This window comes from Barbus barbus (assembly GCF_936440315.1).
Source record: "Barbus barbus genome assembly, chromosome: 7".
Classification (NCBI taxonomy): Eukaryota; Metazoa; Chordata; class Actinopteri; order Cypriniformes; family Cyprinidae; genus Barbus; species Barbus barbus.
In genome coordinates this window covers 7522223-7666401 of record NC_136735.1, presented here as the reverse complement: position 1 = coordinate 7666401, position 144179 = coordinate 7522223, and the positions used below count along the sequence as shown (strand labels likewise).

The following is a 144179-nucleotide window of genomic DNA, read 5'->3' as shown; positions in this document are numbered from 1 at the left end:
AAATGTCCCCACAAGGATAGTAATACCAGTAAATCTTAATCTTGTGGGGACATTTTTTGGTCCCCATGAGGAAACAAGCTTATAAATCATACAGCATAAAGTTTTTTGAAAATCTAAAAATGCAGCATGTTTCCTGTGAGGGCTAAGTTTAGGTGTAGGGTTGGTGTAGGGCAATAGCACATACAGATTGTACAGTATAAAAACCATTACGCCTATGGGATGTCCCCATAAAACATGGAAACCCAACATGTGTGTGTGTGTGTGTGTGTGTGTGTGTGTGTGTGTGTGTGTGTGTGAACAACAAAACAACAGCATGTTGGTTACTCCAAACTGACTTTGATTTGGCAAACAAATAATTTATAATTATATAATTAGGCGTAATTAGCCTACTCCTTTTAAGATTTTAAAACAGAATCGTTTCACTGCTTGTTTTTCTTGATAAATAATAAAAGTACACAATAATATAAAACTATTCTTACATTAAGATTTAGGCTATATTTTTATTTATATGTAGCCTATATATTCCTTGTCACATTTACACCATAGCTAACTTTTTTATTTTTAAGTGAAATATTTTAATTCTGAAACTTACCTCTAAAACTAAATTCACTAATTTTGTATGAATTGTATTACATGCAGTTTTGAATGACGAAAATACAAATAATTGATCCATATCAAGGAGGGCGAATGTCTTGGAAATAACAGTCCAACTTCAAAGTTTGTGAAAATATATTTTAAAATCGTTTATTGAAATATGCTTCTAATAATTATTTACTTTTATATCCAAACAAACGTTTAGCCTATTTAGCCTAAATCATGTGGATGAGGTTATTTTAAATGCATGTTGATAATTAGTGCTTAGAGAAGATTTGGTCACTAAAAACGATGCAATTCTAATCGACCAAACGGTAAATCGATTTAAGAATGGTGTTCTTATCATTTGTAGGCGGTGTTACGATCACTAAAAGCTTGAATTAAAAGTGTATTCAAATAGTTGACTCGCGCATTCACACTGCAGGTTTGTATGATGTCATGTCGAAAGGAGGAGTTAATGAGTGCGTCTTCGTTCTGATTGGCTAAAGCGGTCGTCTTTAAGGACAAGCGAGAGTTTTGATTGGCTAAGGTGGGCGGGTCCGAAGGTGTCTTTTGCTCATAGACGGACAGGCCATCAAGAAGGTGATCAATCTCAATCCGTCAGCACTGGCTATCACCTTAATATCACGCGTGGATACAACGAGCATCTGCAAGCGGACTTTGTGACCATATTGGAAACTAGTTGTGAAGTTTGTGGCTAATTTGTTTTCTTGCAATTCCAACCATAAGCTGGAGTCCAGACTGCTCTCCAAAAAGAGTTTCTTGGTTTTGTGGATTTTCAGTTAACGGATCTCAAAGGGAAAAAAAGAAGACCAAGAATAAAAGGTAATGCAAAATGTTTAAAATATATTTTAATTTTAAATAGCTACCAATCTAAATCTAAAGATGCAGAATTAAGGATTGCTTTTTTGTTTTTCTCTAGCTACATGTCCATTTTATACATAATTTCTGTCATTTCGACCAAATTAAATATTTTGATATTTTATACTGCAAATTGTAACTTATTGTAAATATGAGGCAGCAATTAACATAATTTTGCAATTTTAGTTGGTTCATTAAGTTGAGTTTAAAGTTTTCAGAAGGGTGTAAAAGTGCAGCAAACTTCACTGCATGTCGTAACTTTGGCATCACTTTGATTTTCCATAAGGCAGCAATTAAAATTAATTTAGTAATTTTAGTTCATTAAATTGTGTTTAACGATCAATTTAAAAAAAAGATTCAATGTAAATTATCTTATTTTGGGGAAATGATTGGGTCAAAGACAAATCATTTGCATTATTTGACAAATTAATGCATGTAGATTTTCAAATAAAATTAAGGCTATATTTTGCATGAATTACTTGTCTTTCAGAACTTCGCAATTGCAGTCATAATTAACACACTTTGCAGAGCCAGAGTGCACGGAGAAAAGGAGAGTCTGTCGTTTATTTAGCTGATAAGGTTTCTTCTGCAAATGGAGTCCCCTCTGGGTCTAATCTAAATGGCTAAGGAGAATAATTTGCACATTCACTGGCCATTTACATATAGTTAAAGCTCGATTGTGGAGTCTTTAGACCCATGTTATCTGTCCTCAGCGTGGGATTAATGGGGCCATTCATAGACATGAGCGACGGAGAAAAAGCGCAACATGTCATTTACAGAACTTTTGTCTTAATACATTTGTACTATTGCCTCATAACAATTGCAACGAAACACAGTTTGGTCCTCCCAAATAATTCCAAATGCGCATAAGCACCAAGTTTATCCCGAGCGGCGCTTCAGCCTTAGAAACATAATTCAGAGGCTATTCGATTATGCTGCGAATTTCGTTTTAAAAATAAAGTTAACTGTCTACTTATTTTGTTGATTTCGTTAGGAAGGATAATATACTATATTTAAATATCATTTAAAAAGTACTGTGAATAGCCTACAACCAAAAGATCAGAATAAAAAAAATGTATCTTCTTTAATAACAAATTATGCTATTTCCATTTATGGGCCTTCATTCAAAGTGGACTCAGTCATTCTGGATCTAAATGATTAATTTGACAAATATTACGCTGTATGCAAATAATAATATAAAATAAATAGCCTATATAAAGTTCGTTATAGGCTATTTATGTTACCATTTGTTAGATTGAAACGGCCATTAATTAAGTTCGTAATTGTACCGCCAACTTTCAAACGTTCTGGTAACAAAAGAAAAGATCAAACATTTGGCGGAGCGCTTAACAGGGCATGATATGTAAATGGCCAATTAGTGTGTGAAGGCCTTGATTAGTTGAGTGTGAAAAAATAGATCGTTAAAGGCAAGACATTAGTCATATTCAGACTGTTCACTATCGTGCATGCGTTGTACACGTTTTATGGGGCTGTGTATTTAATATATCCAAATACTATTTATTACGCTGCATTGTGTGACAAGATATGCTACAGTATATAAACTTGCAGGCAATTCCAAACACTGGCATGCTTTTTTATTTTTATTTTGATATATATATATATATATATATATATATACACACACACACACACACACGCACATGTACACACAAATAAAATATTTTTAATAAACACTTTTTTACATTTTTGCTTTATTGTTTTCCAATTTCTAATATTAAATTGTTTATTTTAAATGATTATTGTTGCAGGTGTCTCTCTGGAGCTCAACAATGATGTCATACCTCAAACAGGCCCCTTATGCCATGAACGGGCTGGGGCTCAGCGGGGCAACCATGGACCTCCTTCATCCCTCTGTGGGATATCCTGGTAAGCACATATCTTTGATAAGATAACATCTAAAGAGTCTCTTCATGTAGAATCTTTACACAAGAAAACTTTTAAGCAATGCATGGGAATTCAAATGCACTTTGACTTTAAAGTGCAACTTAGTAACTTCAGTTGTTTCCTGATTGCAGCAAATCCTCGTAAACAGAGAAGAGAGAGAACTACATTCACTCGCACTCAGCTGGACATACTGGAGAATCTGTTTGCTAAGACGCGCTACCCAGACATTTTCATGCGTGAGGAGGTCGCTCTGAAAATCAATTTGCCTGAGTCAAGAGTGCAGGTGGGTGTTGTTATGCTACTTTTCTAATGCTGAGAGATTTTAAGTCAACTCAAATCACATTTATTTATTTATATAGCGCTTTATATGATACAGATTGTTTCAAAGCAGCTTTACATTTACATTTAATCATTTAGCAGATGCTTTTATCCAAACCAATAACTTTGTCAATGTTGCAGAGTTAATCAATTATTACATAAGTTAAATTTGATCTGTAAAGCAGCTCTAAAGGAGGCAATAGTGTCTGAAAATGGTACTTCAGATGAAAGTGAACTTTGCAGTACTGACAGTTATTGAACTGAATTGAATCAACATTGAATCTGGATTGAGATTAATAATGTTGATTCTATTCAGTTCAATAAGTGTCAGTGTTTCAAAGTTCCAGTTCATGTGAAATGTGTCATTATTCTGCTCAATTCAGAGTCAGTGTTGATTCAGTTCAGTTCAATAACTGTCGATATTGCTGTGCATTGCTATATAAAGCAATACAAGTAGCTCTATGAAAGACAATAGTGTCATTATCCAACTCAGTTCGGTAAATATTTTGTTCTCATCTGATCTCAAATTGATATTTGAGGTGTTCAGATCTTAACATTTCAATTCATAGACAATTTTTGCTGATTTATAACCAGTGACGTGTTTGTCCACAGGTTTGGTTTAAGAACAGACGAGCAAAGTGTCGTCAGCAGCAGCAAAGCAGCAGCAGTTCGAAGATCCGTCCAGCGAAGAAGAAATCCTCTCCGTCCCGCGAGAGCCCGGGGTCAGAGAGCAGCGGCCACTTCACTCCTCCTGCCGTCTCCAGTAACACCTCATCCTCCTCATCTTCGTCCTCAGGCTCCAACCCCTCCGGTCTTAGCGGAGTGGGTCTGCTCAGCAGCTCGTCCTCCGGAACAACACCTGTCTCGTCCATCTGGAGCCCCGCTCCGGTCTCGCCTCTTCCCGCTCCGCCCTCGCTCCCAGACATCTCCCCCCCGGCCAGTGCATCCTGCATGCAGAGGGCTATCTCGGGCGGCGGGGGCACCACAGGAGTGCCGTCGTATCCCATGCCCTACAACCAGGCTCCCAGCTACGCCCAGGGCTACCCAAACTCGAACGCCTCCTCTTATTTTGGCGGCATGGACTGCGGATCCTACTTGGGCCCGATGCCTGGCCACGCCCACCATCACCCTCACGCCCATCACACACAGCTGAGCACCGCCGCCGTGTCGGGACACCACCCGCACCACATCGGCCAGAGCGGTGGACACCACCCTCACCAGGGGTACAGCGGCGCTGGGCTGCCCTTCAGCTCCTCGGACTGTCTGGATTACAAAGATCAGGCTTCATCATGGAAACTGAACTTCAGTTCAGCGGCAGCCGACTGCTTGGACTACAAAGACCAGGCCGCCTGGCGCTTTCAGGTTTTGTAAGGACTCTTCGTGTTGTTTTCTGATGTTTACTTGTTTGATTTCCTTTGGAGCAAGTCTTTTCCTCAATGTTGGACACCACAGGGAAGAAGTAGTGACTTTTGTGCCAACTTTTTCCACTTTTCGGTGGAAGAGCTGTAGGAACAAGGGTTCGGAAACCAAAGTTTCTTGTGTGTTGCAAAAGCGAGACAGGTTCTTCGTCGCCCTCGACGGACAGATTAAAAAGCGAGGGTCAAGTTTGTCGCACTCCCGACACGACGCACTGAACAAATGAGACACACGTGGTGTTTGAAACAATGAAGGCAAGAGTTTCTTTACGGAGGAGAATGTGACTTATGCTTTACAGCTCATGTGAGATGTGAAAAACTAATTTGCATTCATGCTCATTTAATAAATATAAGCTTACAATTGAAACTAATTGTTTTCATTTCCTTTCTGACTTAAATGTTATGGGTCTTGTGTGTGCTAAAAATATCAGTTGCAAAATCAAAAATGTATATGTGTATATATATATATATATATATATATATATATATATATATATATATATATATTATATATGTAATTAGAAATCTAAATTTTAGCAATTTAGCGAAGAAATTTGACTTAAAATGTGTGTGTGTGTGTGTATATCCACTATATTGCCAAAAGTATTGGGAACAAACATGTTCCCTTCTAATGAACAGGTTTGACCACTTTAGTAATTTCTATGAGTACAAATCTTAATGTTTAAGCATATAATGATATTCTACAGAATTGTGTGCTTCTAATTTTATAGCAACAGTTTGGACAGGGCCCTTTTCTATTCTAACATGACAGTGCCTCTGTGTATAAGGTACGGTTCAAAAAGACATGATTGATTCAGTCAGTGTGGAAGAACTTGACTGGTCTGCAGAAAGCCAAGTCCTGATCCCAGCTGAACACCTCTGGTGTGACTTTAAAAGCAGACCTTGAGCCAAAAACTCATCACCAAACACCAGTGACTTGTATAGACACAATAAGGACAAAAGTATTGGGACACCCCCTTCTTTAGAACAGAAAAAGGCACTAATAAAACTGTGGCAACAAAGATGGAAGCATAATTCACATATTTAAAAATTGTATTTCCATCTCTGTTGCAACAGTTTTGAAAGTGTCTAAAATGACTGTACCCATATATAAGTCATTGGTGTTTGGTGATAATAGTTTTCGAGTTGTATTTACACTGTTTTATAGTTGCTTTTGTTGTTAGGTTTAGAGACTTACTGTTATGTGACATCGGGAGTTTTCTACTCAGAATGACCCATACATACTCAAACACTATCCACTGATTGTTATCATCATTGCGTATGGTGTACCAAGTATTGAGGTCTCTGTGTTCAATTGGGTAATAATTATATTGAGTGAGCATGTTATCTTAAAAGGATAATAAGCTGTCTACTTGCTTACTTACATGTTTATAAACCATGACTGAGTGAAATGTAGCCTACTCTGACTGGCCACGTTAAATTTACTTATTTCCTTTGCCAAGTAGATTTTACTTAATTCAACACTTAAATTTTACTTAAAATATATGTGCAAAAACTTGCAAAAGAAAAATTATGTAAATATGACTTATTGTTTTTTCAGTGCAGTAAATTACTGTTATTTAACAGCCTTTTTTTTTACAAACAGTAAAATTTACAAACAAAGTGTCAATAAAATTTAGTGGGAATTTCCAAGTAAACTTAACTTAAACATTTATATTTAAAGCTACTAATAATTATGTTTAAGCTTTTGCTTGTCAAATTTTTGTAAATTAACTAGCCTTTTCTGAGTGAAAGTATTTTCCAAGCTTTATTCAAGTAAATCCTACTCCATTTTTTTTACAGTGTATTAAAGTTTATAAGTGTGACTCTTAAGTGATATTGTCAATTTTAGACTTTATATAAGTGCATTAATATAGAATTCAAATTATTTGGATATATGTGCACAGAAGTGGCTTATCCAATCAGATTTAAAAAAATTCATTATATAAAGCAACAAACCTCTCAAGGCCATGTGTAACAATTCAAAATAGCCTGAAAGTCCTTAAACTTTAAAATATTATTATAACATATGGCTTGAAATGGTTTGATGCATTTAAAAAAATGGTATGATAAAAGACACCAATTCCACCAAAGTAGCTTGTGGACTTATATTTACAGTTGCCAAGAAACTTCAAAACAGAAGCTTCAAAATGGAAACGCTTCTGATTTGTAAGGCTTCAGAGTCACAGGATCTAGTGAACAGCATCATAATTGGATTAGCTGAGTTGTGGCTGAAAGATTCAATCCAACAGAAAAGCTCACAAGTCATATAAACAATAATTAAGTCATATCAACACCCTGATGAACACGTATTGTATTCTGACCGGTAATCAGTGGCTAGCAACGATGTGCGGATTTATTTATCCAACAGAAAAACGACAAATCACGATTTTAATTATCAGCTACCTCAAGACTCTCAGGGAAGCAGCTGGGTAAATAGTGTTAGAAAAACGGAACAGCGATGTTTGCTTGTTTGGTCAGGGATATCCCACTGTGCTGTAGCTGCATGGCATCTTACTGAGGTGCAAACATTTTGGGATTTGGTACATCTGCATCAAACAAGCTCAACTAATCTTTGCATGTTTGAGGAATTCTGTTGTCTGGTTAAAACTGGACTGAGGTAATCCAAACACCTGTTCTCACCACATAACACCATCTCCTGAACATTTACCAGTGTTATTCTGCATCTATTCACACTAGGGACGCCAAATTTGTATGGACTAATACAGGTTTTACTTCAGGACCCAGATTTAACATTGCTGAAGTGGCAACCCAACAGAGCCAAAATTGCATTAATTATTATTATTGTATATTGTATTAAATTAATGAACAGCTGACCCAACAATATGCAGTTAAGATGACATATGGCATCTCTATTTATGTAACAGGGCAAACGAGACGAGAGATTTACAAGCTTTATTAAACAGGGACATGGTCAAAACACAGGCAGGGTCAAAACACCAGCAAACAGGTATGGCATGGGCTAGACACAGAGTAATCCTAGGGCAAGCGTGGGTCTTTGATCGGCGAACGATATCCAGAGGGTTAGAGAAGAGGGGTGGTCCGATAACCTAAGCAATAATCCAAACGAGGGATAAACATAGTCCGAACAGCAAGGAAAAGGATTAATCCAGGAAACACAGGCTAGAAAACCATAAACAGGTTCCGTATCGCACCTATCACTTGGGGAGATGATAAACGCAGAACAATACTGGAACTAAACAAAAACACAGAATGGCTCGGTAAGGCAGTTAACACTAGGAAAGTGCTATATGCAGAACAATACTCGGCGATCTATGAAAGGAAGTCCATGGTTTATGTAGGGTGTGTGATTGTGTGATAATTCTCAGGTGTGAGCGTGTGATTGAGACAGCTGTGTGTATTTAGTGCAATGAATGATGGGAAATGCAGTCCATAATATGTAACAGTCTGTGTGGTGTGAGAGTCAATGTGATGGAGGAGTGAGCTCTGGTGGCAAGCGAATGGAAGTTCGTGGACCGGATTCATGACGATTTATTTATTTGATTGTTTGTTTGTTTGTTTGTTTTTTTTGAGAAAGCACTAGTTGGATAATAAAAATAATTTTATGGCCTCAGTTTAGTTGACCATACGGAAATAAAAAATAAAAAAAACATTCAAAACTTTGTGAATTTCAACTACAAAGAGAGCTGTCGTGGGTGGGGTGGGTAACATTAGTTGGTCCAAAATGTACATGTTGAAAAATAATATTTATACAAAAAAAATTCAAATGAGTTTTTAGAATATTTTAAAATAAAGGTTGCTTCAAAGGTCACCAAGGCAGCATTAATTTGTTCAAACATACAGTAAAAAAACTGTATATTATTACTGAATATTATTACAATTTAAAATATTGTTCTTATCTGAATATATTTTACAATGTAATTTATTCCTGTGATGCAAAGCTGTATTTTCAGCATCATTACTCCAGTCTTCAGTGTCGCATGATCCTACAGAAATCATTCAAATATGCTGATTTGCTGCTCAAGAATCAATATTGAAAACAGTGGTGCTGCTTAACATTTTAGTGGAAACTGTGATACATTTTTTAGGATTTTTTTAGGAACAGCATTTATTAGAAATACAAATATGTTTCTATATTATGAATGTCTTCGCTGTCATTTGGTTCGTTTAATGCAACCTTGCTGAATAAAAGTAAACATTTCTTTAAAAAAATGAACTCATCTCAAACTTTTGAACTGTTGTGTAAATAAAAAAAAAATGAAGTAAAATAAATTACACTTTTTACACATATAATATAAATGAAATGCATCAGTGGACCACTATCTACAGCACTGTAATTCTGCTCACAAATCTGCCACTTAATTCTCTGCAAATTCAGAGTCATGTTCAGCTGTTCATATCTTATTCTGGTCTCACCTTTGCAGCCCAGGGGCTTTCAACAGTGATGAGCAGCTTGCACAGGCACTCGTCACAGGCACTTGTGTGTGTGGACGACACGGTCTAGTTACTAGTTTAGTAACTAGACCGTGCTTGCTCATGATGAACTTTGTAAGAATCCTTAGCTTAAAGAGCTCACAAATGAACTGTGTTTATATCATAGGTGTGTATTTGAACACAGACCCATTAGTACGTAAATGATTCACCTGAGCAGACATGAGTAAGTCTGCTCAGGTTCTTGATGACTTTTTCATAAACGTGGTCTGCGGCGGGTCTCCCTCTCTGTTTTTTGTATATGTCCTAATGTGAGGTGGTTTGTCCGCAGGAGAGCTCCTCTGTGGTTCATGATGGGTGCCGCCACACTTAGAGCTGTTTCCGGACCTGAGGGAAGAAGCTCAGTTTTCTTCACTAGGGGCCTCTGGCTGCAGTGGTCCAGGTGGATTTGGGTTTCTCCTCATTAGATATTATTGGGGGGAGGGGGGGAGGGGGGCATTTTGCAGCTTCCTTTTTAAACTTGAAATAATACATTTGGCTAATAGTATCAGATTAATTAAATAATACTCGTTTTGATAAGACATGTCAAGTAGGGAAAAAACGAATAAAACACGATGTGAAAGTCTACATTAAAAAGAATTCCTAATAATTTTAATTTTACGTTTTTATTCTCATTTGAAATCAAATTAACTGTAAATAAAATTATTATTATTATCTGGATGGGTTACAAGCGCATATTATTGCTACGCTCATGGGATGCGCGAGAATCTCATTTGAATATTAAATGAGATCCTCTCAGGCGGAGTATACGGTAAAGTGCCTGTTTATATTTGTATTTATTTACTTTAACCTAACTTTGCACGATTGTGTGGTTAGCTGTATTTTATCACTCCATTTAGCACTGGTATTTTTCATGACAAGTGACTTTCAATTCTATCTTTTTAGTCCGTTTCTGCTTTTTTCTATTGTCTCACTGAAGTCCTTGATCATGGCGTGACCCGGTCTCAAAATTGCCATGTAATAGCATGTGTTATTAGCTCTACCTTATGTCCCTCTCTCTTTCTCTCTGCTTGAATAATTCAGATAAAGGAAAGAAAGGACTCAGTTAAGTGCATTTCTCCATTGGCCTAAAACCTGTGCTCACTACTTCCACCATGCAAGCACAAATGATTAGCATGTGAGGAGGATGTGTGTATCTGTGGAGAAGGAGAAAAGATGATGATTAACTAAATAAAAGCTTCAGTATATTTAAATTACACATATTGTCTCTTCCTCTTCCTCACTGTGGTCAAATATTTCTATATTTATAAATTCTATAGTAGTACTTGTGCTATTTCAGAGGGAAAAAAGAGTCAGATGAGGGTGAATAAATTATGACAGGGTCGCACCATAACGCCCAAACACCCTAAAGATGACTCCCTCGACCTCTCCAATCTGTTTGTGTGTTTTCTGAACACACATGCGCCTATGTTTCGACTTTGAAACTATATCCGCACAGCACAACCCTGCCCAAAGTGTGTTTACAGCTGAGCTTGTTGTGTGTTTGCTTTGGGATGCGTGTCTGAGCAAGCGCGTAAACGGATCTCCCAGCAGCCCTTGGGGACTGTCAGACTTTGAGTGACAGCAGAGAGCTGCAGGATTAAGGGTGGCCGAGCATAAACAAACCCCGAGGTTTCATCTGCCATGGGTCTGGAGGGCCACTTGCACACATTCTGTGACTTTTTATGGTCCTGAATGAATGAGACTCGGACAACATTTGAGAGGAACCTTTGAACTTCTGAAGTTGTGATGGTTCAGGAATCAAAGGGGCTCTGATGCGGCGAGCAGTTTGACTCCTCTGACCATTTTAATTCGTGTTTTAATCTGTCTTATACTGATATAACACTCAAAAAATCTTGTTTTTCCACCAACAAGTTATTGAGTTGCTTAAGACTACCAGCTTAGTCAGAATTTTTAGGCTGGTTTATGCTGAACTGGTGTGTCCAGATGTTCATTATCGCTTGTTAGCTAGTAATGTTGGTTGCCCAAGGACATCCACGCTAACAAGAATAAGGTTTTTCTAATGTTCCTATGTCAAGTTGTGGCAACATTATTTTTTAATGTTCAAAACATACTTTTTTAAATGTTTAAAAAAAAATTCTTGGTTTATGCTAATGTTCCATTTTATAATTTTTGCAAACATTATGGGACTGAAACGTTCTGAAACAAGTACCCAGCTAATGTTTGACTAACGTTCCCATTAAGTTATGAAAATATTATTTCTGAATGTTCTTTGCACATTCAAAATGTCCTGTTTTTTTATATATTTAAAAAAAAAATTCTTTGTAGATGTGAATATTGGAGAAATCATGAAGGTAATGTTCCATTTCGTCATTTTGCAATGGGAACATTATTTTTGAATGTTCTTTGAGAACTTTTTGCGAACATTCCTATATGAAAACATTATTTCTGAAAGTTCAGAAAAAAAAACCATCCAGTTTTTAACCCATTTTTTCTAGGTTATGCAAACATTAGAGAAATCATTAAGGGTATGTTCCATCTTATTATGTATAATTATGTATCGTTAATGTTTTTTGTGCTAACATTTTGAGAACATTATTAAAGACCAGACAGCTTTGAACGAACGCACTATTAATGTTACTGGAAGAATGTTTTTTACCAGAACATTAGCCGAAGTTCTGAGAATGTTCGCCGTTAGCTGAGATTTTGCTGGGTAATCTAGTTAAGAGTCCTGGTGGGGACACCAGCTCAGCCGCACACACCCCATGCTGGGAAGCAGCACCAAAAACACAACACATGCTGGTGATGAACTGTGTCCTTGACGGGACAGATGAGGTCTAGTGATGTTTTCCCCCCAACTAAACCCTATAGTGTTGTATGTTTATAGAAAATATGTTTAATACCAAAAATAATCAATGCTGCTTTTGAATAAAAAGATGACTTGTTGTTATTTAAATTGAGAACCTGATTTGTATTTGACATTATCTGCATTTATTAGTTTAGCAGCAACTCTTTTATTGGTGTTAGTGCATTTACTCTGCAGATGCAGATGTGGTCACATGCATTTTTGATGTTGAATGTGTAAATAAGTTCAAATAAATTAAAAATAAAAACAGCTAAACAAAGTCTAACAATGATAAATAGCTCATAGCTCAGCAACAGAATCTGTACAGTGTGTGTGTGTGTGTGTGTGGGGGGGGGGTCAATTGGTACCAGACAGTATTCACATGTAATCAGCAGTTGTATATTAAAGTAGGTTATTATTTATATGAAAATATTAAAGATTATAACATATTATTAATTAATAAACAGTACTAAATATTATAGTAAATGTTATTTTAATTCTTATATTTTTTCATTTTATATTTACATTATATATAACACTTCTATTATTACTTTTATTATTTCCTATATGAAGTCTTTCGTATAATAACTTATTACAATGGTCATCCCATAAGTGTGAACCTGTGCAGATAGCATGCACATATACACCGATCAGGTCAGTTTATCCACAGTGGTAAATGAAATGGGTGAAGCGTTAGTGTCCCTCCCTCCTCCTCCTCCTCTCTGTGTCTTCACCTCTCCCAGTGTCCGCTCCTCTCTCATTCCCTGCTTTTGTGCTCTTTAAAGTGGTCGGTGGGGTGTTAATAATTTGTTTCTCTCTCTTTTTTTCATCCTTCGTCACTCGCGCTCTCTCATCTTCCTTAAGAGAGCGGGATGGGGTCCTTTAAGGGTGCCACCCTCCCTGTTCCTCTTTCTCTTTCATGCTTTTTTTCTCTCTCTACCTCGTTTCTATCCTTTTTCATGCTTGGCGGCACCGGTCCCACCCTTTCAATTTGGGCGCACCACAGTGACACTGTCAGAGCGGCTCAACTGGAACTGTTGCTATCTTTGGAATCTTCCCTGTCTGTGTGTGTAGGAGATTACAGTGAAAGTGCATCTGTAAGTTTAGACCGTATAGGCCCAGTAAAGTTGATGTAGATCTCAAACACTATAGGAAATAAGTATATCATATTTCATTATTCAAATTTATTTATGTCCCTCATTTTGTCCTTTGAAGGGCAACTTATGAAAAATAATCTTTTGTAGGCCAACAAGTAGCATGTAGTGTCAACACTGGCTACCAGGAATTGACAGTTTTTCTTATGTTCATAACAAGTGCAAGGTGAAGAATTATTAAGTGTCTGTAAGTCATTTAGGAAGTCGGAAAAAAAAGGACCGTGGCAGAAATTTATAATATACTGTATGCTTTACATTCCAGGCCACACATGTGAAAATAAAATGAAATAAACAGATAAATCAGTCAATCAATCAATCAATCTGAAAAATGCAGGTATTTAAGTGTTTTTGTGTAACAAACAACAAGAAGGCTATACAATTTTCACTATGCCCTCTATGGATTCAGAAAATACATGGGCTTGAAAAGAACTATAGTTTTATCTAATATTATGGTTAGAAAGTTACAGTCAGATTTAAGTTACTTTAGATTAAAGATTTAAGATTTTTTGATAGAGTGCAAGCACAATAAAAACATTTTTTTTAGAAAGGACATTAAAAAAGAAAAAAAAAAAAGATTAAAACAATGTGTATATAACAATACAAACAACAAATATAACAATGTAAAAAATATGTAAAGTACATAATAAGGGTTAAAAAATCAACCATATTCAAACAGGTAATTGACAGCATGCTTTTCCTTCCAGGTCACATTGATAAAATAAAATAAAATAAAATAAAATAAAATAAAATGAAATGAAATGAAATGAAATGAAATGAAATGAAATAAATGAATAAAATAAAATTAAATTAAATTAAATTAAATTAAATTAAATTAAATTAAATTAAATTAAATTAAATTAAAAATTAAATTAAATAAACATTTTTATGATGTAACATACAGATAGATTCAGGAATTTAATTCAATAAATCATGTTAATATGCACTCTTAGTCTTAAAAAGCCTATAATATAACACACCTAATCCTGAAATGATTTACATTACATGATTTGAATTAACTGTAGGAAAAGAAATGTAAAAAAAGTGCTAAGAAATATTAAAAGTTTATATTTATGTAGCACCTTTAAAGTGAGCTTCTTAAGACACTTTACTGAATATATGAAGAATACAAATAATTAGAGTAAGTATACATGAACAAAATATAATCTAAAGTAACATAAAACCATGCAAAAAACAAACTAAATAATGAGTGATTAAAATAAAAGAACCATACAAATAGGCCAGTGTCAATTCTGAACTGAACTGATGCTTGGGTTGCTGTGATAGTATGTGACCCTGGACCACAAAACCAGTCTTAAGTGTCAATTTTTCGAAATTGAGATTTATACATCATCTGAAAGCTTATTAAATAAGCGCTCCGTTGATGTATGGTTTGTTAAGATCAGACAATATTTGGCCGAGATACAACTATTTGAAAATCTGGAATCTGAGGTTATAGAAAATCGCCTTTAAAGTTGTCCAAATGAAGTTCTTAGCAAAGCATATTACTAATCACAAAATAAGTTTTGATATATTTACGGTAAGAAATTTACAAAATATCTTCATGGAACATGAGCTTTACTTAATATCGTAATGATTTTTGGCATAAAATAAAAATCGATCATTTTGACCCATAGTATTTGGCTATTAAATATACCCAAGCGACTTAAGACTGGTTTTGTGGTCCAGGGTCACATATACGATGATAGTGGATGATGTTTGTTGAGTGTTGTGTAAATGTCTGGCCTCAGTAATCAGAGCAGGTGAAGAGCACAGTCCGAGAGCTTGCAATAACGCTTGTGCAAAAGCTGCAGCTCTAAGTAGAAAACAGGCTTAAACTAGAGCTAATACAAGCAACAATGAAAACAACCGTCCCAGCTGGAGCTGATTGAAGTCCCTGTCTCTTTTCTTTCTGTCGCTGTCTCTTTCTCCCAGACCTTCAATCCACTAAGATGATTTCACGCTCAAGATCAGCCGTTTGACAACACACACTTTTAATTAGATATGTGTGGAAGAGGAAAAACTCACAAACACCAGAGAAAGCGACTATTTCACGAAACTCATCTCGTTCAAATATGGCCCCTCTGACACCAAAAAAATGTTTTTGTTGCTTGCTCAGTTTCCTGGATTAAAATGCAACACAATTCTTGAACATCAATTTAATTGCATTGTATTGCATTTTTAACACAGTAGTTTATGTAGTCAATTTGCATTGTCACCTAAGTATTGCTGGTAGATGTTGTAACTGCACCATCTGCTAAAACTGGGCAGGAAATTTCAAAAACAATGTTTTTTGACATTTAGTGATGTTTTATGTTTTTCTGTAAAAAAAAATAGCTAATTGTTTTTGTTTTATGAACCACTGTCCAGCTGTCAAGAACATATTTGGCTCATATTTCTATGGAAGCTTGTTTGGGCCACAAAATTAAAAAATAATAAAGGTGATTGTTGAGTTTAGTTACATCTTGCAATTCTAATTGTATTCTCAGAATTTTGAGTTGACATCTTGCAATTTTGACATTTTTCTCTTTTTTAATTTTTTTAGTTTAATTCTTGCAGTTACTTTTTTTTTTTTTTTTTTTTTTTCGGAATTCTGTTTACTTTTATTGCATTTCAGATTTTTTTTTCCGGAAATCTAAGTTTACATCTCAACGTTCTTTTTTTCTCCCATCAATTAAAACAAAAGTATAGAAATAATTCTAGAAAAAAAATACTAGGGAAGAAAAATCAGAATTGTGAAAAAGTCGCAATTATTTTTTTTCCTGTGATGAAAAAAAAAGCTTGCACATATTTCACCCCTAAACTATAATAAAATACATTTTGCTTAAAAAAACAAAAATTAAGCCTATTTGTAGTACCATGAAAGGCATGGAAAATTCGGTCAACATTTACACACCCTCAAGTTGTTCCAAACCTGTATGAATTTCTAATTTTGGCTGAACACAAAAAGAGAGATTTTGAAGAATATAGGTAACCAAACTGTTTTTTTTCCAATTGCCTTCCATAGTATTTTTTTCACACTATGGAAGTAAATGGGGACCAGGAACTGCATGCTTGCCCGCATTCTTCAAAATAGCCTATTTTGCATTCATTCCTCTCTGTCGGCATTCAGTGTTGTTGGTCAGTATAATCAAGGCTTTATTAAGGGATTTAAGATAAAAACAGAGCCTATGGTGGCAGTGTAACTCTTATCACTCTCACGCTCCTGATCCAGACCGTTCTATAGGATAGATTACAACTCTATCAGTCTATCTGACCATCAGAAAGAGCAGAGCCACAATACCAGCCAAAGAAATGAGCATTAATGAGGATTAATATGCTTTAAAACGCTATCGATCCCATTTGATGACTGCACAAACAAAACGATTACAGAGCATCTCTTAAATTAACGATCGCTTCAACAGTAATCTGGATTACGACCCTCATGAGTCTTGTATTGTGGTGTGTGGATACGGTCTAATCTCATTCAGACCGAGAAGGCAGATGAATCTGAATGGTTGCAGTTGTCCTAAGCAACAATGAAAGATTTGATGGCACAAATCTTGCAATTTGATTAATGTTGTCTGATAATATCTGTCTTGAAATGGCAGAGATGTTATCATATATTGACACAACTAAGGCAAACGGGCTGTATGTGAAATAAATCACTGAGAAAATGCATGCACATTGATATTTCATTGTGTACATTTCCCTTGATATTTTGAGTTGGGATGCATCAATGTTAAAATTCTGGCTGATAATGATATCTTGCTATTTAAAAAATAAATAAATATTGATAGTGATAAGCCAATAATTTTTTATGCGCATTAAATAGCTTTACTCTTTTGTCACTAACAACTAAAATCAATCATTTTAAAGTCAATTTAGGCATCACAATAAGAAAAATGGACCAATTGCATTTATTTGAATTGCAATATTTTTAAACTTTTATTACAATTTAAAGTATTTTATTATATTTTATAATGTGATTTATTTCTATGATGCAAAATTGAATTTTAAGCATTACTTCAGTCTTCAGTGTCACATGATCCTTCAGAAATCATTCTAATATACTGATTTGCTGCTCAAATTAGATTTGTGCTCTATTATTAATTTTTTTATTATTATTATTATCAATGTTGAAAACAGCTTAATTTTAAAAATAAATCAAGATACATTTTTTTCAGGATTCTTTGATTAATTAAAAGTTCATTGCACAGAATTTGTTTGAATTTTTTTTGTGACATTATACATTTTTCTACCATCACTTTTCATCTATTGAATGTGGTTTTGCTGGATAAAAGTACTAAATTATTAATTTTGAAAATATATATTTTTTTCGTACTAATGATGTTGAAAATTCAGCTTTGCATCCCAGAAATATATTACATTTTAAAATATAATAAAATAGAAAAGTTATTTTAAATTGTAATTATATTTCACAGTATTGCTGTTTTTACTGTGTTTTTTACTGTGTTTTTGACTTGCAAAAACAGTCAAAACATTACAGTATTCCAAACTTCTGGTTGGCAGTATATATCAATTGATATTGAATATTTGTGCAAATATATGTCCAATTCAGAAGTGATTTCTGTATTCTGTTCACATTCAGAACAAGAAATCGAAGACGCTTTGCCAAACATTTGCATTGTGTAATAGGCCTTTGAGACTTTGGCTGGGTTGTTTTGATAGTTAGAATGATCACTTTGATGCTTTAGCACACCTAAAAAAAAAAAAAGACATCCAACCCCAATTTGCGTCACACTAATTTCCGTTCTAGAGTTACAGTCCCTCAGAGTCTCTCTCTCGCTCTCTCTGCAGGGCCCTGAGGGAGGGTGAGGAGAAGAAAGGAGACATGAAGGAGATAAAGAAAAGGCTGATGAGGAAGGTAGGAAAACAACCGCACAACCGCGCCCGGTGGCACAGGATTCCCATTCAGCCCGGGACAGGGACAGAGCGGCGCCAGCACACGGCTGTGTATGTGTGAGAGCCAGTGTTTCAAACCCCAAGCATCCTAGTGGCCGATCAAGTGTCTCCTTCTAAAAAATAATGGCAGACAAGACAGCTCACAGTGTAAGTGTGTGCGTATGCGTATGTGAGAGAGTGTATTGTCATGTGTGTGCATTCATGCTTGCATGCTAGCACATGTATATGTGTGGCAGAAGAAATCCTTCTTTAGCACCTGAAAGCAGAAGATGAAGAGTTCATGTTGCGGCTGAAGGTCAGCGTTTGACACACGTCACTCCGATGACAGCAGAACGAACGTACTGCCATAAAGAAAATAACAACACAACTAACTTTATATATTCAACACTGTCAGGAGCACACAAGCTGTCATTTGTGACTATAAACAAAGATTAAAGCACCTGGTGATGAACACAAACAGACACACACAGGGAATGAGCTTAATTCTGAACGGTAAAGTTCACCCAAATAAGAAGTCATTTACTTTAAGTCATAAGTTCTTTATTCTGCTGAACACAAAAGAAGGTATTTGGAAGAATGTTGGTAACCAAACTATTGCTGGTATCCACTGACTACCAAAAAATGAAAAAAAAAAAAACTATGGAAGTCAATAGCTAAATAGATAATAAATAAATACAAGTTTGGAACGACCAAAGTCATTAATGAAATGTCTTTAGTATGTTTTTCCTTGGCAGTAAAACATCTGTTTTTTGAATATTAAATACAAACAGGCCAAATACAGTCATTTCAATAAAAATCTGTGTGATGTGGAATTTCGCGTGAGGATGAAAGATTTAGTGCTGTCAAATGATTAATCGCATCCAAAATCAAAGTTTTTGCTTACATATGTGTGTACTATGTATATTTATTATGTGTATATATAGAGCATACAGTATATATTTTGAAAATATAATTGATATTATATATAAATATTTTAAATGTATAAACATAACATACTTTTCTTAAATATTTACATGCATGTGTGTGCATTTATATTATACATAATAACACAGTACACACACCCATATTATGTAAGCAAAAACTTTTATTTTGGATGTGATTAATTGCGATTAATTGTTTGACAGCACTAGAAAGATTACAGAATTCTTTGATTAATAGAGTTTGGCTACACTTTATTTTAAGGTGTCCTTGTTACAGTTAAGTATTGAGGGATATTAATTAACTACATGTACTTGGTTAGGGTTTGGCTTAGGCATTTACTTGCATGTAAATATGCATAATTTATTGTTATTATAATAGTAAATACATGTAACTTAATTGTAACAAGGACACTGTAAAATAAAGTGTTACCGAAAGTTTAAAAGAACACAACTTTGTCTTATATTTAATTGAAATAGAATTATTTTGTAACATTATAAATGTCTTTACTGCCAATTTTGATCAATTTAATGCATCTTTCATTTTAATTTCTTACCCCAAATATTATATTATATTATATTATATACAATTGCATTTGGTGCTGATAGTGTTCCAAAAACACCGTGTTCTTCAAATGTGACCTTTTCCACATATTAACCTTCATAATCTTCGTGTCATGAGAGGTAAATGTGGGGATTTCAACTTTGCCGTTGAGACGTCGAGATGTCTGCATGAGCTGTTGTGTCTGATGCCAGTATTGAAAACATCCAATCCAAAACAAAACCTGTAACGATTGTTTCTGTGTTCCATGAGCATCTCATATCCGTTTATCAACTAGTCTACGATAATCCGGATGAAGATAGCAATCCCGTTTCTGTTTGTTAATCCCTGTCGGAATGTGTGTGCGTTGCCCGTATTAAGATACTGATCGCATATATTACCTCCCAATGAACTCTCGAGTAAAAGTGACGTTGAAGCATTTAAAAGCACCATGTTAAACTAACGTAAACAAGCATTGTTTTCCTTAAGTGAAGAAAGGAAGGAAAGAATCCATGGATGTTCAAGGTTCCTCGTGGATACCAATAAATATACTGAATTAGTTTTTATGAGGTTCCTTGTCAGTTAGAATGCTTCCTTAGGAGGAAGCCACCTATGTAGACAGCAGGACTGGGTTTTGAACAAAGCCGTTGTGTTTTCGAGCAGCAGGACACAGCAGGGCTGGAAGCATGAGAGATGAAAAGTTGCGCAGTTCTGTGTAAGTTCAAGACACCGAGTGTCATCGGGTCACAGCGCAAACAGCTCACGTAGAGCTTGTGGGGCAGATTTTCTCGCTCATGTAGAGCTCTAGATAAACCCACCAATCACAGGTCTGATCACAAGCTCAGGGTTCAAGTGTGTGTCAAGGATAGAATGCCCACCGTTCTCCACTGTCCTCCTACAGCAGCACATTCTGACCATAATAACACACAAGGAGGAGCTTCGGAGAAACAAATGAATGGATTCAATTGTGATAAATCCAAAATTCCATTTCATTGCATTTGAATCTCACAAACTGTTTAAGATGTCATAATCATGAGAACGATCAGCTTTAAAGGATTAGGAAGATCAAAATGATTGTTCACCCTCACGTTGTTCCAAATCCATATTCTGTATTTTTTTTTCCAAAAGAATATGCTTTGAGGTGCAGAAGGCTTTTCTTTAGAATTTTCTATTCGGTGAATAACTAAAATATCAGTTTGTTCCTCTCAAAAAGCATCATATGGTGTCAGGAGACTTGATATTTTAGAGTACATGACTTTTTAAAAATATGATCCCTATAATAACTGTATGTACTATAAAATGATATGTAAATTAACTCCATGACATGCAGTGTTGTTATTAACTAAAATGATTAAAAAATCATTATTGTTAATTAGAATAAAGATTAAATAAAATTTAAATATAAATATTAGATGAAAAAATTAGAAATTCTGAAATAAAATAAGCTGAAGTACTAAAACTGAAATAAAAAATAAATTAAAGCTAAAAGATATATTAAAAAGGAATAAAAATAACAAAAAAATAAAGTTATTAGTTGAAGTACTAAAATTACTATTATTGAAATAAAAATAAAGCTAAATATATATTTTTTTTTAAATTACAAAAACATGAAAAAATTACTAAAATATAAAGTAAAATTAAAATTACAGTTTAAACAAAAAATGAAATTAAATCAAAATTCTGCCTATAAAATGTTTAAGAATGAGTTGAATAAAAGTAAATTGAAGCTAAAAAGATTTAATAAAAATTACAAAAAATTTAACAAAATTAAATAAGTAAATATTAATAAGTACTATATAATAGTATAGAAAAAAAACTAAATATGGAATTCATTGGAATAAAGCTTAAATAAAATAAAATGTAAATATTATATGATAAACTGAATAACTAAAGCTAAATATTACAATACTAATAAGAAATGACAAAAACAAAATGAAAAATTTAATTAAAACTCAAAATATGAATATATACTAGTATATAATAGTATATAAATAATACTAATATATGATGGTGAGTAAATAATAATGATTAGTTTTTCAATTAAATATTCCTTTAAAGGAGAAATTGATTTTAATTTCTGTCAGTGCAGTATTTCTTTTTGGGGTAACATACACAATGATAGCCGATTCTTAAAATATGCAAATAAAACTACATTCCCATCATGCCTCGGTTCTCTAATCTTTTACTGACAGCCTCTGTCACTGCTAGTGTAATTACAGAGAGAGGACAGGAACAAGTCACTCACACCCATTAACTATTGAAAATAGCTCTTCCAGTTCTCTTCTGGCCATTTATCACTGACTGACAGAAGAAGGGAAACAAGAGAGAGGAGAGATGTCTCGGGCTTTGAATGAGTGATGGCCTTCTCCGTTTCTTCAAACTGTCAATCACTGCAGAAAAAAAGTTTTGTTCTGTACAATCTGAAAGAAATGACGATGCTCATTAAAGTGGCTCACAGTTCAGACTCCTAATAATGTGCTCAGTGAATGGGTAAAGTGGGCTAGTGTGTTGGGAGGTCAGGTTATGACTTGTGTAAAATGGCTCTTGGCTGTTTAATCAAGCATAAGATGTTTGTCAATGATGTGCTGAGTGAGGAATGCCGTCTCTCTTCTCAGGCAGGCTGATTCAATGATCTGTTGACATTGCGTGTTTAAAATGCTCAGAGAAGTTTGTTTGGCTGTGAAGTGACAGTGTTTCGAATGGCAAGTGTTGAGAGCAGGTCTGAGAACTTCTTAGTGTTAGTCCTACTGTAAAACAGAAGTGATTATGATTAAGAAGTTGACTTGACTCACAAATGCTTTTTAGCCACACTATAGCCTACTGCCCTCTATCTGATAGAACTCTATCTGGCTCTGAAGAAGGTACTTTGCCTCCATCATGTGGCCAACTATTGAACACATCAATGGTAATAGTACCATATACTCATACTGTTGCTGTAGTATGCTTACTGTATACAAATTGCACATTTCTGCATGCCTACAATTACCTATATACATGTCAAAATTAGAGCATACTGTATCATGCTTTACATTTAGCTGCAGTGTTCTGTTATTGCATACACGTTTTTGAGACTTTGAGTATTCCATACTCACTGAAAATTAGCATACTGTATACTGCAGCATCAGAAAGATTGGTACGTTAGTATGCTATTTCGGATATACAGTGCCCTCCATAAGTATTGAAACAGTAAAGACAAAATTGCTCTGTTGGCTGTGGAAAATAAGTTTAGAAAATTAAAAAATCTGCTGAAGCTGGTTGCCTTAAACTTTTAAGTTTTCCCAACTTTTTTTTACAGGGTAGTTCCAACATTTTATGAAATAATTTGACTTGATCAAGAAAAATTGATCAAGTAATTTAGTAATTTCACAATTATGTTCACTTAATTGGGATCACTGATGATTAACTGATAAGACTTCAAATCATTATTTTATTTATTTTTTTTATTTTAAAAAAGAGTTTAATATCCCATGCATTATCTTAAAGCAATAGTTAACCCCCAAAAATAAAAATTATGTTATCATTACTAGGCATCCTCATATCATTCCAACATTCTTTCTTCTGTGAAATATAAAAGAAGATATTTTGAAGTGTGTTGTTGTTGCTGCTGCTTTATATTCCATACAATAGACGGCAGTGGATGGTCTGGCTATTCTTCAAAATATCTTATTTTGTGTTCCAAGCAAGTAAATTACACTGATAGGAATATACATATACAATCATGGAATGGCATAGGCCCTATATGATGGCAATCAATCAATCAATGCATCCGTTGTTCGAATCTGTTACATGCTCAAAGCACTTGTCCCCTGTGAATGTGTGTCCCCTTATCTCGAGATGTTTTTATTGACGCTGCAGCATCTCAATCATACACTGACGTCACCCCCAAATTTCGCAGCTCCGATCATTACCTCATTAAAATAGCCGTGTGATCAGAAATGGTGGAAAGATTACTCGATGTCGAGCTATTTTTGTCTCCCAAAGCTCATTAGGTGCGGAAGGGTGACGGTGAAAGCACAGTACGCGCGCGAGGGAAGCGGCTCTTGTGTATCGATCTCGCGCCTTTGAGCTCAGGTTACCGCGAGCGCCGCGTCCCAAAACACCCCCTTCTGCGTTCCGAGGCAAACAACACACTCCATTGGGCACTTCGAGGGACACGCTGCTTGAAAATGTTGACCCTGTTGTCGGCTATGTACTTGGTGGTGCGCACGGCTTCGGCGCAGGTAAGACGCCTCTCCTTGACAACGGAGGCGTAAATGCAGCATGAATGCACCAAACGCACGGGTTTTCTTTAAAAACACTCAGCACGCGCTATATCTGAGGATTCATCCCTGCCTTGCATGCACATGTACAATTCGCTATATATCTGATAGTTTTCATTTTTAAAGCAAGTGCTTTCATGCTGGAAAATCCATTTTAAGATGGTTGCTGTGTTTTGGAATGTGGGAGCTGGTTCATAGCTGGTCCAAGGTGAACAAAATAGTATTTACCTGGTCCAATATGGTCATTAGCTGATCTAAAATGGTCCAAAGTGGTAATTAGCTGGTTTGGTCGAGCTTACAGGGCATCTTGGACTAGCTGGTCATACCAATTAAAGACAATTGGGATAGTTTTAGGAATTGGCAAACCAGTCAATAGCTATGCTAGATTAGGTTAAAAAAAAACACGTTTTGGACCTGCTAGAAACCAGCTAGCATATTCAAAGACAGGTTCTAAGCAGGGTTTGGTTGAATGATTAGTCTCATTCATTATGCACGCCTTGAAAATCTAGTAAGGCGGGAGGGCAGTGACCTCTTTGATGATTAATTTACAATGCTTTGGCAAGCAGAGTCCAGCACCATGGATAGCACTCGCTCCGGTCTAGATCTCCACCTTTCCAGCGGCGTTATGTAATGTTAACTTGGCTGAAGTGCCTCTGTCCCGAACAGGAGCAAATCTCTGCATCAGGCTGTGGGTGATCTGTAGCACTGTAGTCTGAAAGGCTCTGCGTTATGAACACAAACCACTGCTGATCACAGCAGTGAAATGCAGAGGAAATCTGCTCTGGTGCTATGATAGTAAAATGCATCATTGAGCCTGAAGGAGAAGGGGTCGTGGAACAGATCCAAGTCCATTAGAGGCGTTTAACACTTGGAATCGTTAACCCAGGGTCATTTTTAATCCTGAGGTAGAGTAAACTTGGGTTATCTTGTTCTTTATTTTCATAATGGACAAACTTTAGCCAGGGTTAGTAGCACACTGTATTCAGTGAATATTTCTCAGGTTATATTTATTTTTAAAGTCTGTTTCACATGTTGACTCTTTGTGAGAACATACTCTAAAGTTGGGGAATGTTGTCACATTATATAGACATTATATAGGTTATGAGATTCAATTTAGATCACAATGAGAACCTGCCATTAAATGTTTAATTTGCTTTCCTGCAAAAAATGTGGCAAAAATGTATAAATGGTAACAAAAAATATATATATTTTTAAAAAATTGTCATTACTGAGATATAGCTTGACATGCCTTGATCTCCCTTGGAGTTAAAACTATATTTGCAAGGTATCATAAACCCAGGATTTAACCCTGTAAAGCCTGATATATGAACAAATATTCATAAATGTATATTTTAAGTTAAAGAGTTTATTGAAACTTGACACAAATGATACATCAGGCTTTTATGGCCCATAAAGTTTTATATAGGAAAATATGGAGCTGATACTCGAGTAGGAAATAAACTCAAAATATGAGTCAAAATATGCAATTTGATGCAATTGCTGATATTTATATGGCCAAAAAGATGAAATTCTGATAGCTTGTGATGTAAATCAGTGTAGATTTATATAACAATATAGCAGAATACTAAAATGCATATAAATATCAGTTGTCATTGGTTTTATGATCAAAGCTCTGTAGTTTTTATTGTTGGGGCAAAACATATAATGCAATTCAATACAATGCAATGACAATTGAAAGATGTACAGATAAACATTCCTGGTGTATAAGTACAATTTATAGCCTAATTAGTCATGATTTTCCTAAACAAAAAATATATAGTCAAATAAATTGATAAGCTGATTCAGTCAAGTAAATGTCCATTTTGAAATATTATTAAAAAATTAAACGTTTCTTATGTTTTGTTTATAAAAAAAAAAAATTACAGATTTCACAGCAAAAAAGACACACGAACCACAACCTGAAAGGGCATTTTTTTAAATACTAAAGGTCTTTTATTATGAAAAATGAACCAATACTCAGACAACAGAAGGCATACAGTAGATTGTGGCTTTAGAGGAGAAATTCATGCATCAAATATAATACAGTAGGTTTTTTTAGGGTTAAAAACATGCAGACAAAGCGTACTACAGAAGTGAAAGCACATGAGCTATTTGACTTCTCTGCTCTCTTTAGGAAATGCACGTGGTCTTACATGTTTCCTGTTCAGCTCCAAAGGACATTTTCAGTCAAGGACAATGTAGTTCGTGAATTGATACTTGAAAGTGAAATGTCTTTAGAGCAGAACATGATAACAGCTTGCCGTCACACACACACTAGAGACCATGCAAGATTCTGTGTATAGATGTGTTTCAGTCAGAATACACAAGCATGAATTAATATCATAACTGAGCATATATGTCAATAAGTTCAATTATTAGTTATTTCAATGGGATCCAAAGTATGTCTAGTTAAAATGTTTCTATTTTAAATTACAAATTAGCCTATATAATATAAAAGATGCTTATTCTGTTTGTCTGTTCATTCAACTACATAACTTGACCTGATCTGTGTCAGCTGTCTATTTGTGTTCATAAACCAATCAAGAACTCAAACCTATCACCTTAACCCAATAGGAGGTTCAAAACTCGACCTTTATACGTTTTTAAGGCGTTATGTTCTATATAAGGAGGTTGAGTGGGCGTGTTGGATGGGAGGGCGTCAGCGCGGGTGCTCATGGGAAAAGGAGTTCTTTCTGTGCGCTGATTGGTGGAGAGAGCAGCAATAGAAACTACATATCCCAGTGTACCGCACCTCTTTAAAAGCGTATGACATTTTCATACAAGAATAGAGGTGACCCCTCCGTGCAGTCTGAGGCAGAGCAGCACATCTTTGGCGCACTTCTCAACCTGCACAATCAGATCTAAAACATGGTGAGCTTCTCATCCCTCCATTTTAGTCCTGCACCGTGTTCGCAACGTTTCGTGCACAACATGACGGGTTAGTTTAATCTGAACGCTTTTAAAATGAGATTTAGACTGTTTTAATGTGAAATCTGTGGTCACGAAACGATTCATATTGAATATTTTGAAGCAGTTCTTATAAACAATTAACCGCCATTTCCGCGTTTGTGGATTGGGTGTAACTAACTCTGACATTTTTTGTACTTATTGACACTATTTCGACGCAATTCTGTCAAATAATAAATACTTGAAACGTTTGATTTACGTCGAAGTTAACTTACAGTCTCGCGCGCTCCATCGTTACAGTGCGTCGCGCCGAGCATCAGTTGCATCTCCGTCTCATTCATTCATTTGAGGATATACACCGAAATTGATTCCCATTCACTCAAACCATGATGTGCAGATGCTCAGATCTTCTCATTCCAGATCGCTAGGTCATGCTATTGACGCCTGCAGTGACTTTGAGTTTTATTTCAGGCCGAACCGATCCGTGTGCTGGTGACTGGCGCAGCCGGACAGATCGCGTACTCTCTGCTCTACAGCATTGCTAAAGGAGATGTGTTCGGCAAGGACCAGGTGAGACACAGACTGGCTTATTGCGTACTCTGGGGGGGGGAAACCGCAAGTGGAGCATACTGGATTTTATGTCGTGCTCTTGTGTTATATAAGAATGTGAGATTAAAATATGCGACTCTGTGATGCATGTCTGTGATCGGACTGTTTTTGAAGTATTTAGAGAGTGAGTGCATTTACTGATTCATTATTGTTTGAAAACGATCACTAAACCGGCGGATTCTGATTAATGTTTGCATATCCGCTAATACAATGTTCTCTCAAAGTTATGAACGAACATTCTTCCAGTAACGTTATTAGAATGTTCGTTCAAAGTTTAGAACGCTAGCAATACAACATTATTCGTATATTGTTAATGGAGTGTATTTCTTCTCAAACGTTCTAGTTGAATGTTCAAGGGACATTCAAAAATAACATTCCCATAATGTTTTCAAAATTATCAATATCAATAGCCAATGTTGAAATGTTAGTTATCAAATATTGTTAGCAAGTTATCAGAAAATAAAAGGTTAGTAATGTGTATAAAAAAATCAACTGTTTATTTGTACAACTCAATTGCTTAATTAAAATATGTTAGCATATATCACACATGTATTGCATTATATCGGCTGTCTAGTTATCTTATTGGATCCTGTTATATAAGGACTGTTACAGATTGTGCTATTGTATAGAATGTGTATCATTGAATGTCTGTTTTGTAAAGTGTATATGTTCTGCAAGTATTCCATTCCGAACATGTTTTGATCATTGGCTGATGCAGTGTAACATACTTGTTATACTTGTTTGTCTGCCCTGTCAGCCAATCATCTTGGTGCTTCTGGATATCACTCCCATGCTGCCTGTGCTGGATGGAGTCGTCATGGAGCTGCAGGATTGTGCTCTTCCACTTCTGAGGGGTGAGGGGTTCCTTCTCTTGATTTTAATCAGTTTAGACCTCATCACAGTGAATGATTATAATAGGACATCAGGTAGAGGAAGATGTGAAACAGTTTTTACTGGACCGCTTCACAGCCACGGTCTCATTGTACTGCAGCTTGTGTTATTTATAGCCAACATCTGGAATGTATTAAAATGCAGAAGAGCAAGCATGACTCTGCAGAAGAGATCTGAAGCAGAAAATGGCATGTGCTGCACTGTATTTGAGGAGTTGGGAGGTGTAACCGGGACCGACTGATCTTATTGGCTCACGCTGTAGGTTAGCCAGAGGCCAATGAGAAACTTGATGGTGCCACAACAATGGGAGGCGGAGGGGAGGAGGCCAAAGAACATGTTCTGTCATAGAAGCTGAGCTTCGGTTGAAGTCCACTGATAAATAGTCCTGTACTAAATCTCATTTTAAAGATTATCAATGAAATGAGCCAATTCAGGAAATATCGACAGCCTGATAAATGATTTATGGTGATGGGAGATGAAAGTGTCAAGAGATAATTTCAGCATATACTCCTGAGAAATAATGGTCTAGGTACGAACATAATGAGGCTGTATTTCACAATACTGATGCTAAAAGGTTTGCATGTGCAGTTTACGTGAGTTTATCATTCAGTCATGTGCATTTGCTCAACTGAAATAGTCTTGAGGCTTCCTAGAAAAACACTAGAAAAAGTTGCAGTTTAAAGATTAACTTGTTTCAAGAAGCAATAAGGATTTATTTTAATTCTACAAGATTTTTTCATTTAATACTTATAAATATATTTAGCTAAAATTAAAATGTATTTAGCTAAATGTTTTGTATTAAGATTCAAATAAAATATTTACAATTTTATTTAATTTCCTTTTTCCAAAAAAATTAAGTGATTTGCAAAAATAGCTGGATACTTTTGAATAAATTCATGAAATAAAAAAAACTTGCCATGGAGATTTGTTGGCCTAAAAATTCCTGTGAAATAAATTCAGTACCCTTCTGTCTCTTACTTGTTTCTTTCTCTTACTCCTTCAGAGGTGATTCCCACTGATAAGGTTGAGGTGGGCTTCAAGGATCTTGACGCTGCCATCTTGGTGGGCTCTATGCCCAGAAAGGAGGGCATGGAGAGGAAGGACCTACTGAAGGCTAACGTGGCTATTTTTAAAACCCAAGGTGAAGCACTGGAGAAATATGCCAAGAAGACCGTCAAGGTACAAGATTGCAGCAATTAATGCAGCTTGAATCAGTTTATGTGCAATTGAATTCTGATTTTCATGAGATTTCTAGCCTCTGGCTTTTGATTTAAACAACAATGATAAATTAATACGGGCAGAATCAGTCAGTTTTTGGTGTTTGTTCTGCCGTTCACTTTTCGTTTTCTTTAATAGGTGCTAGTTGTCGGAAACCCAGCCAACACCAACTGTTTGATCGCCTCCAAATCTGCTCCCTCCATTCCTAAGGAGAACTTCTCCTGCCTGACCCGTCTGGACCATAACAGGGCCCGCTCTCAGGTCCGAACCCCACCACCTCATTCACCTTCACTTCTTATTCTGCTTTTTTGAAGTTCTCTAACTCAAACTTTGTGCTTTCCAGTGCTGCAGGTAACTAAGTTTTTTTTTATTTATTTAAATTGTCCATCAACTAGCTTAGTTCTAGAGCAGCCGTATCTAGTTCATAGACCAATACAGTGACCTAATCTTAGAGGGACTGTTAGCTCATTGTTGGCACATATTGCACATATGAGTCCTTTGCTCACCTGCGGTGTTCCTCCATGTCTGTAGGTGGCGATACGTGTTGGCGTGCCCTCTGACCATGTGAAGAATGTGATTATCTGGGGAAATCACTCCTCAACTCAGTACCCAGATGTGCACCATGCTATTGTGAACCGTAATGGGAAGGAGGTGTCAGGTTTTGAGGCAGTGAATGATGAAAGCTGGCTGAAGGGCGACTTCATCAGCGTAAGTCTGACATGTGAACCTGTGAAGTTATTAAAGTGAGATAATCAGGCCATTTTTGCAAGAGATATTCAGATGAAGCATAATTCTCCATTTGCTAATTTAATCCCATTTTTAAATGAGATTAAAATAACTGATTTTTAATGTTCTCAAAGTAAAGAACAAAGAAATGACTTGTCACATTTGCCCTTGACAGGGCATATAATGTTGTTATAAAATGGGTAGGTCCTAATTTAACTTCTGATGCATGTTTGAAGCTCCTAAATGCACCTAATTAATGCATGAAGTTGCTTTATATCTTGGCAACCATAAACAACTTATTTGCAACAACTTATTAGTAATGAATTCAACTCTTAGTTTAAAATAATTAATTTCCAAAGAAACCCACACGATCTGGAATTTTGCAGGAGGGTGACAGATTTTCCGCTAAATCAGATTCGCAGCATTCACCAATAGAAAGCTGCTTGCTTTAAAAGTGATTTCTGTGTGAGCTGTGCTTCATACAACTCTATCCTATTGACAGTACACGATGGAACTTTTTTTTTTTTTTGCCCACAAAATGTAGCTGAAATTGCACTAATATGACCATAGCTTTACACATGACTTTTTGTATCTTATAATTTCTCTGTACACCAGACGGTGCAGCAGAGAGGTGCAGCTGTCATCAAGGCCAGGAAACTCTCCAGTGCAATGTCTGCTGCCAAAGCCATCTGTGACCACATGAGGGACATCTGGTTCGGCACTCCAGATGTGAGTTTGCACCATGAGAACCCTTTGGAGATCAATTGAGTGTCTAGGCTATTAGATTCTGGTTAAAAGTGAACTGGGAGATTAAAACATTTCCAGGTTTTTTTTGTTTTGTTATAATGTCCTTGTCAAAGCTGCTTTATCAAACGTCACACATATCTGAAGCCTCAAAATCAGCATGATCAAAACTTTACTAAAAAAACAGTACAACTGTACACTATCTACCTCTTGATTGATATACCTTTTAAGCAAGAAAAATGTCTTTAATATTGTAAAAGTGTCAACAAATTTGATTAATTTCATATGCAAGGCTTTACAAGGTTAATGCTAAATACTTTTTCTGTGTCTAACAGGGTGAGTGGGTGTCTATGGGCATCTACTCCACTGGTAATCCCTATGGAGTTCCTGATGACCTCATGTACTCCTTCCCTGTTAAGATCAAGGTTTGTTCTCAAATCGTTGTCAATGCTGAAATCAAACTATGAATAAAAGAAAACAAAGTATTTAGAATTAGTTTAGATATAGAAGGTCTCTATGCAAGTACTAATATTTTCCACCCCAACAGAACAAGACCTGGAAGGTGGTTGACGGACTCTCCATCAATGATTTCTCCCGCGGTAAGCTAGATGCCACCGCTGCTGAGCTGGTAGAGGAGAGAGACACGGCACTCACCTTCCTTGGAGCATGACTTGATGTCTCCTCAACGCGGCAGCCGTTAGACTCTTCAAAGTCTCCAAATCCCCGACTGTAAAGTCCTGTAGATTTCACAGCTGGCCGTGTGTGCGTGTGAGGATATTCATGTCTCTTAACGTATGCGTGTGTGTTACTTCACAAGAAACGTTTGCTATGTAACTTCCTCTGCTTAAAGTGTCTGGGCAACACCTAAAGAACATTTCCAATTAAAACCTTTACGCACATAGTTGTCCTGACCAAAATAGCGATCATCTGTCATACAACAATAAAAGGCCATGTGGAAAATTGAATGTATGTTGTGTATTTGGATTATGTTGTCATGCCAGTTTCATCTGTAGCTCTGAATACATACATTTAATGGGTGTGAATTTATTTGATTAAAGATGTTAAGATTCTTCATTGTAGACAGCAAGCCAGGCCTTTCTATTTGAAAAACTTTTATCTGTCAGGGAATTAATTTTATAATGTATTTCAAAGCCTAGAAGTGTGCTAGAAAATTGTAACGGTGCATATTGATTATTTTAGTGATCCTAATATAATTAAAAAAGACTGAGAAATCATGGTAATTAATTGGTCAAAAGGGATGGTAAACACGGAAGTCCATTTCTGCCACTTAAGAAAAAAATGCTTTGATTAAATCATAATTATGACTAAACTCGAAGTTATGACAGTAAGTCATATTTACGATATTAAAAAGTCTAAATTATGAAAATGATATAAGCCTATGAGATGTAAAACCTAAATAATGACAAGTGATTATTCACAAGAGGTTAGAATTATGCCATAGAATACGAAATTATAAGTATTTTTGTCAGTTTCGACTATTTATGTGCATTTCGACTTTCATCAAATACATATAACCTAGTATGTCAGAATATCGATTTACTCCTAATTATAACTTTAGCTAAATACGATTTATTAAAGCATGTTTTTTTGTTTTTTTTTTGGTGGAAAAAGGACTTCCATATAATCCTGCATAATTGTCACACACTAAATAAAACACGAGTTAAAAAAAAATAAAAGTATTTATTAGTTTACAACCACAGCCAAGAGATGACTGTTTCACAACGCCATCAACAAGGCTGGTATTTGATTGGGCGAGCCAGACCGCCCCCTGCTCTGATTGGCCCGTGAACAAACATCATACCCACACACCGATTACACGCGACACTTCCGCCTGTGAAACAGCGTGTGCTGCAGTGCAGTGGCCGTGAGTATCCTCGCATGGCTTGTCAAAAATGAGCAAGCAAGCCTGTCTGCTGTCTAGATGTGCTTGAGTATAGTTCCCCAACCCCTCAAAACCCCGAGCTGTGGGCAATGCGCTTGTATTGGCTTGCAAGGGGTCGGTGACCTTGGAGCTCTTCTTGTATGGCAAAGTTCATAACATAATCCTGGATGTCTGTGGCTTTGGTCTGACAGAAGCTGCTAGTTAGCACTGTATTCAGGCAGAAAAAACTAATTCCCCCCTCATGCAATAGCTGTGTGCTGCTGTATCAGTCAAACTTACAGTCCTACTTGACATTTAAACAGGCGATATATTGCGTTCAGAAGAGCTAGATCTTGCTCAGCAGCGATGTGCAACACACATACAGTGTCTTCAAAAGTACCGGACTTATTTACTTTTTCCGTGACGTGACTGGGTGGGCAGTGCTGGACATTATTAAAAGAATCGTGCGCTTTCTGTCTCTCTCTGCGCATCTCCTTCAGCGGTGCGTTACAAAGCCCTGATCGGGTGTCCTGTGCATGACACTACAGTCTGTGAATCTCTCTGAAATCACATCTGGCTTCAAAGAGTTGGGCTGTACTGTTTTGAACACTGAGGTTTTAGTAGCTTTTCTTTTTTAGTAGATCTGAGGTAGGCAACTCAAAGCATCTTTTTGATTGCTTCCTCTACATTGATGCAGTTGTAGTTGTACTAGTGCAAAAGAAGAAACTGTTCGACAGTATTAGCTTGGACCTTTCTGGACTGCTGAGTTCAATTCAGGATTGATATATACAGTTTTTTAAGTCTGAGAGCTGTCAGAAGTTTTTAGTCATGTCTTTTGTTGCTGGTAAGTGGTTTCTTCATAGCCTTACAAAAAAGTACTACCAGTCAACATTTGGAATATTTGATTGTTTGTTTTGTTTTTTGAAAGAAGTCTATGTTCAGCATTTTTTTTAAGCAAAAATACAGTAACCCGTCATATTGTTCTATTATTTTAATAAATCTAATTATAATTTTTTTGAAATAACTATTTTCTATTGAAATATATTTTAAAATGTAATTTATTCCTATGATGCAAAGCTGAAATCATGCTGATTTGCTGCTTAATTAACTATTGGTGCCCAATTATTATTGTTCAGTAATAGTAATAATATTTCACAATATTACTGTTTATTGTATTTTTAATCAAATAAATACAGCCTTGGTGAACATAAGAGATTTGTTTCAAAAACATTGACATTCTAGCTGAATTATTTAAATTATACACCAATTACCAAAAACCATGGTGGAATAGAATAGTCTCAAGAATTAAAATAATGACCAGTTGCAATGTTGTGACAACATTTAGGGTTGTGTCAGTAATGTTTTCTTTCCCTGTGTTTGCATGTGTGTAGATCTGTATAGAAACAGTCCTAATGCAGGGATGGCAGAGTTTCAGGAGAAGCTGAGACTGCAGCATGAGAACTCCATGCACACAGAGCTGGAGAAGCTCCTGACCACTGCCAAGCCATCAGAGGCGGAGGTAAGACACTTGTCCTGCAAACTATGTGCTCGGCTGTAGTGACAAACACGTCCAGTGGTGCTTCTGTCCTTGACTCCATGTATATGTCTAACCCCCTGCTCACGTATGTACCACTTGACAATTTTACAAACACATTAAATCTATTTTAGATTTACTATGAATCTTTTTGAACTAATATGCAAAAGAATGTTTATATTTTGGTACATGCATTTTAAACTAATTATCAGAAGACATTGTTATTTGTCATTGACCCATTAATACTTGCTTATAAAATTGAAAAAAAAAAAAAACTGAAAATGAGCCTTATGCACAGATTGAAAAACTATATCAATCAGCCAAGTTTGAGATGTTTATTCACAATGAAACTGCTCTTAATGTAAGCAGTTAAGGCACACACAGCATGCAGTTAGTCTCATTAATTAGTTGTTATGCTGAAATTTCCATGAAACGGTGACCTAACGAAGGAGGTGTGTGTTAATTACAGCCTATCATCCCATGATGCATCACCAGAAGGTTTAGTCTAAAGGTTAAAAGAGACTCTTCAGAGTATTAATTATGCTTATATGCTGCACAGTGTTATACAGGGTAATTAGGGGTTCGATTAATCACACTAACATGTGTATGCAGCTCTAAAGAATTTAATTAATTTAATAAACCTTTAACTAAGTTAGTTACAAGCTTCCCCAAACCCTCACAAATGTTGACCTTTCATGTGTGACTCATTTTGATTTGTTGATTTGAAATAGAAAGACTCTTCTTCACTATCGCCCCTGAAATAATTCTAAACATTATATTGAACTTCAGGATATACTGTAGAGCTAAAGGTAAAAATGGATGGAAATTGTGAAAACTTGATATGTAATATGGATATTTGTGTCTCTTGCAGATCTCCAGGAAGGACTTTGAGGGCTTCAAGAAGCTCTTTCACCGTTTCCTTCAGGAGAAGGGGCCGTCTGTTGACTGGGCCAAGATCCAGAGACCACCCGAAGGCTCGGTGAGACCAAAGAGTACTTGATGCATTGTGTGGCTTCTAAGGATTATTAATAAAGAATTTGAAATATAGCTATAAAAATACAAATTTTTTCAACAATATTGCATATATTATTACAGCGTAATGTTTGTAGCAATATTGAATCAAATTCATGAAAAGATTCATTAAGACAGACAGTTTGAACTCTTAATATTTTTATCTATATATTTGCAAATAACTATTTTTTTTTTTATTTCAAAACAAGATTATCAATCCCAATTTCACCTTTAATATATGTATTTAATAACTGATTTGTAAATCAATTGGAAATAAATATATATATATATATTAGTTCTGTCAAACAATTAATCGTGATTAATCGCATACAAAATAAGTTTTTGTTTGCATAATATACGTGTGTGTACTGTGTATATTTATTATGTATGTATAGATACACACACATGCATGTATATATTTCAGAAAAATATGTTATGTTTATATATTAAATATAGTTATTTATCATATAAATTATATGAATATAAATATAGACATGTAAATACATGTAAATATTTTCCAAATATATACTGTATGTGTGTGTATTTATATACATAATAAATATACACAAAACACACATATATTATGCAAACAAAAACTTTTATTTTGTATGCAAATAATCATTTGACAGCACTAATATATATATATGACCCAGGACGACAAAACCAGTCATAAGGGTCAGTTTTGTGAAACTGAGATTCATGCATCATCTGAAAGCTGAATAAATAGGCTTTCCATTGATGTATGGTTTGTTAGGATAGGACTATATTTGGCCGAGATACAATTATTTGAAAATCTGGAATCTGAGGGTGCAAAAAAAATCTAAGGTACATTTAAGATGTACATTACATATAAAGCAATTCAACTGCACAGTCTTAGACAGAGGTACTTTTTAAACCATTATTACCTTATAAAATACAACCTATTTGATCAGTATAAGTTGTTTGAAGGGCTGGAGTAACTTTCCTATCACCACACACACAAAGCCGGTGAATAACGAGGAAGGGCAAGCGGCAGCAGAACGTGCATGTGTATGGGTGGTTATCAAGTCCATGACATTTCCCTGTTGATCCCCTCTTCAAATAACCCACGGCCCCTCTGCAAATACCCCCACACTGAAGGGTAGACTATGAATAGCACAGCACTTCCAGCATCCCACAAACTTGGCTGACATTTCTTTTCAACCAGCCGTTGAGAAACTCATGTTACAGCACATAGTAAAGCAGGACGAATGATCTGAAATCAGATGCAGTAGATCGAGACTCATCAAACCCATTACGAAATAAACATCACGGCTGCTTCTAGATCAGCACTGACTCTTATAGCATAATTCTCAATGGTTCTATTTCAGTCCCCGTCTGTGGAAGCTCTCATTGGCTGGATGCTTGATCGGTCAGCTGAGTATTTGTGTGTGTGTCATTTTCTCAGTCGACGTCTCAGATGTTTGGTTTTGTCACAATGGCGGACTTGCAGTCAGGAGATTGGCCTGTAGTTTTAAATATACTATACTTCTTTTAAAGGGGCTATATGAAGAGAAATAGATTGTTTTGAACATTTCTATGTATTGTATATATCAATGTATTGTATGAACTCTTTCAGAAAGTTTCTCTCCAAACCAAAAAAAGAGTATTAATTGACATTTCAAGGAATATTACTGGTTAAGCTTCACAAGAATGTGTGGCATAAATGTTGACCATCCCAAATATTAATTTCAACATATCCCTCCATATTAACAATAAAACAAATGGCAACATGTAGTTCAGTTGTAGGTTTCTGAGTCTTTGACCTTTTTGCCTTCACAGAAGTGAGATAATTCAGCGGTTGCTGCGGTGATGAAACTAGGACGAGCGCTTTACACAATTTTAGTTCATGAGGTCAGTGTGCTTTTATCAAGCTTTTATCAAAAGCAGCACACCCAAATCCAAGAGATCAGATCAAATCAGCTCATATTTCATACAGAAGAATACTGTTCGCAAGGCTCTGTTTCAGTAGCTCTCGCAGTTTTCTGCTCTTCATGTCATGATCTCAAGGTTAATGCCTTTGCTAGATAGGAGAAATTTGGAGTTTGAAAGTCCATCATATCTGCTCTGTTTGACTGGAGTAAATATACCCTGCGCTAAAAAATGAAACCGCGGTCTTTCTCACCTAATTATACATTTGCTCTGATTAAACTGGGTGTCCTGTAATCTTCATAAAGGGTTTCCTCTAATAAAACCAGACTGTAGGCCTGCACTACATTTCTAATCAAATGAAAAGTGTGAAAAAAACACACTTCAGATAATTAATGTTCTTCACTCCACACAATGTTTCTGTATCCTGAGAGAGTGATTGATTATGTGCCTGTGTGTTTCCTATATGGTGTACTGCTATATAAATCATACGTGTGTATTTCACTCAACAGATTCAGCCCTATGAGAAGATCAAGTTGAAGGGTCTTCCTGCCGATGTGGCATCCAGCCTTAATAAACTGGCTGTGGTCAAGCTCAATGGAGGTTTGGGGACCAGCATGGGCTGCAAAGGACCCAAAAGTCTCATCAGCGTCCGTAACGAAAACACTTTCCTGGACCTGACCGTACAGCAGATCGAGGTATTACAACATGTTTCCAGCGAAAACCTCTGATGAGATTGTCGTGTTTTATAGATTTTTTTATGTTAAGTCTCTCATACTCACCAAGTTATTATAGGTTTTCTATTTGAATTCAAATTCGTCTTCAGTGTCACATGGGTCCTTCAGAAATCATGCTAATATGCTCATCTGCTGCTCAAAAAAATGGGTGGTGGTAAATGTTTTTGTGGAAACTAATAAATTTTTCAGGATTCTTTGGTGAATAGAAAGTTGAAAAAAGCATGTATTTGAAATAGAAATCTTTTGTAACATTACTGTCACTTTTGATGCATTTAATACATCCTTCCTGAATGAAAGTACCTAATTCCTCTCAAAATCTTATTGACCCCAAACCTTTGATGTATGCGAGTTGAGCACAAGTAATTATAATTGAGCATAATAGTTAATAATTGTGTGTGCGGTGATGTGCCAAGTACATGGGTTTAGACATTTCTTTTTGGCTTATATATGATCTGTGTAAGATGAGGTAAGACCGTGTTTGCAGTTTCAGACCTTGGTAAAGGTTTCCCTCTGTGTCAATGACTGTTTACCCCAAAGTTGTGTAATATCAGGTTTTTTCCACATGACAAAATTGAAGACATTTAGAGGAATATCTTGAGAAATACCATTTTATGTAATACCTATGATACACCCTTTACATTAAAATGCAGTGATATGGCAGACTGTTTACTGCATAACCTGCACACAAACACCAACAAGCATTTTGCATTCTTTGTTTATGAGTTTTGAGAAGAATGTATTTTAACATCCAGACTCATTTAATTAAGCATCTTTTATGCAATCATTTACTGAAGATATATCAAACAAAATGCATGCACATCAGTTTACAGACATTTATTAAAGAAAAAAAATCACACGAATTTCACAAGAATTTTTGTGTATCAAATGTGAATCTCTCTCTTTCAGGATTTGAATAAGTCTTATAATGCAGATGTGCCGCTGGTGCTGATGAATTCCTTTAACACAGATGAAGACACCAAGAAGATCCTGCAGAAGTACACACATCACCGCGTCAAGATACACACCTTCAACCAGAGCAGGTACACACACACACACACACACACTTCTCATCATCCTTATCCAGGACAGAGTGTACCGTATTTTATGGAATAAACGTCTGTTTTTTTAATAATCTGAAACATGCTGTGACTTATATAAAGCCATTAATGTCAAGCGTGCAAAACATGCGTCGAATGAGAGAGGTGCAAGAGAGCAATTTTATTTATAGTTCACATTTTCTACATGCCAGTCCTTTCAGTTTTGCTTTAAATAAGTTTGTTTAGGCTTGACATTTATAATACATGTTGTTTAAAATGATTAATATGTTTGTTTTATACTTACGTTTTCATTCTCGTTCATATCTAAATTAAATTTAAAGGATTTGTTGTGGAGTGACAGGAACTAAAATGCATGATTATAATGTTTGTTAATGTTTCAGGTGTTTTTTAACCAGTATTTTATATTACTTCTGAACGTTATAATAAAATGTGACCTATACACTGATGTGACTTTAACTGCAATTTTTAGCCAGTGTGACTTCTGGTATTTTCTGGAAAATATTGTACTCCTATGTTATCAAGTTAAGTATTTTAGTGGAGCGTTAATGGAACCAAAATTTTTTTTTATATATAATTGTATATTTCAGATGCAAAACACTTAATGGCTACGTAAAAATTTCACCAAAATATTAAATAGATTGAAACATCCCCAAAAAAAATTTGATTTTGGGAACATCAATCCTTACAATAAAACATCAGTAAATGAGGTATTAATATTTCAAGATTGATTCACCCGTTTTTTAAACATTTATGGTAACTATTAGTCCACAGCTTTGACTGCTTTTCCATTGTCACCTTGTCTGTTTTCCTGTCCTGCGCAGGTATCCTAGGATCAATAAGGAGTCTTTGTTACCAGTGGCCACTAACTTGAGCCTGACGGGTGAGAATGAAGAGGCCTGGTACCCACCCGGGCACGGAGACATCTACGCCAGCTTCTACAACTCCGGCCTGCTGGACAAGCTGATCGCTGAAGGGAAAGAGTACATCTTTGTGTCCAACATTGACAACCTGGGCGCCACGGTGGACCTGCACATCTTGAACCACCTGATAAGCCAGCCCAGTGACAAACGCTGCGAATTCGTCATGGAGGTCACCGATAAGACCCGAGCTGACGTGAAGGTGAGTGGGGTTACCATGCTGATGTATGGCTCGTGCCATTCTGTACAACAGTAGAACAACATGAACATTCTTCAAAACTGATCATTTTATGACTTCAGATTGGTTCCAAATGACTTGAGGGTTAATAAATGACACTTTTTGGTTGAAATGGTCCTCTAAAGGCTCTGATGTACTTCAGGCAAAATCAAAGAACAGACTGGTGTGACGTCATTTTGAACAAAATCAGGCCAGAACTAAGTTTGTTTGGGAGTTTGAAACCGCTTGCCAAAGTGTACTTTTTGAAAAAGCTTTCTCGGGTAGGTAAACTACTCTCAAAGTCCATGAATAAAAACATAAACACACTGGAGAGCTGATTTATAGAAGAAACTGAAGTTGTAATTCTTACTGAAAGCAACAATGACACTGTTTTTTTCATGTTTAATAATGTAAAGCTGCTTGAAATAAAGCATGACTGAATTAAATATTTACTACAAAGGGCCAAACAAAAAAAAAAGCCTAAATTAAATGTTGTTATATCCAACTATAATATATTAATAAGCCATTAAATGTAACTTTTTATTTTATTTAATTTTAGTATTAAATTTAAATAAATCGAAATATTTTTCAAACCAAATTCACTTATATTACAGTATTGTATTGTTGTTGTTTTTTTACATTTCAATGCAGAAATAAAACTAGAAAAAATGTAAAAACAAAAGTATAAATTGTGATACGCTTCGATAGCATACCCCCCCCCCCCCTCCTATTTTTTGTGATATGGCATGGCAGCTCAAAGCAAAGGTCATCATGGGCCAATTTTGGGCATCTATTTTCTCACTATTGTCATTTTTGTTGTGGGTCATTGCATGGGATCTCAACCAGAGGTCCCTGGCTCAAATTTGAGATTTTTATTGATTTTTTTGAAGGAAAAAAAAACATGTATAGAGATGAAAGCCAAAATATTTAATGCCACAGATGTATATTTACTGAGTAATCCACTATTTTGTAGAGGAGGGTTAAAAGGACAATTTTCACCTGAGATTCGGAGCCAAATTACAGAGGAGTAAAAATTACTTAAGAAAGATGGCGGCACCATAATGTTATATTTACACAGAGATTGGTAGGTCTATCAGTAAAATCTGTTGACTTGAGCAATCTTGGCAGGAAAAAGCGTTTTTCAAGTTTTTTCTCCTAAGTTTGCATGCCTGTAACTCAAGAAGTATTAAAGATTTCTTAATGCCCTTTTAGATTTGGGGTCTTAACAAACTTTCCTTTTGGTATCTTCAATTTTAAGGCCCCACATGGTTCGGTTACAGAGATATTGGAATTTCAACATGGCTCCAGAAGTAAATTGTACACATTTTCAGTAGTCAAAAACCAAATGTGGGTCGCTTTGCATACAGATGATACTTCTTTTCTTTTAAAGAGAAATGTCTGAAGAACACATAATGTTGAAACAAGAAGTGATTCTGGTTCCTAAGAAATGTTTCTTTTGGAATCTTAATTTTGAAGGCCCAAAGTAGTTAAATCTCAGGCATATTGGGATCTCAATGCGGCTCCATGTCCAAATAGTTGAATCCTACCCATTTTCACTGGTCGAAAACCAAATGTTGTTCACTTTGTATACGTCCAATACTTATTGTATTTAAAGATCAATGTCTGAAGAAATAATGTTGAAACTAGAATTATAGCTTATTTCCCTCCTTAAAAATGATTGCATTGAACAGTCCTGTCTGAGTGCTTTCAAACCTCTTTGTACCCCTTAGCGAAGAATGATCAGAATGCTGCTGAGTGTATCTTCAAGCTCATTGACTAATGGCAGTCCAGTCATTCGGTGTTGTTTGTTTCAGGGTGGCACGCTGACACAGTACGACGGTAAACTCAGGCTGCTGGAGATCGCGCAGGTGCCCAAAGCTCACGTAGATGAGTTTAAATCAGTCACCAAGTTCAAGATCTTCAACACCAACAACTTGTGGATCAGCCTGCCGGCCATTAAAAGGCTTCACGAAAAGAACGCCATGGACATGGAGATCATTGTCAACCCTAAGGTGACCTTCATACCTTCTCCATTACAGAGAACAACGCTTGTGTGGATGTTTGGTTGTGAAACGGGCTTCTGTTCTGTTTCCAGACACTCGATGGCGGTCTTAACGTCATCCAGCTGGAGACGGCGGTGGGCGCTGCCATGAAGAGCTTTGACAAGGCGCTCGGCATCAATGTGCCCCGCAGCCGCTTCCTGCCCGTCAAAACCACCTCGGACCTCCTGCTGGTCATGTCCAACCTGTACAGCATGAACGCGGGATCTCTGACCATGAGCCCCAAGAGAGAGTTTCCCACAACACCTCACGTCAAACTGGGCAGCTCCTTCACTAAAGTAAAGTTCACTAAGGACTTTTACACTGTGCTGCTTATTCTGGACAAGAGCCGCCCACTTAGACAGGAAGAGAGGGCTTGACTTTCATGTAAAGTACACAATACCTCAATAATAGACCATGATTGACCATCTATATTATATTTCAAATATATATTTTCAAAGCAATTAGCGCAAAAGTTACAATGTTAACAAATGTATTTCTTATTCGTTATTCAATTAAAGAAACCTTAAATTAACTATTAATAATAAAACTTTTTAATAAAATAAACCATTTATAGTCCAGGTGATATGTGCAAAATTTGAGGTGAAATGTTCACTTTTTCATAAAAGCATGAAACTTGGTACAGTTGTACAGGTTAGCGCCCTGAACATTTTCAGAAATGGAGCCATCAGCAAAAACGCCTCATGGTTGCCATGGCGACCATTTTACTTTCCGCCATAACCAAATTATGTATTTTGTGTCATATTTCCTGAACCAAACTTGGTAACACAGAAAAGGTGATGTCTTACCCTCTATGTTTTGATGGTCAAGGATTTCAACGATACCATATACAAAAACATAAACTGTTCAGGGGAAGAGTTAATGGTGAACTCAGCAATGTGAGAAGGAAATCACATCATTTTTTTTCTCTGTAATATGATTGTATTCTTGAAAACAGTCTTTTAATGTATTACTGACTAAAATATTCGTTAATTCTCAAAGAAAGAAAATATTTATAGCCATAATATGGACTATTGTAAATGCTGTGATACTGTAATACTCAGATACTGCGATTTCCTTCTCACATTGCTGATTTCACCATTAACTTTTCACCTGAACAGTTTATGTTCTATATATGGTATCATTGTAATCCTTTACCATCGAAATGGTTATGGCGGAAAGTAAAATGGTCACCATGGCAACCACGAGGCGTTTTTGCAATGGTTCCATTTCTGAAAATGTTTAGGTCCGTAAATTATACAAGTGTACCAAATTTCATGCTTTTATGAAAAAGTGAAAAAGAAAATCACATATCACCTGGACTATTAGAAAATATTTAAATACGAATAATAAAATATTTCAAATGTTTCTATTCTATTATATTATCATATATTATATTATAAAATATCAAAGAGATAAGCAGAAAGTGTTTTTTGAGTTATTTTACAGATGTAATTCAGTTCAAATCCAGTGTCTTTAAGGCCAGAAACACTGAATTAACTGTTAAATTATTTATTTATTAGTGAAATATTGCATATATTTAAAATGTTTATTGTATTTAAAACATCAAAAATAAGTTAACTCATAAAATGTTAGTCATTCCCTAGATGTAATTCAAATGATTTTATTAATAATTAAATATTTATTTAAAATACATTGAAAATATATTTTATTATTATTTATAATAAGCTGGTCAGTAATTGGGTACTCCTAAATGATTTATTTAGTTAATAATACAATATCTTATTTATTTAAAATGGTTATATTATCAAAGAAATTACAAGAAAATGTTAAAACTACTTCAAAAATATAGAAAATTAAAAGCTTCTGTCTTTAAAGGTGCCATAGAATGCATTGATACAGTATTTTAAATTGTTCTCTGATATCTACACAGAAGGTATGTGGCTTAGGTAAGGGCAAAAAATCTCCAGAAACGATTTTACATGTCCATTTACAACCCTAGGATTTCTGCCTAGAATGAAACGGTCTGTTATTGGCTTATTTGGCAGGGTCATGAATAATAATGAGCTCTGCTCTGATTGGCTGTTTCACAGTACGGCTCATCAGCAAGAAGGACGCACAGGGAGGGAAATATATATTTAAATACTTTCTCTCGCAGTTATATCGTCGGGTAATTATACTGTATATAAAACGCGGGCATCAGGGAGCCGTTATTAATATGCGAGGCATTGAAACTGCTTTTGAACGATCCATCGATCGCGTTATAGTTTCACTTTCAAGAGACGCGATCACACAAACTATGTTTACATTATGGAGCAACAGTACTTACCACACATTTCACAAGATCAGATGCTTGTCAGTGGTGCTCAGGTTCTGTAAGTCATTCGCCATCATCCTCATCTCTCCTTACTGAGAGTGAAATCTCATGTACTGTAACAGGCTACCGCTAGCAAGGAGCTAACCATGTCCCTTTAGTGGCTCGCGTTATTTGCTTTCTGTGCCTTTCTGAATACAGACACCAACCCATCCCTGCACTTCACACCCCCTGCACGGCCTGGAACATAAAATTTATTTTGTTATTTTCGCTGTTGTCCGCGCTTGTTTATTTACAATACCTGCAGAGCTTCTGATGGTTCGGCCGGCTTAGAACAAGGGCGGGTTTATGCAAATGTTGGGGGCGTAGTGATCGCGACTGTTGCGTCACAGTCGGTGTTATGTTCTGATTCGCCTGTTTTTCAGTGGTCTTTTTTAATCACGAGATTTACATATGAAGGAGAAAACTATGGTGTTTGAGGCTCACTGTATGTCATTTCCATGTACAGAACTGTTATTATTTAAATATGCCAGGGTAAAGACAGTTTTTCATTCTATGGCACCTTTAAAGCCTGAAATATTGAATTACCTGTTCAGTAATTAAGTAATTTAAAAAAAACTTTTTTTTTTAACTTTCTAGGTTCGAGACTTCCTGAAAAGGTTTGAGAGCATCCCAGACATGCTGGAGCTGGATCACCTGACTGTATCAGGAGACGTAACCTTCGGAAAACAAGTCACACTCAAGGTATGAACGTCTGATGAGCGTTTACACACACACTGTGTGTGCATATCGTAATCAGTTGTTTCTGTACAACAGGGAACGGTTATCATTATCGCTAATCACGGAGACAGAATCGACATCCCAGCTGGAGCGCTGCTGGAGAACAAGATCGTTTCAGGAAACCTGCGCATCCTGGACCACTGAGGCCTTCACAAGCAAACTACAACCACATTCATCATTTCACCTGGACATTTACGTGTGTGTGTGTGGAAACGTGTCAGATTTGAATGTGACAATCAAAAGCCATCCAATTAGCATTAAATTCCTGTATGAAAACAATCAGAATTTACTGTAAATGCTTTTGACAGTGAATTTCACAAAGGGCTGTATAATGGGTTTTTAACACAGACTGGTTTTCCTGCTATGTAGCTCACTCAATACAACACTGAAGACAGTGTCAGAGGATGGAAACAGGAGGCACCCCTTTAAAAAATCATCTGTTCACTTTAAGACAGAAATTAAAGTGGTTTTGATCTTCAAAATGTTCTTTTTTGGAGCAACTCAAGTGATTAGAAAAGCACTAGAATTATTATATTAATGATTACTTACATCTATATAAATATTAGGCAACACTTATTTTAGTGTTCGTGTTACACATACATGTAATGTTCACTCACAATAAGTGCAAATGCATAATTACATGCAAGCCTAAACTAAGCTCTCATTCTAACCCTAAGCATATATGTACTTAATTATTACTCCGTACTTAAATGTAGAATTACACTGTAACAAGGACATGATAAAGTGTAACCAAATTATTTTATTTGTTAATTTTAGTTTTCTCTAAACATGCACTTTAATCAAATTGTTGCACAGTGGTTCATTTGACATTAAATATTGCATTCTCATATTCTAAATTATAAAAAAATATAACTTTACAAATGAATTAAATTTTAGCACTGTGGCTCACTGCACAAATTTGCCATTAATGATGATTTAACTTTCAAACTATTTAGATTATATAAGTATATTTTATTTTTAATGTGATGCATAATTTCAAATATTTTTAAACTTTTTTTTTCTATTTAAAACACTATTAATATATATATAAACCTGTTAAGCACTTGAATCAAATCATTTCCCAAATACTCACAGCAAAACTTTTAAAATTCAACATTATTAAAGACACCGCAGACTTGAAAAACATTTGCACATGGAGCAATATCATAACTTTAGTTCTAGCAGAAGACATTTAGGAAGACATTCACATACAGTCTCAACTGATGCCCCCCAGTGCCTGCAAATGGAAAACACACAAGGAGTGCTGATCAATCCAAATACACATACAGTCTGAACGGCTTCTAATCATGAGAGCAAACATTCTTTAATAGCTCATTTCTCAATGGAATCCCTAGATGCTACTTGATTGACAGCACATCACACCGCCATTTGAAGATTCGGTTTATCTGGATACATGAATCAAAAATAAGCAACAAAATAAGAGAGGAACAAACGCATCTAGAACACCACAGACGCAAAGTGCTTTATCATTCACACACCAATCGACGGGAAGAATGAGGAAAATGTTTTGTGGTTTTGTAGAAATTTTTTTGTCATGCTTGGCTGTCCACATGGTCTCGAGCTCTGGTGTAATTCAGTCCACATAGATCTCAGCCTGAGCTCCAAACGACTCCGTCTCCAGATCAGAGGCAAAAGCAAAGGCATAGAAAAGACACAATTATACAAATCCCCTCCAATTTTTTTTTTTAAAAAAACCTTTGAATTCCTCCTTGTGTGTCTGTGTCATACGGCAGTCGTGTCTCCGTACTGACTGTTCCAGCGGACGTACTGATCCAGCGTTTGAGGACTGACGCTCTGCTTTATCCTCTTGAGCGAATCCTTAAAATCTGAGAAACAGATGCCCCTCATCTGAACAGAAGAAAGACAAGAACATGAGGGAGAAATATATAAATGTGTGTATATATATATATATATATATATATATATATATATATATATATATATACACACACACGACCCTGGACCACAAACTAGTCAAAAGGGTCAGTTTTTTTTATTTTTTTTTTATTGAGATGCATAATCTGAATAAATGCACTTTCCATTGATGTATGGTCAAAAAAAAATCTAAATATTCAGAAAATTGCCTTTAAAGTTGTCCAAATGAAGTTCTTAGCAATGCATATTACTAATCAAAAATTAAGTTTTGATATATTTACAGTAGGAAATTTACAAAATATCTTCATGGAACATGAACTTAACAGCCTAATCATTTTTGGCATAAAAGAAAAATCTATCATTTTGACCCATACAATGTATTTTTGGCTATTGCTACAAATATACCTGTGCTACTTAAAAGAGGTTTTGTGGTCCAGGGTCACAAATAAAAAAAAAATATATATAAATAAATGTAAATAATATAATAGGTATCTAAATGATAATATTCTCTACCTTATCGGCTGGCATGTCCCTCACTTGTTCAGGCGTCAGTTCTGTGTTGAGAAAGAACAGGACAGTTATCTAGCAAAAAGTCCACCTCTAAACCAAATATCTTGGAATACTTTAATAAAATATCTGCATTTAGTATGAATGTACCTCGTATAGGACCAAGAGCAGCGTCTTTTGCAAGTGAGGTCAGATCACTGCCGGAGTAACCCTCCGTCATCCTGAAAAAAACACCGTAAAATATAAAATTACCCAGCACTGACAGTCATTAGTCTCAACTGCATATTCTACAGAAATATGAAGCTGTATTTTACCCGGCTAACTGACTCAGCTCTTTCTGAGATAAACTGTTTCTGTGCTTGCTGAGGAGGTTCTTGAGCAGCTTCAGGCGAGTCTGAAACACACACACACACACACACACACAATTAGTGTCTGTGTTCAATGCTAATTAACTGGAAAACCAAAAGAGTAGTGAATAAGCTGCAGCTGAATTTAAGGAGGTAGGGATAAAATGAAATTCAAATGACTGCGGTATAAAACATTTAATCTTTCAGCGAACTAGTCATAAATTTACAGAAACATACCAATGTATTAATTATTCATACCAAAATTAATATATAAAACTAATAATCAATGAGTAAAAACTGAAATAGAATTATTACCACTACCTTTCAAAAGTCCCTGGTCAGTAAGCTTTTATTTTTGAAATCAATACTTTTATTCACCAATTATGCATTAAATTGATATGCAAAGACATTTATAATGTTTCCAAGGAGTTCTATTTTACATAAATGCTGTTCTTTTGAACTTTCTATTCAAGAAAATGCTGAAAATTCAGCTTTTCCATCACAGGAATAAATTACATTTTAATATACCAAAAAAACAAAAACAAAAAACAGTCATTTTAAATTGTAATAATATTTTACAATATTACAGCTTTTACTGTAATTTGAGCAAACATATGAGTTTAAGACTTTTCAAAAACATACCGATACTAAACTTTTGAATGGTAGTGCATGTGTGTACATATTTGTGTTTAATAAAGTACCTCCCATATTATAAACCATGGCAAAATATGAGGTTCATTACAAATATTCTTGACTTAATTTAATATTTAAACTGAATTAAAATTCACAGTCAGGATTTAAAAGGGAACCGATAACTTCTGCCCAACCCTGGTGTGAACACAGTACCTCCTCTGTAGGTAAAGCCACATAAATGCGTTTAGCGAATCGCCTGTGAGGAAAAAACACATTAGAGGATGTAATTACAAAGTGTTTGAAAGTAAGTGCCCGACTACAGGTCAACGGTACCTGAGAACTGCCTCATCAAGCTCCTGAGGTCTGTTAGTGGCTCCCATCACTAACACTCGGTCATCTCCTCCTGACTGCACCTACAACACACACACGGAGCGTCAGTCCCCTGTGTTAAGGAATTTGAATTTTCAGATAAAATACACACTTACTCCATCAAACTCGATGAGGAACTCTGTTTTGAGTCTTCTGCTGGCATCATGCTCGCCCTCTCTCCTCTCACACAGCAGACTGTCAATCTCATCTGCACCAAAATAACCATTAATGACATATTTACAGAAACAAGTCCTGAAACTTGAACGAGTCTGACTGACAGTTCTCACCGATGAAGATGATTGACGGCTGCAGTTCCCTAGCAACCGCAAACAAAGCCCGAACCAGTTTCTCACCCTCTCCCACCTAAAAACACACACCACAACATGAAAAGTGTTTTGTAAAACAGAATAAAAGCGAGTGTAATGCAAGGGTTTGAGTGGCTCATTGTATTTCTAAAACTGAAACAATTGTAATATGATTAACATTACATTTAGTCATTTAGCAGACGCTTTTATCCAAAGCGACTTAAATATGAGGAGAATGGAAGCAATCAAAATCAACAAAAGAGCAATGACATGCAAGTGCTACAACAAGTCTCAATTAGCTTAACGTAGTCTCAGGAGGGATTTTGTCCCACTCCTCTTTGCAGATCCTCTCCAAGTCATTAAGGTTTTGAGGCTGACGTTTGTCAACTCAAACCTTCAGCTCCCTCCACAGATTTTCTATGGGATTAAGGTCTGGAGACTGGCTAGGCCACTCCAGGACCTTAATGTGCTTCTGCTTGAGCCACTCCTTTGTTGCCTTGGCCATGTGTTTTGGGTCATTGTCATGCTGCAATACCCATCCACGGCCCATTTTTAATGTCCTGGATGGCTTCAATGCCCTGGCCCTGACGATACATGGCCCCGTCCATCGTCCCTTTGATGAGGTGCAATTGTCCTGTCCCCTTATCAGAAAAGCACCCCCAAAAGCATAATGTTTCCACCTCCATGTTTGACGGTGGGGATGGTGTTCTTGGGGTTATAGACAGCATTCCTCCTCCTCCAAACATGGCGAGTTAAGTTGATCCCAAAAAGCTTGATTTTGGTCTCGTCTGACCAAAATCACCCACTTTCACTTTCACCCAGTTCTCCTCTGAATCACTGGCAAGCTTCAGATGGGCCTGTACGTGTGCTTTCTTGAGCAGGGGGACCTTGCGGGTGCTGCAGGATTTCAGTCCTTCACGGCGTAGTGTGTTACCAATTGTTTTCTTGGTGACTATGGTCCCAGCTGCCTTGAGATCATTGACAAGATCCTCCCGTGTAGTTCTGGGCTAATTCCTCACCGTTCTCATGATCACTGAAACTCCACGAGGTGAGATCTTGCATGGAGCCCCAGACTGAGGGAGATTGACAGTTATTTTGTGTTTCTAGCATTTGCGAATAATCGCACCAACGGTTGTCACCTTCTCACCAAGCTGCTTGAGATGGTCTTGTAGCCCATTCCAGCCTTGTGTAGGTCTACAATCTTGTCCCTGACATCCTTGGACAGGACTTTGGTCTTAGCCATGGTGGAGAGTTTGGAATCTGATTGATTGATTGCTTCTGTGGACAGGTTTCTTTTATACAGGTAACAAACTGAGATTAGGCTCCCTTTAAGAGAGTGCTCCTAATCTCAGCTCCTTACCTGTATAAAGGACACCTATGAGCCAGAAATCTTGCTGATTGATCAAATACTTATTTGACTCATTAAAATGCAAATCAATTTAAAACTTTTTTTGTTATTCTGTCTCTCACTGTTCAAAAAAACCTACCATTGAAATTATAGACTGATCATTTCTTTGGGCAAACGAACTAAATCAGCAGGGGATCAAATAATTTTTTTCCCCACTATATGAACTACCAATAAGTAGTTGCATATATTATTAACAATAATACTCCGCAAATACGGAATTCAGGAAATGCCAGATGAAAAGCAATGTAGAGCCAAAAGAGCACAACCCCAGCCCCCCTCCCCCTCCCCATCCCCCTCCAGAGGCCATGCAGGGGAGAGATTTTGCATGCTAAAAATTAAATGCTGTGCTGTAAAAAACATGAGAAAGACAAAGTGTTTACACACAACCGTCTGTTCGGAGCGGCTGCTCGCTTACCACACAATTGCCCTGATGCCGAGGAGAGATTTCAGTGTGAGAATGAACACACAATAGCATTAGTTACCATTCTAAGCTAACTTAATGTAACCGAAGTGTGCCTGATGATCACAAGCCATATTTGAAAAAATAGCTTACGATTAGCATTCTAAGATAAGATGGTACAACAATCTGTTTGTCAGTTAAGGTAGTGAATATCAAAATTGTTTTGGTCATCTCTGCGCAGCTTGGTCCAATGATCATTTAAGCCAAATTTGCAAAAAACTGCTTTTCAAAATGCAGGACAAGCAAAGTTATGAAAGATGACAAACGGGATATTGTTAGAATCCGTTTAAACGGAGGAATGTAATGACAAGAAAACTAATTTTGGACAATATTTCCAGAGTTTTTGTGGCGATGTGTCAGAGTTTATAGCGTCAAAAGTTATAATCAAAAGAAAGAAGTTAACATAGATCTGGTCGATTTCTTAACGGTAGTGAATATCAAAAATCTGTTTGGTCATTTCTGTGTAGCATAGTTTAAAGATCATCTGAGCCAATCTTAAGTATCAGTGAAAGAAGTGTTTTTCGTATGCTTCCTTCAAAAGAAAAGTTATGAAAAATGACAAATCGTCTGAATTGTCATAAACCGAGGAATGTAGTGACAGGGAATATTTATAATATTTTCAAAACGTATTAGTGTTTTGGTACAAAGCCTTCAAGTCTTCAAACTTCTCAGATTGCTTACCTGAGCAATGTGGGCATGCATCCTGTTACTGATCGCCAAATTTCATACCAAATGTCAAAAATGTTCATTGTGTCAAAAATGAATAGCTACCAAAATAAAAGTGTCCTTTTGGCTGCACTATAGAGTTGGTCCTAGAGATCCTAAAGTTGGTCAGACTACTATTCAGGACCACCACAGTAATTGCGTCAAATTTTGCTATTTTCAAATAAATAGTTCTACTGCCTGTCAGTAATGGTTCATTAGTGTAACTGTAGACAGTCTCATGAATACTCACATATTTGGAGGTGAGACTGGCAGCACTGATGTTGAAAAAAGTAGCGTTAGATTCCATTGCAACCGCTTTCGCCTGTGACGACATGGAAAAGATCAATACACTTCTGTTCGTATGGTGTATAAATATACATAGATCTAAAAAGAGCCTTTTTTGTGTTTTACCAGCATAGTCTTCCCATTTCCAGGTGGGCCGAAGAGCAGGAGCCCTCTAGCAGGAGCCCTGAGACCAGTAAACAGCTGAGGAGATCAACATAAAGGCTGATAAATGTAAAAATACAATTTGTTCTGTATCTTCAGCAGTACAGAGTACCAATGTTGTAGAATGTAAACAAATGAATGTAAACAAATGTTGTCGAATGAAATAAAATTATGTCTAGGGATGAATTAACCACCATAAGATTAGTGATTATTTGTTTATAAGTTTTCTTATGTTAAGAAGGGTTTGTTTCAACCGGCCCAAGATCTTTAGGTAACACCCAACGTTTACAGACGTGGAGACAAACCTCTGGACGTAGAGCAGGCAGGATAACGATTTCCTGCAGTGCCTGTTTTGCCAATTCCTGCCCTGCTATGTCGTCAAACTGCACCGCAGCCCCGCTGAAACAAACACAACCATGGAAATCATCAGCTTTGATGCAAAAATTCCCATTTTTTCTATACTTTCTCAAAAATCTCTCAAGATTTTTTAGATATTTATTTCATGATCCTTCAGAAATCTGCATGAGAAATATGTATTATTATTATCATCACTGTTGAAAACCATTTTTGCTGTTTAATATTTTTGTGGAAACTGTGATACACCAATCTGCCGAATAGTAGTGTGGATGTGTAGTGTGTAAATGCTGTTCTTTTTTTAATGTATCATAGTTTCCACAAAACTATTTAGCAGCACAACTGTTTTTAACATTGAAAAAAAAAAAAAAAAAAGAATCTTGAGCACAAATCTGCATATTAGACTGATTTCTGAAGGATCATGTGACACTGAAGACTGGAGTAATGATGATGAAAATTCAGCTTTGCTTCACAGAAATAAATTATATTTTACAATATTGTAAAATGTGACCCTGGACCACAAAACCAGTCATAAGGGTCAATTTGGGTTTTTTTTTAATTAAGAATTATTCGTAATCTGAAAGCTGAATAAATAAGCTTTTCATTGATGTATGGTTTGTTATGATAGGACAATATTTGTCCCAGATAGAACTATTTGAAAATCTGGAATCTGAGGGTGCAAAATAATCTAAACACTGAGAAAATCACCTTTAAAGTTGTCCAAATGAAGTTCTTAGCAATGCATATTACTAACCAAAAATTAAGTTTTGATATATTTACGGTAGGAAATTTACAAAATATCTTCATGGAACATGATCTTTACTTAATATCATAATGATTTTTGGCATAAAAGAAAAATCAATAATTTTGACCCATACAATGTATTGTTGGCTATTGCTACAAATATACCCCAGTGACTTAAGACTGGTTTTGTGCTCCAGGGTCACATATAGAAAAAAGTTATTTTAAATTGTAATAATAATTTCACAATATTAGTGCTTTTGCTGTAGTTTTTTTATCAAATAAATGCAGTCTGGGAGAGCATAAGTGTCTTCTTTTAAAAACCATTCCAAACCTTTGATATGTACTGTTCACATAGTGTATATATTACATCTCATATTTATATATTGTATATCATTTTTATGCGCTCTGTTTATATAGACAGCTTTTACATGCAATAACTATAAAAATAAAGTTTACTTTCCATTAAAAAAACATACAGCATTTTATTATCATTTACATGCATTGTTAATAAAAAACATGCATATTATTATTTAAATGCATACTTTTTCTAAACAATTAACATTGCTGACAATTTTGTGAACAACAGTGATGCATTAAAATATTTATATTTGATGTATTTATTTTTAACAGTACTAATGTTACCTGTCTACGATCTCATTGAGGATGAGGTTGGCCAGTTTGCTGTCCACATTTTTAAAGTTCTTCAGATCTCGTTTCCTCTGAGGTGATGCAGTCGCAGTTTTGCTGGCGTTATGTCTGTTACCGGCTCTTGCCGGGGGCCCCTACAAAACCAAACACGACAACAAAGTTCAGCCACAAAACATAGCGAGACGGCATTTTAAGGTGACACATGGCTAGACGTTACACTATGCAGACGGTCCGATGTCTGACCCCTGTGAGACAAACCTTCAGGTTGTTCTGAGGGCCGGTCCTGCCGCTGTGACCGGTTGAAGGTGTCCGGCGCAGGGCAGCCGCAGGGGCAGATTTGGGTGGGTTTTTGGGTCGCCCATGGGAATGATTTGTGATTGTGAGAGTGTCCTTCTTTTTGGAAACTGCTCCACTGCCTACAACTACAAACATATGCTCATACATACACAGAAACATCACTGTAGAGTTTCTCTGATCAGAATCTGACGCACAGATCTCCCAGAATCCAAAGCAAACACCCACCTGGACGCAGGTTCCCATAGGAGAAAGACAGGCCAGTGTGATCAGAGCAGCCCTCTGCTGGGGACTTTGAAAGCAGTTTGCCTTGGTGATTGCAGACAGAGGAAAGAGAGACATTTAAGGGGAAACTCCAGAAAAAAACTAAGCAGAACAGAAGCTGTAAGAGGGTGCAAAACATGTCCAGGTTACATTTCACCTCAACATACAAAAAAAGAAAATAAGTTAACTAAACTGACATCTAGAATTGTATTATTTTGTGTTTTATAATTTGCATTTATTATTACTATTATCAATATTATTATTGGGACAATTACACACATTTTACTTTTCATTACTGCAAAAACAGTATTGTTTACATAATTGTTTGGCCTTAAAGTAAATCACACTAAAAATGTCATAAATGTCACAAAGTTCACAAAAACAAAAGCAAAACAAAACAATAGTCATTGTTTTGTTTCCATTAACTTTAAATATTTTTTCCTTTTGTTTTTGGGGTGACCTGGACATGTTCTTGATTGCTTTCTTGACAGATTCACACAAGAACCAAAGCAGGAAAGTGATATATGTTGAGAGAGAAATAAGAACAGTGTGTGTGTGTGTAACAATGGTTGAGTCAATAAAAGGGTAGTGTGTCTTTTTTAAATGCTTAATCATCTTCCATTTCAATGTGCAGAGTTGACGTAGTAAGCCCTTATTTCAACACATTGGTTTCCAACATGAAACAACACTTCACCTTTATATGATCAAGCATAAAACTGACTTGAACCATTTAACAATCACACAGAAGCACAAGCAGGCTTTCACAGAAGAGTGAGGAGAACGTCCCTCTCAGGAGAGTGCGCAAACACAGCAAATGAGCTCATCTCTCAGAAGAGTTCATGAATCAGCAGCACATCCTCGTGACCTCACTGCATCTGCTTACCTAGAAGCTCCAGCCGATCTTTGGCCATGTTGAGGTTGCTGGTCATTTTGTCCTGAAGCTTTCTGGCTCTGTCTGCCTTCTCCCCTAAAAGAGCCAGATCAAGACTTTCTCTCAAACTTCTTCAGAAGAAAATAAACTGCAGGGTGGGACTTGGGAATTGACTGATCATGTACTTTAAGTTTGGAATGTATATTAAGAAAGAAACAATGTCAGCACAAGGCATCAAGACCACTAGAGATTTTTTTACAATCAATGTTGCAATTTTCTTGCAATCACTGCTCAAATAGTTTAAACCATGAACTTGTTTTAAATTTACTGAAGCATAATACAGGCTGCATTCTGTTCTGAAATTAAAAATAAAAGCTTGTGTAATTAAAACGCATCACATAGTGTTTACACACGAACGTAAATCAATATGTCTGAATCATCTCACCAGCTCCAGTGACCTGGATACGGATGCCTTTCTCCAGCTCGGCGATGCCTTTCCTGTACCACTGCACCGCCTGCTCCTTATCACCTACAACACCACATGCAGAATAGATTACTGACTGCTTTCTGTACTGTAGTATAATACTGCAAGCCTGAACCGACACACCTGGGTTTCAAAGTAAAACTTGCAGAAACCATTCACGTCACAATTTTACTGTTAATATTGTGTCATCAATGCTTGATGTTAAAGCTCAGTACGTGCTAAATGTCATGCATGCCCAAACATTATGGCCCTGGGCATGATGGGATTGAGAAACAGCCAATGAACCTATTGAACAGAGTTTGTTCTTTGTTTTCACTGATGCCGCTGGCATCTCTCCATGAGACTACAGAGCGAAAAACAACATAACCACATGACGAGTGCAACAAATCTAGGTCACAATCTTTTTTAAATCGCATTTAAAAATAAAATTTGTTATACATAAAATAACATTAGAAAAAAATGGAATATATAAACTACAGCTTAGACATTTTAAATTGTAAAATGTTATTGTTAAATGTTATAAAAATGTTAATGTTATTGTGAAATATTATTACAATTTAAAATAACTCTTTTCTATTTGAAAATTATTAAAATGTAATTTATTCCTGTGGTCAAAGCTGAATTTCCAGCATCATTCCTCCAGTCTTCAGCGTCACATGATCATACAGAAATCATTCTGATTTGCTGCTCAAAAAATATTTCTTATAATTATCAGTCGAAAACAGTTCCACTTCATATTTTTTTGGAGACACAAATTTTTTTTTTAGGATTATCTGAAGAATAGAAAGTTTAAAACAACAGCATTTATTTTTTAAATAGACTGTTTCTGTTGCAATACAAGAGTTACAAAAACGTTTGATCAATTTTAATGCATCCTTAAAAACTTTTGAATGGTAGTGCATATATATATTAAATTTTTTGAAACCATTGTAATTTTTCTCATTAATATTTGATAAGGCATTCACTAAGGTGGTTTATGATTGGTAGTGTTTTGCTATACATCTAGCTGTAACTGGATGATAATCTCCTTTTAAAATTACAAGTGTGTAAACCTTGGTTAAAAGTGGCTTTGCACCAGAGTTTTAAAAGAGGTTAACTCAGGGTTAAGTGAACTACATAAAGCATTAATCAGAAATAAACAGCAGATGCAATGAAATAAAAAATATGAGGAGGATATGCAAAACTGAGCCACTGATTCAGTAACAAAGCGTCAGTACATGGGACCTCATTTTCCATCCGACTGCCAATGAGGACAATCCCTGTCAAGCTGAATCAGGCCTCTCAACTCTACTGACCTCAGGGATCAGGGATCACGTTCTACTGACCGCAAAGACATGCTTTATCATGGCTGACATCCAAAATCTGATCCCAGATCAATCGTCATCTCAGAAACGTATTCTTAGGCAGGAGTATAAACACTAACAACAGAAACCATGACTATATAGTCTCTCCTGATAGTTTCTAACTGGCCAAAGCAGGTTATTTTATTTTTGTGGATAGCGCAAACTAGCTTAGAAGGCTACTCAGCTGGATGGGACTAGGTCAACCTGGTTAGGTGTTGCTAGAATTATAAATTAGCATACATTACAAACTATCCAGCCCACTCTCTATTATTGATATTTGCACTGGATATTCCTATCTTCTGGGCACTAGTTCACATACGACTAATGAAATGTCAACAAATGTGGACAGCTGAAGTGAAAGTAAAACCATACACAAAATATAACTTGTGTACGTGTAAGACCATTTGCATTTCTGGAATGGTGCAGTGAAATACTTCCTGTTTACATATAAACATTAAAACACAAAAATAACCTTATGAAGAGTGAGGCAGTGCCATGGTAAAGCGATGGCTTCACATGATAATACCATGATACTTAATGATTACAGTACTAACTATGGTATTCACGTTTGCTACTTAACTGATTTTCAGTTTTATCATTTTTGGTCTACAAATAAATAATTTAATACAGATAAAATATTTGAAATAAATAAAAAATGGAAACCCTGCACATTGTAATTATAATAGTAATCAATATATATAATCATAATCAACAATCGATATATATTACATTAACAATATCCTAATTGTGAAGTATTCATAATTCGATACATGTACAGAATAAATTTATAAATCAACTAATTTGTGGTGTGTGTGTGTGTGTTTGTGTATATATTACACATGTTTTTATTTTTACACATATTTCAGATGCATAACATTAATGAAGACAGATACCCTTCTCATCCTCATCGATCTGCAGAGCCACGGAAATGAACTCGAATGCTTGTTTGTGGTAGTTTCGGATCAGCTCTCCGGTTTCCTCGCAGTCCTCGGACCCGCGATCTTTGGCCCTGGCCGCCATGGCTCGGCGGATCGGCCGGATCAGACACAGGAGGAGCAGGAGGAGAGCTCTCAGCAGGGACACCGGGAGGAGGGTTCGGATGAACGAGCTCAGCCGGTCCAGCGGACTCCTGCCGGTTCCGTCAGACACCTGTCCGCAGGTGCGTCCTCCTGCACGCGCTGGTCCTATCTGTCTCGCTCTATACCCAGAATTCATTCACTCTAGTCGGCCTCTCCATACCATAACTAACTGGCCGGGGGATTGACGAGGAAGAGTTATATTTCGGCTATGTCGGTTCTCCGGTTTGTTTTTGCCAGCATCGATCGCGGAAGACACTACTGTGTGTGTTTGACGGAAATATGGTCTCACGCTAATGACGTACACCTTAACGCGTTAAAAGTTTTATTTTCATTTAGTACATACAATTAAAATGTCTGGCTCCAAACCTTTTTTTTCTTCATTTATACATGAGAGCAGGCTATCAGAGCTTGAACTTTTATTATTTAAATTTAATGCTGATCAAGCGAAGCATAATTTTCCTTTTTTATTTTATGTTTTATTATATTTTATTATTTTATTTTATAATAATCTGAGACCTTTTTGTGTTTTTATATTTTTTTTATTTGTTATTTACAGAATTTAACTAGTTACATTTTGTAAAATAGTATTTAGTATTTATTGCGAATGAACATTTTTCTTTCATTATGTTAATATGGATGTAAACGATAACTTACAATAATTTTTTTAAAGAAATTTTACGTTTGTATTTTATTTTTACATGTATACAAAAAAAGTATTCATATTCAGTAATCACAAACGACTCTGTGTAGAATCGCGGAGTAATGTAACACTTGTCTCGTGACCAAACCGTTAACGTTTTTATTCAGCAGTGGTTTGGATAATGCTTTACATTTTAATAATTCTACTGAGAAACATAACGTAAATACACTGTAAATAGTTAAAATAAAATAAAAATAAAAAGTCTGGGTCACAAGGCCCCGCCCTTTTTAGAACCTACGCTCACGTCATTCAAGTGTGTGCTTTTGCGCATGCGCAACGTCAACTGCGTAGAAACCAACAACAAACTATGGCGGACGGTAAGTGCTGTTTCTGAGCTTTGTGGTTAATTTTGCGCTGATTAATTGTGCAGTGATTATATCTGCTACAGTTTTAGACCTAGTCAGTGTTAACATACGGTAGGGAGAGTTATATCTCTGATTGTTTGCATTATTGCGAGCGTTGAGCTTTCTGCAGTGGCCCATTGAATCCCGCCATTCCCTACAGTATGACTTTACAAGCACATATGCGCGACTCGTATGTAAAGTACTGCGGCGTATGAGTGCTTAAACTTGTTAATGTGGCTCAATAGTTTAATTTTGATCGTTCCAGAACACCCTGATGCCGAGCAGAGCATGGAGGGACACACTCCTGTGAGTAGCATTGCAATATTTCTTTAAAGCAAGATTGTGTGTTTAATACAAGAAAGCACTTTGTCAGTTTGTCTCGATCAGTTGTTGTCATTGTGTTTCTTGTTTATTTTAGGTCCCAGAAAATCCTCATGCAGAATATGGCCTCACTGAAAACATCCAGGTACAACATCAGTACTACTTTGTTTTTCAACTTTGGGAATTTGTATTTAAATGTATAATGTCTTAAAGACTGGATTAGAAAAACAGTTCTGAATTGGCTGCATCATGAACGAAGCATTAGTTCTATGACTGTATTCTATGTGTGTTTCTCTAGAGAATAGTGGAGAACGAGAAAACAACCGCTGAAAAAGTCACCAAACAGAAGGTGGACCCTCAGACCCTGCAGACCCTTCCCACACGAGCGTATCTGGACCAGACTGTGGTTCCTATTCTCCTGCAGGGCTTGTCAGTTCTGGCCAAGGAAAGGTCTGCATTAGTGCACAGACTTCTTGCCAAGTTCCTTCCAAACACAAAACTACATGAACATGATTTTTTTGGCGGGGTGGGAGTTATGATTGCCTTAAAAGAATGGTTAACCCAGAAATGAAAATGTACTCACTCTCAGGCCATTCAAGATGTAGATGAGTTTGTTTCTTCATCAGAACAGATTTAGAGAGAAATTTAGCATTACATCATTTGCTCGCCAATGGATCCTCTGCAGTGAATGGGTGCCGTCAGAATGAGTTCAAACAGCTGATAAAAACATTACAATAATCCAGACCACTCCAGTTCTGGGAAAAACACGAGTCTCTATCCATAATATTTCTTTCTCCACTGAAAAAGTAATTTCATCTGAATCAGGAGAGAAAAATGCTCAGATTGAGCACTGTTTATAAGTGAAAAGAGTCCAAAACTACTTAAATATGTTGGTGGATTTTGATGTGAAAGACAATAAGGGATGGACTTTTTATTGGAGGAAGTGTCATTATGGATTTTGGAATCGTATTTTGGCCAGAAACTATGAAACGCACAGCTTTTTACTTGATGGAGTGGTGTGGGTTACATCATAATTACTGTAGTGTTTTTATCAGCTAAGCAAGTGATAATGCAAGATTTCTCCAAATCTGTTCTGATGAAGAAACAAACTCGTCTACATCAATGGCCTGAGGCTGAGTAAATGTTCAGCAGATTTTCTTTTTCTGGGTGAAATATTCTTATAAGTAATTCCTTTAATTCATTCCCTTTGTCTGATCAAAATTTCCTCTGTATCAATTAAGTTCATGTACCTAATTCCACTATCCATCTTCCTTCAGGCCTCCAAATCCCATAGAGTTTTTAGCGGCATTCTTACTGAAGAACAAGTCCCAGTTTGAGGAACGAAATTAAAGACAGTGTGCGGTGGAAGAAATAGGATTACAGGTTTTTTTTTTTGTGTGTGTTTTTTTGTGAATTTAATTGTAATGGTGTCACACTCTTCAAACTGTTTGTTTGCCAACAGTAATGTAGTTTAAGCTCTAATAAAACGTTCAAGCAGCCATATATGTTTCACTGCTGTGGATTTTCTTTATTTGGTAATTGATAAGGCAGCTAAAACTTACACTAAATTGGCTTGGCATATACAAAAATCCAGCTCAGGAACAATCCTTCATTCCCATTTATTGGCTTGATATTTTATTATTACACGACACCAAGCATTGTGCATGACAATAACAAACAAAATCAAGAGAGGAAAACAATTCCTTTAAACTGTGAACATATAAAAACAATTCAAATGTTAATCTGTAGTAAATATAATTTCTTTCTTCAGTATAAAGATTAAACGCTCTCAGCATATGCAAAATATCCCTAAACCGCTCAAAGCACATCTGTTTCTCAAGCAGCCCTAATTCACCATGGCCATGAAAGGTCTCTATATTCATAAAGCAGTATAAAAATGAGTGATAGCAATGGTTTGTTTCCATTCAGGTAACAGCTGATAAAAAAGGAACACATTTATAAAGCCGAGAACCAATCGTCTTGCAGAGAATGACTCTCAGCGTTATATATATACACGACCAACACCTTTTCAATTAGTTCGAGAAAATTCATACTAAGATTAAAGAAGCCTTTTTACATTGAATATAATGCTAAACTGAAAATGCTGTGGAGAAACTACATAAATACATTGTTATTGACATGAAACACGGTAAACTAGAGTAAAAGAATTCAGTTTCTGTCTCTAATGTATTGCACCTCCAGTGCACTAGTTCTCGTGTGGCACAGAAAAACAATGACGCAAGGCACCAACAACTTCTAAGAGCTGGCATACCTGATATGGGTCTAGAAGAAATCCTAGATATACGTTCCCAGTGTACTTATCTTAAAATTGGACAGTGCCTGTGACTGTCAGCAAGAGTCAGTAGATCAAATGTAAACCAAAGACGGTCAAATTCATAAACTGATACTTGCAAATGTGCGTTTCACTTCAAATCTTCAAAACACAAACATTACATCAATGATCATTTTGATTTTGCCATGTTGTTCCAGGACTAGGGCTGGGTGATACAGCTTAGGCAATAATAAATATATCATCAATTTGTTTTATTATATTTTACAACCATTTGAGATTATTCTTTTTATATCCTGGTATTTACGTATTTGGGTAACACTTCACAATACGATTTGTTAACATGAACTAAAAATGAAAAAGCATTTATTAATATTAGCTAATGTTAAACATTTACTGATACATTATTAAAATCAAAAGTTGCCTCTGTTCATATTAATTAATGGACCTGAGCTAACATGAATTAACGTATTTTTATTCATTAACGATTACAAAGAGAAATGCTACACCACAGGTATTGCTCATTGTTATTTAACGCATTATTGTAAAGTTACTATCTTAATAAAACATATGTTATATTATAGAATATGTTTGAGAGAGACTATTAAAACATCTCTTCATGCTCTTTCGCCAGCACTCGTATTTTCATCAAAACATTCTGCCGTTTGGTCTGATTTTATATTCGTTGTAAAATATTACACTGATGTTTTGGAGGCTACTTCTAGAGAACCTGCCATTATTAAAACATTTTATTTCTGTTGTATAAAACACTTATGTCTTTGTAAATAAAATCTTAAAAACCTCTCGAGATTACAGTTTGGTAACTGCTCAGTTTTAGCCATCCATAAAATGTTAACATGTTTGGTTTTAAAACAATGTTCTGCAACTAAAATGCAACATTGTGAATGTAATGTAAATTACATAAAAATCTGATATCAAAATTATTGTGTATATTAAAATATATCACCCAGCCCTATGTAGGTCAAATAAATATGTTGATTTAGGATCACATCCTGATAAACCTACGTTACACACTTTCATAGGCTTTTTTTTTTTTTTTTTACTTTCCACAATATTAGTGATTCTAAAAATGAAAGTATGCAGGAAAAACTCTATTTGTGTGATTAGTTTATTATGCTGTTACCACTGGCAAGCCTACAGCACTCACACTGCTGTATGTAGGCCACATATACAGGCTTCTGTCTCACCACTGAATCTAGCAGCACTCTGTTCTTCACTTTATAAGTCGTTATTTATGAATAAAGACCCTTTACTGACACTTGTCGGGATGCAGGTCACACTGCTAAATCATTTACCTTCTCAGTAAGTACAAAAAATAATAAAACTACTGTATATTCTAAAGAGCTGATGTGCAGCTTCTCAATAAAAACCAAAATGCCAACTCAGAACTGAAATCGGTTTGCTTGTTTTGATACATTTTACACCTTCACTCACTCACCTAGAGTCTCAGAAAGATCAGAAACTCGCTTGGATCCATAAGAACTAAAAAAGTTTGAATCTCATTGAAACATAACGACTGTGTTCTGATAAAGTCCTTCATGTGTCAGTGGGTTTCTGTCAGATGTAGTATTGGTGGGCTGCCAGGCTGTCCATGAAGGGCCGCACCAGATTGTCTGTGGAGAAGTAGAAGACCAGGCCGAAGGTGATGGAGATGGGCAGAGCCGGCAGAGCCTTCTTGAAAATGGCCAGCAGTAGGAGAGTCAGACACAGTCCCTGCAAAACCACCACAACATCAGCAACAACAACAACCCTAAAGTAAACTCTTAGGCTCTGCTCCAAAACCTAGCGAGCTTTCTACTGCACTACGAAGGCAGCATCCACTCATTTGGAACATTCAACAAACAGTAGGTAGCAATAAAAATACATAGCAAACAATTATTGTTTACAACTATTTTTTTATCAATACCTTTAGTACTGAATGAAATATAAATATGACCAAAAAAGAATACTAATAAAAAAAATTATATTTAATAAATATACAAGTATAGGTTTTATTGTAATATAATAGAATATAATGCATTTTGGGATTTCCTTTAATATAGATGTTTATAATATATTAGTTTTTTCCCCTTTTTCTATAGAAATTAAAGTTAACTATTTATGCAATGGCTTGTAATAATGCGTCTACTGAAGTCAAGTTTCTGTCACTCCAAAAAATGTTAACTTTTTAAATGCAAATCTAAAAAATGGCAGTGCATAGTAACTCTTGAACAGATGAAAGCCATTTAGATAGTTAATATCTCCGACACCAATTTATCCGTACAGTTGTACTACACTACCGTTTTCTACAAATATATTAAACAGCACAACTGTTTTAAACATTGATAATAAGAAGAAATGTTTTTGAGCAGCAAATCAGCATATTAGAGTGATTTCAGAAGGATCATGTGATGCTGAAGACTGGAGTAATGAATCTGAAAATTCAGCTTTGAATCAATAAATTACATTTTTAAATATAAAAAAGCCATTGTAAATTGATACATTTCACAAATAAATTCATAAATGCTAGTTGAGACACTCACAATGAGAATGGCCACGAAACAGGCCAGTGTGGTGTTCCAGTCTCCTCCGGTGGCGGCCGCCTTTCCCACCAGGACACTGTAGAAGATGAAATCACCAAGACCCAGCTTCACCCCTCCTGTGAGAAAGTCAACCAACAGGCATTTCAGCATATGACACTAGAATGAAATTAGTTTGTGAAGTTTGCTTTGATTCCCGGAGGCATTTTTAACTAGTTCACCTCATTTTCACTGGACATTCACTACATATGAGCCTTAATTACATGCTTTATGAGTGAAGCAGCACTATAAGCAAAGAACATGATCTGTAGGACACTGAGGCTGTAGTCACAGAAAACACTCACGGTCTTCCTCAAGGTCCTCTTCTGCTGAGTACCGCCGCCTCCCTCCCTGAGCCACATCATCCTCTGACTCCACCCCTTCCTGTGCCCGGGCTCCGCCCTCATTCCGCTGCCTTTCATCAGCTGAGAGGACAACAACAGCTTATTCACCAATCTCTAGGTTACAGGGTATTACATTCCACTTTCTACACAAAGACCATTTCAAGGTCTTGGAAAAAAAAATTACTAAAATATTAGTAAAGTGCTTGTAAATTATAATAAAAAATGCAGCTCACCGGAATTTGGATTACTAGAATCAGCCATGCCAACCATCCAAACCATGGCAGCTGAGAAAGAGAACCTTTTATTAGTACATGACCCATCTTGACTGGACTTAAAGTGGTTAAACTAGCTGATGAAAAATGTGGTGATGTAATTTTTAGACAATCCCAACTGTTGAGAGTATGCTGTATGTTCTGGATTTCATTTTTCAGGACATACATGAATATATGAGCGCAGGGAAAATTGGCTCGTTTCTTTCTTGCGCCGTCTCAACCAGCATCCTCAACGGGCCTTTCGGACAAAGCACTGCTATCAAATCTGGAAAATAAACACAATGAACAATGAGCACTAATCCCACAGATATGAGCATTTTAAGTGATTAGAAATGACTTTTGCCATTTCTGCACCACTACTAAAATAATTTTTTTAAATGATGTTCTGTCACTTTAAGAACTGAATTTTTAACATTAAACAAGTTAGGGATAGTCCATCCAAGAATGAAAATTCTGTCATAATTTACTCATGTCGTTCCAAACCTTTATGCGTTTCTTTCTTCTGCAGAAGACAGAAGATGATTTTGAAAAATGTCTGCAACCATTGGTGAAAAAATACAATGGAAGTCAATGGGAACTGAAACTATTAGCAACATTCTTCACAGTGTTATTTCATGTTCCACAGAAGAGAGAAAAAGTCATAGAAATTTGGAACAAGGGGGATTACAGATTAAATCATTACAGAATTTTCATTTTTGGCCTGATAATTAACCCCTTAAAGAAATAGCAATCCTTCTTTTAAATGTGAATGTGAGTCACAGACAGTATAGGAAGTGACACCCAGAAGTCGAAGAACAAATGCAGAAGCAGATGGTTTGCGATCTGTCAATCAATCTCCAGGCAGGCACCGTACCATATACCGAGATGGCTCCCAGTATGACCCATGCTGACCATTCGGGCAGGTATTTGATGAAGATTAGGGCCATGAGGGCGCTGATGACAATGAGGTACGCCTGCTGCAGCTGCAGTGGCCCTTTCCAGTGGATGCAGATCATTCCCACGACGCCGAAATTCCAGACGATCATCACTAACGTTGGGTAGTCCATAGCCACGTTATATGTCTTGAACACCTCGCTGCAAACAAAAGGGTTTGTCAAAAGTATGGAACTACTTATAAACTTATAATATAGATGAATTAAAGGGGTCATATTATGATGTGTTTGATTCAACGTCATCAATCGATCTTGTTTGATTCATTTCTGCTAATCAATTCGTTTACATAATCACTCAAAACTGTTCATGGAACTGTCATATTACATGCTTTAAAATATTGCTGCTTATTACAATGCACTGTTATATTACTCCATAAAAAAATGATTAGATATCATTATTTCTTTTACTCATTTAGTGTAAAAATTTTTTTTTAAAAAGCCTTGGTCATTCTGAACCACATTTTTTCAATCAACAAAAATCACTCTTCTAAGCCATTTAAAGGGAAAGTTCACCCAAAAATTAAAATTCTGTCATTAATTATTCACATTCATGTTGTTCATGCATTGTGGAACTCACCGTGCTAGGGTGACGCGAAGGAGAAGAATTGTTGAATAAAGTTATTTTTGTTTTCTTTGCACACAAAAACTATTTCCGCAGCTTCGTAAAATTACGGTTGAACCCCTGATGTCACATGGACTGTTTTACCGATGTCCTTATTATGTTTCCGGATCTGGGAACATTACAGTTGCGTTGATGTCTATGCAGAGCCAGAAAGCTCTCGGATTTCATCAAACATGTCTTAATTTGTGTTCCCAAGATGAACGAAGGTCTTACAGGTTTGGAACGACATGAGGGTGAGCAATTAATGACAGAATTATCAGTTTTGGGTGAACTATCCCTTTAAGAGCAAGCAGATAAATATTAAGATGGCACTCATTATCAGTTTGCTCAAAAATTACATTGTGATTATTAATCACGACTGATCTCATTTTTACTTTTTTTCTTGTTTATTGTACCTCATCTGGTTTCCTTATTTGTTATATTTAACACACATTAACACAATCTCTACATTATGAAAACTGGTCAAACCAAGAAGCTTCTCTTAAATGCTAAAAGCTAAAAAGCTTAGTTCTGATAATTGCAAATTGTGTATTTTATGTTTAAAAAAAAAAGAACAAAAACAATATTGCAGGTGAATATATCTGCTGAATTGATGATTAAAATCCATCACGCAGTCTTCTCGACAGGCTAAAAGTATGAAGATATCATGTTTTCAGCTATATCGTCCAGCACTGACACATCCTCCTATATGAGATTCAGTTACATACAGTAGCAGTATTACAAGAAAGCGAAGCTCAGCAGAATCTCACCCTAGATACATGAAGCTGAACCAGAAGAGCAACATCAGTGAAGACAGAATCAGCCAGCCGTGGATGAACTGCACACACACAGAAACAAGACGGTGTTATAATCATAGTCAAAACCACAGAACTCTATAGAGTTGTAGTAATAATGAGGATCTCACTTTATAGCAGCGATACTTATAAAGCACCACCAGTATTATCGTCATGACCACAATCACACTGATCATGACGATCGTGTTGAGGAACGAATTCAAGAGCCTCTGACCAACAGAGTTCGGATCCTCTTCGAACGGAGTGTAGATGCTGCAAAACAAACCATAACATTTCTGCTTCTTAATACCGTGTTGTTACCTGAACGATCCAATAGGCATAAATTGGTTAATACTGGAAGCAGATACTATCAGGACAAACTGCTGAATCATGTTTCTTAGCTGCATTCAACAATAATTATTTTAATGTTTAATTATATATATACTTTGAGGTAACTAAGCACGTACAGCCGCTGTGAGGTCTTCTCCGTGTAGAAACTGACAGACTTGATTGTTGCCACTACCACCACCATGCAGAGCGTGACAGGGATGAAGAGCATGATGACGTGCTTAGCGCCGTATTTGAGGGTCAGCTCCTCTTCCTCTCCATCAGGTGTAGATGCTCGCTCTTGCTCCACTGGCCCTGGCTCGTCCAAAACTGAGCTGGCCGGCCGCCGCTGCGGGACATTACAGGTGAGGACAATAAAAATGGGATTTGTGGATGCAGATATGGATCAGATGCAAATTGGATGCACAGTAACTACTCAATATTAGCATACGTCAAGCTTAGTTCTTTTAAAAGAGAGGAAGGAGAATTCATGTCCACTTACCCGTTTGGTGTCTGTTTCCTGGGGCAGAGACATATCATGATTTTGGTTGTATGAAGGGATGGTTGGGCTTTCGGATTGGACCAGAGCGGACCTCTCGTTGTAAGAGTCCTCTTCACTGTCTGAGGTATTCATGAAGAGAAGGTGACAGAAGCCAAACGTCCAAAGCTGCAACAAACGCATCACGCCAGATGAATATAAATGCAGCCTATACCGAAAAGCTCAATGGAAAAACCATAGAGTAGCTTACATATGTCAAATGAAGGGTTTGCTCAATGATTCATTTGCATCACCACTCAACACTGATCATGGAAGTCTCTGTGCAACATTTTACATGCAACATTTTTATTATATAATAACAACACATGCAAGTAAATATTGCTGTTAATTATTATGCATGGTTATATTTATCCATAAATATGACTGTGTTCAGTAAATGTAAAATATGCCTTCATTTTGAACTGCATTTTACAAAAATTATATACGAATTTACAAAAGAAATATACGAAATACTGTCAAATTTATATATGTGTGTGTGTGTGTGTGTGTGTGTGTAAACGTAGTAAACTATGTTTACTATATTTATTTGTTTGCCCAGTGTTGTTGTGGGCTCTGGTTATTTTGCTGGTTTAGGCTGTAAGGAACTTTGAAATAACGCAAATCATCTGGCGAAGTGATATGGACGGTAATGCAGTGCCTGAAACTACATTCTCCGTGCGTTTCCCTGAAAATAATTGCACACCTTAGAACGTTCGACAGCCAATCAGATTCAAGCATTCAACGTCCCCTTAGTATAAATTACCATATATATATATATATATATATGGTCATAATATATTGGGTATAAGGATTTTCGACAAGCCAATTTTAATACACAAAAAAATTATAATATCTACTGTAATTGTTCAAACATTAAGAATGTTGTGTACACATAAATTAATATCAAAATTTTAAATTAAGTGATTTCAGTGTTTTTTCATCTAGATGAATTGGCCGTAGCTTAAAAAATATCATGTGGCGTGACCATGATTTATATTAAAAATTAAATAATTTCCTTAACATGCTTAACATTTTTTCAAAATGTTCTCAGTAATGAAAGTGTTTAGAAACAAAGTATTTGCATTTAATTTGAGTTTTTGTAAATAACGATCTCTTATTTGCGTTCTATAATTTCAGAGTTGCTTTCTTAAATGTAGTTAACAGACGTATTTTTCCTGCAAATTACACAAAACTGATAAAAATGTTTTAAAAATACCATTCACTTAAGCATACTGTAGCATTGATTCATATTTCAACCACAGAAATTAGATATTTTATTTAAATTTTAATACAGTTATTGCTATTATTGGTCACACCACATGATGAGTGGTCGCTCCAAATGACAAAAATACCTTATATCATTAAAAATCTATTTAAAGAGACATGTGAAAAGTGTAGCACATGGCATTAATGCCGGCATTTCTTTAGCCCCAGTTATTTCTGTACTTTGTCCAATATTGGCTGCTCAATTGACCCTTTCGCTGGGAGTTTGATTAACAGGCAGTCTGACATATTATAACGCCGAAAAACAAACCAGACAGGAGAGTACATTAACATTGGTGGACTTGAACTTGAAAAATGGTGCGTATTGAAATCTTTTCATGGTTGAAACAAGATATCTTCTGATGTTCATTCATGTTTATTTCGTGCTATGACTAGTAAAGATGATGATCGGTTCATGTGCCGCTTGAACTGAGGCACTACAGCGATCTGTCACGATGCATTAAAGAGCCACAAAACAGTATTTGTTGTTTGAATTTCTTTTAAAAAATTACCAAATTTGAACACCGAGGCTTTGTTTCATACTAAAAGTTACCAGCTCTGTCTTGTCTGTCAGTGTCCTCTTTGCTCCGTGATGTATTTTTCAATGCGAGAACATGATGAGGTCAGTTTAGAGTAGGGGGAGGTTTCTGAGATGACAACATGAACATCTTATAGTAGAAAATGACTTGTGGAGTTTGTGAGAGACTGCAGGGTCAGAATTAACATGCTGCCTATGGTGAGTGTTTATTGTACTTTGCTCGGAAGTATAATCTGGTAGAATATATTAAAATAGTTATTAATAAATAAATAATAAATTACTAATAAATGCAATTACCAAACTAAAACTACATGCTTTGATTATTATATTTTTTACATTTTTTCTCATATTTTACAAAGATATGATATGAGTCAAATTGCATAAAAATATATTCCGAATCATACTAAAATAAAGTATTTTATATATATAAACCATCAATTGAATATAAATGCAAAAAAATGCCAATCTGGGACATATATCTATAATCTCTATGTCAATCATAGCTTTTATTCAAACTTTTATTATTATCTGTATCTGTCTTAATGAATTAATACTAGAAGCAGAAACTGTAAGGGCTTGTTTAACTTTTTCTGTGGTTAAGATGGCCACTGAACTGTTTCAAAATGCTTTTTTTATTTTAATGTTGGCCGATAACATATTCCCATAAAATATTATGAAATATAAAAATATTTTTGTGAAATCTGCTGTAGGAGCAAGTAAACTGGAAGTCAGTAACTGATATGGTGCTGATATATCTTGTTTCTCTAGGATGAAATATTATAGATTGGAGCTTCAGTGTGAACATTTTCATAAAACACACAGAAGAAAATGTATAATATCCATCTCTGTCGGTTACTTTTCCATATACACTTCCATTTCATATCTTAATATGATATTATTAGGCTACCATCTGACATTGTACTATAAGAGTACCACATTTCTTCTGTAATTTAAATGGATTAGATTAAAAACGTTGATCTTTATAAACGAGGAATAATCTCTGGGACAAACACACGCGTTATAATGCGTGTAATACACCCCTGCTCTTACTCATGAGACTGTCATATTCTAATAATGTTCCACAAACCCAGATCAAAGCATTTTTCCTGATCCATGACTGCCCAACATCTCCTAATGTGTCTGGAAAGCCAGCTCCTCCCCATGTCCACAGTAAACCCACATCTGATGAAGTGCACAGATGAGAAGACTGAAATACCTTCAGATGTGACCGTGTTTACATGAATAACGATCCAGCAGCGATTTTTGCAGCAGGACTCGGTCAAAACATCGCGAATCTCATCGAGGAAGTGATCTCGATCAGCTGATTCCCGACGCGCCGCGTGACGCTCGGGCGCGTGACCACATTTCACGTCGACCAATCATAATAGAGTGGGGGAACTATGACGTCACTCTGTAGGCGGATCGGCTGTTAGCATGAAACTGGTTCCCTCGACAAAAACCCAATAGGATTTCCCCAATAGGCTTTTGGATAATCGCAAAAAATAAGCTCTGTGTTCAATCATAGTTCATGAAACTTACACGTTTTGACCATCGAGATAATATTTACAAAGTAATGCAAATGTTATGAATTTTGAAGCCTAAATACAAGCGCCAGAACTAAAAAGCTAACATTAGGCTATAAACGAACTACAGCACCACCACCATGTTTCCGACCACTTTTAAACTTATTTTTAGAAACATTTTCCATGATAATTATTTACTCTGGATGAATTTTAATCCAAAAGAGCACGAGACTGTAAAAGCGGGTTAGAATGAGTTCCTGTTCGGCGTGATGACGTTGAATGTCTCCGACAGCGCCTGTAGTCTCATTTAGCAACTTGTTAGCAACCGTCTTTTTAAAGAAACGTAACAGCTTAAAAAAATCACGAGTGGGGTGTAACTGGTGTGTTTTATGTCGTAGAATAAAACGTGAAAGTATCTTGAGCCTGTGTAAACCACGGACCTTATTTAAGGGATTTAACCAAAATCCCATTCAAAAAACCCATTGACTCTTGTCTGGGATGATGGAACCGGAAGTGCTAAAATGTTAACTCGCTTCCGGGTTTTCGCCTACAAAGTGACATCATAGTTCCACCACTCTATTTAATAAAGAAACTTAATTGGTTAAGCTGTTCATTTTGGTTCAGATCAGATAGAAAAAAAAGTTCAATCTTTGACTGTTGTTATTCAAAAAATAAACAAACAAATTAATTAATTAATTGGGAAGATCTATGGTAATTTTCAACTGAAATCTGGATATATTTTAGATATAGGCCTAACATGCAAAGTTGTTTTTATAGTTTTTATGAATCAAAAATTATTTGTTAACTTTATGGTGAATCTTATTATTTTATATGGTAAATTTTATTTACATAAAAGTTTGTTTGTATGTTTGTTTGATTTTTATTTTTTTTGTCTGAATTTCTTATGTTTACTGATTCTCTTTAATGTACTGATAACAAAAAAAGAATTATATATTTGCTGAAAAGTTATTTACTTTATTTGTGCTGTATCTTAATGCAAGTTTTATAACCCCTGTTCTTCGTTTATTTTTTATTTTTTTTTGTTTGCTATTATTGTCTATGTATTTCATTATTTAGATTTTATATATTTGTTATTGTTCTTTATCTTCATTTATTTTATCTTGTTGGTTTATATATCGTATGTTTGTTTGATACTTTCAATCCCTCGCAATAGGTTGCTTGTTCTTACACATTGTTAAAATCCAAATATTTTTGTACCTTAAAGTATGTTTTCAAACTAAAAATGTTACTTGCAAAATATTAATTAAAAAAAAAAATTAATTGGTTAAGAAATTGTTTTTAAAAAAATAAGAAAATTCTGGTTCTTTATCCCGCAGTGTATTTTTCAAAGGGCTTTTCTATTGAGATGCAATTTTCTTCCTGGAAAGTTACCAATCAAATTATCTAAATTTTACCAGTAATATTATTGCTTGGAAAATGTGTTTCTATTACAACTTTTCTCCACATAAAATACTTTTATGGAACAACTGTCTCATTACTTGAATAGACCTGTTATATGATGGAATATATACTTTACTTACTTACTTCACTTTGTCGTTTAGCAGACGCTTTTGTCCAAAGCGACTTACAAATAAGAAAAAGTAACTAAAACTAAAAGTTACAACTCTATAAATACTATATACCCACATATTTAAGAAAATAAAGAAATTAAATAAAATTGACACATGCATATAACATTTCAATAATAAACAAATAAATGGAAAAACTAAAATAAAAAGCGATACTTCTATCCCTTGCCGGTGTCCCTGCCCGGTGGAGTCACACGGTAGAGTTGATGGTCTTTACACTCTTTACTTTGTACTTTATGAGTGGAAACATTCTGTCCTATGAAGTCTTTTCACAACTTTCCCATTCCTTTTAAAGAATCCAAACAAGTTGTTAAAGTTATTTCAAATGGCTTGATACACTTGATAACCATCTTACTTTTGCAAGCAATGAAAGGATGCTTCCAGAGTTAGTTAATAGTTACCAGTATTGAGTTTACTTCCACTTGTAATAATACAAATATTAGTCAACGGTTTTCAATCCAAACATAAAATGTCACCTAAAGGAAAATTCTTTTGAAATTCAAAAATTAGCAAAATCCATACCACAATGTAATATATATTTATTAGAAATGGAATCTTTGGAAAAAGTCTCTAATGCAAATTAATAACAAAAAGAATGACATGCTAGATTTCATGGAGGAATTTTTTCTTGTATAGTTCCACCGCTGTAGTCCTTGATTGTGTCCTAAGGATAATCTCTTTTCTTTACATGGTTTCCCCATGTAACACTTCGCTATAGTACAATAAACAGAGGTTAGGCTCACCCTATTTAGGTTGGTCGTACAACATCCAGTTGACCTAAATGGAAATTCCTTATATAAGCTATAATTTGCATGGAATGACACTCTCTACAGTAATCAAAATATCTCTTAACTCTTAAGATCTGTATTATCTTTTAAGATTGAGACCATTGTACCACTTGCCCTGAGACAACTCAAACGATACCAAACATGAATATCACTTGCATTCAAGTGAAGGATGGGTGAGGGGAAGGAAGGGGATGAAACGGAGATGATGCATATGTGAGGCGTTTTCCCCCATTATCTTTCAGTGGGATGGGGAAACAGATGTCTGTATGTTAATGCACTGTGTGTGTATTGTCCATCTCAGAAGATAAAAGTGTCCGAGTATGAATAAATATGAATAAATTCTGGGATGATTTAAGCTCTTTAATTTTCAGCTCCTTGGTTATATTTATTATAAGACCTCTAATCATGTGTCTATTGTATCTAAAATGTTAACTTATTTTTATTATAGTTTTTTGTGTTTTATTTTTTTTTTGGGGGGGGGGGGGGGGGGGGTCATTCACAAGCAGAAATTTTCAGATTCTTCTTTGTCTTGTCTTCCAACGTTTCTTCTTGAATTTCAGCTCTCTATCCCTCAGACTTGTACAATAACAGAAATGCTAGATTTTTAGGCTTTATGAGAGTTCATTTAAAAAAAAAGTGATTTCGCTTTTCTTTTCACTGTCATTTTTATATCATATTAATCATACACAACAGATACAACTGTTATCGCCCTCCCTATAGAAGAGAGAGAGAGAGAAACAGAGAGAGAGAGAGAGAGAGAGAGAGAGAGAAATAATGGGGTGGAGAATCATTTATTTTAGTGTAATCACAATTTTGGTTTCCTTAATTATTTGGCCCAAATAATTATAATTAGTCCCTGAAAGATACTATATTTCAATACCAATGAGAACAAGGGCGCTTGTCAGCTTCTGCAGTAAAATGTGAACTTGCGATGCCTTGAAGGTGGACAATACCGCCATTTTTGACAAAACGTGTTTAGGGTTCTTTTTTTAAAAAAGTGGTGTTTATCGGTTTTTGCAAATAAACTCCTCATATATAAACTCAGTAGGAAGTCTGCATAGTTTGTCATCTATAAGCCATCTAATCCTTGGCAAACACACAGAACACCCTGCATGGCAACAACATAGCTTATTAATCTTCAAATCTCTCTTCAGGCCGAGTACTCAGCATGACTGCATGTGGAGGTTTATTTGTTTTGTTTCAGAAGTTGTTTGAAAAATTCTGGAGCATTTTAGGGGAAAATCACGGGGTCCTAAAGTCTCAGTGCTGTGATGGGATTCTTTATGACTGGAGTCACTCATTGACTTCAGATGTTTAATTTATCTTACCTAGTAGGATGGACCTTATGTTTCATGCACATACAGAGCCAATAAAAACGGGTGGGAGGAACTCAAGGGTTTCAGATGGGGGTGGTTTCTTTTTCACTACAGAGATCAACACAGTGAGAAGGGAACACTGCAGTGCATTGAGAAGCATAAAGAGAGCAGCAATGCATTGCCAAGAAAACACTATTCACTATTGTAGCTGGACATTTGTAGTCGGTGGAGTGCTTTACCTCCTGCGGCAAATGACCATGCACACACCATACGGACGTTATGTCGACGCAAAATCCTCCGGGATGATGGTCCCAGCCAAGGCAGGATGGTTTATTCAAGAGCTTCCATCATTCCTTGTTCCTGTGCTGTTGTTTTTGACAACAGAAAGTTTGCCGGGGATAGGAAGACATTTACTGCTCTGGACCTTTAGCTTGCACTACTTTCAGAGGTATTGATGTTCATATTTCACATATAGTGCATTAATGCCAGCAATAGCACATTGACAAGGAACTTATAAGAATGTTCAAAAGAAGTACAGCTATATCAGATTAACATACTAAAAGCATATATATGCAAAACAATATATATCCTGTAATATACTGAATGAACTTTTTTTTTGTAAGACTGCCATCTGCCACCTTAAGCTGATTTTTTTAAGCATTTGAAATAGCTGTTTGTGTTGATTGTTGACTGCGTTCACCTTGATTGTCCATCTTCAATAGTGACTATGTTTAAAATATCATGTTTTAGTCTTAGACAAAGTGGTGCACTTTGACTTGTAAACTTGGAAAAATGGTTGAATAAAAAGAAAGGCATGATTTAAGGCATATGATGACCTGCACAAATGTACTTTGTACTTTGAATGTCTAAAGGTAATGAAAGTAGGCTATAGGTAACAAGGTAGCATAATGAAGTAGAGTTTTAGACAGTTTTCTAGATAACTGGGTGTAGTCTAAGTATCTTCTTTTTCAGTTATACTGCAACTCAGTCCAGTAGAATGAACAGGAAGGACAAATTTTTTGTAACAACACCCGCGAGGATATGAAGTCAATAGCTAGGCTTCTTCACACACGGCCATGTACACACTGTAGTTTCAGGAGTGGTAACCATATTTAAATACGGAGTGAATCATCATTAATGAGTGTTCGAAATAGAACTCTTTCTCGAATTTGCGTTGATTGACACCGTGGTAACCATAGCAACGTCCTGGCTTCTAGCGCATTTTGTATCCGCTATTTTTGACCAAAGTAATATTACCGCGACCAAAAACTCGTTATGCTCGGTTTCAACAGTTTTAGCTAAATCACTGTCGACAGAGCCGTCGGGTTTTGTTTATGTTTGTTTGGAAGTCCGCTCATGTGTCAACTGGTTTGGGTGTTAACATCTTTGGGCTTCTTGTTCGGGTTTGGCGCATCAAGCGATCCAGTTTATGGAGGCAATGAAGGGGGCAGGTGCAGATCGCGATATTTTGGGCTTATTTTCAGTATAAAAGCTTTTGGGTTCGTTTAGGTTTATTTTTGTTTGTTGCTTTTTTCCAGGAGGAAATGGCATCATTGTCAAGGCTCGTAGCTAACTCTTTCTTGAACTGCATTAATCCGTTGTTGTCTTTTTTTTTTATTTCTATGTTATTTAACGTAATCTAGACACAATTTAAGTTTGCCCAATTTTGGAATGTGCTTGCATGCCAGTTTGCTAGAAAACAGTCGCCTGGGGCATTACCATAATGACTGGAGATTGAACTGACTTGCCAGACCCTGGTGATTTACAGATTTTAAATTCGACTGCCTGTAGATTTCAGGTCTATTTTTAGCCACATTTTGGATAAAAATCTGGTTTACAGGAAATGCCACCACCATGTTACAGCAGGTTTATTAAATCTAATCTCTACAAATCAAGACATTTTCTGCAAACATATCCTGCACGTCTCTGCTGATGTGGCATAAGGGAGAATACAGTAATTTGTTGACTCAAAAGCAGCTAACACTTTACCTTTCTTGTCCCTGTTGAAATAAATTCCTGCCACACAGAGAAAACAGTAGTTGTGGTTGCCAGGTCTTTACCACAACATTTCAGGTTTTACAGACTGATCTTAAATTACCATCAACAAACAAAAATGTATATTTCAATAACTGCTATAATATATCAACCAACTGAAGTACTACAATCTATTAGGCCTACCTTTAATAGACACTGACAACCACCAAACACAGGCCTAGTAATAAAAAAACACAAATTGACCTAATTGTTCTCTTTCCCATGCAGTTACATATCAAAAGCAGAAAGAGACAAGCTAAGATGAGAAAAATCACATTAAACAAGAGAATGATATAAAGCAGAAAACATATCTGATACAATTCAGAAAACAAGGAGCCTCTTATAATAATAATAATGTACACCAGGGGTGCCCAGGAGCAGGAGCAGGATTGGGCACCCCTGGTGTACACAGATAACCATGTGCTCTCATTTCCACATTGAGACAAAAATGTTACACACGGTGTAACAAAAAAACACGACACTAAAATAATGCAATAAACATTCATTTAAGAAAACAAGGGGGGAAAACTAAGAAAAAACTTCAAATAGGAGCTATCACAGAGAATTTTGGGAATGTCAGTTTATGAGTTTCATTGTAAATTATAAGCTGACTTGTTCTTTTTCACCTCCAAAAACTGTAAATTTAACAGTGTTTTTCTGTAAAATCACGGGATTATGAAGTGTACAGTTTTTCCCCATAGTAAGGGAACCATGCACCAATTAATGTTTTTACCATAGCATTTTTCCTTTTAAAATGCTAGTAATTCTTTTACAGACCTGACAGCAAATCCCTCTGTGCCTGTTTCCTCACACTCTTTGCTGCTCCTGCAGGACTTTTATATACTCCTTGCTGACTAAAGGCAGGCCGTCTCCTCTGCACATTGTGGTGAGCGCGGTGATCTTCTGCTCTGTGAACGGATTTCTGCAGGGTCACTACATGCTCCACTGCATTCAGTACCACAGCGAATGGCACAGAGACACACGCTTCCTCACTGGTACTGTACATGCTGCTAGTAGACCATTAGATCTTTCTGATGAACTGCATGATTCATTTGAATGCTGCTGTAAAAACACTCCTTCCAGGTTTGCTGATGTTTTTCACTGGAATGGCCATCAACATCCACAGCGACTATATTTTACGAAACCTGAGGAAACCAGGAGAAGTCAACTATAAAATCCCTAGAGGTCAGTGTTTGATTATGATTATGAGCTCAGTTATGCTGTTATATTCCACGGTCAAATGGATTTATGGAAAATTATGTGGGGAAAAAGTTAGAAAAAATATGATTTTATAATGTTATAAATGTATGACCACATATTTATTAGATTTTAACAAATGTAAATTTTACTAATATAAATATATAAATGTAATAGTTATAATAAATTACATTAATATAAATGTTTATTTATTTATTTAATTAATTAAAAAAAATATTTATGGGTAAAATACACACAAATTCTTCAAATGGATTTAGGAATAATTACGTGGGAAAAATAGTTAGAATGTTTATAATGTTAGAATTATATGACTACATATTTATTATAATACATTTTAATAATAAATGGGTGTATATATATATATATATATATATATATATATATATATATATATATATACTGTGTATGTATATTTAATTTAACTTTGTTATATTCAATTATTATACTAATAATATCTACTAATACAGGTCCTTTTCAAAAAATTAGCATATTGTGATAAAGTTCATTATTTTCTGTAATGTACTGATAAACATTAGACTTTCATATATTTTAGATTCATTACAACACAACTGAAGTAGTTCAAGCCTTTTATTGTTTTAATATTGATGATTTTGGCATACAGCTCATGAAAACCCAAAATTCTCAAAACATTAGCATATCATGAAAAGGTTCTCTAAACGAGCTATTAACCTAATCATCTGAATCAACTAATTAACTCTAAACACCTGCAAAAGATTCCTGAGGCTTTTAAAAACTCCCAGCCTGGTTCATTACTCAAAACCGCAATCATGGGTAAGACTGCCGACCTGACTGCTGTCCAGAAGGCCATCATTGACACCCTCAAGCAAGAGGGTAAGACACAGAAAGAAATTTCTGAACGAATAGGCTGTTCCCAGAGTGCTGTATCAAGGCACCTCAGTGGGAAGTCTGTGGGAAGGAAAAAGTGTGGCAGAAAACGCAGCACAACGAGAAGAGGTGACCGGACCCTGAGGAAGATTGTGGAGAAGGACCGATTCCAGACCTTGGGGGACCTGCGGAAGCAGTGGACTGAGTCTGGAGTAGAAACATCCAGAGCCACCGTGTACAGGCGTGTGCAGGAAATGGGCTACAGGTGCCGCATTCCCCAGGTCAAGCCACTTTTGAACCAGAAACAGCGGCAGAAGCGCCTGACCTGGGCTACAGAGAAGCAGCACTGGACTGTTGATCAGTGGTCCAAAGTACTTTTTTCGGATGAAAGCAAATTTTGCATGTCATTCGGAAATCAAGGTGCCAGAGTCTGGAGGAAGACTGGGGAGAGGGAAATGCCAAAATGCCTGAAGTCCAGTGTCAAGTACCCACAGTCAGTGATGCTGGTGTTGGTCCACTGTGTTTTATCAAGGGCAGGGTCAATGCAGCTAGCTATCAGGAGATTTTGGAGCACTTCATGCTTCCATCTGCTGAAAAGCTTTATGGAGATGAAGATTTCATTTTTCAGCACGACCTGGCACCTGCTCACAGTGCCAAAACCACTGGTAAATGGTTTACTGACCATGGTATTACTGTGCTCAATTGGCCTGCCAACTCTCCTGACCTGAACCCCATAGAGAATCTGTGGGATATTGTGAAGAGAAAGTTGAGAGACGCAAGACCCAACACTCTGGATGAGCTTAAGGCCGCTATCGAAGCATCCTGGGCCTCCATAACACCTCAGCAGTGCCACAGGCTGATTGCCTCCATGCCACGCCGCATTGAAGCAGTCATTTCTGCAAAAGGATTCCCGACCAAGTATTGAGTGCATAACTGAACATAATTATTTGAAGGTTGACTTTTTTTGTATTAAAAACACTTTTCTTTTATTGGTCGGATGAAATATGCTAATTTTTTGAGATAGGAATTTTTGGGTTTTCATGAGCTGTATGCCAAAATCATCAATATTAAAACAATAAAAGGCTTGAACTACTTCAGTTGTGTTGTAATGAATCTAAAATATATGAAAGTCTAATGTTTATCAGTACATTACAGAAAATAATGAACTTTATCACAATATGCAAATTTTTTGAAAAGGACCTGTATATACATTTAATTATTATTATTATATTAAATGAATATAATACTTTTTTAATTAATCAAAATAGTTTTTTCATTATGGGTCTCAAAAATATTCAGGAGTTGAATAACCCAATGAACTGGGATGTGTTGTTCATGAACTGACTCAATAATTGAGGCAAAGATTTGGGAACAGACAGAATGATAGCGGATGTGTCTTTTGCTTAGTCTAGCCTGTTCAACAAAATTTTAAAGTGCCCCTATGGGTTATGAAAGGTCCTTTTTTTGATTTTCGGAGTCCCAAACAACAGGTTGACATGCATGCAAGGTCAAAAAACACTTTCATTGTCTTAGAATATGAATTAATTTTTACCTTACTTGCGCAACGACTCCCAAACGATTCGCTCAATGATTAATTTTTCCAAACCCCTCCTTTGCGTGAATTGGTCTGATTGGTTGATTTAATTTAAAGCAGTGGTTAGAAACGGCTTAAGAGATTTGTTTTAAAAACGATTCGTTTCAATGATTCAGAGTCGACTCTTTCTTTTGAGAGACAATAACTTTATACACGGCGCACTTTCATATTTAAAACTTAGCAGGATGTTTTCATTCACTTAGAGCTGTGTTACACACTGCATGAACGCTCATTTTCAAAAATCCATAATAGGGGCACTTTAAAGCTGAAATATAAAAAGATTGATCCCAGTGTTCTCTTTAGGAGGAATGTTTGAGCTGGTCTCCGGTGCTAACTTCTTTGGGGAGATTGTTGAATGGTGTGGATACGCTGTGGCCAGCTGGTCCCTTCCTGCTTTCTCCTTTGCTCTGTTCACTATCTGCTCCATTGGGCCTCGAGCCTACCACCATCACAGGTGCAGGACCAACTTACACAAACTTTGCTCCAAAATCTAGAGAGAGCCCTACATCGGCACACTTTTTATATGTCTATATATTCTTATGAATTTTTATTTATTAGTTTAAATTATTATTAGTTATTTTATATTTCAAGTTAAAAATATGAGAAATGTCTTAGCAACTAGCTCAAATTAAATAGTTTTTTTTTTGTTTTATTGTATTTCTGTTAACATTTATTTTATTTCAAGTAATATTTTTATGGTTGTAGATTTAGTTAATTATAATAAACCTGGTCAAGAATCCAGCATCTGGCACACTTAGTTACCTTATAATAGAGGGTTTATGTTTTTATCTTATGCAAACCTGGAAGTAAATGCCTTGTTTTCTTCACAGGTATTACTTGGAGAAATTTAAAGATTACCCCAAATCAAGAAAGGCTGTGATCCCTTTCCTGCTATAACAAAGTCTGAAATTTGGAAAAACAACATTTCCAGCCCAGGAAAACACGATTAAACGCTGCGTTAATTAAGAAACCGCAAGAGCTGCACGTTCTACTCACACCCACATCTCATACAAGGAACACTTCAGAAATTGTGTATTTATTTATTTTTTAAATACATCATTAAAACCTATATTTACAGCTGTACATAGTGGAGAATGGTCATTTATATACATACTATATTCCCATTTGCACAGACTTGTCATAAAAGACTTCATCAGTCACAAATGATTATATCCAGTCAAGTGTTACTGCTGCTTAAGAAACATGAAACACAAACCGTGCAATGCTGCTGTTCAAAGTCCACTGAACTGAATGGCTTCTCAATATCCTGCCTTCAGTGAATACGTCATCCACTCAGAATTTCTCAGCAATAATTCAATTTCAGAATAAAAAAAAAACTTAATTCGTTTCAAATTATTTCCATACAAGATATTTTGTCATATGTGTGCATCAAGAAGCAGAGTGTGTATTTTTAATTTTTCACGAGACAGACAACAAAGCACTTAAATTAAAACAATCCCTCAAATGCATATTATTTGCTGTTACTCCTCTGGAGCTGACTTGCTTTTGAGCTGCCGTTCAGTCTGCACTGAACTCTTCATCGCCTTCTGCAGGAGCCACGTGCCAAAATGAATACTAGCAAATGCACCACCGGCAACCCAAAACCAGTTCTTCCTCAGCCAGCTCTGGTTCTTCATCTTCACGTCTTCAGAAGAGGACGACCTGCAAAAGCCAAGGGAGAAAGTTAGGAAAGAAAGGGCTAATCAACTGACACTTCAGCAGCTGATTAAAGTGTTGTGATCTTCAGTTATTTGCATAAAGTTGAACTCTGCTCAACTTTATCAACAGTCACAGTTCTTTTATTGAAAGTGAATGACTTCTGAGCACTTTGTCACTCTTTGGTGACTGATACTTAAGCATTACATAAACTGATGAAGAAAATACATCCCAAACAAGACTCAGGAGTTGAACAACGGTGCAAACAAGGATGCACCGATAACAGATGCAAACAAGCTTATTATTACAGCTTGATAAAACTAAAACTGTGTATATATACATAATAAATATACACAGTACACATACATATATTATGCAAACAAAAACTTTTATTTTGGATGCGATTAATCGTTTGACAGCACTATTTATAATATAAACTATATTTAACATTTACATATATAAATATACAGATGCGACTTAAAAATGTTAAAATAACTAATTTTATATTGGCTAGTTGCAAATGCACCTTTTTTCCGTTTAGCTCAACTTGTACTAAAATAACTTTTAAAAAAATTAAGAAAAACTCTATAGACATTTTAAATAAGGACTAAAAATAATAAAACACACAACAAAACAACAAACTTTAAATGAAAAATAAACTATAAATTAATGAAAAATTAAAAAATATGTTATGCCATTTTTCCTGTCAAAATAGAGAACTGCCATCATCATCAAAAAATAAATAAATAAATAAATAAATCCGGCATCGCACTTTCTACACTTTGACCAAATCTGACGTTATCAAGAAATGCACATGTAATCTTAACAGATAAGATTAAATGCACACACTTTTAAACCGAGGACAGAGCAGCATGTTCTCATATTCTGGAGTAAACAACTACACATTGAGACCCGAGTGATTTATAACAGACCTCAAGGACAGATTACACAGACACTTATCTAAGTGCCAGTTAAAATGATTTCTATCATCATTTACTCACTCAGTTCAGTCCAAACCCATGTGACTTTCTTCCTCGCATGGAAAACAAACATTTTGAGGAGTCTTCTAGTATCACAATGACCACGTCTCTCAGGGTGAGTAAATGATGACACCGTTTTCATTATTTTGGGTGAACTATCCCTTTAACAGCTAACATTAAACTCTTCTCACCTTGCTGAGCAGCATCTGCAGTTACTCCTTGTCTTTGGTCGCTCTCTTCTTGCTCTTCTCGGGCAGAGGAGGCAGAGGCGGTGGAGGCGGAGCGACGTAAGACACAATGCCCGGCTCGGGAATATATTCCTCCCTGTTCTTCTTCAGCAGTGGATTGGATTTGATTGAGTACCAACCCCAGTGAACCAACCCGAGGCCAGAGCCCATAACAATCAGCACTTTATAGTTATTCCAAAAGCTCCGGAGCCTACTCATGTCTATAGAAACTAAAAGACATGAAAAGCATGAGTCTAGTGGAACAACGGAAAAAAAAGTACACTTCCATAACATACTTAAATGAGAGTATTAAATAACATGTAGAATAGAGACCGGGGCAAGTTGTCACACTCCAGTGAATGTCACAGGCGGAAAAAAGTGCACTTGCATAATATACTTAAAGTGCTCTTTTTCGTGCACTAGTTTTGTACTTAATATACTAAAATTGATTCTTTAGTACTTTTTAATATAAGACCATCTAAGTGTACTCAACTGTGCTATTTTGGGACACCATGAATATAAACTAAAATGTGCTTTTAACATACTCTCTTTGTATTTAAAAAATGAATTAGTCACCACTTAAATGTACTAGTGTATGAAAGATGGTTCAAGTGTACCAAATACATTTTTTTAAAATACAGAGATAGTATGTTAAAAGCACATTTTAGTTCATATTCACAGTGTCCCGAAATACCACAGTAGAATACACTTAGTCTTAAGTACTAAAAATATATTTTTTAGTATATTACGTACAAAATTAGTCCGCAAGAGCACTTAATGTATATTATGAAAGAGCATTTTATTCACCTGGGACATTCACTGGAGTGTGACAACTTGCCCCGGTCTCTATTCTACATGTTATTTAACAATCTCATACACTTTAGACGCAATAATATAATAATATACAATTTGACATGTTTAGACATGAATAGGCGGGCTGAAAAATGAAATATCTGTTTGGTGATATAATGTTAAATGTGCACATGCTTATAACTATCTCTATAATAACTCACTCACCTTCAGCTTTTGCTTCTACTCACGCCGCCACCATTTTGGGTCCTGACGATGGAGACGTAGGTAGCCGATAATTGTCCTGACTAAAAAAAATAAGAAAATTCACCATTTAACTTAAATATTTGAATTCAGTCCAAACATTAAAATGCTGATTATTGTATGTAATTATTCTTTACCAAAGTTGCCGCTCGGAGGTTTGTATCGAACTTCCCAAATATAAATACGGTCTAAATTATTTATAGTATATGATTATGAATATTGTTTTTCAATTTATGCTGATTGGATATATTTTGTGTGATGCCCGTTTTTTTAATTCTGCCTGTATATAGTTTTAATATACAAAACGGCATGAATTTACTGTACATTTCTATGTACATAAACTTACCACTGATAAGTTACTACTAAATATAATGTAGAAACTTAAATTTTCTGTAAAGCTGATATTATTTTTCCTACAGAAAATTCATTTGAGAAAAATTTGTCACACCTATGCAGCAACAACAGAGGGAGCTATTTACTCGTGTTATAGTTTCATTCACCAGCATGTTAGTGATCACATTTATCACTTGTGAGAGTTATGCACTTTAAAAATGATGAGCAAATGTGTGTCCATTGTATAGGCAGAGAGTTTGGATGGAAATAGGCTACAGTATATTATGCAGTAGCCTATACATTGTATGCAAAGACCACAGTGTGTTTCAGGTAGCTGTGTGAATTATTCATTAGTTTTTAGATTTGATACAAAACTATTCCAGAACACAGCTGGCTGACTGTTTACAATTACAAGTCTCTCTGCTTCTCAGTGTCTCATTCCTGTGGAACAATGTGTTGCTGCATTTTGCTCCACTGCACAATGTTCCAAAAACATCAATAAAATGTAATGACCGTCTACAGACCTGAAGAAGAAGAGCATTTCAGTTTTACTGTTATGCCGTTTGTATTATAGTCTGTGACTATCTTTTATAATGCCCGGAATTTGCAGCATCTGGGTCTTATCTGTTTAAAGACACTAATGACAAGGTGTGGAGCGTTTGGAGGATTTGATAGTCCAACATTAAAAGTGAGATCATTCCACACAGTTCCTATCCACTGTCATGACTGTAGGAATCACCAGAAAACTCAACTGATTGCAACTTATAGTGGAAGAACATCAGCAAACAAAAATATGTTCTAATGTACTAACATTTCCATTAAGTTCTGAAAATGTTTATTTTCTTAATGTTCTCTTAACGTTCCAAATGTGCAGTGCTTTTAAAGTTTTTAAAACCTTTTTCTTAGAACATTCCATTTTATCACATTGCAAATATTATACATGTTACTTCTGAATGTTGAACATTCTGAATCGGGTAGTTACATTCAGAAAATGTAAATGAAAAAAAAAAAAACTCATTCCATGAATACTCTATACATTTACCAGTTTTTGTGCTAACGTTTCCAGAACTTTATTAACCTTTGACTGACTTTGAATTAACATTCTATTAATGTTACTGGAAGAACATTTATAACTTTGAGAGAGTTCTGAGAATGTTCCCTGATAGAGGGGAGGCAGCTCTTTTCCATACAATGACAGTTGATGCACAACTAGGTTAACAACTTTTGGTTTCATTTGGAAAACATTAGTTCTTGTTTCACAGAATGTTCCCAAAACTATCATTCTTTGGTATTGTGTCAAGATCCTGTTTACTTTTGTGTTTTGGAAAAAAACTACACGAGTCTGAGAAAATAATGGCAGAATTTAAAAATTTCTGGGTGAACTTTTCCTTTAACGCTTCCATAAATGCAATCTGAGCTTTCTGTATGAAGTGGGACTGAAATATCCTTCACAATACAGCATTCCCACTCATTTCGACACCAGGCTTTCTCTCTAATTAGTCTGTGTGGTAAACACACTGTATTTGTTAAAACAGGCCAGCGTCTCTGCAGTTCCCATGAGAATTTGCCCTCACACACACTGTAACTCCACGAGTAATCCCACCGAGAGCGTGCAAGGTTCCCCCACAGTGTGTGTGTGTGTGTGTTAAGATGACAACTATGCCTACTAGATTACTATAAGATGTTAAATAAAGATAAATGAGAGGGAGTGTCTGTCTCAGTTTTTTTTGTTTTTAGCCTGCATTCAAGTCACAGCCGTAATCACTACAAAGTCACTTCGCAGAAAACATGTGTCATAGTCATTCCTGGTATTAAGGTGATTGGTTATTTCCCAAAAGCTAGCGGGATGCTTTATTGCAGTCATTTCCATCCCTCTTCAAACTGTTTCCAGTCTTCCCATGCCATGAGGAGACAGCGAAAGAGAAATGGAAGCTTTTGAAGGAATGACAGAGGGCAATAACAATTTAAACTGGCTAATTGGTAGAAGCCCAGGGCTATATGGCAGTCATCTATCACACACACACACACACATGTAGTCACTGTGGGAAACTAGTTTGTATTACAGCGACACGCCTAAACTAAGTACCCCCCCCCCCCCCCCCCCCCCCCCCCCATCACATTCTAATCCCCCAATCAGCAGCGGTTCTTTTGGGGCATGTGCAGACACAGAGGCCCTGTTTACACCTGCTATTGACAACCAATTTAATTTTTCAGTTTCATAATACTTCAATTCAAATGCTGCCAAAGCATTAATACAAACAACTTTGGAAACCCATTTCTGCCACATAAGAAAAAAAAGTTAATACAAATCATAATTATGACCTAAAAACATTAAATAATGAGATACTAAGTAATAATTATAAGATAAAGTAGCTAAGTAATCATTATGAGATAATTATAAGATAAAGTAACCAAGTAATAATTATGAGATAAAAAAAGTTACAATTATGACTTTATGATATATAATAATGATATATTATAATATACTGTATATTATGATTTATGTATTATGACATTAAAGGTCATAATTTTATTTATGAAAAGTCATAGTCATAATTATGATTTATTAGGTTGTAATTGTGACCTTTTAATTTCGACTAATTATGTCATAATTATGATTGCCAAAGCATGTTTTTCTTCTAATGTGGTGGCAATGGGCCTCCACACTGTAAACCCCACTGTTGTCATTAATAAAGAAATTAAGTTAATATAACTTGACATTACTTAAAGTACTAAGTTTTGGCATCAAAACTTAAACAGGTGTATTTAACTTACTCATTTGGCAGCAAAAACGTTTTAATTAATATTTTAAGTTCTCTGAACTCAACATTTTAATTAATTTAAATGTTTCACCATGTCTCTGTTTAAAATGATTGGTCGCGCTTGAAATTTTGCTTTGACAACCGCGCTGATTGGTCGATATAAGTCATATGACACAAGGCGGGAATTTTTTTTTTGTCGTGCTGAATTTTGGTGAAGCAGCAGCAGGACAGAGGCACTAGCAGAAACCATCTGACAGAAGAAAGACAAAAGTTAAATTAGTAAGTAGAGATTTAAACGCTCATATACATTTTTCTTTATTGATTTACACCTTATTCTAATGTTACGTTTTTCGTTTCACTCCAGTAGCAGCACAAGTACGCTGGCGGTAAAGCAGGTGGGAAGAGAGTCGTCCTGAAAGATTCATTAGAGTGACGTTACACAGGTAGGTTAATGATAAATATTTAAGTGTAAAATTCGCTTGGTTGCCGTTTTATTTTTGGAGAATTTTGTAGTTATAAACACGCATGAGTTACTAACTTTCTGTAAGAACATTTTAATTTCCCGTTTAATTTTTTTGGTTTCTTCCCCCAGCTGCACTTGCTGCAGGCGATTATGAAGCAGGCGGGGACACGCATGGAGTCGTGATAAAGGCCCATGGTTTACGCTGGTAAGTTAATGTTTAACACGCCTGTACATTTTGGTTTATTGTCTGTAAAAGGTTTTATTTTGTAGTTATAAACACGCCTGAGTTTCTAATTTTCTGTAAGAACATTTGAATTTCCCGCCTAACCGTTTTCCTCCCCCAGCGGCACTTGCAGGCAGGAGGTCGTGAAGCAGGCGTGACAGGGATGGAGTAGTTATGAAGGCCCATGGATTACACTGGTAAGTTAACGTTTAACACGTCTGCACGTTTTGGTTTATTGTCTGTAAAATGTTTTATTTTATACGGATGGACAAGGTATAACGTTAAATGCGTTTAGGTTAATATGAACATGAGCTTGCAACCATGTGAATTAACTTTAATTTGATAATGTTTATTCATCTTCACTAGATGTCCGATGATCGCAGCGCGAATCTTGACGTTCCAGTGGGGATTGTAATAGTTGAAGATGGGACTACTCTTCAGCCTCTCTCCTCATTTTGGATAGTAATTGAGGGAAAAGTGGTGATGGACAATCTACATGACCTTCCTGAATCAATGTGCCTTCTGTTTGGACTAATTTATTTTTGGTTTGAGATTTTCCAGTTCCTTGTGCGTTATAAATACCATGGTATTAATCTGGACCTACCACAGTGTTTTTGTACGGTAGGTTTGTCGTCATTCCACAGAATTGTGCAACAAATTTGAGTGTCCTGTCATTGAATGTGAACAAACTACATTCTCTGCAAGTAAAAGGTTAGAGAACAAGGAAAAAAAGACAAGTTTCCACTTTGCTGGTAATTTAAGTTGCACTTAAATTTACCCAAAGTCACTGAAGTACACATTTGAATCTATTCAATGCATTCTCCTTTCCATGGGGCAGAAAGACCTGCAGCCTAAGATACAATCCTTGGCTAACCAGCTGTTCCATTAAAATGGATAAACAAGATCAGCACATGCATTTTCTTAAAAACAAAAAAAACACTTAAGATACAGCATGGAGGGGTCCCTTTCTGTTTTGTGCTTTTTCTTGTCAGCTGAGATTAAAAAAAAAAAAAAGACCTTTACATTGGAAATTAAAACATTTTAATGTTAACAGTCAGTAAGACTTTTACCAGCAAAGTGGAAACTTGTCTTTTTTCCTTGTTCTCTAACCTTTTACTTGCAGAGAATGTAGTTTGTTCACATTCAATGACAGGACACTCAAATTTGTTGCACGATTCTGTGGAATGACGACAAACCTACCGTACAAAACACTGTGGTAGGTCCAGATTAATACCATGGTATTTATAACGCACAAGGAACTGGAAAATCTCAAACCAAAAATGAGTTTACAGTTTTGTCTCTTCTGAAAATGTGACAAAATGTCTAGATAAAAATAAGCTTACCATTTGGTTGTTAATGTGTCTTTTAAAATGTGATAAATAATAGGTTTACATCTAAAAACAGTTTACTGTTCAAAAAAATAGCTTATGTTCATGTCTTTTAAAAATGTGAGCTTACTGTTTAAAAATGAGCTATTTCGTTGTTTGTGCATCTTTTAAAAATGTGAGCTTGCAGTTAAAAATACCTTTTCTGTTAAAATTGAGTTCAGGTCTTCTAAAAATGTGAGCTTATGATTTTGTTCATGTCTTAAAAATGACTGAATGTGATCTTACAGATGAAAATAGGAGTTTGCTGTTAAAATGAGCTCATGATTTTGTTCATGTCTTTTAAAAATGTGGGCTTACTGTTATAAGAAATGAAGTGTAAATGCAGTATAAGCCTAATAAAGTGGTTGATTTGGGGAAAAAAACAACTTGTTTTAATGATTTATAAATTATTTAATACAAGTAAAGAATATATAAGCTGAAAATTTGGAGTTTTGTCTATTAGCCCTTTTAAGTTATCTGTACTTAAACATTTAAGTTAATTCAATGAAGAGACCACATTTGGTTAACTCAATAAATCGAGTTGTCAATTTTCCATTACTCAAACGAACTGAGGGAATCACTTTCCTCAAATCATTTGAGTACTCTCAACTTATTAGGGTTTACAGTGCATATACAATAAAAAGAAGTGACAAAAATAGTATTAATGATAAAAAAATGAAATAAATGGGTAAGATGCCGGTATAAAAAATAAATAAAATAAAAGGGATCTTTTTTTTTACAGTTTTTTTTTATTGTGGTATCATGAAATTATATGGCACATAAGAAAAAAGCAAACTGTGGTTGGAAGCTTTATGTGTTACTCAAATAGTCACTTTGTTTCCAAGTGGGCCATTTTTAGTGGCCAGATTTGATTCCACCACACAAGACTACCATCATCACAGTGTCACATGACTATATTCAAAGTCCACTCTTGTGTGTGCAAATACATGTACGTGTGTTTGAGCGCGTGGTTAATCAGTGATGTTGCAATATTATTACTTTACCTCATTTTCATATTTACTACCACTTTTGAAGGACAGCAGCCTCTGGCTAGATCCCCATGAAGAAATGAATAGTGTGTTTGTGTGTAAGCAGGGTGTGTTGTGAGTGTAACACCTGGTACTGCAGCTTCTCCATCATTACTTAAATAGGCTGTGGGGCAATTTCCCTGATGACAACAAACCCTTACATCCATTAGTGAGAAACCCTTCCCCTCTCTCACCTACTCTTTTCCTCTTTTCCCCGCTCTGTCTCACTCACAGGAAATTTTAAAAGGGTAATGTGCCTAATTTTCATTCACCTGCATGAAAAATCAAGGAAATGTGCACACACACACAAATAAGGTACTAAAACTAGTGAAAATACTTCTGTTTTGCATTTTTCTAATTAAACATATGTTTTGTTACAAACAATATTATCAGAATGACAAATTGTTTGAAGTTCAAAAATGTATCTGTCATGACTTTTTGTCAGTCTACAGCATAGCCTAGCAACACCTTAACAACTCTCAAGATTACCACAACAACAGCTTAGTGATTCACTAGCAACAGACCAGAACATCCCACCAGCAGCCCAGGAACACCCTAGCAAAAGTTTAGAATACCTGAGCCACAGCCTAACAACAGCCTTACAACACCCGAGAAGACCCCAACAGCAGCCTAACAATTCCATTGAATACCACATCAACAGCCTAGCAATGCACTAGAATTACCCTAGAAACAGCCAGAAATACCACAACAACATCTTGGCAACTACACTGAACACTCCAGCAACAGCCTAGCAACAATGTAACAACTTCTTACAACACCACGGCAACACCCCTGTGATGCTCTAGCATCAGCCTAGAACATTCCAGCAACAGCCTAGTGATGTCCTAGCAACAACCTAGAAAACCCTAGCAACACCCTTGCAACTCCATAGAAGCCCACATCCTAGAATATTCCAGCAGCAACCTAGCAAAACCCCAACAACTGCACTGAACACCTCACCCTAGCAACACCCTAATAACTTCCTAAAACACCCCAGCAACAGTCAAAATATGCCCTAGCAACAGCTAAGAACATTCCAACAACAGCCTAGAAACAGACAAGATTTAAATCCATTTTTAAACGTTCAGGCTTGGTGCTGTAACCTTTGATTTGACTATTTGAACTGTACCTCAGCTCTGAGCCTCTGACACACCCAACTGTTTAGCTGTAGCTGCAGACTTATCTGAATTGTGATAACAGTGTGTGTGTTTGCTGGACACACCTTTTTTTCCATGAGCTTCTGGTATGTGATGTAAGAGAAGATGCTCTCTTGATGTCGTCAAAGGTAGTAATCGTTTGACGGGAACAAATGAATCGTAGTCAGTCAAACCTGACTCTCCGCTGTTCTAGGAAGTGAACATCGCTGCTTGACTAAAACGTGACTTATCATCACCTCGTTATTGCATTTGCATTAAAATGACAAAGTTGGATGGAAACTATTCTTTATCATGAACACCACAGAAATGATCACGGTGTGGAGATCTGTACGAGTGCTAAAAACATGTTGCAGTGTGCATGTGCTTGGCAGTACATCTGTGAATCTTGACTTTTGTCCACTTTGTTTTTGATCTTCAGAGGGTCTGGACAGGTCAGAATGTTGTTTTCTCTTGTGCCTGACCCACGTTCCACATTCACTGCAATAGCATGTGGTTTGTCAACACTTTGCACTGTAGGGTGAGATCAAATACACACAAACAGCCCAGTGGTGCTTTCAGTCCACAGAGAGAGCTACACTGTCAGCACTATATACTCCACCTAAAACAGCATCGGCTCAACCACACTCTTAAAAATAAAGGTACAGTCGAGAAGTTGCTCTTTTGGAGAATGTTGACTTGGGCCACCTGGCAACAACCCACAAGAGCCTACAACAACCATGGACAACAGCTATGGTTCCATCACCCTGTTTTTATGCGCATTTTGAAGTTTAAAAAAAAAGTTTTTACACTCACTTGAGGAATTGAATAAATTCCACCATCCGCATCAAAAAAGTCATGCGACTTTGCACTATGGGATGGCATAACCTGACTAACCAGCAGACCGATCCCATTGCACAGCATCTGAAATGTTATGATCATTCTTAAATGCCCGAGCCAAGTCTGTCATCAAAGTATTTCAGTATACTTGCCTCCCAAAACTGTCAAACTCAACTGCGTTGCCAAACAGCAGGCATCTACCTCCGAGAGCATTGATTGCATTTATTGTGTTTTGTCTGCTCGCTCTGATGTGCAAGTAATTTATTATATATGAAAATTATTATATTCAGTGGCTTCTCCTACCTTTTCTTATTGATGTTTAGTGCCGGTTTATCAGGAAGTGATGATTTTGTTGTCTTTGACTCTAAATTAAATTCACAACTTTGGATGGAAACCATTATGGCAATCACTGACCAGGTTTCCATTACAGATTTGCACAAAACGTTTGCGATATTTTATGAATGTTAACAAAAAACCTATTGCGAATGGATAGCTTTTCCATTCATTTTCCATTCATTTGAATGTTGATGTTGATTTTTTTTTCCAACAAGTCATGGATGTTGGTAGGTTTACGAAGGCTATATTGCAACTACACTAGCCATTATTTTTAATCAGAGGAGACGTACCCGTGTATCTTTAGAGAAGGAGCGCTAGTGAAGGTATCTTTAGTGACCTGTAAATGTGAAAAAAATGGTTTCCATTACAGTTTTGAGATGTATTCCTTTTTCGAATTGCCTAAAAAAACACCTCATGTGAGTGTGAAAACTTGTTTGCGATATATGGGAGTTTTTGTGAAATTTACATATTTTCATAAGATGTATTTTCAATTCACAATTGAACGTGGCAAATTAGAAGACCCTAGCAATGCCTCAATTAGCCCATTAGTTCATGCAACAGGAAGAAATATAAATAAATGCTCCTATAAAGAAATCTCTGGCTTGTGAAGTAGCCTATGTTTTTCTTTTGCTATGATATTCATGCGCTGACTGAATTTACAACTTACTCCAAAACAGGACTCATACTGTAACCTCTTTCCTAATTAGCCACTTGTGAAGTATTTAAATAGCACCATGTAGCTCTATGTCAAGGATATGATACTGTGGGAAATATCTACATCAAAGAAACGAATCAGACTGTTATCACTCTGAAGAATAACACAGCATTTATGCCTCTCTAGATAAGCTAATCGCTAACAGTGAAGCCCTGAAATCTAGACTGTTTTCCATCGGTCTCTGTTTGATCACACACTTCCTGCCTCCGAAACCAAAGATCCAGCTTTTGTTTTGGGCTCAGATAAAAGAGACCTTAAAAAGCATGACACAGGAGCATTCTAGATAAAGGCTATATTCTGTCTCAGTCATAAGGCTGTATGTTGTTTTTATGACCCCTCTTAAACACTCTAATATTTCAGAGTGATTAAAGGAACTACTAAAGAGGAAGAAGAAGGAGTGTGTCACTGGGTTTGTGCTGTGTGATCTGTGCATGGGTGTTTGTATGATTTTATGACTTGTTTTTTTCCCGTTTGATTATTTGCATATGCTATGAAAGCATGCAGTGTTTATATTTAGCATGTTACTACACTAACAACACACACACACAAATGAGTCTTTTATGGATATTTTAAGTATAAAATTCACTTATTTACATGCCTCCCACCATAATGAATGGATGTTTTCACTGGCCTCATATGCTATAAGCACAAAAGCATGTGCGTTTTATGTTTCTTTGACTTCACAAGATGAGATTTTTAACTAACAACAGAAAGTCTGGTCCATGTTGCAGCTTATTGCTGCCAAAAACTGTCCACTTAGATAGGAAGAGACTGTCTGACCAAAACGTAAAATGAGCAGTAATAACAATCTGACATATTTCTGCATGAAGCAGGATATTCACCCCTGACAAAATGCTGATAAAATGTAAGATGAACCAGGTGGTTGAAGAGGTTAAGTTGAAAAAGAGGGATTGATAACATATCAAGACGTGAAATTATTTTCATTTTAGTATAAATGTATATTTTAAATTTATTTATTTATCAGTTGATTTTTATATATGTAAAAAAAAAAATAGATCACATGCACAATCAGACCAGGAATATGCATTATGAAAGAAAATATAGCCAATCATGATTTCATGTTGCACTGTGTTAATAGCCCATAAAACAACTTAATGTGTATGTAAATCACAATCAGAGGTAAACTGTCTCAAGTAGTCTGTCAATAATCTATTTGTCAATGCAACTGCTGTCTGAATTGCTGACTAAAGCCTGAGGGGAGGCTGCTACTCTTTCTGCTATTATTTCCCTGTTTTTCTCCCTCCCTCATTTTATTTTGCACATTCTTCGGCCTAAAGGAAAACTGACATCACCATCTCCAAGTTCCCACACACTCTCACGTCTCTGTTTCGCTGTCTCACACACACATTTGAAGGCTGAGTCATGGTACGGGACTAGTTATTGGCTCTAAAATGCATCTGCTCCGGGTGTGGCTGCACTGGGAAAGTCTTTCTGCAGGAATGGGTCCCCGTCTCCTCAGGGTGCGTGAATTTGTGTGTGTGTTGTCTACCGAGTTGGTGTGTCTCTAAGAGACCCTTGTTAGTCTGTGTTCAAGACACAGACGATTCTAATGTGTGAGTGTCTATGGCTTTTTAAGGTCTGGAACATATGCTTATTTTACAATGGTTCTGTTCCAGAACTTTGTTGTCTGCTGCTTGTTTAGTCAGTTGCCTTATAAGGCAGCATCCTAACTGACACGGATCTTCAAAAGTGACAATTTTGAAACACTTAGCAACAACTCAAGTGGAACCGTTCACATGAACTGCTCTGGAAACTTGACTCCAAACTTGGGCAGTCGTGGCCTAATGGATAGAGAGTTGGATTTGTAACCTGAAGGTCGTGGGTTCGAGTCTCAGGTCCGGCAGGGATTGTAGGTGGGGGAGTGAATAACCAACACTCTCTCCACCCTCAATACCACGACTGAGGTGAGACCCTTGAGCAAGGCACCGAACCCCCAACTGCTCCCCGGGCGCCGCAGCACTGGCTGCCCACTGCTCTGGGTGTATGTTCACTACTGTGTGTACACTTGGATGGGTTAAATGCAGAGCACAAATTCCAAGTATGGGTCACCATACTTGGCCATACACCACTTCCCCCTTCCCTTAATTTCATCAGTTTATCATTAGCATGTTGCTAAGCTAACAGCATCACCAAAATAGAACAAAATTTGGTCTATTTTTGTTGATTCATTAGGCATGAACTTTAATTACAAACAGAATGTTGGGACGGTTTTTAAATTTGAATAAAATTAAATCTAAAAGAATTTCAAATCACATGAGCCAATATTTTATTCCCAATAGAACATAGATAACATAACAAATGTTTAAACTGATCAATTTTACACTTTTATCCACTAAATGACCTCATTTCAAATTTGATGCCTGCTGCAGGTCTCAAAAAAGTTGGCACAGAGCAAAAGTTGGCAAAGGCCTGAAAAAGTAAAAGATTCAGCTGGGAGAACATCTAGTAACTAATTAAGTAAATTAACATCAGGTCTGTAACAGGATTAGCTATAAAAGGGATGTCTTAGAGAGGCAGAGTCTCTCAGAAGTAAAGATAGGCAGAGGCTCTCCAATCTGTGAAAGAGTGCGTAAAAAGATTGTGGAATACTATAAAAACAACATTCCTCAATGTCAAATTGCAATTTGACAAATCTCATCATCTACAGTGCATACAATCATCAAATGATTCAGAGGAACTGGAGAAATCTCTGTGCGTAAGGGACAAGTCCGAAGACCTTTGTTGGATGCCCGTGGTCTTCAGGCCCTCAGACAACACTGCATCGACATGATTCTGTCATTGACATTACTAAATGGGCCCAGGAATACTACCAGAAACCACTGTCAGTATACACAATCCGCCGTGCCATCTGCAGATGCCAACTAAAGCTCTATCATGCAAAAAGGAAGCCATACGTGAACATGGTCCAGAAGCGCCGTCATGTCCTGTGGGCCAAGGCTCATTTAAAATGGACTGTTTCAAAGTGGAAAAGTGTTCTATGGTCAGACGAGTCCAAATTTGACATTCTTGTTGGAATCACAGATGTCGTGTCCTCTGGGCTAAAGAGGAGGAAGACCTTCCAGCGTGTTATCAGCGTTTAGTTCAAAAGCCAGCATCGCTGATGGTATGGGGGTGCATAAGTGCATACGGTATGGGCAGCTTGCATGTTTTGGAAGGCCCTATGAATGCTGAAAGGTATATAAAGGTTTTAGAGCAACATATGCTCCCCTCCAGACGACGCCTATTTCAGGGAAGGCCTTGTATATTACAGCAGGACAATGCAAAACCACATACTGCAACAATACTTCCAACTATTTTGAGACCTGTAGCAGGCATCAAATTTGAAATGAGCTCATTTTGTTAATAAAATTGCAAAATTTCTCAGTTTAAGCATTTGTTATGTACTCTATGTTGTCTCTATGTCTATGTAATATTGGCTCATGTGATTTGAATTTCTTTTAGTTTTCGTTTTATTCAAATTTAAAAAAATATCCCAACATTTCCGGAATTCGGGTTGTATAGTCAACATTTCTCCTGCTTCCTTGACCATCTCTAATGATGTTTCCAGTGACCCGAGCGCAATGCATTATGGGATTGCATAGGCTACTCCATGAAAGCCTTGCAATTTAGCCAAAACGATGCATTATTTTGATTTCTACCGTTTAAAACAATCTTTGTGTTGGGAATGTGTCCATGCTATCTTTAAATACTGCTTGTGTAGGTATCTCACTGGGTTTTGAACCGGAGCTAGTGTTTTTGTGGCTAAATTTGAGTGCAAGCGTCTCTTAGCATTAAATGCTTTGTACTTTCCAACCTTCTGCTCTGGAATCGCTCTCCTTACAGTGCAAACACACACAGATCGGTTTCTAACATGCTTTTAGAGAACAAATGACGATAAAACTCCTTTAGGAAGCTCATGTTACATCACCTCAGCCCTGGCTGGCAGTTGAACGCGCCGCTGTGTTGTTCTGAAGCGAACACTGAGTCCAGTTACCGTGACAAATTTGTTAACGTGATGGAGCCATTAGTGTTCAAGAGGGTGGCCAAGTCAAGTTTCAAACTTTGCTTCAGCCTAACCCATTTCTTGGGCTTTGAAGTCAGCGAAATGGTCATGCAGTTATGCTCAAACAGCAACATTACGCACTAACTAACGTTAAAAAAGTGAAATTGCAATCAACCACCCCTTTAACTAAATCTATTATGGCTGTCGCGAATAAAGTAAATATTAAATGAAAGTGTCAATCTGCTCAGGTTGCGTCACATTTCTTTTCAAGCATTTTTACAGCACTGCGGATAACCAATCACACACAATTCTGTTGAGGTTATGAATGCAATGGCTAATCAGAGGCATTCAGATGAGTCAACGCTGAAACGCTGGAGTTTTGTTTAGTGTGTGCAGCTCTCTGACTTAATACTGCAGTCTCGTGAATTCTGTCATAAACAACAAAATGAAGAAGTGCTTATGAAGTAAGAGATTAATAGACAGCGTAGACAGCTTCAGTGATTATTTTTAGAGTGCTAAACTCACGCTAGATGTAAGTCAGTTATCATGCTCTTTGATAATATAAATGCTCTTTGCTAACTTATTATTTATTCACTGTTTGAATAACCTCAAAAATGAAAGCGATATTAGTAATTTACAATGTTCTTATTAGATTGTAATCACTTTAAATACAAATTAAGCCGAATTAATTGTTTATGACATGACACCAAATCTGGTAATTGCCTAAAAAGACAGGTTTATGATGTGCATAGTTAATAGTTTACGCTAACATTAGGCAACTTTTAGCCCTATATGCTTATATGCTGTTCTTCTAGAGATTGATACATGACAATGAAAAATGACATGAAGTAATCCTGTAAGTACGGTAAGACCAGTGTTGGAAAGGTTACTTTGTAAATGTAATAGGTTACTGGTCAGACGAGTCCAAATTTGACATTCTTGTTGGACTCACAGATGTCGTGTCCTCTGGGCTAAAGAGGAGGGAGACCTTCCAGCGTGTTATCAGCGTTCAGAAATTGTAAATATTATTACAAGAAATATTCAGATGTAACCCCTTTTGTAATCCCTTAACATTTTCATAAGTAACTGTAATTTAACATATTTTTTTCTCAGTAACTGTAACGGATCACAGTTACCTTTATTTTGTAATTAAATTGCTGTACGTAATGCCATTACATGTAACTAGTTACTCCCTAACACTGGTTAAGATGTTAAAGTATGCCTCCTAAAATCACAAGTGCCCCCCCCCCAGTTACTGTGGTCTAGAACCGCCACTGTCTCCAAATACTTTCTGTATGTGTAATTTCAGTGATATGATAAATGATCAGTGCATTTCGTTCATTTTAGCTTCTAAAAACAACGTTTTGCACGTTAAATGCTTTAGTGAATCAGGCCTGTGGAGAAGGGGTCACTGCTCGGTTTTCAAAGAAAAGCTGATTGGAGGTAGAGATCTAGATGAAGACGTTCTTTGTGCGATGCCTTTGCAAACACGTTAGGCAAGCACGTCTCATGCCATCTATTTTGGTGTGCATCTTCAGCTTTCCCACGACTGTAGAGAGAGACAGTGTGAAGGGCTTTCATAACCTCTGTCACATGGTCGCCCACCCCGCTGCGCTCAGCTGAACGTCTAGACTCACACAATGTGGACCCTGTTGGGACCGGTTACTGCTGTGTCCACCTTGTCAGATATCAGACCCAGGGTTACATTAAATCGTGCATATATAAGGAAATATTTACAATTATTCTTATGCTGTTTGCTACATGAGCTACATTTGATACACTTATTATTTTAATTACATATATATATCAGCATTAGAATTTTCAAAGAAGACACTTTTTGACCAATGCATTTGCATGAATGTTTCATAAGTAGTATATAATTACTGGATAAGGAGTCACACCACAGTGTTTGCTTCAAATTATAGATATTATTTGATAAATGTTACTTTTTTTTGGACACAAAAACCAAAACTCCTTGAGAAAAAAGAAAAAATTGAATTCATAACTTCAAAGCATTCAAGTGAAATTTTATTTGATTTAAGGAATCCTAATGTAAACAACTGAATGAAATGTAATTCAAATGTATGACAAACCCCAGGATGATCTGTTTTCATGGTTCTGCTTTTTCATAGAAGGATTTCATAAACACAAGAAGATAAACAAAACAAAACAATTCAAAGAATTAAGTGGGACTGAACCAAAGAAGCCCAGCAGTCCAACTGTAATGTACAATTAATAAAAGTGGCCTACTACTAAGTGATTTTGATTTCATTTTCGTCTCGTGTATCACATTCAGTTCTGTTTTCTTCATATTTCATATTACTGTACAAACATTGCACTTCTAATACTGCTCGTTCCCTTTAGACGTTTTGGTTAAAGTACATTTGAATACTGTGGTTTACCAGAAAACTCTAGACAAGCATTGTTTGATATCCTGGGCTGCCAAATTCATTTAACACAGCTATGAGCAGAAAATATACTAAACATATTCAGGAATGGTTTTAAAGTAACATTCTATAAAAGTGTATCTGAACAGACAACGTGTGTATCAAAACTAGATGGAAAACCATCTAGCCTACGTCTCAGGACATTACAAACACATTTGTCATGCACATGTTTTCTGAAACGGACATTGCACATTGTATTCTGGATTAAGACACAAACAAACACCCTATTCTTCAAAAAATAAACTATTATTTTGGCATTTCAGAAATAAGAGACAATATTTTCCATCCAAAAATACAAAGGTTGGACACAAGCGGTCACATTCTCAAACCTAAACAATGCATATAAATAAAAACAAATGATAGGCTCTCGATTATTAAGTTAATGAATCAAATATACACAATGATTAATTAGAAAATATGTACAAAGTCATCTATACAACAATATCTAAACTGACAATCAACTTCTTCATATAGATAGTAAATTCTAAGCATGACCTGTCTGCCTGTACACATGTAAAAAAAAAAAAAAAAGGAGCAGAATAAATAAAAATGAACTGCTAGAAAATCCAGTCAAGAAGTTAAATACAATCTTCGAGCACATGATACACCAGTCATTATTGATTTTTGGAAATGCACTATTTCTGGTGCATTAAATTCTACATTATAAACATTGAACACAATCTGCACATGCAGTTCAGTTCAACAACTGGATGAAACTCACCAAACCCTCAAGAACATTCCCATGTCTAATTTCATCCCAAATTAGATTTTTTACAACCTTTGTTTAGCACTATAACAGTTTTGTGCAATACAAAAAAAAGAAGAAAAAGCATAATTCAAGCAATTTTAATTATGCAGTATCCTGATTTGCATAAAAAATCTTAGTATTACAGTATTTGTACTGTATATAAATGCAGTATTTCACTTTTGGATGGAAAAGGTGCTTAAAGGGACAGTTCACCAAACAATTAAAAATCTGTCATGATTTTTCAGCCTCAAGTTCAGAACCTGTACGAGTTTCTTTCTTCTTATGAACACAAGATGAGATATTTTGTAGATTGTGTGTAACTAAACAGTTGACGGTACCCATTCACTTCCATATTATTTTATTCCCATACTATGGAAGTCAATGGGTACCGTCAACATTTTGGTTACCAACATTCTACAAATTATTTTCTTTTGTGTTCAACAGAAGAATGGTACAACTTGAGGCTGAGTAAATGGTGACAGAAATATCATTTTTGGGTGAACTATCCCTGTAATTGTCATTCAAGTGTCAACGATGTCTATGAATTCAGGGTGAAATTTGACCTGGACATGTTTCGGTGAGATTCACACAATTAGCAGATTTGGCCAATTACTGTACATTCTGATTTAGGCTAAAAGTTCAGCACAGGTCAATGTCCTCAGGCTCTTCAGACGCCATAAAACGGACCAGCCTGTGGTCTGACCTCAACGTCTGAACAAACACTGTCCGGCCTTGTCGTGACAGTCAACAGTCAGCGCTCTGATTCCGAAAGATGTCTTCATTCGCTTGACCTTTTTTGACATTGCGTAGCAATGATTGTTAGCATCGGCCGCTATACGATATACTCCATTTTGTGCAAGCTGTGCTGTGCATCCAGATCTCTTGGCTGTGAATCCGGAGCTCTGTGCTGCGACTCCAGGTCTCTGTTGTCTCGTTTATTAGTCCAGTGTGGATTTCTGACATCTGTGCCGTTGGAGCTCAGCCTGTCGTCCCTGTCCACCAGCATGTAGGCCGGCTGACGTGGAAAGCATGCCTTCTGAAGACGCTTGCTGGAGTCTTCCTGCGCTAATCTGGCGGATTTGGAGAAATCCGTCCTGATTTTGGCGTTGACGCTGTTCTTGACGTCACATTGCAGCTCTTTTCCCGGCAGGCTGCCGTTGGACGCGTTCTTCTCGATGGGGTTCTTGATCTGGTTGAGCTGCTCGCGGGCGTTGTTCACCGTGTTGTCTTCTGTGCTTCCCGTGGAGTAGGGGGCGGTGGGGTTGATGGCAGTGGGGCTGGAGCTTTGTTTGCGTCGATGCCGCACGCACCACAGGAACACCGACGCCAGCGCCAGAACCCAGATCGCTGTCACTATGGACACCAGCAGTGGCACCAAGTAGTCTACTGAACGAGAGAACCAATGAAAACGGATTAATAAAAGCAAGCTGGCAAAATCTCACATCCCTTCATTGTGCATTTTTTCATTTTATTATATTTGATATGCGTTAATAAAACGGAAGAGTCTTGTGTTTTACCTGAATAGCTAAAATTAAATGCAAAAAAATCATATTTATATATGAAGGTTTGGGGTTGGTCAAAAGTCTAAATTATTTGACTAAAAATTCAGTTAAAACAGTAAAAATTTTTAATATTTTGAAAACAGTTGTGCTGCGGAAATCATTTTTCAAGATTCTTCAAGATGCATCGCTAAAAGCGGACTCCCCTTGTTTTGTGTGAACCCTTGGTGTTTCTAACTGACTCGATCCTAATGATCTGAGTGGACTGTTAGGTTTATATTCAGTGAGCATATCAGCAATATATTTAGGTCCTAGGCCATTGAGTGATTTATAAACGAGAAAAAGTACTTTAAAATCAATCCTAAATGTAACTGGAAGCCAGTGTAAGGACCTGAGGACTGGTGTGATATGCTCATATTTTCTGGTTCTAGTCAGAATCCTGACAGCATGTGTTCTGGATGAGCTGCAGCTGTCTAATGGTCTTCTTGGGAAGGCCGGTGAGGAGACCATTACAATAATCCACGCTGCTGGTGATAAAGGCATGAACAAGTTTCTCCAAGTCTTGACTGGAAACAAAACATCTAATTCTTGCAATGTTTTTGTGCTGATTTAGTTACTGCTTTGACATGACTACTAAAACTAAGGTCTGTCTCCAGAATCACCCCAAGATTTGTGACTTGATTTTTAGTTGTTTGACCCCTAGAGTCAAGGTATGCATTCACCTTTAGAACTTCATCTTTATCTCCAAATGCAAATTTATTTGCAATAGAAGTCTTTTGAACATTATAAATGTCTTTACTTTCACTTTTGAACAATTTAATGCATCCTTGCTGAATAAAAGTATTATTTTTTTAATAAAAAAAAAAAACTCACAACCCTAAACTTTTGATTGATAGTGTATATCTCAATATTTATGTATTTTCTCTGAAATTGCATAAAATGGTGCTGTATTTCCAATCAGAGCATCCATCGCTTGTACCTACAGCTACTTCCTGTAAGGTTAAGAACTTCCTGTGGTGTCTCACCGTTGGGGTTCTGCGGTTGTCTGCGCTGAACACGGACCTCAGCGATGGAGCCGATGATGGAGCTGTTCGCGCTGTGTTTGCTCACCAGATCAATGATGCTGTCTGTGATTTCTTTAACAGGAACCCGGCCGTGAATGCCATCTTCAGTCACATGCTACAAAACACAATATTTCCTTTAAAAAATAATCCTTAAATAGTTTGTTTCTTTTTATGACTGAAGCAGCTGTTATTAAATTAAAGCAGAACTAAATGCATGGGGTGTTAAAATAATAACAAATATAATACAACACCATAATATATAATAAAATAATATAATAAAAAACATGCACAATATTTCCTTTGAAATGCATCAACATAAATATTTTTTACAGCTGAAGCTTGTAAGCTATTATTAAAATTAAAAAAAAATTATAATAATAAAATACAATTGAACAAAATATTTAAATTAGTGCTGTCAAATGATTAATCGCACCCCAAAATAAAAGTTTTTGTGTACATAATATATGTGTGTGTACTATGTATATTTATTATGTATATATAAATACACACACATGCATTTATATATTTCAGAAAAATTTTATGTTTATATATTAAGTATATTTATATATTATATAGATTATATGAATATAAATATATACATGTAAATACATGTACATATTTTCAAAATATATGCTGTATGTGTGTGTATTTATATATACATAATAAATATACAAAGTACACACATATTATGTAAACCAAAACTTATATTTTGGATGTGATTAATCGTTTGACAGCACTAATTTAAATAAAAAATATTAAAACATTTTTTACGACTGAAGCTTGAAAGCTATTATTGAATTAAAGCAGATTTAAATGATTAGTGTAAATAATATAAATTATAATAAAATACAAAAAATAAAATGTATAATATCAATTAAAATAATATAATAAACAAACATAAGATAAATATAATATTTCTACACCTTTTAGACAATAAAACCTTTTCCAGTCATTCTTCAATACTATAAGGATATTAAAACTGCACTACAAAAAGCTATTTCTAGTCAATGAAATACTGCATGAATGTGACTTACGATGGCTACATGGATCTCATTATTGGCGGCAGAAGAGAGTTCACAGCTCATAGAGATGGAAAATTCAGCCGAAACGTTTTTAGCCATATACAGATGCCTCAGCTCACGACACACCTGCTCCACCGTCACTCCCTGAGAACCAAAACAAAAATACACATCAGAAAACATTTCAAAATGTGTGCATTAATCCAATATATGCAATCACTCAACCCTACCAGCAGACGTTAAATACCAGTCCAAGTGTCCTCACCTGTGGCATGGTGTCCTTGTTGAAGGTGAAGGTGATGTTAGCGCAGTCGCTCTCGGGGTGACAGCGAGCCCTCACGGCCGGCCAGTGAGCAGACCAGCACTCGCCCTGTGAGGAGCAGGGCTTCACGAAACACTGCTCGTCTCGCACCGGCACACACAGCTGTCCCAGAGGACAGTCGTCTCGTCCCGAGCCAAGCATACGGCAAGGTTTAGGGCCACACCACAGCTGTCGAAGAGATGAAGGAAGCCAATTAAGAAACAATTATGCATCGCTATTAACTTCTGTCCATACAACACACAGGCTCACGATGACATACCTTTGTACAGCTGACAATCCCCCTGTGACAGTAACAGGTGTTACAGTCTTCAGCCCACTTTGCTCCATCTACAGCGATCCGACCCCCGACCACACACGGACGTCCGGTGACTGAGAAAAAACAAGCTGTTTTAAAGATCATGCTACATTTACATTTTATACTCTCTACTTTTGACTATTGAAATCTGGAAAAATTAAACCAAATTATGGTTATGGTTCATTTATGTAAAAACATGTATTGCTTGTCCCATTATTCACAGTTTGTGATGTTAATGATATTTCAGGTTTTTGAGAAAGAAAAGTAAGCATTGATCTTGCTAATTACAATAAGTTGTAATGTATGGTGACCTTTAATTAAGAAAATTAATTGCTTCTGAATTAAAATGACTAAATTTATTATTTGACCCTGGACCACAAAACCATAAGGGTCAATTTTTCAAAATTGAGATTTATACATCATAAATAAGCTTTTCATTGATGTATGGTTTGTTATGATTGGACAATATTTGGCTGATACAGCTATTTGAAAATCTGGAATCTGAGGGTTCAAAAAAATCTAAATATTGAGAAAATCACCTTTAAAGTTGTCCAAATGAAGTCCTTAGCAATACATATTACTAATCAAAAATTAAGTTTTGATATATTTATGAAAGGAAATTTACAAAATATCTTCATGGAACAAGATCTTGTGCTCCAGGGTCACATTTGTACATTTTATAATGATTTAAAATACTGAATTATTAAAACAATTAAAACCAAAACCAAACCAACTCTGAGCTCATGATAAAAAAAAAACATAATACAATTAACATAACAGTCACAGTAAAAAGTTCAAAAACTATTATAATATATCCTTTAAATCTAGATAAAAGATGAAAAAAACAAAAAATTGCACCATAATACTAACAATAGATACAATCAAAAGTTTAAAAGCTACTATAATACATCCTTAAAATCTAGAAAACAACAAATAAATGATTCTCTAGGGGACAGAAATGTTCTCCTAATGAATGCATGATTTGAAGTATCAACTCTGTAATGGTTTAATACTTAAGTTTGAATTCTGTATGAGCAATAGCTGCATGACTAATAATATTAATATTAAACAGCATGCATGGACCATGTACCTTCCTGACACCTGGGCCCGGTTCTGCCAGGTGGACACAGGCAGCGGTAGCCGTTAATTTCATCGACACACGTGGAACCGAACGCACAGGGAGACGACTGACACTCATTGATGTCTGTGGGGTGTGACACGCATGTTTAAAACCACTGTATAATCACCATCTTATGTGTCAATATGACTATTTATATTGTATTCATTTAGCTACAACCTAACAACACACTGATGAAGCATTAATCACTTACTGATGCGACAGTCCGGCCCCGCGAATCCACTGGCACACTCGCAGCGGTACCAGTTATCACCGTCCACACACGTCCCGCTGTTATAGCTGCACACACATCACATACACAATGAGATACGGGGTCAAAGTTTATCAGGACACATGCTGCCTTCAAGTACTCCTGGGAAATTCAGTTTCAAGTTATGTCGTAAAATACAGTAAATTGATTTCATTCAAATTTCTTCCTATCTTTTCCACTTGTTGACAAACACAGAAATCTTTTTAGTGGTACTGCAAGAAAACGTTAGTTTATTAATATTTATGATTTCTTCAAAATTAATTTCCTTTTTTTTCTTGTGCACCCACAGAGAATAATAATAAATAAAAAAAATAAAAATAAAAATAATAATAATAATAAAAAGTTAGGCCATGATTCTATCATTAAAATTTATCAGGTTCAGGACTCAAATAAATACTTTTCAAATATATTCTTTATGTGTGTGTATTTCATAAATGTGATCGTTCCCACATGACTTGAAGGCATCAGCATAATTTATTGAATTGAAATTAAGCTTATTTTATCTATATATATATATATATATATATTTTTTTTTAAATATATATATATATATATATATATATATACTATTCACTGTGCTTAATTTGTACTGTATTTCATACATTAAAATGGTTTAAAAATATATGTAGGTAAATATTGCTGATTATATTTATTTTTATATTATTAAATTGTTTTATAATTGAAAAAGATCTTTTAATAATGCTTTAAAATTTATTAAATTCAAAATTAAATTAAATTAAATTAAATCTGAAAGCAACAACAAAATGTATTAACTTAAAATGAAGCTTACCATGGTTGTGGGTTGCAATCATTGGAATCTGTAAATAAAACATCAAACATTTTGTTATTAAATGGTATTCGAAAACAGAAACATTCATCTGAAGATTATTGTCACGTTGGACTGAAATCAACAGGTTCACATGCACAACTGTATATAATTCACATTATAGTCAACCAGGAGATCAGTCGCAATCATTTCACCATAGTTATAAATGCAGATCATAATCCCACCTGAATATAATATTTCAGCAGAAACTACTCATCAGACTCTACTATTCAAGGCATTTTCTGTGCTCATTTAGAAAAACCCAGAGTTCTGCAAATGAAGGTAAAGGCGACGTGTGTCATTTTTTTGTATGTTAAAATAAATTCTCCTATCCAGAGACAAGTATAATGATGACGCTAGTGGCCGCTAAATGACACACTTCAGCTTTAAGGAGCTATCCAATGAGTATATAGTTGGGAAGAGAACCTTAAGCAGCAGTAGGTGAGAGTTGGAAACAGGAGGTAGACAGGAGTCAAGACAGGAAGTAGTAAGGAAGTGGAACAGGAAGTTTTGCCGTACTCTGGCTGCAGGTGAGCCCCTCCCAGCCTTCTTTGCAGACACAGGTGAAGCTGTCACCCGTCACGACACACGTGGCTCCGTTCTCGCAGGGGTTCGGCAGGCAGCTGCTGTTCTTCGCTGTGGAGTGAAGGGGAAAAGCTTTAGAAACTGATTCAGAGGCCAGTTCACAAAAATGCTCAGCCAGGTTGTTAGCGGCTCACCTATGTTACAGGTAGCTCCTTCCCATCCAGGAGCACACATGCACTTAAATGAGTCACCTTCGTCAGAGCACGTGCCCCCGTTGTTACAAGTGGCCTCGTCACATTGGCTCTCACCTATAAACAAGAAGAAATCAGCTGTCAGACTAATGGACTACATTCAAATCATTTACTGCATACTTATAGGTAATCATTAATTAATTTTTGCTATACAGTAAAATAAGTATCAATTGTGTTGACATTTTTAATTAATAATCATTATAAACAATTTCATAATTATTAATGAGTATTTTGTAATTTAGTCTTATTTAAAGCAAAAATATTCATTTGAAAAGCAAAAAGTCATCTGACTTTTTGACTTTTCACAAATGACTTTTCCAGCCATTTGTGCAATTTGAAATATTTTAAATCTGAGCATAACTAGAAAAATAAAATTTTCATGAAATAACACCGGACATTTCAAGATTTTATAAATTAACATGATTTACAAATCATCATATAATTCATGCCAGGATGTGGATGTGCCATGATGATTAACTGACACAAATTAAGACACTTTTATAATACTTATCACCTTAAAATATATAGTAATACTTATCACCACTTATACTGGTATGCAAATGAGGTGGCGGGGCTTACGTGAGTGACAGGTCTTTCCCTTCCAGCCGTTTTCACAATCGCAGTAGAAGTCATTGACCAGATCACGGCACACTCCTCGATCCCGACAGGGGTTCATGCTACAGTCGTCAATGTCTGTTTTGGAAACACACAATATTTTAGCGATCAATATAATAGAGAAATTAGAGGTGTTTTTAACTGCATGATATTCAAAGGTGAAATGTACTCTCACCGCTCTCACAGTTGTGTCCCTCCCAGCCATCAGCACAGATGCACTGGTACACGTTGATTTTATCAATGCAAGTACCGCCGTTACGGCAGGGACTACTTTCACAGTCGTTGATATCTGAGAGTAAAGAGTGAGAGAACCGATGTTGAAAAGTCTGGGAGGCGTTGAATCTAACGACAGCAAAGGACACTGGGATAGGAACCGGGCTTACTCTCATGGCAGTACGTGCCGGTGAATCCCTCCTGACACTCGCAGCTGAAGTGCCCTCCGGCGTGACTTCGACAGCGGCCGTGAGGACCACAAACGTTAGAGGAGATGAGCCGCATGCCGCCCGGAGTGCTATTAGACGCCACGGCAACCGTGCAGCTGTCAATCACTGCGAGAAAAAATGAGGATTGAGTCATCAAGAGTCCTTCTGCTCAAAATCCTTAATCTAGAGTTGGTCAGAAGTCCACCAACTACTAGTCATTCAGACCAGCTAGAAAACATACAGAAGCTGGTTTTAGCTAGATTTATCTCCATGGCATTCCTAATAATAATAATAATATAACTATATCATTATTATTATTAATTTTATAGAATTAAAAAATAATACTTATTATTATTATTATTTTTTTTATATATATACTATTATAGAATTAATAGTATTAATGTTGATAATAATTTTTTTATTATAATCTTAATTATTATTAATAATATATAGTTAGAAATTATTATTATATTATTAGTAGTAGTAGTAATAATAATAGTAATAAAAATAATGATTACATTGTATAATAAATAATTAAATATAATAATAATATAGTTGCTAATTATTAATATATTATTATTATTACTACTATTTTATGCTGATTAAGAAAATTAAATATAATTATCAATATAATTGTCAACATTACCAATAATAACAATAACATTAATTATTAAGTTTTAATAATTTATTCAAGTAATAATTAATATATTTTTATATTTTCTTAAATTCTTGTTTTACAGTAAATAAGTTAGCTATGTTATCTCTTCTTACTTGCTATACAGTAAAACCATTATTAATATTATTAATTAATAATCATTAGTAATACAATTTCATAATTAACAAGTATTTTTACTTAGTCTTGTTTTAGAGAAAAAACACCTAAACATCCTTAAACAAGATAAACTTATTTAAAAAGCAAAAAGTCATCTGAGCAATGACTTTCCATGACTTTTAAAGCCATTTGTGCAATTTGAAATATTTTAGAACTGATCATATCTTAGAATTAACATGACTTTTAAATAAAATTTGAAAATATTTCCAGGGTTTCCATCACAATGGGAATCTGCCTTCATCCAAATATGTCACTGACAGCTATGATGAGAGCAGACAGCGGCATGCTAAGAATTAGCGAAGTCGTCATGTAGTCTGACTAGCGGTGGGTTTTCCCCTCTCGGTATACTCTTTGGGTTAGCATATGTGTGGTGTAACGATATCCTAGCTGTTACCATGGTGCTCCAGCTCGGGAGACCAATAGACTAGAGTTAGCTATTGCTAACGCTACGGCGTACACAATGGCACGGCATCAAACGCGCCGAGGCCTTGAGATGAGGATAGTCTTACAGCTGCGCTGACTAAATAAAGACCGGACTTCTATTTCCAGTGGCCATTAAAGCCTCAGAATGTGCCTAACCAGATAATCTTACCACCCGCACATGAGGCTCGCGATCTGGAGTCTGAGAGTGCCGATTAGCACATAATAAAGCTGGAGACTTCAGGACTCTAGAGCTAACACGGATTTTCAACGGATATCTTTCATCGACAGCAAACCAACTAGATCAGGTTTGAGAAATAAATAAATAAAAGAAGTAACAAAGAAGTAAAAATCCCATGTATTTTCTATAAAGTGAAATAAATAATTTAAATGAAATAAAGATAAAATAATTTTCAATCTTATTCATAAAAAAAATAAATAATAATAATTCATTAATAAATTATATATATTAGTGCTGTCAAATGATTAATCGCGATTAATAACATCCAAAATAAACGTTTTTGTTTACATAATATATGTGTGTGTACTGTGTATATTTATTATTTATATATAAATACACACATGCATGTATATATTTCATAAAAATTTTCTTTATATATTAAATAAATTTTTTAAATAATATAAATTATATGAATATAAATATAGACATGTAAATACATGTAAATATTTTCAAAATATACAGTGGAGTGAAAAAGAGTTGGCCCCCCTCCTGATTTTTTATTTATTTGCATGTTTGTCACACTTTAATGTTTCAAATCATCAAACTAATTTAAATATGAATCAAAGATAACACAAGTAAACACAACATGCAGTTTTTAAATTAAGGGTTTTTTTATGAAGGGAAAACAAAATCCAAAACCCACATGGCCCTGTGTGAGAAAGTGTTTGCCCCCCCACCCCCGCGTTAAACCATAACTGTGGTTTATCACACCTGAGTTCAGTTTCTCTAGCAGACACCCAGGCCTGATTACTGCCACACCTGTTCGCAATCAAGAAATCACTTAAATAAGACCTGCCTGGCGAAGTGAAGTAGACCAAAAGATCCTGAAAAGCTACACATCATGTTGAGATCCAAAGAAATTCAGGAACAAATGAGAGAGAAAGTAATTGAGATCTATCAGTCTGGAAAATGTTATAAAGCCATTTCTAAAGCTTTGGGACTCCAGCGAACCACAGTAAGAGCCATTATCCAGAAATGACGAAAACATGGAACAGTGGTGAACCTTCCCAGGAGTGGCCGGCCGACCAAAATAACCCCAAGAGCGCAGCGACGACTCATCCAAGAGGTCACAAAAGACCCCACAACATCTAAAGAACAGCAGGCCTCACTTGCCTCAGTTAAGGTCAGTGTTCATGACTCCACCATAAGAAAGAGACTGGGCAAAATGGCCTGCATGGCAGAGTTCCAAGACGAAAACCGCTGCTGAGCAAAAATAACATAAAGGCTCGTCTCAGTTTTATCTTAATAAATGCCAGAAAACATCTTGATGATCCCCAAGACTTTTGGGAAAATACTCTGTGGACTGACGAGACAAAAGTTGGACTTTTTGGAAGGTGTGTGTCCCATTACATCTGGCGTAAAAGTAACACAGCATTTCAGAAAAAGAACATCATACCAACAGTAAAATATGGTGGTGGTAGTGTGATGGTCTGGGGCTGTTTTGCTGCTTCAGGACCTGGAAGACTTGCTGTGATAAAAGGAACCATGAATTCAGCTCTCTACCAAAAAAATCCTGAAGGACAATGTTCGTGACCTCAAGCTGAAGCAAACCTGAGTTCTGCAGCAGGACAATGATCCAAAACACACCAGCAAATCCACCTCTGAATGGCTGAAGAAAAACTAAATGAAGACTTTGGAGTGGCCTAGTCAAAGTCCTGACCTGAATCCTATTGAGATGCTGTGGCATGACCTTAAAAAGGCGGTTCATGCTCGAAAACCCTCCAATGTGGCTGAATTACAACAATTCTGCCAAGATGAGTGGGCCAAAATTCCTCCACAGCACTGTAACAGACTCATTGCAAGTTATCGCAAACGCTTGATTGCAGTTGTTGCTGCTAAGGGTGGTCCAACCAGTTATTAGGTTTAGGGGGCAAGCACTTTTTCACACAGGGCCATGTGGGTTTGGATTTTGTTTTCCCTTAATAATAAACAACTTCATTCAAAAACTGCATGTTGTTTTTACTTGTGTTATCTTTGATTAATATTTAAATTTGTATTTTAATTTTGGATGTGATTAATCGCGATTAATCATTTGACAGCACTAATATATATATACAAAGAATTTATTTGCAAAAACAGACAACTCTGTTTTTTTAATTTTCAAAAATCATGTTTTTTATCATGTTTTTATTGTGTTAGATAGCTGTATTGTTAGTTCTTTTTAACCTAATCAATATATATATATATATATATATTTGCAATTCTTCATATATACTGTGTGTGTATATATATATATATATATAATATTATGAGCCATATATTGATATACTACTGTATTTTCTGGGTAACCTACCTTGGCATGGTGTGATGAGGCAGTGGTCTTTAAGTTGGGAGCAGTTTTTGCCTTCGTAGTCTTCGGGACATTTACAGTAGTAATCTGAGGCCAGGCTAAAACACTGAGCTCCGTTCTGACACGGGCCGCTCTCACAGTAGTCTATATCCAGCTGAAGACAAAATCACACACACTTGCTCACAAGGTTCATTTAGGCACATTTACAACAAATCATTAATGACCAGAAAAGGTTTTGGAGCTCACCTGACACGTGGCACCTGAGAAACCAGGTGGACACAGACACTGGAATCCGTTGACAGCGTCCTGGCAGCGTCCGCCATTGAGACAGGGTCGACTGTCACACTCGTCCACGTCTCGCTCACAGTGCTCACCTGCAAAGCCTGCTGCGCACACACATCGATATCCATTCACCAGATCCTGACAGACAGACAAAGAGAGAGCGAGAGAGAGAGAGAGACATTAGGAATGGGCGGTACAATGGTATATTTATCTAAAAAACAAATATTACAAAAATCAGCATGAAATAATAATAATTGAATATACTGTGAAATAAAATCATTGGTTTGTTGCCATTTTTCATATCGAAGATGATACATAATAATTACTGTGTTTTCTTAATTCTGGTAATAATAATTATTATAATTGTTATTAATATTAATAATAACAATTCATCCTTGCTATACAGTAAGATTTTTTTAAATTAATATTATTAATATTAACAATCATTAATAATATAATTGACACTAATCCATACATAATAATCATCATAATAATAATATATTATTTTTTATTATTTCAAACTGAGTAAAATTTAATAATATTAACAAAAATTACTATACTATTATTGTTATTAATAATATGATTTTGACAATAATTATGAATAATATTATTTAATAATTTATAGATTTTCTGAATTCTTACTTTCTATACAATATATTAATAACATCAACAATAAAAATTACTATTATAATTATTACTTTTCTGTGCTATACAGTAAAATAAGTATTAATAATCATTAATAATATAATTAAATAACTACAAGTCCTTTAAATTATTAAATTAAAATCTTGTTTTAAAGCAAAAATGTCTAAAAACATCCTTAATACAAGATTAATTTACTTGAGGAGCAAAACTATGTAAGAAACAACATTCTTTCATAGAATACATCTTGAATTTTATTTACTTGGCCCACTGACAAATAGTTTTTCTTTTAAGCATAAATCAAACAAAACTTTGTGAAGTTTATACAAAGACAATATCGCTCACCCCTAGTACTTTCTATAAGGGACTAATAACCTGGAGTCCATTACAGCATGTTTCATTTGATCAAATCAAACACGGGATTGTCAGGACTGATTAGGTCTTTCCTTGCTGTGTTTTGATAGCTAACTGGCTCAGACAATGTCCTAATGCATTCCAGCTGTACACCACTCAGCCTGGACTACAGCGCTGAACCAGAGTGAGCAAAGTATACAGAGAGAGCGAAAAAACAATGAATAGGAGACAAGGGCAGGAGACAAGAATGTTTATGGTAATCCGATCGTTTCACAAACTCACTCACTTTTGTCTTTATGTTCATTCTCCAAAACATGACTCAGCTTCTGCTATTTTTAAACAGGAATGGATGGAGGTGACAGAAATGGAGAAAGCGGGTCTGGGGGGTTTTCACATCTGCCAAAAGCGCTGGAAAACATTTGAGGCCTTACCTTACACAGTCCTCCGTTAAGACACTGTCCGTGGCAGTCGTTGACATCTGCGGGGGGGGAACCCATCAAAATATCAGTTCACATTACAGAAATCACGCCAAGAAAGCAAGATCAGGCTCCATATCAGGCCCAGACAGAGTCTGCACTCTTATTTGCATTTTCGGGAGAAAATCTTGAGTTTTAACCAGGTGAAACAGAGATGGCTGAGAATACTAGACACTTTTAGCAGCTGAAAGCTAATAAAATTAGTCAAAATATTGAATAAACAAGTGGCAATGCATTTGCCAAATCTTTGATATTCTGATATCTAAATATTTCTCAGGTTCAGTCCTTCAGTAAGTCTATTTCAGTTGTTTTTGATTTATTATCAATCAGACAAAAATTAAATGTCTGGTCATTTAATTTGGTCATTTAAAACATTTTTAATAGTTTTATTTAACAACTCTAAAAAAGTAAATAATTACAAGCTTCTAATTACATTTCAGCTGAACAATACAAGGATAGACATAAAAACTGCTTTTTAATTCTTTCAAAAAAATTTTTTTATATATATATATGAAATTTTAACTGACCAACAGGTTTAAGGGAAGGTTACATTTAAAAAATACATTTTAACATTAGATATAATATTCTTTAATTCCACCATTGTTTTATAGAACATTGTTCTATAGTCTATAAAGTATTTAATGCAGTTACATCAGAAGTAACTGTAATTAAATTACAGAAAAATTAAGAATAATCCCTTACTTTACTTTTTCAATGGAAAATTACAGTAATTCATTTCTCATTCATTTCTCTGCGACACTGCTATATGATATGCAAACATCTGAACTTCTTTTAGAGCTCCTAATAATTCAAACTCTGACTGCATTCATTTGAAACCGTGAAATACTTACTGATGTCGCAATTCTGGCCCATCCAACCAGGGAGGCACTCGCAAAAGTATCCGCCAATCAGATTCCGGCAGGAGTGGGCATTGACGCACGGGCTTTCCTCGCACTCATTAGCATCTGAGCCAAAAATGACAAAAGAAATCAGCATGAGTGCAGTCTAAATCAGTCTAATCAGACTGATACGCACGCAGCCAAGCGTCCCTGAGGAATTTGTGCGTGTGTATTAATGGATTGTAAATGCGCTCTCGTATGAATCAGCGGCGGGGGTCTCATGGTGGTCTGGTACTTAAATTCTTCCAAGGCTGACTTGGTTACCACGGTAAATTGGATTTTTGAACAAATACACCCTGACTCAAAGAAAGAGAGGGAGCAGAGGGGCACAGATACACGCACACACACCAATGAGACAGGTCTTTCCGGTCCACTGTGCGGGGCAGATGCATTTAAAACCGTCCACCAGGTCCACACACAAGCCGCTGTGATTGCACGGGTTCGGACTGCAGTCATCTTCATCTGAGGAAGAGGAGGAGACATCATAGTTTAAGAGACTTTTGAAATTCTGAGTTTTGTTTCAGTTATTTTGTTCTAATATATGAGAATAATTTTTTTAAGCACAAAAACAAAACTAATAAGCATGTTTTACTTTCTTGTAGAATAAGGGACAAATACCATAAAGTCACTAAAAAGTGACTTTAAAAAGTTCAAATGGTGTTGCTATGCCGTTGCTAAGGTGTTCTGAGTGATTTTAATGTGATGACATGCAGTTATTCTGGCTGCTCTCTGGCTTGAGTCAAAAGAGGCCAACTCCAAGTCTCATTCTGGTTTCTATATATGGCTCTGTTCTCTCCTTCAAAGTAGTTTGATGTATGAAAAATTTGAGCAGTTTGAGACTGATGTCTTACTGATGTTGCAGGACGGTCCGATCCAGCCCGGTGCACACTGACACTCAAAGCCCTGACTGGACTCCACACAACTGCCTCCGTTCAGACACGGCTCAGACAGGCAGGCGTTATCCGCTGCAGAGAGAGAGAGAGAGAGAGAGAGAGAGAGAGATGTTACAATGTAATGCCCACACACAATCAAAGCAAAACTGAGACATAACAGCATTTTCCAAAGGAATGCACAAAATACACAGACATTTTACCCCAAAATAAAACACATGGACCACACATTTGCCAAACAATGACAAACTCCCTTTCTATCTAGCAGCACTGTGCGCCTCTGCCTGTTTCATGTCATCTTATGACTCCACGGGCTCTTTCCACTCACAGAATAAAATAATTCAAACTCAAATCAAAAAATAATGTCCATTTATTTATTCAACCAGTTAGTTGGTTAGTAGCCACTTCATGTACTGTTCATTATTGATAATGAAAACCATTAAAAATTTATTTTATTAATTGAAAAAATAAAATAAAATAAAATAGATGAAAACGTTACAAAGAAACATTAGAAATTTTGTCTTGGTAACTAACTGAAGAAGTTGTTTAAGTTAAGCTTATATAAGTACTACAATTACTAAAACTAAAACTGAAAAAAACCTAAATATATACAAATTTAAATAAAAATATAATAATACAAAATATTTTTTTAAATAATAAAAATGACAAAAAATTAAAACAAAAGCTGAAAAGATACAAAACCAATTCAAAATACTGATAAATACACTAATAGTATATAAATACTAAAATAACTACATAAAATAACTCAAATAAATATGACCGACTGACTGTACATTATGACAAATGTTTTTTTTATTATTTTACAGTGCTGTGGAAATACAAATGTTCAGTTACAGTATGCAAACTGACATTTCACTATATCTGCCACACACACAAAAAATATTTTACAGTTTTCTAATTCAAATATATAGAAGTCCTCTGTTTCTGGAAAGCTTTACTGAAAACTGAGCTTTTCCCTAATTCAGAGATCATGAGACGTTCTGTAAAGCTTCTCAGAGCAAGCAACGGTCGCAGAGTTTAGCAAAGGGTCAGCTGAATGTTCAACTGAGAGAGAGAAGGATCAGTGTGAGTTTTGTTGCATCAAATCACATTGTCTTAGAGTTCACGGACAGTCAGGCAGGGTCACGTCTTGGTTTTCCCCCTTTCAATCTCCCAGTCACTCCCTCTCTTCGCTCTATCGCTCTTTATCAGATCAGTCAGTGGATGGGAAAGCCCCTTTGGCCTTTCTCACACCGCACAGAGACCACCAACAAAAACAAACGAGTGTAGCAAGAGGCCGTGAGCTTGTATTTCCAATAAAACGTGACAAGAAAAAGGATAAACAAAAAACGAAGCAAACCAGAGCAAAACGAAAACAGCAGAACAAGAAAATATCTCTATTATTGCATCCAGGATGGCCTGGTGAAGTGTGTTTGACAGAAGACACATCGTGCCAAACCAACCCGAGCAACAGATCTATTTTTCCAACACACATATGTGACACGATGTGATACATTATGCTGCACCTCCAAAAAATGAACACTGCATTCTTCGGCTTGACCAGGATACGGACTGCTTGATTAGTAAGTGTATGTTTGCGTGTGTATCTCTCTGCTCTTTTCTCCCTTACTGCACATAAAAATCTCCTGTCCAAAGAAAGACATGACAGAATCCAGAATAAATCGAAAAAGAGAAATATAGACAAGCAGGATTCAAAATTAACCCTCACCAAGTGCCAAATGTGAGTAAAATTTGGTTTTGGCAAGTAAATAAAACTGAGTTTCTTGCCAGATGGCTGACATGAACTGCAACACGATACATGGCTTAATTTGATGACTCGCTGATAAGTAATGTGAGTGATTTTGATCAAAAACATACAAGCTGTGCACTCAAGAAAACATCTTGAACTTTTTTTCTTCTTTGGAAAATTCAGATCAAAAAGAATTTTATCCATGATGGTTTTTCTCCAGTACTTCCATGAATGTGGAATATTCCTCACATCAAATACAATTTCATTCAGCAAGGGTGCATTAATTTGATCAAGAATGACAGTAAACATTTATAATGTTAAAAAAGATTTCATTTCAATAAATGCTGTTCTTTTGAACCTCTATTCATCAAAGAATCCTGAAATAAAATGTATTACAGCTTCCACAAAAATATGAAGCAGCACAACTGTTTTCAACATTGATAATGTACAGAAATGTTTCTTGAGTTCTAAATAAGCATATTAGACTGATTTCTGAAGGATCATGTGACACTGAAGACTGGAGTAATGATGCTGGAAATTCAGCTTTTTTTGCAGGATGCTTATGGTGGACATCAGCCATGTGAGGGGTGTGTGTTTGTGTGTGACCCACCTCTCTCACAGTTCTGTCCCGAGTAGCCATCAGGACAGGCGCAGTGGTATTTGTCTGGTCCCGTGTTACTGCAGGTGCCGCCGTTCAGACAGGGCTGCCGTGTGCCACAGGTGTTCAAGTCTACCCCATGCAAAACAATTCAACAAATGACCCAAGCTGAAGAATAGAATAGAATAGAATAGAATAGAATAGAATAGAATAGAATAGAATAGAATAGAATAGAATTACCTTTGTCACAGAGCTGCCCTCCCCAGTTGGTGTCACACAGGCACTGCCAGGGTTCGCCGCACGTGCCGTGCACACAGCCGGGATGAGGGATACACTGGTCACAGTACTCGCCCTGCCAGCCGTACAGACACCTGTGAAGGGCAGAGCATCACCTCTGAAAATACTGTACCACATGCACTGAAATCACTGACATAATGTGACTCTGCTCCAATATCTAGTGAGCTGCCTACCTAGACATGATTCTAAGGCATAATGTGGGCACTTGCAACGCAAAGGCTGCTGCTAAGTGTATGTGGCAACCTTATGTTGTTTTTTCAGACTTTGTTAGGCCAAAATGCATGACTTTTTTTTTTTTGCAGATAAGGAAATCTTATAATGCATTGTACAGTAAACAAATCACACACAAAATGTTGAATATAAACAATTCAATACTTAAAAATATGAGTAAAACACAATTTCATAAAAAATCCTAATTACAAGACTATTTTATTGAATATTTGTGTATTTTATTGCTTATTTCAGAATAGTATCACACTTAAAATTAAACTTGGAAGGAGGATTTCATGCAGTTTTCTGCCAAATGCTTCATGGTTTAAAATTTGAACATGAAAAAAGCAAATTTAAACATAAAAATACGTATTGTAATTTTACAGTTGTACTGTAAAATGTAATTATTATTATTATGATTAAATATTATTTGTATTTTCCAGGGAAAAGTATTTTTACAATTAAAATATTTATTTTGTATATTATTTTTAATTGCAACAATAATCAAAATAATGTGATAATTATTATGTATTAAAATTTTAATATATATTAACAAATGTGACCAAAAGTACAAAAATGCACAGAAACCCTCTTTATAAAAAGCTATATAAAGAAAGAAAAAAAAAATTAAAGCACAATTGCAATTTTTACAATAAAAAAAAATCAATTTTTGCAGCCCTAGTTATGAGATTCTATATGTTGCCATTGTGGTGTTCAAAATCAGTCACATTAGGCCAGTGCAGAAAATTGGGTTCGAAAATTCGTTTGAGTTTACTTATGAGGCCATGGGCTTTTTAGTTAGCATGCTACCTTAGAAGGGCGCTGCCTTTTTAGACATAAGTCAGCTCTCTTGATATTGTAAAAGAATCATTAAATCCATTATCTGTATAAATAAATGTTATGTGTTACCTGCAGTTTCCAGGCACTTTACAGGAGCCATGCTCAGTGCTGCAGCCCTGCTTACAGATGGCTAAGGAAACAAGAGAGAAAGAGGAATATGGTTACTGCTATCAGCTCCATCTGTGTGATCTCAGCAGTTCTCTCTCATCACGCCATCCCAGCCGCTCTCAACATCATCTGCCAACATGATGTCATCTCTCCTCCCCTCCACTCGTGTTTCTTCATGCGTGAGTGAATGAGGCAATAAACACTATTACAGAGATAAAATCCACCCTAATACTGTTGCAAACCCACACCGTATCAAACACTAACACACGCTAGCTGGCAGACGGGATGCTGTGTGTGTGTGTGTGTGTGTGTGCCAAAGCTTTGTTGTGATAGTGACAATCTCAAATAACAACATCCCTGTGAGGTCAGTGATTCAGAGCCAGTATGAGTCCAGTCTGACTGAGCCTAAATCCCATTCCCACACTTTTTGAAAAACAAATTTAAGTGATTTTCCATTGTTTTGTTTTTTTTTTTACTTGAAAAGAACAAAACAAAAAAATATTAAGCAGCACAACTGTTTTTAATTCTAATAAACATGATTCTCAATCATAAAATCAGCATATTAGAATGATTTCTGAAGGATCATGTGACACTGAAGACTGAAGTAATGATGTTGGAAATTCAGCTTTGCATCACAGGAATAAGCTACATTTTAAAATACATTCAAGCAGAAAACAGTTATTTTAAATTGTAACAATATTTCACAATTACCGCTTTTACTGTTTTTGACCAAATAAATGCACCTTTGGTGCAAGAGACTTTTTCATAAACATTAAAACATCTTACCAACCTCAAACTTTGAAACGGTAGTGTGCACGCAAAACTTTAACGTGCCCAATGGAAGCAGACCTCAAATATGAAATGTGAAGTATTTTACCTCGAGCATGAAATCCATAAATTTGTGCACAACAGCACTGTAAATCTGACAAAGGCTCCACCCCTTACCAGTGTTGCATTCTGGGCCGGCCCATCCCTCCAAGCAGGTCTTGTTGCCATTGTGGTCGCAGGTATAGTGGCCGAAGAAGTCATCTCTGGGCCGACAGAACTTATTGCAGCCGAAGCCGAAGTAGTGCTCATCGCAGGTCACCCTAATCTGGTACTGGAACTGAGCCACGGGGCCATTGTATTTCAAGACCTGCCACTGACGGTTTGGGTTGATCATGCCTGACTGGACCGCTTTCTCTATGACTTGACCATTAATGCCTACAGGAGTGAGAGACAGAGAGAAATGGACACTTTAACGGACAGCTGTGGTTTAATTAGACCTCTACTCAGTGTGATTGTGAAATTACGCCAGCTTACACAACCCTGACACGCACACAAACTCTGATCATAACAAGCGGATTTGTGTAATGGCTTAAAGGTGAAAGGTTTCTAAGACACAAAAGCAGATATTAGGCTTAATGTCTATAGTATACAACAAAAATACAATTTACACCACCAAAATAGACAAATAAAACCCTAAAAGTATCACAAATGTTCCCTTATATGATTTTCACCCAGTATTTCCAGTTTTCCGAAGCCATATGATAGCTTAGCATGACTAATAGATCTAAATCGTTTTGGAGCTTGATAGTAAAAATCACCATCACCTTTTGAGGTATGAAATAGAGCAGCTCAGACATTCTGCTTAATATCTCATTTTGTGTTTCAAAGGACATGTAAACAGAAAACAATGAGAGATTTTTGAGTGAACTGTCCCTTTAAGAGCAGTGTACTATAGACTTTGTTTACAACTGGGCACAGCAATTTCATAGTAATTTTTTCAGGGCAGGCCAGAATCCAGCACAGCGGTGAGGTATTTGGCCGAAGGGCTGTAAATTGTGAGAGGAGTGTGTGAAGTGTGTGTGGCTCATGGTTTAGGAGAACTAACTGTCTTGACCCAAACCTATCCTTCAGAAATACAGGAGGACAGTCATCAGTGCCAGATCTCACTGTTACCTCTCCTTGCTGTTTACCTGAGAGCGAGACGATTCCTCACACACCCGCATGATGCTGGAAACATCACACCATAGTGCAAGAGTGAAAAAACACTATATATATATATTTATATGTGTGTGTTTTTACTTTTGTATACACCAAATTTTTTTTATATATATATATAATATATATATGTGTGTGTGTGTGTGTGTGTGTGTGTGTGTGAGAGAGAGAGAGAGAGAGAGAGTGGTAATGAATGCTGCACTACAGAAGCTGGACCCATGCTAAAGGCTACTTGACATGTTGGTGTTAAGTACAAGTCAATATTTGCACTCCTGTTCAGATTTGGCACACACTAACACACCTATTTAGATTTTAATGGGATAAATAATAAAGATAGTTTATGCACACATACATCTTTGATTCTACACAAAACTATTGCAAGTAATGACCCAAATTTCCAACTTACTCCCTGCTGCATGTGTGTAAGATTGTCTCACAGTTATAACAATGTGTTTAAAAGACTGATGAATGCAAGCAGGTGCAGGCAGCGGTTTAGTAACAGGAAGTGTTTGCCAACCATCCACAACACACAAACGCACAGAAATACACAGAAATACACACAAGCTGCATGCTGCCTTCAGGCACGCTCTCTCTCATTGTCACTTTCTGACTGTACTCTCTTGAAATATACAGAATAATGTGTGTGTGTGTGTGTGTGTGTACAGGTTTATATATCCTGGTGGGGACTTAAACCTGAATACACATAGACTCGTGGGGACTCATGTAACGGTGGGGACCTAAATTGAGGTCCCCATGGGTTCAAAAGCTTATTAATCGTACAGAATTAGTTTTTTTGAGAAAGTAAAAATGCTGAAAGTTTCTTGTGAGGGGTAGGTTTAGGTGTATGGTTGGTGTAGGGCGATAGAAAATACGGTTTGTACAGTATAAAAACCATTACGCCTATGGAGAGTCAATACAAGGATAACTGACCAGTCATGTGTGTTTGTGTGTGTGTGTGTGTATGTGAGAGAGAGAGAGATACTCACTGCCAGTGCTCGAGTCATTATTGAAGTCCAAAGCCTCCACAATCAACGTATAGGACCTCTGAAAGAAAGAAAAAACATATTAAATCACCATTACACACAATCTCAAAGAATCACTTTAAATTAGATAATGTTCATTTTATGTTCATTCACAATGATCCAGTGGTGAGAGAGCTTCAGGTCAGTTGACAGAAATGCCACTCGCCCCATCGGCCTAGTGTTGTGTTATTAGTAAATCTCACATTTGGTGATATTGCGAGTTTTTATGTCTTCTTTGAACATTAGTGTTTCAAATTCTGCTGATTTAAGTTATATAGCTAGTTGTCTAAAATGGGTGCGATTTAGTCCAAATTAAGAGAAAGACTTCAAGGTGTAAGTATGGGGTGAAAAATGATAAACCAATGAGAAATATGCTCATCATATAATTTTACACCAAAAGGTTTTTACTCATTTTAGAGCTAAATGGTTAAAAATATGCATTCTATCAATGTCTATTCTAGACATTCTATCAATGCTCGACAATGTGAAATTTCTAATTTTAATCTTGAATTGAAAAGTTTAAAATTCTGACAGTTAAATAAATTAAACATTTTAATATTTAAAAGTATAATTTAACCTTAAAGCATAAAGTTGACAAAAACCAAAAATGGTTACACTACCATTCAGTAGAGTCAGTAAGATTTATGAATGTTTCTGAAAGTTTCAAATGTTTTATCATACTGTGAAATATTACTACAATTTAAATTAACAGTTTGAATATATCTTAAAATGTAATTTCCTGTGATAGCAATTAAGAATTTTCAGCAGCCTTTCAGTGCCCATGATCCTTCAGAAATCATTCTGATGTGCTGCTTTGCTGCTCAAGAAACATTTGTTATTAGTATCAAAGTTGAAAACAGTCGTGCTGCTAAATATTGTTGCTAAGCATGGATACATTTTTCAGGATTCTATGATTAACTGAACATTCAATTAATTAAAGCAGAACTTTCATATTTTAGGTCAGGGGTTTAGAACAAGCCATTCCAGAATGTTTGAGGAACATTAAGACAGCGCTGCAGCACAAACACTGTAATGATTGATCACTCTGTGCTTTATCAGGAGACATCACTGAACTACTTTCACTATCTGGCTCTTCATCAACTAAAGATAAGTAACAGGACAGACAGGAGTGTGCATAAATGTGTGAGAAAAACTCTCGATGGGATGTTAGATGATGTTTGAGGAAAAGAAAAAAACGAGAAACTGACAGAAACAGCTCGAGAAATATTCTCAGAATACAAGCTGATTCTGACAGACAGCAAAAGCATTTACTCCATCAGGGCTCTCTGAGATGACCTCACACACACCGGTAATGCCGGCTCTTCCTGCCTCTGCAGTCTGAGGGATCTACAGGCCTTTATGAGCTTTAATCCATCCATCCACACACACACACACATAACTGACGGTGAAGTCAGATGAGTGAGTGCAGTATGAGTTCAAACTCACACACAGAAAGACACAGCAGGGCTACAGGATTCATCCACAAGTGACACCTCAGTGATCTGAACTAGAGACAGTGTGAGAAAGACATGAAGAACCTCTCAGACAGAACTCAGACAGAGATGTTTGTTTGACCGTATTCAACGTTTATATATCAATATTTATGTATTTGCTCAGAAATGGCTTAAAAGCACATTTCTTTCAATTAGATGAACAATCATTTCAATGAACTTGTCAGTGTAACCGATAATATTCAATGCATTTGATGCAAGAACTAGAAACTATTCTAGAATCAACTAAGAATATTTGATCATTTTCAGTTATATGTGCCAATATAAATATCAAAATATTGTTTACAAAACCTGTAATACATTAAAAAATTACACGCATTGGATTATTGAAATATATAGTTTGATTCACAGAATTGAATTAAACGTACAACATATTTTCCGATATTACTGATGTTGCTTCAAGTTACATTTCCAATAAAATCATTGCAAATATATATCTATTATATCGGCCAGCTTTAATCAGAACCTCACAAGTGAACTTCTATAAAGTGAAAGTAATAGGTAAAGGTGCCCAAAAGGGTTTCACAACCCACAGACTTAAAAATAAAGTTTCCAGAATGAGGTTTTCACAGCAGTTCTATAAAAGAAAAAAAAAAAAAAGTCGTGACGTATTGTCAAGTATGGTGACCCATACTCGAAATTGGTGCTCTGCTTTTAACCCATCCAAGTGCACACACACAGCAGTGAGTAGTGAACAAATGCACACACACACACACACACCGTGAACACACACCCGGAGCAGTGGGCAGCCATGCTGCGGCGCCCGGGGAGCAATTGGGGGTTCGGTGCCTTGCTCAAGGGCACCTCAGTCGTGGTATTGAGGGTAGAGAGAGCGCTGGACATTCCCTCCCCCCACCTACAATTCCTGCCGGCCGGCCGGGGGCTCGAACTCGCAAACTTTCGATTACGAGTCCGACTCTCTAACCATTAGGCCACGACTTCCCCCTGAACCATTTTTGGGTTCCCTAAACAACCATTTTTGGGTTCCCTAAACAACCTTTAAGCAACCAGTTCTTAAAAGAACCATGTTTTTCTTAGTGTGAGGAACATTTTTCCATCTATAGTGGTTCAGTGAATGTTCAAGGTTCTAAATGGAACCATCGATGCCAATGCAGAACCTTTATTTTTAAGGGTTTAGAGACCTTTAGCAGTTGCCATATTTAATTTCACATAAATGAAAAGGATGCTATTATGACTGAGAGACCCCTTAAACCAATATATGGATCTGAAAACCTATTAAATGTAACAGAACATCTCCAAAGAACCAAAGAGCAACTCAACAAACCCTATACAGTGAAAAAGGTTCTTAACAAGAAGTTTTAGCTGAATTCACGAAACCATCAAAGATTTTTAAGGGTGAAGCATGAAATATCTACAGTACAATCAATCTTCTAGTCTTCTTCTCATCCAAGTTCACTAACAGCAGGATGCTGGTTTCCAAGACTCTGTCTGAAACATCCATACACACACCCTGCATTTTCATCTGACCACCGCTGATGATGCAAAAACGAACAACAAATAGATCAGAACACACACACACTCATGCAAAGACTCCCTGTGTTTCTTTGTAAACCCACTTTGTTGAACCGCCATCCCACAATCCAGCGTCACAGGCTGTGCACAGTTCAATTGCTAGGTAGACTTGTGACGGAAAAGAAAGCATGCAAGATGACAATGTCTAATTAATCTCCATTCAGAGCAGCTGTGAGGCAGGCCTGGACCGCTCTGATGGACGTGGGCAGGGGGTGAGATGTTTGAGCGCGGCTGCCACGGAAACTAGCCCTAATTGAACTATCAGACTGACTTGCTTTGACCTCGTACTGACGGCTCGGCCTTATGAGTTGTGAAAGTAAACATGGGCTTCAGCAAAAACAATTGCACCATTCAAATTCAGAGTGGAGAAAAATAGATGCCACAATCAGATCTGCCTTGGGCGATGCTCAAAACAAAGTTGCAGGCTTTCCTGTAGCTCAAATAGTAGAGCATGGCACTAGTAACACCAAGGTCATGGGTTCGATTCCCAGGGAAAGCAAAATATAACAAATGTGATTGCAAAATTGCAAAATTAACAAAATTCACACTTATTTTGCACAGTCTTTACTTAAACACACCCAAAAAATTTATATTATTCATTGACAACTTTGGGAACTAACTAAAGGGGGACTAACACTTCTGTAAATCAACCGTATCTGGTAATCAGCAAATGGCAATAATCTTAAAATGGCCAAAAAAAAAAAAAAACTATATGTTGGGCGATCACAAGCAAAATATATTCATAGAACAATACATCTAATATGAATAATTGGCCAATCTTTTACTATTTTTGAAATTATCAGCATATAACCATGTGTAATAACCATGTAATAACCGACAATAACCTTGTTATATTAACTGTTTTGTGAATTTTAAGCAAATATTTTGTAGAATATGTGTTCATTTGTTATTTGCTATTGTATTGTCATTTCTTATTTTGGCATACAGCATTATATTGTCATAATATTGTATATAAGCACTGGTCATATAAACCCTCACATCTGAATGCATGCTTCGTTTGAAGGTTGTATTATTGGATGTCTCAAAACCTAGTGGACCACCCTAGACAGCATTCATTTTCCAGTATCATATGCACGTTTTGGACTAGCAGAGCACCTATGATGCCCAAAAATGCTGCCTAGGTAGGTAGCTCTCTACAGGTTTCATTAAGAGAATTAGAGATAGAGAGATAACCCCCCTTAAATGATCAATGGTGGTCTGACTGGATATCTAAAGCAGTTTCCTTTGGCCATTGTGTGTAAAACAGCCTCTGAATGTCCATCAGTATGTGCTGGAGATAAGCTCAGGTGTTTTATAGCGCATTGTCCTGCTATTTTGAGAGGATACTGGCCGACTGTGGGTGGGGTAAAACAACCCCTGTCCAACCTGAGCGTCATCATACAGGAATGCATTGTCAAATATTGTCCTATCCTAGCAAACCATACATCAATGGAAAGCTTATTTATTCAGTTTTCAGGTATACATGATACATGTATAAAACTCAATTTTATGACTGTTTGTGTGGTCCAGGGTAAACACATTTTTTATGGCCAATAACATAATTTTTATGGCTCTTCTGAACAAATAGTCAATACACAAATTGACTTTCACAAATAAACCCACCGTGGGAAATATTTACTGTGGTAAAGCGCGTGACAATTTGCCCCGGTCTCCCATAGTCCCAGACTTGTTTAATCAGATTACGATTTCAACTCACCGGCCAGGCGAAACTGAAGGGCAGCACGATCCTGGATTTATCGCTCGCGCCGTCGAGGGGCTTGACAGAAAAAGTATTCCCACCGATAACGGGAGTAAATCCGCTTCCGTAGCTGCACGGGCCTCCCGAAGACACCCGCGACTGATACTCCTTCAGACAGACGCGGAAAAACGTATCGCACTCGTCCGCCGTACATGAGCGGTCCGCCGCGACGCGCGCGCCGTCACAGCACGCGCCGCTCTGCAGCTCCCCGTTCAAGTTCTGCATGGACAAAACCTGCATCTCAAAATGCCCCGATGCCTCGCAAACCTGCAACAAAACAACATGCAAAATTAAGAGTACAGTATTTGTCACATGGGACATCTATCTTTGTCATCTCTCTGTCTATTCATTTGAATTTATGCGCCAAAATCGTGTGCAAAGATGTGCTGTTGACCGCAATTGTGTGCATAAAGAATCAAAATCGGTCAAAAAGTCTATAAAAGCCTTTTAAACTCAAAAGTTTTGAGAGAAAGTCCAAGAAAGGGCATGCGAGACCCAGGACATCAGGTTACCCGAGTTTCAATTCTATTCCAGTGTAAAAAGGTCTTTGCACACACTTCGATTTTCTGCTTTTTCCGTAGCAGGCATTTTGATAGAAAAGGATAAAGGTTACGAAAATAAAGAAAAAACCTACGAAAATTTTGTAAACTGCAAAAAGAAAGTCTCAAAATCCAAATGCATCTAATGAGATCGAATTAGTGTCATCCGATCCACAAATGCATGTTCACATTGCGTCGCATAAACCAGTTGTCATATGTCACATATGAAAGCCAAACCGCACGTACCCTCATCCACAGGCACCGCAAAAGCACATGAACGCACAGCACCGCAAAACTTGGACTCCGTCTCAGAGTCATGCCTCCTCTGTCTGTCTGCTCGCTGCCTGTGAAACTAAACTTCAGCCAACACACGGCTCTCATATAGTGCCTCATGCACTCAGGTCCAATAGCGCACAGATTCCCTGATGCCCCTTTTGAGGCTCTATTATCCGCCACTCTATTCTTGTATTGTCCTTCTGTTTTTACAACAATGCTCACGGACTGGAGAGGAAAAGCTGCGAGTGCGGCCAGGAGAGCGCTCCATCTATACAGCGCGTTCACGGGGGAGGGGCGGGGCCCACACTAGCGAGGATTACATATTCATTATTGGGCGGGGCCATGCATGCAAATTACATCCACCTTGTTTTCTAAACCAATTGTTTGTGGCCTAATTATTTGAAGGATTATTTTTTTTAATCAGGTAAATATTAAATAAACGGTGTTGGATTTCAATTATAAAATAAAATGACATGGAATGCATTTATAAATAATAAAATGAAATGTATTGTACATTTTAGATGCTAAAGTGTACTATATAATAATAAATGTATAATAAAATCAATTAAAATTTAATAATAAAGAGTATTGGGATTCAATTGTAAAATTGAAATTGTAAATTGAAAGTAAAATAATAATGAATAATTATATAACAATGTGTTAAATGAATAATTTTATATGTACAAGACTTCCATATAATAATAAATATATAATAAAATCAGTTAAATATTAAATAAAAATAAAGGGTATCAATATTCAATTCTAAAGAATAATAAAAGTAATAAGTAATAATTTATATGTAAAATTAATAATTTTATATGTGCAAGACTACCATATAATAATAAATAATAATAATAATACCTGTTAAATGTTAAATAAAATAATAAAGGATATCAGAATAAAATAAAAATAAAATAAATAAAATGTGATATTGTACATTTTATTTGTACGAAACTACCATATATGAATATAATAAAACAAATTAAAATATATTGACATGACTAAACCTTAGTCCGTTTAGTTTATAATTGCTATGTCACACTTTTTTTCCCCCACTGGAATACATTTTTAATGTTTCGTTGTCTTAATCAACACCAAATTACAGTATAAGACAATAGATCCACTTCTACTTATAGTGTCATGTTCATTCACGTAAAATGAAGTCCTGTCCAGGTTTGTACATCTCAGACAGCACACACACAATCTCTTTTCAGTTGTTCCCCATGAGCCTGCATCTGAGCGTGAGCATGCCAAAGAATGTCCGTGGAATCGCATTAGGCATTGCTCTCTGACCTTCTTTCCTCCTGTCTCTGCCTTATTGCATTTTCACTACTTCACTTGATTGCATTCTAAAGAGGTTCATTTGCTACACGTTTTGACGCACGCTGCCATTGTGACAGTCCTGTTAATATGCATATATTATTCATAAGCATATCACAACACAGGACCCCTGCTAGTTCTCCATTGTTTTGGGCACAGAAACAGCCTCAGTCTTTTCATGCCTGTAATGGCAGCTGGTCAGAGACGGCTCTTTCTTGGAAAGACAAACTGCTCTTTTCAAAGCTAAACGTGAAGCGGTTAATCATCTCCCAGTCCGTGCTCGAGGAGTCCCAAATGAAAAGAACATGACAGGAATGAGGGGGATGGAGAAGAAAGGGGGTCTCCTGTGAAATAGAGATGGAGGAAGGAGGGGCTGATAAAGGTGGGGGTCTTTATTTTTAAATTAGAGCAGCTGGGTCTCAGTCTCCTTAAAGATCTGTCATGAATAGATTATGGCACAGGCCGGAACGGATCCGCCCACCCCCTCCCTAGGACACGCCCCCTCAGCCTCTGCTTGAGAATGAAGTGCATCACATTGACAAGACAAGGAAGAGAGCAGGTACGATTCATGTGATCGAAAATACAGTAAAATCAGAATGGGTTTTTTTTTATTTAAAATAAATATTTTCTATTTTTTTCTGTGATGCAAAGCTGAATTTTCAGTATTATTTCTCGAGTCTTCAGCATCACATGATCCTTCAGAAATCATTCTAACATGCTGATTTCAAGAAACATTTTTTGTTATTATCAGTGCTGAAAACAGTTGTGCTGCTTAATTTTTTTGTGAAAACCTTAGATTTTATTTCAAGATTCTTTGACTGATAGGAAGTTAAAAGAACAACATTTATTAGAAATAAAAATCTTATTATAAATGTGTTAATGTCACATTTGTTCAGTTCAATGCATCTTTGCTAAATAAAAGTATTGATTTATTTTAAAAAATTAACTTTTGAACAGTAGTGTAGTTCACAACTAATCAACTATGATCTCTTTAATATAGTATTGCTGTTCTGTACATTTTCCAAAACCAGAATTACATAAAAAAAACAATTTAATGTCTACATAAATTAAACATTGCCCCTAATTAATGATGTTATTGTGCACAATTCATCCATGCATGTTATTCTGATTTTAAATATTTATATTATTTATTTAAATATTTTAAAAAATATTATTTTATTTTTTAAATTTATTTTATTTTATTTTATTCTATATTTTTTCAGGATAAATATAATTTGATTATGGATGTAGGAACAGGTTACATGAGATTTTCCTTTTTTTCAGAGAAAGCCCTTTTCTCTCACATGTTTCACTTTAAAATACAATGCATTGTGGAAGCAAAATTGTGAATGCTGTTTATTGACAAATTGAAATCTCTTGCCTTCTCATCTTCCATATCCCTTTGTGCTCAGGAAACAACTAAGGTGTGATACGGCAGAGTGTTGACAAAACTACTCAGATAAATCCAGGTGTCTATCAAGCATTTTATCAAGGATCCTCAGGCTCTCCCAGTTCCTCAGAATTGCTCAACGGCGCTTTACCAAAAGTGATATAGCATCCCAGGCCTGTAGCCACAGGCAGTGATATGCTGTCAAGCAGCCAGGACCTGACGCTTTCTCCATGGTTCACAAGGCATTCAGTTTTACCTTCCTTTTCACACCTTATTTATTCATGCATGACTTTTGGCAAGGGTTTCCTCACCCTCATGAGAAAACCCTTTTGTCTATTTGCATGTTTGTTTATTCATTAGTTTACCTTTGACTTTGTTTTTGGATTAGTATCTGGGATGTTTTACAGTAATATGGTGCTTTGTGTTAGTGTGCGTGTGTGTTAGTGTATGAGCTGCAGTTCCCACAGCCTCTCCTCTGCTTTCTTGCTCTGACCTGCGTGTCATTTCCCTGCAGGAGCGACATTGCGAAACATGTCAGTAAGAAAAAAACGAACAGTTAATGAGCAACTATTGTTACATATTAGATCTGCAATGCCTCATCCATCCTTCAGATTTCACACAGACACCCAGTGAATGTGCACTGCAGTGTATATATATATATATATATATATATATATATATATATATATATATATATATATATATATATATACAGGTCCTTCTCAAAAAATTAGCATATTGTGATAAAGTTCATTATTTTCTGTAATGTACTGATAAACATTAGACTTTCATATATTTTAGATTCATTACAACACAACTGAAGTAGTTCAAGCCTTTTATTGTTTTAATATTGATGATTTTGGCATACAGCTCATGAAAACCCAAAATTCCTATCTCAAAAAATTAGCATATCATGAAAAGGTTCTCTAAACGAGCTATTAACCTAATCATCTGAATCAACTAATTAACTCTAAACACCTGCAAAAGATTCCTGAGGCTTTTAAAAACTCCCAGCCTGGTTCATTACTCAAAACCGCAATCATGGGTAAGACTGCCGACCTGACTGCTGTCCAGAAGGCCATCATTGACACCCTCAAGCAAGAGGGTAAGACACAGAAAGAAATTTCTGAACGAATAGGCTGTTCCCAGAGTGCTGTATCAAGGCACCTCAGTGGGAAGTCTGTGGGAAGGAAAAAGTGTGGCAGAAAAGAGAACGAGAAGAGGTGACCGGACCCTGAGGAAGATTGTGGAGAAGGACCGATTCCAGACCTTGGGGGACCTGCGGAAGCAGTGGACTGAGTCTGGAGTAGAAACATCCAGAGCCACCGTGTACAGGCGTGTGCAGGAAATGGGCTACAGGTGCCGCATTCCCCAGGTCAAGCCACTTTTGAACCAGAAACAGCGGCAGAAGCGCCTGACCTGGGCTACAGAGAAGCAGCACTGGACTGTTGCTCAGTGGTCCAAAGTACTTTTTTCGGATGAAAGCAAATTTTGCATGTCATTCGGAAATCAAGGTGCCAGAGTCTGGAGGAAGACTGGGGAGAGGGAAATGCCAAAATGCCTGAAGTCCAGTGTCAAGTACCCACAGTCAGTGATGCTGGTGTTGGTCCACTGCGTTTTATCAAGGGCAGGGTCAATGCAGCTAGCTATCAGGAGATTTTGGAGCACTTCATGCTTCCATCTGCTGAAAAGCTTTATGGAGATGAAGATTTAATTTTTCAGCACGACCTGGCACCTGCTCACAGTGCCAAAACCACTGGTAAATGGTTTACTGACCATGGCATTACTGTGCTCAATTGGCCTGCCAACTCTCCTGACCTGAACCCCATAGAGAATCTGTGGGATATTGTGAAGAGAAAGTTGAGAGACGCAAGACCCAACACTCTGGATGAGCTTAAGGCCGCTATCGAAGCATCCTGGGCCTCCATAACACCTCAGCAGTGCCACAGGCTGATTGCCTCCATGCCACGCCGCATTGAAGCAGTCATTTCTGCAAAAGGATTCCCGACCAAGTATTGAGTGCATAACTGAACATAATTATTTGAAGGTTGACTTTTTTTGTATTAAAAACACTTTTCTTTTATTGGTCGGATGAAATATGCAAATTTTTTGAGATAGGAATTTTGGGTTTTCATGAGCTGTATGCCAAAATCATCAATATTAAAACAATAAAAGGCTTGAACTACTTCAGTTGTGTTGTAATGAATCTAAAATATATGAAAGTCTAATGTTTATCAGTACATTACAGAAAATAATGAACTTTATCACAATATGCTAATTTTTTGAGAAGGACCTGTATAATATATTTATCAAATAAATTAATTGCTAAATTAAATCCACTAACAAAACATTATTTTAATTTAATTTAATTTAATTTAATTTAATTTAATTTAATTTAATTTAATTTAATACAATACAATACAATACAATACAATACAATACAATCAGGGGTAGGCAACATTGGTCCTGGCGTGCCGAAAACCTCACCTGCCTGTAGCCCTAGTAATTCTGAAGACCTTGATTAGCTTGTTCAGGTGTGTTTGATTAGGGTTTGAGCTAAACTCTACAGGACAGTGACACTCCAGGATCGACGTTGCCTACCCCTGCTATAGATCAGTGGTTTTCAAACTTGTTTCTGGGGACCCACAGCTCTGCACATTTTTTTGCATGTCCCCTTTACTTACGCACCGGATTCAGATCATCAGCTCATTAGGAAAGAGCTCCATGAACTCAAAGGACTGTGTCAGTTAAGGGAGACATGCAAAATGTGCAGAGCTGTGGGTCCCGAGGAACAGGATTGAAAACCACTGCTATAGATTCATATCAACAAGCAATCAGAATTTGGGGCAACATTAATATCATAAATTAATATTCATTCAGTATTTTAACTGGTAAATAACTTTCACTGAATTATGAAATCTGACATTTATTTGTTTATTATTTTTATTTTTTATATATATATATATATATATATATATATATATATATATATTATTATTATTTTAAACCAGTCTTCCTCATCTTGGGCCAAAGAAAAATGATTGGCAATGTTTAATGTTTGAGTGCGTGCTGAGGAAAGCTTTGAGTTTGTTTGAAGGGGAAACGCAGCTAATTGCAATTCTTTCTTTGTTTTCTGGAGATGAAATAGCTCAACACAAGCCAGACACTGTAAATACTTTCAACTGGACCATATGACGAACACATTTCAGATCTCTGTGAGGTTGGCCAGATGTTGTCATTTTCTTCAATGAAAAAGTGTTGCAGCTTCTACAGTTTTCTATTTATAGCTGCTCTGTGTAGTCGAGAGAACTGAAGTGATGAGTCTGTGTTTCAGGAAATATATTCTCACACATACCTTTATATCAGATTAGCAGATATAAGATAAGATTCTCAAGAACAAAAGAAATGACCAAAAACAAGGCTTACAAATGTAATGCTGTGCATTTCCAAAGCTACCAAAGACATTTGATAACAACACAGAAAGACCACAGTAGTATAACATATAATTAAAGGATATGAGGACACGGGTCAAAGTTCACACGTTTGGTAAAACTTTGAAAACAAAATAGCAACATTTCAGTGGCACATACAACACACATTTACCTCACTGTCTAATTGACTTATCCTATACTTTCTCTTTTTTAATATATGCTCTTATACAGTATGTGATTCATCATTATTGCCTCATCACCTCTAAAACAATCATCCTTTTTGGCCAATTTCACAAATGCATTATTTTTCAACCTTTCTTCACCCTCCGACCTCCTGACTTCTGGAATGTGCCGCCCACCTTTCAAAAATTCCCAATGAAATAAGACCCACCCTACATTTTGTCATTGAATATCTTGTTTTACTCACGAATATGTCAGATTACAGAGGACATTTTATAGTGTGTTCATGAATCATGACCCATTTGTCCTCATAAGGATCCATTTTTAAATTGTCATCACAGATCAATCAATGGAAGAGTATGTGTGGGATCTCAAGGGTGTGTGTGTGTGTGTGATTATATTGTACTAACTGTGCTGAGAAAGTGTGTCCTAAACTCCCCCTCATCTTTAAGTGACTGATAGTAATTACTCTGACTGCAATATGACCTCAGACAGAGATACATGACCTTTTCATTAACTAAATTAGATAGGTCTTGTACTGGTCAATAAAATAAACATAAGATAAGATAAGATAAGATAAGATAAGATAAGATAAGATAAGATAAGATAAGATAAGATAAGATAAGATAAGATAAGATAAGATAAGATAAGATAAGATCAAGTCAAGATCAATAATCAAGTCAGTGAAGAATATATTTTATTATAGTATTTTGTACTATACTTATATTTTGTACTATACTTATAAGTATATAAGTATAGTACAAAATATAGAGATCAAGAGTGATCTTGTCATATATGTTTGTCATATATGAAATACAGTCATTTCTTTTATCTGAATCATGTTCATTTTGCAGATAACAACAGCCATCTCTCTTGGCTGTGAGTTTGCTGGCTGTTTCACAACATGTATCGTTCCCATGAGACTTTGCTGAATCTGTGACCTGGTAAAAAGACATCATGCAGTGAAGGCCACGTTTTGTTTCAAGATGTTTTGCTGTAAAACTCCCATCTCTTCCCAGCGAAGCGGTACACGGGACCAGCTCGAGCCGAGACCCCGCACCGTGGGCCATGCAGCTGTGCTCGGCAGGACGCATCCACCAGCTTTTCCTGATTACACAGTAATGAGCAAATAAAAGAACAGGAACGCAGTGATTCACTCGCCACAACACAGGACAGTGGCATAACATCAGTAAGAGAATGGTCAATAGAATCAGAAAATGTTACTGCATGTGTGCATTTGTTTTGATAGATGTGAGTTGATTTCTAGTTTGTGAGCTGGACCTTATTATTTGACTTTGAACATGTTTTGCTTCAAAGCTACTAATAAGCAGCAAATCATTAGCTTAGTATGAAAACCATTTTGTCTTAAAGTGATCTAAAGTGGTCTATTGTGTGAGTGTGGAGAAGAGATCTAGACTGCACACGCTTGTGAGGGAGCTGAATTCCTCCATCCCTGATGTGTCAGGAAAACATTTCACACCCTGAAAACAGAGCTAGAGCTGCAACAGCTTCAACAAGCACATCTGGATGGGAGATAGAGGCAGAGGAATATCAACCAAGTACAAAATGACACAAATGCATGTAATATGTTTACATAAAAAGTTTAGGTACACTCTTAAAAACAAAGGTTACAAAATTGGGTTTTCACAGTGATGCCATAGAAGAACCAGATTTGGTTCCCCAAAGAACTTTCAGTGAACAGTTCTTAAAATAATATTTTTTTCTTAGTGTGAAGAACATTTTAATAATCTAAAGAACCTTTTGTGGAATGAAATGTTTCCATGGATGGTAAAGGTTCTTTGTGGAACCATTGATGCCAATAAAGAATATCCTGACGATGCTTTTCATACTTTTCTGGGTCTCGACAGTATTATTTACTTGGCAGTCAATGGGACAGTCACACTGTGCAGATTAGGCAATAAGAGGTTTATAAGTGATTGTAAAACAGATAACATGGAGCGTTAAACAATGTTTTGTTGTTTTATAATGACAGCAAACCATTACTTCAAAGGGCTTACTGATTTAATAAAATTACTAAATATACACTACATATCAACATCAACAAAAATGAACAATTTACTGATAACAAAACAGTGATTTCAGCAATGTTTAGCAGAACATAATGTAATTAACATAATGTAATGAAGTCACATCTATCTATCTATATGTGGATGGACCAGTGGTTGCCATATGATAGAATGAGGAGAGCCAACAGCTGTGACAAATGTGTATTTATGGAGCTGAAATCTTATGTTTGTATCCACCACTTTGTGAATAGGTTGTGTGTTTGTTTTTTCTGTAAATTATGTAAATAGCCCCATAATTCAGTTTGCATGAGAAAATAGAAAGCTGTATTTGATTACGCACACAAAGCCACACTTGACCTACTGCATTTTACCGCATATTCCGCAAAAGAACATTGTGTTTTTATTTGATAATCTCATTGAAACGCACCCAGCTGAATCATTCCAGCCCTGAAATTCCCCACAAATATTCAAAAGTTTTTCTTGGTGACATCTGTGTTAAAAGTTAATTTTACGTGACTAATGTTAAATGTGAAGTGTCATTTCTGAGCCTCTAGGGGCAATAAAAGAATTGCCGTTAGTTTGTTTGAGTAGCGGCCGTTATTAGTTCTGTTAGGGGCTGTTTTAGTGGTCTAGAAATGACACACTTTGAAATTGATACTACCTGAGATCAGAAATATCCTTAAGAGAAGATTAAAAAGTTTTATTTGACTGAAATATCAACTGATGGTTATAATATAAAAAATTTACCTAGCTTCTTAGATGCTAAATTAGATCACTCTGATTGATGAAATATGTATTTCTTGTATTTGAGATGGTTGATTTAGAATAAAAATAGTTACAGGAAAAAGTGTAACGTGCAAATCACAAATGGACACAAACAAAATTGAATTCAAACTGTGATTGTAAGCACATCTGGTGCAACAGCATACGGTCAACCCCCATCTGTCCCAGGACCATGCGTCCAGTTGACCAAGACAAGTGATTCATGATTCACTTTCTCTCTTTCTCTCAATGCTGATTTTGTTAGGATTAACAAGTATGAATATAACTTAATTGGGCCTATACACGATGGGGTATTTTCATTATTGTAACACATTTTTTCATTTGAGAGTGAAACTGTTGGCTTTGGTGTTTACTCTCACAGGCATACACACACTGAGCAGAGCATGGAGCCTCACTACAGGATAATGACCCTGTAATCCTCCTCCAGTCACATAGGAAAGGTCAAAGGTCACAGTTATGTGGTGTCCTTCTAGTATTTCCAGAGAAAACAACACATTTTTTTTTTTTTTACATTGCTAAGAAAATCAACTTCTGAAGGATCATGTGACACTGAAGACTGGAGTAATGATGCTGAAAATTCAGCTTTGCATCAAAGGAATAAATTACATTCCATACAGTCCAAAGTATCTTGACAAAAGCAAGTGTCCACTTTCTCTGGTGTCGAGAGCCTTTCACACACACGATCGCTCAAACAGCCCACACACAGCCCGCTCATTTGTTGTGGTCACTTTTATGTGCAGGTCTCTGGAACGGCAAATAAACAGGTCTCTGGAAACTCTCTCTGCCTTTGTTTCTTTCGGTTTTACTTTCATGTCATCAGACACATCACAAATATGCCACAATGATGACTGTGGGAATCCTCAGTACTTGACCACACTACAACCTAAAAACCACTCAGAATATGCTAAAAAAGCCATATCAGCACTATAGCAATGCACCAACAACACCTATTTTCTTCAGAGAATGCAAAATTATTTAATGAAATAAGAAAACAAGCAAAACTAGCATCCACAATACACTCTGCACACATTCAATGAGAAGATTAACATAAAATTGGAAAAAATAATAAAAAATAATCATAACACCATTACTAACCAGAAATTGCAATAAATACTAAAAATTCACATTTTTCATTTTTAATTACAAATGGGTTTCTGGTGCTTTGGGAGGACAAGATATTAATGAATTACAAGATATTAATTATCAAATAAATGCTTGTAATGTGCTTTATGGAGACTCAATCAAAGTTATTGAGATAATTAAAAGTGTTTATTTACATTCATTGATTAGCTTTATTGCAGGTGAATGATTGTTCACTATAAAAACAAACACACCCTTTCTGACCCTGTGTGTGTGTGTGTGTGTGTGTGTGTGTGTGTGTGTGTGTGTGTGAGAGTGTGTGTAAATTGGCAAGCTGTCAAGTCCCAGTTCAGTTTGGCTCTAAGCAGGGACGCAGGACACAGATCACAGACCTTTCTGTTATTACACACACACATTCGCTTGGACCGACACATTCATACATTCCCGTTTGCCCTCATGAGAGTCTGACACAACACACACCAATCACAGAGTAGATGTGCCAGATTCAGAGCGTTTCTGAGCGCTTTGATTGGGTGGGTTCAGGACGCTTGAGGAGCTCTTGGCTTCACCGTTTTGTTACACATTACTCAATAAAAATAATTGTGAATTGTCCTCTCCATTTTGTGTAATTTCCTCTCAATGAAATGTTATTTCAGTTTTCACTAAATCTAAAATGTCATTTCTCAGCGGTCCACCCTGCGCTTAAGGTACAGTCACTGTACACATTTACTGTAAATTAATTGGTGCTATAAAATATATGGATTACTGTGTCTCTTTTCACTTCCAACTGTACCCTCAGACGTGTCATTCTTTAGTCAGGAAGAATCCAGATGTGGACGAGAGATGAAAAGAATTTGTCATCACTGCATAAAATGAATAAATCCACAAAAACAATTCACCCGAGTTTCCATTTATCATATTTGATGAGCTCTACTTGTGTGCGTTGATCAATGTTTATACTGAATATTAATGAAATCCTAAATGAAATCCATTCATCATAAACATCATCCATCTCTCTTCAGCTAACTTGGATTAAAATACTCAGTTTATAGCCTGTGGATTACTTTTACAATATCTTTTGATACTTTTCTGTGTGAATATGTTGATTGCAACTTTCAATACTCTGACAAAAATGATGAGAGAATATTAAAAATATATTTATTTGTATTCAGAAGATGAACAAATGTCTTATAGGTTTGAAACCAATATGGGTGGATAATTGATTACATAATCTTCAGTTTTGGTTGGACTATCAAGATTGGTTTCGCTCACGAATGAATCGTTTCTAAATATTGATTTGAATGAATGATTAAATGACTCACTCTTTAAGACTTAACGCTACATACTGCCAATTATATTAAAATAAAGTTTAATTTCATTCTTACACCTCTGTTTATATTCTGTTGCTAAATAATCCCCGACTAAAACATTTAAATTGTGATGACTTGCAATTTAGTAAGTGATTCAGTGAATGATTCATTAGAGTGAGTCTCTGTGAGTGAGTTTTTGATTCACCAAAACGATTTGACTCATAAGATTTGTTCATTTCTTCTGTTTTTCACTAGTGTCAGCCTCAGACGGCATGCCCACTGACTGCTGGCTAAACGTCTGATGCATATGGCACACTTTTCTGGAAACACTTCAGGAATGTCGAAGTCGTCATCTGACTGGTTGAATTAAACCGGATTTCCGGGAGATGCGAGTGTCGCGTTTATTGTCGGCCCACCGGGAAACAAAGATGCAGTGGGCCAAACCCTTCACGAAAGAAGAAATCCATCGTGTTTACAAATGTGACGACGAACGCTTATCAGGCTCAACTAAACGCTGGATTTTCAAAAGTATGTGAAATAAGTTCACGGCATAGAATCTTTAAAATACATCCGAGAGTTTCACACACCGGTCTGTTATTGTGAAGACATTTCCACGCCCCGAAACGTGACACTGAACGAAACAAACTATGATTGGCTGTTTGACATGTCGGTCAAACGGCCTCATGGGCGGGCCTTGGCCAATGAAAGTGGACATCCATTCCAGACCTTCAGCCGTCAGTCTGAAGCTCTGGCTACACAAGACAATGATAACAGATTTAGCCTGCGTCCCAATGTGTATACTATCCATCCTAAATTATATGTGACTTTAGTAATTTTCAATACTATTTAGGGCAGATAGGGTGGATAGTATGCGCATTGGGACGAAGGGTTAGTCTATCTCTTGCTCATGTGATTCTCCAGGCGACAAAGTTTCCCGCGGTTTCTCTGTGGTGTAAACAGAGTGATGATGCCCAGGACATAGGCTTCAGCTTCAAACACTCCACGAGCTAATAACGCTAATTACCAAGGATAGCCGTTTTACACACACACACATAGAAAGAGAAAAGAGTTCAGAAAGACTCGATTCTAGTCATTTTCTCTCGAAACCACAACTCTTCCTCCTTCACACACACATAAACACAAGCGTTTAGGAATGTCTGACCACATGATCATGGCTTGTAATGTTACACATATCAAACAAGTCTTATGTGGTCAGATCTGTCACGGCCTGAGGTTTTCATCTTGTTTTATGCGCTCACAGTCGTGTTTTGTGTTTAAGCACGCCTGAGAGAAAAGCAAAAAGGAGAGCAGAGAGCGGAAAAGCAGAGTGATATTGAGGCCGACGGATAAAAAAGCAAAGCAACCTTTGCTAATCAAATACAACTGTGTTTACGAGCGTTTGCGCGCCGCACAACTCGGGAGGAAACTGCTCGGTCATGAGTCACGATAACTTGATCTCCATGGCAACCTTGTTCATTCTCACTCTGGGATGGTAACCAGAGCCCTGGAGCAATGACATCATCATTTGAAATGTCACAGTGCTCAAACTCAGGAACACTTTTCTTGAAAAATGACTACACACAGATGAACTGTTGATGGTTATAAGAACAAGTAAGAACATGAGCTCTGTCCAAAATCAAATAAGCGGCCTTGCTACCTTTTAACGATGCACCCTAAGTGGAAAAAGAACCTCATAAGTGATCGATTTAGAACTTTTTGAACAGTTTTTGGGAACTATTCCTTTAATATGAAGAATTTAAAGCTTTTTTTTTTTTTTTTTTAAACGTTATGTTTTATTTTCTATAAATATACACTCTTAAAAGTAAAGGTTCTTTGTTGGAATGTATGGTTACATTAACAACCTTTAAAATCCATTAAATCTTTCAATTTCTCAAAAGGTTGTTTATAGTGGAAAAGGGTTCTTGCATTTTTATGCTCTTCACACTAAGAAAAAAAATGGTTCTTTTAAGAACTGCTCACTGAAAGGTTCTTTGCGGAACCAAAAATGGTTCTTCTTTGACATGGTAAGAAAATCCCTTACGGAACCTTTATTTTTAAGAGTGTTGAAGAACCATTTTTGTTTCCTCAAAGAACCTTTCAGCAATCAGTTCTTAAATATTCTGAGATCAGATCTTTTCTAAGTGTGAAGAACATTTTAAAAACTTAAAGAACCCTTTTCTATTCTAAAGAATATTCACTCTTGAAAATAAAGGTTCTTTATTGGCATTGATGGTTCCATGAAGATCATCCATGGAACCCTTCCAGGATACGGTTTCTTTAGATCATTAAAATGTTGTCAACATTATAAGAATGGTTCTTTTAAGAACTGTTGACTGAAAGATTCTTTGAGGAACCAAAAATGGTTCTCCTGTGGCATTGCTGTGAAAACCCCTCTTTGCAATCTTTATTTTTAAGAATGGAAAGGTTCCATGGATGTTAAAGGTTCTTCACTGTATAGATGCCAGTAAAACAGTCTTCATTTTAAGAGTGTATATTGAGTGTGGATTTGAATCTGGAAACAGCAACTGAGTGAAAATCCCACACGGAGAATTGAGGCGAATAATTACGACCACAAACCCATGAGAGGAAACCAAACAAAACCATTAATCCAAACAATCATCTCTCTCGGTTGTGATATCACTGTACAACATCTCATAAGACCAAAATGAAGGGCTTTCAGATGGTTTTGATGCAAAGGGTATGATAAACAATATAATTATTTGAAATGTTAGCCAAGACATGCACTGTAAAAAATGATTTCTCAAAGTTGTACATAAAGTGTTTACAAGAAAATACTATTACAGTTTTTCACTTCAAAATTTCTTTGTAGTTAATTGTGAACTTCACTAGCCGTGTCTGAGTGAATATTGTTTCTTTGTTGAAGGTGTGTTAATAGTTTGA

The 144179-nt window shown here is 36.2% G+C and overlaps 8 protein-coding genes and 1 long non-coding RNA gene across 19 annotated transcripts; 5 read left to right on the top strand and 4 right to left on the bottom strand.

The window, feature by feature from the left end:
* Positions 1-1178: 1178 nt before the first annotated feature.
* LOC306872068 (homeobox protein OTX1 A-like) lies at positions 1179-5457 on the top strand. Its single transcript, XM_079420418.1, has 4 exons — positions 1179-1419; positions 3225-3342; positions 3492-3643; positions 4291-5457. The coding sequence occupies exons 2-4, from the start codon at positions 3246-3248 to the stop codon at positions 5047-5049; spliced, it is 1008 nt and encodes a 335-aa protein (XP_079276544.1). The 5' UTR covers positions 1179-1419; positions 3225-3245; the 3' UTR covers positions 5050-5457.
* An 18574-nt stretch (positions 5458-24031) lies between these two features.
* Positions 24032-32453, top strand: LOC306873249 (malate dehydrogenase, cytoplasmic-like; the record flags this gene model as incomplete). 2 transcript variants are annotated; one of them, XM_079422388.1, is made up of 9 exons in its annotated part: positions 24032-24085; positions 27503-27601; positions 28398-28494; positions 29535-29710; positions 29888-30010; positions 30281-30457; positions 31091-31204; positions 31555-31644; positions 31767-32304. In XM_079422388.1, 9 exons carry the CDS (start codon positions 24032-24034, stop codon positions 31887-31889), a joined length of 1053 nt encoding a protein of 350 aa, XP_079278514.1. In that variant the 3' UTR covers positions 31890-32304. The 2 variants fall into 2 exon arrangements, with proteins under 2 accessions (XP_079278514.1, XP_079278513.1); XM_079422387.1 differs by lacking the exon at positions 24032-24085 and adding an exon at positions 26779-26995 and having other exon boundaries at positions 31767-32453.
* Positions 32454-33063: 610 nt separating this feature from the next.
* Positions 33064-46038, top strand: LOC306873244 (UTP--glucose-1-phosphate uridylyltransferase-like). Its single transcript, XM_079422378.1, has 10 exons — positions 33064-33945; positions 34493-34620; positions 35507-35614; positions 38046-38231; positions 39177-39310; positions 40150-40447; positions 42277-42474; positions 42558-42800; positions 45416-45520; positions 45593-46038. Exons 1-10 carry the CDS (start codon positions 33930-33932, stop codon positions 45698-45700), a joined length of 1524 nt encoding a protein of 507 aa, XP_079278504.1. The 5' UTR covers positions 33064-33929; the 3' UTR covers positions 45701-46038.
* Positions 46039-46296: 258 nt separating this feature from the next.
* Positions 46297-59120, bottom strand: LOC306873243 (spastin-like). Of its 7 annotated transcripts, XR_013784470.1 has the most exons (19): positions 58529-59009; positions 56254-56337; positions 55821-55904; positions 54902-54982; positions 54638-54801; positions 54374-54513; positions 52939-53032; positions 52598-52672; positions 52437-52508; positions 49596-49671; positions 49425-49516; positions 49273-49352; positions 49153-49195; positions 48274-48353; positions 48110-48180; positions 47966-48006; positions 47273-47425; positions 47056-47192; positions 46699-46962 (listed from the first exon to the last, which is right to left on the bottom strand). XR_013784470.1 is itself a non-coding variant. In XM_079422375.1 (18 exons), exons 1-17 carry the CDS (start codon positions 58848-58850, stop codon positions 47300-47302), a joined length of 1725 nt encoding a protein of 574 aa, XP_079278501.1. In that variant the 5' UTR covers positions 58851-59120; the 3' UTR covers positions 46647-47192; positions 47273-47299. The 7 variants fall into 7 exon arrangements, 4 of the variants coding, with proteins under 4 accessions (XP_079278500.1, XP_079278502.1, XP_079278501.1 ...); XM_079422375.1 differs by having other exon boundaries at positions 46647-47192; positions 58529-59120; XR_013784469.1 differs by having other exon boundaries at positions 47056-47425; positions 58529-59012.
* Positions 59121-59685: 565 nt separating this feature from the next.
* Positions 59686-61589, top strand: dpy30 (dpy-30 histone methyltransferase complex regulatory subunit). 3 transcript variants are annotated; one of them, XM_079422393.1, is made up of 5 exons: positions 59686-59731; positions 60024-60064; positions 60177-60224; positions 60378-60688; positions 61182-61589. In XM_079422393.1, the coding sequence occupies exons 1-4, from the start codon at positions 59722-59724 to the stop codon at positions 60648-60650; spliced, it is 372 nt and encodes a 123-aa protein (XP_079278519.1). In that variant the 5' UTR covers positions 59686-59721; the 3' UTR covers positions 60651-60688; positions 61182-61589. The 3 variants fall into 3 exon arrangements, with proteins under 3 accessions (XP_079278519.1, XP_079278520.1, XP_079278518.1); XM_079422394.1 differs by having other exon boundaries at positions 60378-60529; positions 61357-61579; XM_079422392.1 differs by having other exon boundaries at positions 59690-59731; positions 60378-61575.
* psen2 (presenilin 2) lies at positions 61489-72357 on the bottom strand. Of its 2 annotated transcripts, none has more exons than XM_079422382.1 (11): positions 71774-72357; positions 68721-68885; positions 68359-68567; positions 68023-68164; positions 67868-67935; positions 66418-66638; positions 65731-65829; positions 65526-65576; positions 65254-65373; positions 64913-65028; positions 61489-64103 (listed from the first exon to the last, which is right to left on the bottom strand). In XM_079422382.1, exons 2-11 carry the CDS (start codon positions 68850-68852, stop codon positions 63948-63950), a joined length of 1314 nt encoding a protein of 437 aa, XP_079278508.1. In that variant the 5' UTR covers positions 68853-68885; positions 71774-72357; the 3' UTR covers positions 61489-63947. The 2 variants fall into 2 exon arrangements, with proteins under 2 accessions (XP_079278508.1, XP_079278509.1); XM_079422383.1 differs by having other exon boundaries at positions 61590-64103; positions 71645-71866.
* Positions 72358-75886: 3529 nt separating this feature from the next.
* LOC306873251 (3-oxo-5-alpha-steroid 4-dehydrogenase 2-like) lies at positions 75887-82933 on the top strand. The gene is made up of 5 exons (XM_079422391.1): positions 75887-76221; positions 78639-78802; positions 78891-78992; positions 81769-81919; positions 82296-82933. The coding sequence occupies exons 1-5, from the start codon at positions 75947-75949 to the stop codon at positions 82360-82362; spliced, it is 759 nt and encodes a 252-aa protein (XP_079278517.1). The 5' UTR covers positions 75887-75946; the 3' UTR covers positions 82363-82933.
* Positions 82488-85395, bottom strand: LOC306873253. Its single transcript, XR_013784472.1, has 3 exons — positions 85346-85395; positions 84293-84558; positions 82488-83127 (listed from the first exon to the last, which is right to left on the bottom strand). It is a non-coding gene; the product is annotated as an uncharacterized lncRNA (long non-coding RNA).
* A 15197-nt stretch (positions 85396-100592) lies between these two features.
* Positions 100593-130028, bottom strand: LOC306873237 (protein jagged-1a-like). Its single transcript, XM_079422363.1, has 26 exons — positions 129728-130028; positions 128901-129209; positions 124104-124161; positions 122080-122337; positions 121096-121156; positions 119920-120050; positions 119692-119811; positions 117293-117406; positions 116790-116903; positions 116394-116507; positions 115498-115544; positions 114035-114208; positions 113792-113942; positions 109967-110131; positions 109759-109872; positions 109548-109661; positions 108912-109025; positions 108712-108828; positions 108157-108184; positions 107310-107395; positions 107069-107182; positions 105943-106052; positions 105627-105851; positions 105377-105508; positions 104304-104457; positions 100593-103165 (listed from the first exon to the last, which is right to left on the bottom strand). Exons 1-26 carry the CDS (start codon positions 129872-129874, stop codon positions 102612-102614), a joined length of 3825 nt encoding a protein of 1274 aa, XP_079278489.1. The 5' UTR covers positions 129875-130028; the 3' UTR covers positions 100593-102611.
* Positions 130029-144179: the final 14151 nt, after the last annotated feature.

Coding starts and splice junctions, on each gene's coding strand:
- dpy30 (XM_079422393.1), top strand. Junction 60,065..60,176: donor GCATGGAGGGACACACTCCT/GTGAGTAGCATT, acceptor TGTTTATTTTAG/GTCCCAGAAAATCCTCATGC. Junction 60,225..60,377: donor GCCTCACTGAAAACATCCAG/GTACAACATCAG, acceptor GTGTTTCTCTAG/AGAATAGTGGAGAACGAGAA.
- LOC306873243 (XM_079422375.1), bottom strand. CDS start 58,850: ATGAATTCTGGGTATAGAGCGAGACAGATAGGACCAGCGCGTGCAGGA. Junction 52,509..52,597: donor GAAATGGGAAGACTATGCTG/GTAAAACACAAA, acceptor ATGTCGTCACAG/GCGAAAGCGGTTGCAATGGA. Junction 49,672..52,436: donor CCAGTCTCACCTCCAAATAT/GTGAGTATTCAT, acceptor GTGTGTTTTTAG/GTGGGAGAGGGTGAGAAACT.
- psen2 (XM_079422382.1), bottom strand. CDS start 68,852: ATGAATACCTCAGACAGTGAAGAGGACTCTTACAACGAGAGGTCCGCT. Junction 68,568..68,720: donor AGGAAACAGACACCAAACGG/GTAAGTGGACAT, acceptor AATGTCCCGCAG/CGGCGGCCGGCCAGCTCAGT. Junction 68,165..68,358: donor GAGAAGACCTCACAGCGGCT/GTACGTGCTTAG, acceptor TTTGTTTTGCAG/CATCTACACTCCGTTCGAAG.
- LOC306873251 (XM_079422391.1), top strand. CDS start 75,947: ATGCATTGCCAAGAAAACACTATTCACTATTGTAGCTGGACATTTGTA. Junction 76,222..78,638: donor AGCTTGCACTACTTTCAGAG/GTATTGATGTTC, acceptor CTGCTCCTGCAG/GACTTTTATATACTCCTTGC. Junction 78,993..81,768: donor CAACTATAAAATCCCTAGAG/GTCAGTGTTTGA, acceptor TGTTCTCTTTAG/GAGGAATGTTTGAGCTGGTC.
- LOC306873244 (XM_079422378.1), top strand. Junction 38,232..39,176: donor TGACCGTACAGCAGATCGAG/GTATTACAACAT, acceptor TCTCTCTTTCAG/GATTTGAATAAGTCTTATAA. Junction 42,801..45,415: donor TGGGCAGCTCCTTCACTAAA/GTAAAGTTCACT, acceptor TTAACTTTCTAG/GTTCGAGACTTCCTGAAAAG.
- LOC306873237 (XM_079422363.1), bottom strand. CDS start 129,874: ATGAGGCACTATATGAGAGCCGTGTGTTGGCTGAAGTTTAGTTTCACA. Junction 107,396..108,156: donor GATTGCAACCCACAACCATG/GTAAGCTTCATT, acceptor ATGTGTGTGCAG/CTATAACAGCGGGACGTGTG. Junction 106,053..107,068: donor CGGGCCCAGGTGTCAGGAAG/GTACATGGTCCA, acceptor GTTTTTTCTCAG/TCACCGGACGTCCGTGTGTG.
- LOC306872068 (XM_079420418.1), top strand. CDS start 3,246: ATGATGTCATACCTCAAACAGGCCCCTTATGCCATGAACGGGCTGGGG. Junction 3,343..3,491: donor TCCCTCTGTGGGATATCCTG/GTAAGCACATAT, acceptor TCCTGATTGCAG/CAAATCCTCGTAAACAGAGA. Junction 3,644..4,290: donor TGCCTGAGTCAAGAGTGCAG/GTGGGTGTTGTT, acceptor GTTTGTCCACAG/GTTTGGTTTAAGAACAGACG.